The 121896-nt window shown below is 44.3% G+C and overlaps 1 protein-coding gene across 6 annotated transcripts; it reads right to left on the minus strand.

The window, feature by feature from the left end:
• Positions 1–27293: 27293 nt before the first annotated feature.
• On the minus strand, positions 27294–111825 carry LOC125447659 (RAC-beta serine/threonine-protein kinase). 6 transcript variants are annotated; one of them, XM_048522270.2, is made up of 15 exons: positions 111684–111825; positions 80524–80594; positions 61763–61930; positions 58873–59001; positions 52907–53018; positions 50746–50899; positions 50135–50266; positions 48431–48496; positions 42272–42340; positions 38677–38799; positions 37811–37939; positions 36500–36714; positions 33133–33220; positions 31710–31812; positions 27294–30339 (listed from the first exon to the last, which is right to left on the minus strand). In XM_048522270.2, exons 3-15 carry the CDS (start codon positions 61806–61808, stop codon positions 30260–30262), a joined length of 1446 nt encoding a protein of 481 aa, XP_048378227.1. In that variant the 5' UTR covers positions 61809–61930; positions 80524–80594; positions 111684–111825; the 3' UTR covers positions 27294–30259. The 6 variants fall into 6 exon arrangements, with proteins under 6 accessions (XP_048378227.1, XP_048378228.1, XP_048378231.1 ...); XM_048522271.2 differs by having other exon boundaries at positions 80520–80594; XM_048522274.2 differs by lacking the exons at positions 80524–80594; positions 111684–111825 and adding an exon at positions 75727–75745.
• Positions 111826–121896: the final 10071 nt, after the last annotated feature.

The following is a 121896-nucleotide window of genomic DNA, read 5'->3' on the forward strand; positions in this document are numbered from 1 at the left end:
CAAAGGCTAGACAACATGAAAATGTCACAAATGAGGCCAAAATAAAATTTGGATAGGCTGTTGGAATGCTAGTTTTTATATTGAACTACAAATAGAGCCACAGCAAGAATTTCTGGGCACCCCCTAAACATTAGGAAGGACGCTTTGGTCTTGAAGGGAAGACAACAAAGATTGACCAGAATGATGCCTGAACTGTAGGGTTTAAATTACAAGGAGAAATTACACAAACCAGGGCTGCATCCTAGGAATTTAGAAGGTTAAGACTTAATGTGATCAAAATTTGTCAAGATGTTAAGGAGTAGTGTTAAGATGGAGAGAAACCATTTGGGAGGCTCGGACAGGGAGGTATGATTTAAAAATTGCAGCCAGACCTTTCGGAGCGTCTAGACAATGTTGACATGGAGTTCTCTTCTGAAATAGACAATCGATGTGAGATAAATTGGTAACTTATGTCAGAGATTGACCCACGGAAAGATAGTGGCATAGTAGCAATGTCACCGCCCTAGTAGTCTCAGGTTAATATTTTGGAGTCATGGATTTATATCTCATTATGACAGATGGTGAAGTTTGAATGAGGAATAGATTTAAGGTCGGGGCTGAAGATTTAGAGATGTGACGAATAAATTGCTCACCCAGAGAGTGGTGGGTATCTGGAACTCATGTCTGTAAGATGGTAGAGGCAGAGACCCTCAAAACTTTCAAGAATCATTTGTATGTGCACTTGTGATGCCAAGGCTATGGGCCAAGTGAAGGAAAATGGGATTAGGATAGATAGCCGTTTGTCTTTGACAAGCACGGACATGATGGGTCAAAAGGCCTATTTCTGTGCAGTATATCACAAAGACTCTCTGACTGTGTGTTTTGTTGGATGAAGGGGATATGAGGCAAAAGAGTTAGATCACAGATCAGCCATGGTCTCATTGCAGAACTGTTCTGAGGGGCTGCCCTTGCCCCTGTGTTATTGCCTGGAGTGACTTTTCACTCAATATTAACACTTCAGTGAGCTTAGTTTTGTCACCTTTTACAAGATATTAACAGCAGTGCTTGACGTTTGGGGATTTTTTTTCAGGGACTCACAACTGAACAGCAGATGTGACTCATCTAACTAAATGACAGGAAACTGAGGCAGGAAATTAAACTGGAATATCAGCAGCATGTTTAACATTAGCATCAAGTTCCATGCTCAATCATTTCCTGCTGCTTGGCAGGTTACAGAGGATGTTTGACACTGATGATTATTCAGATTAAACTTGATTATCTTTTTCAAGGCTTTCTGCAGAAGAGTATGAAAGATAACTGGGCTTTAGGTCCTGAAGCACCATCCTACCTCCTAACAGCAACAACTTCAAGAAGACCACCATCATTCCTGTACCCAAAAAACATATGCAGTGTGCCTTAATGACTGCTGCCCAGTGGCTCTGACTTCAGTAATCATCAAGTGCTTTGGGAGGCTGCTCATGGTCCATGTCAACTCCAGTCTCCCAGCCTGCCTCGATCCCCTACAGTTTGCCTACCGATATAACTGCTACACAGAGGATGTCATATCCTTAGCCCTGCACTCATCTTTGGAACAGCTGAACAACAAAGACACCTAGATCAGACTCCTGCTCGTGGACTACAGCTCCATCTTCAACACCATTATCCTCTCCAGACAATCTCTAAACTGCATGACCTTGGTTTCAGCTCCACCATCTGCTACTGGATCCTCAGCTTTCTCATAGACCGCAATCAGTGTTGATAGGTAGATGCACCACCTTCACAATAATGTTCAACACTGGAGCCCCCCAAGGATGTGTCCTTAGCCCCCTACTGTACTCCCTGTACACCTGTGGTGGTGTTGCCAAATTCCGAATGAATGCCATCTACAAGTTCGCTGACAATACCACTGTAGTGGGAGTGATAACTAACAACAACAAGTCAAACTTCAGAAGGGAGTTGGAGGGTTTGGTGACATGGTGCAATGAAAACAATCTGTCTCTCAACATCGGCAAAACTAAAGAACTGACCATCAACTTCAGAAAGAAAGGAGGACAACACGCCTCCATCTACATCAACAGAACTGAGGTTGAGAGCATGAAGAGCATCAAATCCCTTGGAGTGACGATAACTGATGAACTCTCCTGGACTTGCTACATTAATGCAATGGTCAAGAAGACACAACAACACCTCTTCTTCCTTAGGGGGCTCAGGAAATTTGCCATGTCTATAAGGTCCCTCACCAAATTCTACAGGCGCGTGATTGAAACCATATGGGCCGGGTGCGTAACGGCCTGATATGGCAACTGCTCTGCCCAGGACCATAAGAAACTACAGAAGGTGGTATGCACAGCTCATTCCATTATGGAAGCCAACCTCCCATCCATGGGCTCCATTTACACTTCTCACTGTTGCAGAAAGGCAGCCAACATCATCAAAGACTCATCATACCCTGGTAATGACCTCTTACAACCTCCTCCGTCAGGCAGACCTTACAAAAGCCTGAACACACGCACAAGCAGCTTCAGGAACAGTTTCTTTCTGACCGTTACCAGACTGTTGAATAGAATCTAACCTCAAATAATGTAACCTGCAATGTTACCTGTGTGCCTTTAAGTCTTTTGATCTGTATTTCCTTTACTTGCTGTGATTTGCCCATGAGGCTCATAAAGAAAGCTTTTCACTGCATTTCAGTACACATGACAATAAATCAGTCAATCACTTACATTTGTATAGTGCCTATCACAAGTTAAAACCTCCCAAGGTGCTTCACATGAATCGTACCAAAGTTCTTTTACCAAGCCACATCTGATTGGGTTGGTTAACAAGATTAATTGACAAGCTTAATAATTGTTAATAAAGTTGATTAATAAGTAGATGTTCATTTACTTATTCAAGGGTGTCACTGGCTGTGCTGACATTAATTGGCCATCCCAAGTTGCTGCTTGAGAAAGTTGCAGTGAGCTGCTTCTTGAACCGCTGCAGTCCGTGTGCTGTAGATAGATCCACAATGCTCTTAGGGAGGGAATTTCAGGATTTTGACCCAGTGACACTGAAGGAACAGCAATATATTTCCAAGTCAGGATGGGGAGTGGCTTGGAGGGGAACACACTTTTCTTCATTCATAGAATGAGATGCTAAGCCAGCATTTATTACCCATCCCTAATTGCCCAGCGGGCTGTTGTTGTGGGCATGGAGTCACATGTAGGCCAGACTAGGTAAGGATGACAATTTCCTTCTGTAAAGGATGTTAGTAAACCAACTTTTTCCTGACAATCAAAACTGAATTCTTAATTAGACTCTCAATTCCAGACTTTTATTGAATTTAAATCTCAACATCTGCCATGGTGGGATTTGAAGCCAGGTCCCAGGAACATTACCTGGGTCTCTGGATTAACAGTCCAGTGATATTGGCACAAAGTCATCACCTACCCTGCTGGGAGTAGTGCTCCTACACATCTGTTGCTGTTGTCCTTTGGGATGTTGGAGGTCATGGCTTTGGAAAGTACTGTCTAAGAAGCCTCAGAGAATTTCAGTACTGCATCTTGTAGATGGCACATGCTGCTGCTACTGGACATTGATGGTGGAGGGATTGAACGTTTGTGTATGTGGTGCCAATCAAGTGGGTTACTTTGTCCTAGGTGGTATCGAGTTTCTTGAGTGTTGTTGGAGCTGCACTCATCCAGGCAGGTGGGAAATATTCCATCACACTCCTGACTTGTTGATGGTGGACAGGTTTTGGGGAGTCAGTATGGGATTGCCAGTTCCCCATAGCTTCAAGGCGTGGTTCTACCAAAAGTTCTGAAGAAGAGTCCTATTGCACTTGAAACATTAACTCTGTTTCTCTCTCCACAGATGCTACCAGATTTGCTTTGTTTCTCCAGCTTTCTGTTTTTATTTCAGTCTCATGCATGATCTGTGTTGCAAAGACATCTACCCAATCATGGATAAAGTTATTATTGGTTCCATGTCATTGTTGTTGGGCTAGTGGAGTTCAGGATTACCCTGAGGGGAGGGTTTGAGTTGAATGGTTAATATTTTCACCTCTCCTGTTTCTCACACATAGAATCAGAAAATCCCTACAGTGCATAAACAGGCCATTCAGCTCGCGAATCTGCATAGACCCTCCAAACAGCAATCCCCCACCTATCTCCATAACCCCACATGGGCTTCCTTTTAAATGAGAAGGAAGCAGAAAGCAAAATTACCTTGACACCATCTCTGTCAAACACTCCCGTGACAGGGACAGCACATGGAGTAAAACTCTCTCTACTCTTTGAACTAAAAGTAAACTGAAAGTAAAGTTCCTTCGATTCATTTACAACACAATCAGGATTTGCTTTCTCCTGCTGGAAGAAATTAGGAACAGGAATAGGCCATTCGTCCCATCAAGACTACCCCACCATTCAATATGATCAAGGCAGATCGAGTAGAGCCCAGAATCATAGAGTCATTGAGATGTACAGCATGAAAACTGACCCTTCAGTGCAACTCGTCCATGCGGACCAGATATCCCGAATTAATCTAGTCCCATTTGCCGGCATTTGGCCTATATCCCTCTAAACCCTTCCTATTCATGTACCCATCCAGATGCCTTTTAAATGTTGTAATTATACCCGATCCCAGCACTTCCTCTGGCAGCTCATTCCATACACACACTGTGTGTGAAAAGGTTGCCCCTTAGGTCCGTTTTATATCCTCCACCCTCTCACCTTAAATCTATGTCCTCTAGTTTTGGACTGGCCTACCCTGGAAAAAGACCCTATCCATGCCCCTCATGACTTTGTAAACCTTTCTAAGGTCACCCCTCCAATGCTCCAGGGAAAATAGCCCCAGCCTATTTAGCCTCTCCTGAATACTTTAATTCCTTTTACACACCCCATCCCCATAACTCTGTACATCACTGGAAATCGGAAATCTACTACTTTAGACATACTCAAAGACTGGTAGAGATCTTCAAAAGTTTACAACCATCTGAGGAAAAAAAATTTCTCCTCGTCTTAGACCTAAGTGACTCTCTCCTTTGTTTTTCTAAATTGTCTCCCCTGATTTTACATTCCCAAATCAAAATTGAATTCTTAATTAGACTCTTAATTCCATATTTTTATTGAATTTAAATCCTAACATCTGCAATGGTTTAACCCTGTTTAACCCTGTAAGTATTTTCTTTCAATGAGATACCAAAATGGCAGAAGTGTCCAGGAGTGTGCAGGCCAGATGGATTAGTCAGAGGAAATACAGGGTTATAGGGAATAAGGTTAGAAGGGATAGCCTGTGTGGGATGCTCTTTGGAGTGTCAGTGTTGACTCAAAGGGCCAAATGGCCTGCTTCCACAATGTAGAGACTCTATGACTGGTTCTCTAGAACTGTACAGAGTGCAGGCTCAGTTTGCCTGATCTCATGGCTTAGAACAACCTCACCATCTCTGGAACTAGGCTGGTGAACCTTCATTCCATTCAATAATATCTTTCCTGAGGTAAGGAAACTGCACATTGTATTCCAGTTGTGATCTAACCGAGCTCTTAAGCATTTGACACAAGACTTTGCTGCTCCAGTACTCAATCAAATCAAATATAGGCCATCATTCCATTAGCCTTCCTAATAGCTTGCTGCACTTACAAGACAGCACTTGATCACCCAGCTATATAATACAGTGCAGTAATAACACTATCCCAATTCTTGGCTCCAACATTTGTGATGTAAAACCCCTATGGTGTGGAAGCAAGCCATTTGGCCCATCGAGTCACCACCAACCCTCTAAAGAACATCCCAACTCCCTACCCAGACTGGTAACCCTGCATTTCCCATGGCCAATCGAACTAACCTACACATCTTTGGATTGTGGAAGGAAACCCACACAGGCATGGGAGAGCATGTGCAAACTACACACAGGCAGTCACCCAAGGGTGGAATTGAACCTGGGTCCCTACTGCTGTCAGGCAGCAGTGCTGTCCACCGAGCTACTGCATCATCTTGTATTGTATTGTATTGGAAGTCGACCATACATCAGTAATTCCTTCGCAGTCCTTCCTAACAGCACTGTGGATCTGCCTACATCACAAAGACTGTAGCAGTTCAAGAAGAAGGCTCACTGCCACCTTCTCAAGGGCAACTAGGGATGGGTAACAAATGATGTCTCAGCAGGCAGTACTTATATCCCTTGGATGGATACTTTAAAAAATTTTGAAAGCAGGAAATGTTCTGATGTAAAATGTGCCCAAAATCCAAAACAAGAAACTCCAAGCTCCAATGTTTTGTGTATGTCAGTTTCACCAGTTTGTGATTTCAATTCATGCTGAATTCCTGGACAGAGTCCTCGCCTCCAGCCCAGCTACTGGAAGAAGCCAACCACTGAGTGAAAATTTACTGCAATCAAGATCTTTGTGGTTGTCTTGGCCCTTCTCACACATGTCCTGGATGAGGCAACATGATCCCCGAATGATGCCTGAGACACCCTTGCCCAGAAACCATCCAGATGTGGCCTGGCTGGTATCTTCAAAAGTTCTGAGAATGAGCAAGACAGTTTTGTGGAGCGATTGCCTCAGTCTCCAAAGACAACCTGACCCTGCGCAGAATGGCCAGGCAACTGATTCATTTAAGACTAACTCACTGTCAGGGGATGTGGACAGTCCAGTGCCCCTCCTCCGGGCCACTGAGGTTAGGGACGGGGGCTATAAATGCTGGCTCAGCCAGTGATGCCCACGCAGCCCATTCAAACAAAAACAGGGAGCCTACATTTATCAGACGGCAACTCCCCGACAAACCGCAAACCATTCTGACTGGGCAAAAGAGAGAAAAAAAAGACTTGCATTTATGGAGTGCCTTTCCTGACCTCAGGGTTTTAAGGGCTAACTTTACAGCCGATTCTTTTTGTGAAGCGGTTGTTGTGTAGGAAATGCTGCAGTTAATTCACGCACAGCAAGCTCCCACAACCAGCAACATGACAATGAATAATCCTCTGGTTTTGAGATGACAGTGGAAGCATCGGAGACTTGGAGGAGGGGCAGGGAAAATCTCACCCCACTCATCTTCAAAATAGAGAGTTGGGATCTCTTACATCCCCCTGAGAGGTAGGGTAAGGACTCAATGTACTGCCTCATCTGAAAGATGGCACGGTGTCTCTGTGGTTAGCACTGCTGCCTCACAGTGCCAGGGAGCTGGGTTTGATTCCAGCCTTCGGCAACTGTCTGTTCTGAGGAAGGGTCACTGGACCTGAAACATTAACTCTGTTTTCTCCCCCACAGATGCTGTGAGACCTGCTGAACTTTTACAGCAACTTTGTTTTTGTAACTGTCTGTGTAGAGTTTGTATATTCTCCCTGTGTCTGCGTGGGTTTCCTCTGGGTGCTCCCACAGTCCAAAGATGTGCGATTTGACCATGCTAAGTTGCCCACAGTACCCAGGGATGTGTAGATTAGGGAGGTTATAGGGGGATGGGTCTGGGTGGGATGCTGTGAGGGTCGGTGTGGACTTGTTGGACCATAGGGCCTGCTCCCACACTGAAAGGATTCTGTGATTCTCTTGGAGTACTGCACTGCAAAAAGAGATTAGATCTTTTAATTCTTTGTGGGGATGTAGAATTTGCTGGTAAGATCAGTTATTGTTGCCCATCCCTAATTGCCCTTGAACTGAGCAGCTTGCTGGGGCCATTTCAGAGGGCACCTAAGAGTCATCCACCTTGCTTTGGTTCTGGAATCATTTGTACTCTTAAATACACACACAATACAAATGTACGCACACATACACACACACAAGAGCGAGCACGCACATACATGTGCATGTACACTGGTGTTGATACATACATTTGATTTGATTTGATTAATTGTGATCACATGTACCTAGGTACAGTGAAAAGTGTTGTTTTGTGAGCAGTACAGTCAGATCATAATATATAAGGACATACAGATCACATGGTGTTTAGACAGAGTGAGGCATACAAGATCACAGTTGCACAGGAGATGCACAAAGCCAGATCAACATTAGATTTGAAATTAGAGAGGTCCATTCAGCAGGCTAATAACAGTGGGGAGGATGCTGTTCTTGAACCTATTGTTATGTGTGTTTAAGCTTCTGTATCTTTTGCCTGGCGGAAGAGGTTGAAAGAGATCATAGGTCCGGTGGGGTGTTGTCTTTGACAATGTTGGCAGTCTTTCCGCAGCAATGAGAAGGTAAACGGAGTCCATGGATGGGAGGTTGGCTTCCGTGATTATCTGGGCTGTGTGCACAACCTTCTGTAGTTTCTTACAGTCCTGAGCAGAGCAATTGCCGTAGCAGGCCATTATGCACACGGATAGAATGCTTTTTATGGCGCATTTATAAAAGCTGGCAAGGGTCCTTATGGATATGCCAAATTTCCTAAGCCACCTGAGAAAGGAGAGCGCCTCCTGGAGCAGTGCATCTACGTGGGATGTCTAAGACGGATTGCTGGTTATTGTCACTCCTACAATCTTGACCTTCTCCACTTCAGCTCCATTGAGTGTGCACATATACTTACATGTAATCACACACCCACGTGCAAATGCGCATACCTACACATGCGTAAACACATGTATGAACAAATCTGCACACGTAAGCAAAGAGTTACACTGTTGCAGTCACACACATAAACATTTGCACACACACACACACACACACACACACACACACACACACACAAACAGGCAATGGCAACACACAAGTACACACACATGTACATACTTACACATGTATGCTTACAGATGTATGCACACCTACACGAGCAAGCACGTGTACATGTACCTGTTCACACATATATGCCCACATACATATGTGGTATACTCATGTAGACTCACAGAAATGCACACATACTTCTGCACATCCATGCACTTAGACATGTGTGGCAACACATACAAATGAAATAACCATGACCAGATGTGTGCACATACTCACCCTCAGTAGGTACATTTACACACCCTCAAACATACATATACAAGTGTACATGCATGTGCACATACAGACTCACGAGTGCACACTTACATGTGTGCACACACAAATACCTATGTGTACCTATGCAATCACATAGGAGATGCAGTCTCAAGAGTGCAGATGTGTGCACACATGCACGCACATTTACATGTGCACGTGCATATGCTTACACACACAAGCACATACACACGACACACTTGTGTAGAATGCATCCCCAGATACTCCACTGCCTGTTGATTAGCTCACTGTAACCTCTGTTACTGGGAACCGGGGGTGACATGTTCCAACAGCCACCAATTCAGAGGCATCTTGGCGTCTCACCCAACCACTTGGCTTCGAACGAGTGAGAAGATTATGGTGAGGGAGCTTTCTGGCTTTCTTAATCTACACAGCAACGTGCAATTTCCCTCTCCTAATGATATGCTTCAGCAGGCTGAACCGGTTATTGAGAAGCTCGATAATTAGACAGGCATAACTTAGCTGTGCTTTGATACCCAACCCAAGATGTTTCAGTTAATCTCCTGAAGAGGCACCTCATTTACATCAAAGACAGAACCTCACTGTCAAGGGATCTCTGGGAGAGAAAAACAGCCAATTTGTGCAAAACTATCTCCCACAAACAATGACAGATAACCTTGCATGTGTGAGGGATCTGGTTGTCTGGGATACTGGGCAGAAATTGGTGCAACAATATCTTTCATACCTGCCTCAGAGGGGGCAAAAGGGTATTCAGATTAACTTCACAGCTGGAATACTGTGAACTGTTTTGGGCACCTTATCTAAGGAAAGATATACTGGCATTGGATGCAGTCCAGGGACCAGGTAAGGAGGGAACTGTGTAATGGGGAGAGGTTGACTAGTTTCGGTCTGTATCCATTTGAGTAGAGAGGAATGGGAGGAGACCTTATCTTGTAGGATTTGACAGGGTAAATGCAGAGGGGATGTTTCTCCTTGTGAGAGAATCTACAGCCAGGGGACATATTTAAGACATACTTCTCGCAGATGGTGGTGGATTTGTGGAATTCGTTACCACAGAGGGCTGTTGAGGCAAGGTCGTTAATATATTGAAGGCTGAGAGTGATTTTTAATCATTCAGGGATTCAAGAGTTATGGGAAAAGACAGGAAAGTGGAGTTGAGGATGATCAGATTGGCCATGATCTCATTGAATGGAGGAGTACACTTAATGGGCCGAATGGCGTAGTTTTTCTCCCACGTATTATGATCTGCACTGACAAATAGTAGCCATCTGATGCTAGAGTTTTGAGCCTCCTCCCCGACCCCGGGCTATACACTCGGGATCCAGTGGCTCACTTTTGGCTGGCGCTGAACTGGAAGGCTCCCCTCCATTTTATGGGGGTCTCAGGTCAAATTCCACTCCAGGGCTTGAGCTGAGAGACCAAGGCTGGCATGGACAATCCACCACTGGGGGAGGGGCTGCAATTTGGTGGGGTGTGGGTGCTGTTCTGGGATAGGGGCTGGTCTGGGGAAGGGCCTAATAGAGGGGAAGGGCTACTGTGGGGTAGGGGCTGATCTGGGGGAGGAGCTACTCTGGGGAGGGGCTATTCTGGAGGAGGAGCTACTTTGGGGGGCTGCTTGGGTGAAGGGCTGCTCTGGAGGATGAGCTACTCTGGGGGAAGGGCTGCTGTGGGAGAGGAGCTACTCTGGGGGTGGGGCTGCTCTGTAGGAGGAGCTACTCTGGGGGAGGAGCTACTCTGGGGGAAGGGCTGTTCTGGGAGAGGGCCTGCTCTGGGGGAGGGGATGTTCCATTAGAGGTGCAGCACTGTCAGAGACGAGGCATTAACTGAGGCCCTCTATTTGCCTGGTCAGGATAATTAAAATACTACATGGCATCATTTTGAAGAACAGCAGGCGAACGCTCTGGACAACATCTTGCCTTCAACCAGCATCACAAAGATGTCAGAGCATCAGCTCGCTGTCATATAGGAACATATAAACTAGGAACAGGAGGCCATTCAGCCCCTCAAGCCTGCTCCACCATTTGCCTTCTGAGGAAGAGTCACTGGACCTGAAAAGTTAACTCTGTTTTCTCCTTCACAGATGCTGCCAGACCTGCTGAGCTTTTCCAGCAACTTTTCCAGCAGTTCTTTCGGTTTTTATTCAATTTGGTGATGGCTGATCATCTGGCTCAGTGAACAAAACAGAACCAAAGAACAACAGATTAATACATCAGAAACAAAACCAGAAATTGCTGGAAAAGCTCAGCAGCTCCGGCAGCATCTGTGGAGAGAAATCAGAGTTAACTCAGCACTGAGTTTGAAGTGGTGTCACTGCACCCTAAACATTAACTCTGATTTCTCTCCACAGATGCTGCCAGACCTTTTCCAGCAATTTCTGGTTTCGTACACAACTCAATTCCTGTTCCAACTTTCTCCCCCTACCCTTTGAGCCCTTTAGCCCTAAGAATCAAATCTGAATCCTCTTTGAAAACTTACAGTGTTTTGACCTGAACTGCTTTCTGTGGCAGAGAATTGCACAGGTTTCCCACTCTCTGGGTAAAGACATTTCTGCTCATCTCAGTCCTACCTCGTATCCTTAGACTGTGAAACCACCCCATTCCCCCCACCCCGAGCCCGGTTCTGGAACCTTTTTCCCAGAAGGACATTAGTGAACCAAGTTTTCTTTTCTGATAATTGACAATGTGTTTCATGACCATCATTATATTCTTAATTCCAGATTTTTAAAAATTGAGTTAAAATACCATCTGCCACGGCCACTCGGCCCTTCGAGCATGCTCCACCCTTCAATAATGTATTGGCTGATCTGATTTTAATCTCAACACCACATCCCTGCATCTCCCCGATATCTTTCATCAACCTTGCCTTTAGAATTGATCATGTCCCCCACATTCCCCGGTCTCACCAGCTTTTCATGGGAGAGTTCCTGACTCCCACTGCCCATCACGTAAAGACGCACTTCCTGTCTCCTCCCTTTGAATGATCGCAGTCTAATTTTAAGATTAGGTCCCCCTCATTGTCCACTTGCCCCGTCTAAGGAAAGAATTTCTGGTTCACTCCTAAAATCATGTGTCTTTATTCTTATATGGGACATTGATATCACTGGCTAGTTCATTTCTGGCTCATCCTTAATTGCCCATAGGGCAGTAAATCGTCAACCACATTGGAGTCACATGCAGGCCAGAACAGGTAAGGAAGGCAGATTTCCTTCCCTAAAGGACATTATTAAACATGATGGATTTTTACAACAATCAGTAGTTTTATGGTTGTCAATTGATAGTGGTTACATAGTCAACATTAGACCTGTTTTTAATTCCAGACTTTATTAAATTCAAATTTTATCATCCTCATGGCAACATTTGAACCTAAGCTCCCCAGAACATTAACTTGGGTCTCAGAACTATGAGTCCAGTGACATTACCACTTACTAGCATCTCCACATTTTAACACCTTGACTAGGTAAGGGAATCAAGCCACTGGACTTTATACACTCCCAGACCACTCTCTTGATTGGAGTCAGACTGTTCAAGCTTTGGTGTCTGAATGGAGCCCTGAGCTGGACTTTCTTCCTTATTTCCTCACCACTGTTCGCTTTGAACTGTGTCCAAGGATCAGGAGCTCCCAAATTGGTACAGCATAGGCAGCACGGTGGCTCAGTGGTTAGCACTGCAACCTCCTGTGCCAGGGACCTGCATTCGATTTCACTCTTGGGAACTGTCTGTGCGGAGTTTGAACATTCTCCCCATGTCTCTGTGGGTTTCCTCCGGCTGCTCTGGTTTCCTCCACAGCCCGAAGATGTGTAGGTTAGCTTGGATTAGCCATGCTAAACTACCCATAATGCCCAGGGATTTGCAGGCTAGGTGGGCTAGCCATAGGAAATGTGGGCTTACGGGAATAGGGTGGGGGCCTGAGTCTGTGTGGGATGCTGTTTGGAGAGCCACTGTAGACTCGATGGGCTGGTCCGTCAACTCCCCATAATTTCAAAGAACTATCTAGCATCTATATAAATACTTTCAGTGATCCAGCCTGCACAGCTCTTGGGGGGAGCAAATTCCAAACATTCACTGTAGGGATTTTATGAGCACAGGATGGCACATGTGAATGAGGGAGAAGGAAGAGGTCATGGGGTGGCTGTTTCTGCCAAGTTTAGAGTACAAAATTGGAAGAATACAATTCTGCCTCTTACCTTCACGAACATGAGACCCTAGAAATTGCTAAGCCTCCAATATTGGCTTTAGGCTCAACAACACCAATAAAAGCAAACCATTGTGGATGCTGGAAATCTGAAATAAAACCAGAATGTGCTGAGATATTCAGCAGGTCTGGCAGCCTCTGTAAATTCAGAAACAAAGCCAACACTTTAAATCCAGTCACTGTTTCTTCAGAACTCTGTTCCTTAGTTCAGAACACTAATACCGGATGAGAAACTATAACTCTGTCTTATTTTCAAGCACACAGAGGCTGCCAGACTTGCTGAGCTTCTCCAGCACTTCCTCCTGCCAAAACCTTCCCTTTGGCTGCAAACAAATCCACTCCCATTTCTTTTACAGGAATCTTTGTGTCACCTGTCACTTAACCAAATTGCAATTCTCCAGCAACTAGAGATTCCCAATGTTTTGACTCTTTTTAATGAGCCAGTCACTTTCAGCATTCAGGTAATACACTCTCTAGAAAAACATTAATTATAATAATGAACAGTAACTAGGAACATAAATAGAAGCAGAAGCTGACCTTGACTGGGTAGGCACAGTTCCTCAATGGGGGTGCCCCCCCCCCGGCCAATGACCTGAAGGCATCATCTCAGAATAAGGGAGCACCTATTTGTGACAGAGGACAGTTAGGGTTAAGATTAGATGAAAAAGAATTTCTTCTGTCGGGGTTAGGAAATCTTTACCACAGAGTACTGTCAAAGCTGGGTCATTAACTATATTCAAGGCTAAAATAAACAGATGTTTCATCTGTAAGGAAATTGAGGGAATAGGCAGGAAAGTTGAGGATTATTAGGCCACCCAGCCCCTCACCCTGCCCCACTGTACTTTAAGATCACGTCTGATATCCTCAAATTGCCAGCTCCTCATAAGCCCTGAACTCCCCATAATTTCAAAGAACTACCTAGCATCTATTTAAATACTTTCAGTGATCCAGCCTTCACAGCTCTTTGAGGGAGAGAATTCCAAACATTCACTGCCTTCCGGGAGAAGAAATTCCTTCATATCTCAGTTTTAAATGAATGTCCCTTCATTCAGTAACTATACCCCAAGTTCAAGATTCCCCACAAGAACAAACAATTAAACAGCGGGTTGTAAATCTGCAGGAATTGTTATTAGACTTCACACTGAGACAATTTCAATTATTGGATTGGTTTTGGTTATTGTATCTGAGCAAATATATACTGCTGGGAGCAACTGTCAGTCAAAACTTTCTCTGGAGCATTGGAGGCTGAGGGGTGACCTTATAGAGTTTATAAAATCATGAGGGGCATGGAGAGGGTGAATAGCCAAGGTCTTTTCTCCAGGGTACAGGAATCCAAAACTAGAGGGGCATAGGTTTAATAAGAGAGAGGCAAGATTTAAAAGGGACCTACGGGGCAACTTTTTCATGTAGAGGGTGGTGCGTGTGTGGAACAAGCTGGAAGTGGTGGAGACTGGTACAATTACAACATTTAAAAGGCATCTGGATGGGGATATATATGAATAGGAAGGATTTAGAGGGATATGGGCCAAATGCTGGCCAACAGAATGAGATGAATTTAAGATATCTGGTTGGCATGGACGAGTTGGACCGAAAGGTCTGTTACGGTGCTGTACAGCCCTATGACAGCTTGGCTGGTTTTGAACCTGATCTGAAGGTCTTAATCTCAGTGAGGGCTGATTTGCATGTGATGCCAGGTCATGCCACGGTCTTTAACCTCCCACAGTGTCTTCCCCTTCTACCCTTGACCTCTGAGAGACAATTTGCCTTGAGCTTTCTGAAAAAGGGTCACTGGAACCAAAATGTTGACTCTGTTTTCCCTTTACAGATGCATTCAGAAGTACTGTGTTTCTCCAACAATTTCTATTTGTATAGTTCAATTTTATGTTGTTTAATTTGTATTTACAATTTTGCTTTATAATCTAACTGGTGGGAGGGGAGGAGGAACAGACGTTTTGGCTACCACAGAATTTTACAATATATTGCTGGTAGTTGCAGTAGCTCGGCAATCACTGTTGCTGTTTCACAATGACCTCGGTTTGATTCCAGTTTTGGATGACTGTCCATATCGAGTTTGCACATTTTCCCTGAGTCTGGGTGGGTTTCCTCTGGCTACTCCCGTTTCTTCCCGCAGTCCAAAGGTGGGCAAGTTAGATGGATGGGCCATGTTAAATTACCCGTACTGCCCAGGGTTATGCAGACTGGGTGGATTATCCATGGGAAATTCAGGGTTACAGAGATGGGGGTGGGATGCTGTTCAGAGAGTTAGTGTGACTTGATGGACAGAATGGCCTGCTTCCTGCACTGTAGGGATTCTAACATTGTAGGGTCCTGAGCCTTGAAGAAGTGTCAAAAGCACGTCATTGGCAAATAATAAAATGTGAGGCTGGATGAACACAGCAGGCCAAGCAGCATCTGAAACGTCAGCTTTTGTGCTCCTGAGATGCTGCTGGGCCTGCTGTGTTCATCCAGCTCCACACTTTGTTATCTTGGATTCTCCAGCATCTGCAGTTCCCATTATCTCTGATGTCATTAGCAAATAAAGTGGTTTGTCACAGTGTTGTACCTGCACTGCCCTCTGGTGGCAAAGCACCCTCCATATAAATTACAGTCTTTGGGGACATCTAGTGGCCGGCCATCAGTTCTTTATCTCTGGTCCCACCTCTCAGGGAGTAGATTTCAAAACTTTTGAGGCTTGACTATTTTAACGATGAGCACCCCCAGCTCCGCAGTAAATCTATTGGCCCCAATTTCCCTCAAGGTCTGACTTTCTTCACAGGGAGATGATAGAGTCTGAACCTGCAGCCAGGACAACAGCTTTTTAACAACCTACCAGTTGCTAACCCTTGAGGACAGCCTTGGAGTCTCTGGGAATTCGAGATTAATTCCCCAGGGCACAGTGCAGTGAACAAAAGGCCTGAGATTAACATTGCTGGGGCATTAAATAAGTTGCATTCTCTTTCAATTTGGGGCAGCACGGTGGCACAGTGGCTAGCACTGTTGCCTCACAGCACCAGGGACCTGGGTTCAATTCCACCCTCGGGTCACTGTCTGTGTGGAGTTTGCATATTCTCCCCGTGTCTGTGTGAGCTTCTTCCAGGTGTCTTGGTTTCCACGCACAGTCCAAAGATGTGCAGATTAGGTTGGATTGGCCATGCTAAATTACTCATAGCGTGTGTGTTCAGGGATATGCAAACTAGGTGGATTATAGGGGGAATGGGTCTGGGTGGGATTGTTCTGAGGGTCAACATGGACTTGTTGGGCTGAAGGGCCTGTTTCCACACTGTGGGGATTCTGTGATTCCATAATTTTGTGAATTATGTTTAATCTGAACATAAGAGTCAGGAACAAAAATGGGCCACCGGGTCCCTGACGCGTGCCCTGCCATTCAATAACTCATGGCTGATTTGATTGTAGCCTATTCCTGATAACTTTGCACCCTGTTGCTTATCCAGAATCCATCTACGTCTACCTTCAACATAGTTCTAAAGACAGTGAACATTATGGTGGGGAATGTTGGAGAAAACTGGTGGACCACCAGCTCAGAATCAAACCATCTATCATCGTTAAGAATCTAATTGCTTTCGAGTGACCAAGATACCTGGAACATGCGTCAGGGACCCGGTGGCCCATTTTTGTTCCTGACTCTTATGTTCAGATTAAACATAATTCACAAAATTATGGAATCATAGAATCCCCACAGTGTGGAAACAGGCCACAAGAGTAGACAAGGACAGTCAGAGGCAGGAGGTTATTTGCACCCTCCCAGAATTGGTAACCCTAATGTTCAATCAGTTGTGGGGACAGATCCCTTGCACCTAGGTTTTTTTTTATCTGATCGCCAAGAATAAGGAGCTTAAACATATCGGCCATAATATCATGTTGGAACAGACCCAATGGGCTGAATGGACAACTTTTGCTCCTACATCTTATGGTCTTTGGTTAACTGAGGTCTTCAGGCTCCAAATTTGGGGAGTTACCCAGTGGGATCAGAACAGTGGGTATCCAAGTCTCACCAAGCAGAGACGATTCACAAAAATGGTTCTGGGAATGAGGAAATTCAGCAATTAAGACTGTTTGAAGAAGAGTCATACTGGACTTGAAATGTTAACTTAGTTTCTCTCTCCAGAGAATGCTGCCAGTTCTGCTGAGGTTTTCTAGGATTCTCTGTTTTGATTGGAGAATTTGAGATTGCTTTTCTCAGATTAGAGAAGGTTGATAGGATGACTGAGGGGTCTGGACGGATAGTCTGGACACTGTTACCTTATTTTGGAAGGATCAAGAACCAGAAGACAGAGATTTAAGGCAATTAGTGAAAGAAGCAATGATGACATGACTTTTCAGCGAGAGTGACGTTGAGGTCTGGATTATTATCTGAAAAGGAAGGATGAGCTGGGTTATGGGGAGAAGGTGGGAGAATGCCATCGAAGGAAGATACCGAACACGATGGGCTATAACAATTCAGTGACACATAATTATTCTTTATTCGTTCAGGAGAATACAGCAGTCACTGGCTTGGCCAGAACTTACTGCTCATCCCTCACTGCCCTCGAGATGGTGCTGAGGAGCAGCTTTCTTGAACTGCTTTCAGGGTGCTGTAGGAAGGTAGTTCCAGGACTTTGACCCAGAAACAGTGTAGGGACAGTGATATATTTCCGAGTCAGGATGGTGAGTGCCTCGGAGGGAAACTTGAAGTTGGTGCTGTTTTCATGTGTCTGCTGCCCTTGTCCTTCTAGCTGGTAGAGGTTGTGGGTTTGGAAGTTGCTGTCAAAGACCTTTGATGAATTGCTGCAGTGCAACTTGTAAGTGGTAAACACTCTGTTACTGAGTGGGTAAGAAAGGAAAGTTGTACACGAGGTGAAACCAAGTGGGCAGCTTTGTCTTGGATGGTGTCAAGCTTCTTGCTTCAAGCTGTTGGAGTAGCACCCATCCAGGCAAGTGCGGTATATCCCATCACACTATTGACTTGTGCTTTGGGGAGACAGGAGGTCAGTTACACACCACTGAATTCCCAGTATCTGACCCACCTTTGTAGCCACAGTATTTTCATGGCTTGTCCTGTGCTGATTCTGGTCAATTGTAACCCCTAGAATGTTGATGTTGTGTAATGTAATTAAATGACCTGGGGTGATGGTTAGATTCTCTCTTGTTGTTCATAGCCATTTCCTGGCATTTACAAGGCACAAATGTTACTTGCCATTGTCAGCCCAAACCTGGACATTGTCCAGATATTGTTGCATTTGAACATGGACTGCTTCAATATCTGGAGTTGCAAATTGTGCTGAAGGGGAGGCAATTGCCTAGTGGTATTATTACTGAGCTATTAATCTAGAGACTCTGAACGTCCTGGTTCAAATCCTGCCACAGCAGATGGTGCAATTTGAATTCAGTAAATATCTGATGAAGACCATGATTCACTAATGCCCTTTAGGGAATGAAACTGCCATCCTTACCTGGTCTGGCCTACTTGTGACTCCAGACCCACAGCAATGTGGTTGACTCTTAACTGCCCTCTGAGCATTTAGGGATGGGCAATAAATCCTGGCCTAGCCAGTGACGCCCTCATCCCGTGAATGAACAGAGGAAAAAAAGAACATTACACAATGATGAGTGAACATCCCCACTTCTGACTATATGATGAAGCAGCTGAAGATGGTTGGAACTAGGACACTACCCTGAGGAACTGGGGTTCTTGTGACACAGTGGTAGTGTTCTACCTCTTAGCCAGGAGGCCAAGGTTCAAGTCCCGCCTGCTCCAGTGGTGTGAAGTAACATCTGAGCACATTGATTAGGAAATATCGACCCTGAGGAACTCCCGCAGAGATGTGCTGGGGCTGAGATGACATACCTCCAATGACTACAAACCATCTTCTTATGTACCCTATGTGACTCCAACCAGCAACAGTTTACCCCAATCCCCATTGTTTTGCTAGGGCTCCTTGATATCACACTTGTCCAAACATGGCCTCAGTGTCAAGTGCAGTCACTTTCACCTCACCTTTGTGAATTCATTCACAGGATGTGGACATGGCTATGATTATCCATCCCTAATTGTGTGGATTGCAGTTAACAGTTAACCCTATTGCTGTGGGCCTGGATTCACATGTAGGCCAGAGCAGGTAAGGATGGAAATTTCACTTTCTATGGATAATGGTGTCATAATCATTAAATTCTTATTTCCAGATTTTTATCAAAATCAGATTCCACCATCTACCATGGTGGGATTTAAACCTGGGACTGCAGATTACTTGTCTGGCAATAATATCACTGGGCCATTGCCTCTCCCTGAACCCAGAATACTAGCTGACTGAAGTTTTCATGATTGAGAAGGACATATTTTTATTAAGTGGGTAATGGATCAAAGGCAGGCTAATTGGAATCAACATACAGATCAGCCCTCAATAAATCAGACTGCTGAATGCCCTCCTGATATCCCAGAGCATCACAGAGACAATTAGCTAGAGTCATCAATAGAGAACTGCATCTCTGCTGCTTAGGCAGGTTTAAAAATGTGGAGACAACAAAATGTGAGGCTGGATGAACACAGCAGGACAAGCAGCATCTCAGGAGCACAAAAGCTGACGTTTCGGGCCTAGACCCTTCATCAGAGAGGGGGATGGGGTGAGGGTTCTGGAATAAATAGGGAGAGAGGGAGAGGCGGACCGAAGATGGAGAGAAAAGAAGATAGGTGGAGAGAGTATAGGTGGGGAGGTAGGGAGGGGATAGGTCAGTTCAGGGAAGATGGACAGGTCAAGGAGGTGGGATGAGGTTAGTAGGTAGATGGGGGTGCGGCTTGGGGTGGGAGGAAGGACAGGTTAGGGAGGCAGAGACACGTTGGACTGGTTTTGGGATGCAGTGGGTGGAGGGGAAGAGCTGGGCTGGTTGTGTGGTGCAGTGGGGGGAGGGGACGAACTGGGCTGGTTTTGGGATGGGGTGGGGAAAGGGGAGATTTTGAAACTGGTGAAGTCCACATTGATACCATTAGGCTGCAGGGTTCCCAGGCGGAATATGAGTTGCTGTTCCTGCAACCTTCGGGTGGCATCATTGTGGCAGTGCAGGAGGCCCATGATGGACATGTCATCTAAAGAATGGGAGGGGGAGTGGAAATAGTTTGCGACTGGGAGGTGCAGTAGCTCCAGCATCTGCAGTTCCCATTATCTCTTTAAAAATGTGGAGACTGCTGTCTCTCAGTCACTCAGGCCTAGCTTATGGCCATTGGCATGGTGCCTATGCTGAACCCAATGCACTGATCGTCCTGACACACACTGTTGCTGTAAAGGCTGCAATCTGCAGGCTCCAACCTACAAAGTCCATTCATGCTCCACAAATTGCAATTGGAACAGTCAAGAAAGAAGGATACTTCCGTGTGTTTTTGTAAAATTGCCTTCACTGCAGGAGTAGTGCTTTTTAGTTAAAAAAATCAACCCAGCTCTGTCACAGACTGAACACAAACCTTCAGACCCAGAGGCAGAGACTCAGTGCGGCATGGGTCCTTGCCAGTCGATGGAATTTAAATTTGTATGAATAGGAGGAGGCCATTCAGCCTGTCAAGTCTGCTCTGTCATCTGTGCATTATTCCTGTCACCACATGGGAATCTGTCTGTGCAGGCCAGCAACTTCCAGAAGCAGAAATCAATATGTCCACACTATAAGCGGCATGCAGGAGGTGGCTCCAGAGCTTAGAGAGAGCATTGCCTGCTATTCAGTACAACATGGCTGATCAAACACTTCAATACCTTATACTCAGCCCATCCCCATACCCTGTATGCCATTGGTAATGACAGACCTATCAATCTCTGCCTTAAACATTCTCAAATCACTTCCTCAACCCTCCGGACTAAAGAATTCCTAAAGGTTCCCAATCCTCTAACTAAAAAAATCCAGAATTGGGAGCTAGTATCAGCAATGATCACCAAAAAATTTATTGTCAATTGCTGTAAGAGCCCTTTGGGTCCATTAAGGAAGGAAACAATCATCCCCAACTGGTCTGGTCTACATGTGATTCCATTCTCACAGCAATGGGGTTGACTCATATCTGTCCTCCTAGTCTGAGGAAGGATATGCTTGCTAATGAGGGAGGCCAGCAAAGATTCACCAGACCGATTCCCACGATGGTACGACTGACATATGAGAAGAGACAGGATCGTCTGGACTTGTACTCACTGGAATTTAGGAGAATGGGTGGGGAGAATCTCACAGAAACATACAAAATTCTGATGGTACTGGGCAAGTTAGATGCGAGAAGAGTGTTCCCCCTGTTGGTTAAGTCCCTAACTATGGTCATACCCCTTAGACTGAGATGAGGCAGAATTTTTCCACTCAAAGTTGGGAACCTGTGGAATTCTCTATCCCAGAAAGCTGTTAGGGGTCAGGTTGTTAGATATATTGAAGAGGGAGCTGGATGTTGGCCTTGTGACTAAAAGGATCAAGGGGCTTGGAGAGAAAGCAGAAATGGGATACTGAGATTGCACATTCATATTGAACGATGGTGCGGGCTGGGAGGCCCTATACCTATTTTCTATGTGTTTGTGTCCTCTGAACTGGCCTGAAGAGCCAATCTGATTGAGGGCAATTAGGGATGAGCCCCTATGAGGCCCTTTCCGTAGTGTCATCCATATCCTACACGTTAAGAAAAAGAAAATTCCACATTAAAGTTTGTTGGTGGCCGTCCTCTACACTTGGTTCTTCTGCACGGTGGGATATTGAATGCTTGCAAGATGTTTTCGAAGCAACCTTAGCATGTTGTAAATACACACAGCAGCATCGGTACAGCAGTGATACAAGTGGAGTGCCTTAGAAGTGAAAGCAAGCAATGAGCAATTGTAACTGAAACTGCATTAGGACCAGAGAAACTGTCGAGGTGTCTGCTGGGTGGACCTTCGGTAATACTGAAGCTGATTAAAAGAAGTGTGGGGAGGTTTATGTGGCAGAGAACATATATCATGAGGAACACATGGATAAATACAAAATGGTGAGATTAGGAGGTGGACTTGGGTGGACTCTTGAGCTCAATGGCCTGCTTCTCTGCACATTAGTAAAGAGATCTCCCAAAATGAGATCGAGGGGGCACAGATTTAAAATAATCCATAATAGCAGCAAAAAAAAGTGACTTGAGAACAAATCATTTTTCAAACAGCATGTAGTTAGCGTCTGGGATGCACTGAGAGAGAGGCAGGTTCAGTCAAGGCTTTCAATATGCAACTAGTCTATTACCTGACAAGAAAGAATGCGCAGGGATACAGGGAAGAAAGGCACTAAATGAATTGCTCATTCAGAGATCCAGCACAAATACAGCAAGTCAAATGGCCTCCTGTACTGAACTATTCTGTGAAATCCCAACGATATCCAACATCCTGAAGAACACATTCAACAACACAAAAGCAAAATCCTCCAGTGACTCTGACCCCAATCATTTTGGGATTCCCAATTGTGTGACCCAATGCTGAGGCACAGGCATCATGCTTAACAATCTAAACTTGAGTCCGCCTCATACATTGCTCTCGATTCTTGATGAAAATCCACCTTTGCTCGGCTGGAAATGGGTGTACTCAGAGCCACAACTTCACTGGATTTGAGTAACCAGAAGACACTGAGATGAAAGAAAATTTAGGGACAGGGATTCACTAAAATTCACTTTATTTAAAAATCATTGCATTCAGACAAATTTTACATTGAGTGTCTTTTTTTTTATACATTTTAAACATAATTTAAGAGGAGCTGCTTGACTGACAAGCATGTTCAGGAAGGAGCTCTCCAACAGAAATAGTCATGATTTTTGTGTTACCAATAAACACATTTCCTGTAAAGGGAAAGTGGGGAGGGCAAGTGGGAATTTGAGATTAAATTGACACTCTGTTTTGGAGGAAGAAACTCCAGTCTGTTCAACCTCGCTCTGTTTCTCTGCCCTGGATGCCGCTGACGTATATTTCGGGTCTCAATCCTCTCAAAACATAGCAAAGATGCACTAACAAATACGGGTTATTGCTCCCTACAAGCTAATTCACCAAGTTGCATTCAGTAAAACGTTGGTGTCAAAAAAATCAGGGCTCCATGTTTTCATCATTAGGAAAAAAAACTAACAGGAACCTGGAGTATACTCAGTAAAGACTTGAGAGACGTCGGGCAGTGAACACATCAAAACAAAACCTTTTTTTAAAAAATTAACAAAAAAACACTTTACATATCCACATTGTTCAAAATTACATCTTCATGATTCCAAATGCATTGCCTGGAGCAGGTTGCCTTCAAGAAGTTCAAAGGGGTTGAAAGTTGAGGGGAACAAGTTGGAGGTTAGAAGGGAGCAAAGGTTGGGTGGTGACTAAATCAGACAGACTGGCCTGTAATCACCATCTGTTGTAATGATCCAAAACTGGATCCTATCAATCCAAGGTAACAAGGTGAAAGTTCAAGAGGCTGGTATGGAATCAGTCCTTAGATCTTGTACAGCCTTCCCTCACCCCCATCTCCCACCTCTATACAAATCACACCGAATCTTGCTTTCCCCAATGTCTGCTGCATTTTACCCTGTACAAATCCTGTTTGGTTTTTAAAATGGGAAAGGGACTTAATCAAAGAGAGGGCCTGTCACACAGTTAGCACAAGGCATGTCATATACAGTCCCTTAAAAATTTATTTCTTCCTCCAGTTAATACAGATGTTGATCCCCGAAGTACCACTGTTATTAGAATCTGAATCCCTTGAAAATCAAGTTTGGTTTAAACCATTCTATTTCAGTAGATCCAAATACAGTCATGGCAAACGGGCCTTTAGGCTAGATTTTCCCCAGGAGTGGCACATGCAGAGCGTCACTCTGCTCCTTTTCACATAACAAGCTTCTGATCCTGAAATGCAAAGTCGTGCTTTTATTCTGGCAGGTCCCTAATGGGCAAAACAATCCGGGGAAGGCAAACCACACTTTTCTTTCCCTCTGCTGTCAACTGCTGTATTCTGTCATTTAAAACAGGGCAGTCCCTTTGGCAGCAAAAGAGTAAGGTTAAGGTACCAGGAGGGTAAGTGTTAGAATGCCGAGTGGGTAGCACAAGGTACAAAGTGGCAAAGTAAGTGACGGAATGTTTAGGATAAGGGGTGAAAGGGAGACACTGGACCTGGGGGCAAGGGTGGGGGTGGTGACAAGGAATGGTCAGTTTTGGTGGCAGTGCAGGGAGTAGGTGCTGGGGGAGCATGGGGTCAAGGTCTGGGTTGGTGTAGTTGAGGATGTGAAACATGTTTGGATGAGGGTAGTCAGTAACTAGGAGTTAGGCAAGGTATTGAACAGTCACTTTTCCTCAGTAACTATTTAACTTCACTGCAATGGAACCTATCAAATTCTCACTTTCAGATTTAATGGATACTTTTGGGGATCAGGAAAATAGCCAAGCAGAATCCTGAATTTCCCAGGCAATTCCCGCGAAGTTGGGGTTTGTTCTGCAGGGTCCCTGGCCCCACTTTGCAACCACTCTGCTGAAACAAATAACTGGAAAATCTGGGCCACTGCTGATCATCACAGGGATTTCAATCAATGCATTAAAATATCAAAAGGCACCTCTGCAGCCCTATCCGCTTGTGTATGGCCCTAGCAAGGTGTTTTATCATCTGGGAGGTGCCATCATTACAGGAAACAAAATTGAGCAGGATCAGTGCAGTGCCCTTCTTAACCCCTTGGGGGAAACGGGTGAAGACCAGAGGAAGAGGACAAGGACACAGGGCTCAGTGAGCATAGTCCTCAGAAAGAGCTGAAGTGGCAACTGGCAAAGCTTGTAATTTTGGAACAGCACCAGAGAATGGTTATGAACAGACAAGGGCAACAGACTAGATACTTGCTGATCATCTTGGTTACAGTTTGCGTTGTGCATCAGCACCTGGTGCCTGGCAAACATGATACTGGCCTAAATTACAGCAATGACTTGTTATTGCCTTTCTATAAAACTCCAGCTCAATCTGACCGGAGCCACGGAAGAATGCCGTGAATGAAGACTAGAGCCATGATGACAAGCACCAGTTTGGGGGGGTATTTCTTAAAGCAAACATTAAAAGGTGTCTAACTGGTGATATTGGTAGCACAAATATCTGTAGCTGTGCCAGGCACCCTGGTATGTTCTCTGGAAGGCAACATGTGGGTCAGTTCTCAGTCCCCTCAAAGCCAAAGCCCATTCACATCATTTCCAATCTCCATGTGTTCAATGAAGGACACTTCAGAAGAGGTAATAGGCATTTGTGTATCGTGTCTTCTATATTATGAAGGACAAGGTCATTTATTCAATGAAGGCCCCAGATTAAATGGTCCTCAAATCAGTATTAGGATTGGCAGGAGGGCGAGAAGACATGAGGGGATAACCGACACGTTAACCAGCGGCCTCGCCAATAAATACAGTTAAAGAAGCTGCAGGCTGTTATTGTAAAGGTCTTGGTACCTGTGGACAAGAGGAGCAACCTCCTGTTGAATTATCTGAACCCTACATATTTCAATGCAATAAAAACACAATTCAGCCTTGTTGGATTCTACACTGACTGCACCTCAAAACAACCAGAGTTAGCACAATAATCAACTGCTGAATGAGATGAAGGGGTGTTGGAACAGAGACCCAAGCTCAGACCTCAGTGCTGAACAGGGGGAAGCATGACCATCCAGTTCCTTCAGGTGGAAGGCATGTTGGGGAGAAAAGAAGGGACAAAAGGCGCAGGAGGTTAAAAAGCAGCATTGACAACAGTAACATCCCATCCACGTTCAATATGGAAACCCTTGGGTGTGTAACCCAGGCATTGTACCAATAGCACCCATGGGTGGTACAGGATTGGCGGGAGGTGACCCAAGACTGGCCAGGCCTCTACTACCCACTGTCACAATGAGGGTTATATTTTTTTTCTGTGCCTGGAAGAGGCATAAGAGGAAAACAAAGAGCACAGGGATGGCTACGGGGATTTGGAGGATGGTGGCGGTAACCAAAAGGTAGTGCAGAAGAAAGCCTGGGCATGGAGCTGCAGGTGAATCAATTGTGTTTGTTTTGAAATACAGAAAGAAGTGACCCCAGGCTTCCTTTGTTCTGTAAGTGACGCTGGGCAGAGACCTCCTGGCCCAGGGTGGCCGTTATTCCACAACGCGAAGGTTCTGAATCACACTCGCCTTAAAGAAACATCGTTTCAGTCTATAAATGTCCTAAGTTAGAAATTATTAATGAATTTTGTTGGGTGCTCCTAAAGAAAAAAAAAAGCAAAGTTTTAACAAACAGCATTAAAAAGGGAAACAAAAAATTGCTTCCCGGAGCTCAGACTCCGTATTCCTCAATGGAAAGCGCGGTAGAATCACCATTGCATGACTCTTTTAAAATAAAAGTCACCTTCCATAAACTGCCAGTAGTAAAATGGCATCTCGCGAGCACCAGGTCATGAATATGCCTTTATGCACAGATCCCAGAATTGAAGGCATCTCTAACTCACTCCAACTCCTTCCAGCACCGACACAGCCTCCCTCTAGCACATCCAGCCAACAGTAACGGGGCTCACCCAGGCCTGGGTTCTCCTTCGTGTCTCCCAACCGGGGTCAGTCCTGGTTGGCCTGCCCCTGCTTTCATGGTCATCTGGTTACAGGGTCCTAGCAGACTGGGATCCACACAGTGACGAGTAACAGGCCTTTAACTCCAGGAGGCTGCATTTTAGCCAGTTTCTGGACTCAAGAGTAGGAGGTGATTAACACATGGCATAAACATGTTAAAAACTCAAGGTGTGGGGGCGGGTGGAGGGGAGAGGAGATTTGAGTTAACAAACCTGTCATCCCACACCCTCATGTTATCAAAGTTCTTGCGCCCTTCTATCTTTGGAGAGCATCTCTCTCCTCAAATGCTTGACTTGGGATTTTTTTTAAAGCAGTTTTTGCATATTCTAAACATACATCTGTAAGCTTGGGATTTAATAAGACAAAAACCTCACAGCCTTTCATATCGTCAGAAGTGAATAAAAATGGCAGACAGATCTCCACATGACCCCCTAACTCCCAAAAACAAATTAGTTTATTAGTATGTACCAACTCCTTTTTAAGACAATCTGTTTTAACACTGTTGACTCGACTCTCAAATGTCACTACAGTACCTTCAATAAATATTGTTCCGTACCTAACACAGAACAAAAATTACACTGAACAATCCCCACACATTTACTACCAATTGCTAGTTAATATTTTCACATAATAGATCCCCACCCACCCACCCTCTCCCCAGCCAAAGATTCCCAGGGTACAGCCCACAGCCAATTCTCTGCCTCAGTAACACAAACACGTGGTAGCTGGTCTGGCCTGCTGAGCATCACAGCACAGCAGAACTTCCAGCAGCAGGCCCACCCTAAAATTTCACTGCCAATTTGCAACCAAAGACGGTTTTTGGGAACCAAGAATTTCAAATGGAATCCAGCACTGGATTGGGTGGCTCGGTTTGAGGATTCCAGGACAGTGACACACTGCTGAAAGGGTCTGCAAGAATCCCACTCGGCCGATGGCTCCCCACGCCTCAAGTCAAAATATGACAAGATCGCTCCCTCCACTTGTCTCTGACCACAAAGTTTGCATCAGGTCCTCGTAAAGAATTGACTTCCACCTCTGGCTAACAAAGCATCTGTTCCAGAAAACAGATGTTGACCCAGATTATCAGTTTAATGTATCGAAGTCAGCAACGGTGTTGAAGGGGACAGTCATAGTGCTCCTTTGCACATCAGTAAACAAAATGTTCACCTTCTCAGCGCTCTCTCCAAACAGCTGACTCACTTGTTTACATGTAAACATATTTTTCAAATCCAAGCTAAATTTATGAAATGACACTGACTTAAAAACCTGTGCTGGGAGGGGGTGCTGGACATTCCAGACCAATTTCAATGAGATAATAAGCCTCTGCTCGTGATGGTGATAAAGCTATGTCATAACCGTAGGAGTCTGACTGAATGAGAGACTTATTTTTATACTGAAACCCCACTATGAAGCTAACAGTTTCACCAATTTAATGGAAGTTCTGTTAAACTGTTGCTACGAAGTCAGAATTGTTCACATAAGGGGTTAAATTCAGAGACTGTTAAGGAGATAAAGGTGAATTAATGACACTAATCAAGTCTGCAATTGTACGGTCTTCTACTGACTCCTTTGGAACAGCAGCTCAATTATTAAGTCTCCATTATTTCAAGAGAGATGGTACTGGGATTAATCGGGCGAGCCTGGGTTGAGCCATATACATTGAGGAAAACGACTGGGACCCATACCTGCATTTGGGTGGGGCGTAGGATAGAAACTAGTGGGTGTAATTCCTAGAAAGTAAGGTTTTGTTGAGGTTAGAGGTAAAGCTACTTGCTTCTGGGCAAGGAACAAACTCAACTGTAACAGTTAAAGGCACATCGGGGCTGGCAGGGTGGCAAGTCTCTATGGGAGAGTCCATGTGTATTTTCCTATTAAAAAAGCCATGCTGAGTTCATCCACTTGGACAGCTGAAATTTGTAACAGTTAGAAAGTGGTTAGATGCTTGATGCATAACTTTGCATTAGGTGAGGGCAGTGTGCTCACTGACTGCTGCAAGGGGCAGGCACTTGGGAGCCAGTGTATGGGCCTCACAGCAGCCAGTACAGGCAGGAGACTCAGCCCCGTGCAGATGATTTGAGGTGCTTTCCCTGGCTTGCCGCAGCACACCAGTTTGGGCCAGTGTCAGGTCTTCAGGGGAGGCCTGGTAAGCAGGTAGTGCCACCGGTGCTCTACCATAGCTGGCATGACTGGTCCACGTAAGCAGGACTAAGACCCCTCATGCATCAGTCAGACTGGCACGATACTGTTCACAGGTCCACAAGAACATGCAGGAGGTTTGTAAGGAGGTTCCATGATTTGTCAGAACATTACCATGGACATTTTAAAAATAATGTTTTCAGACGCACTGCTAGCAACCATACAAGTCTGCACTCTCACCATGAATATTAACAAAACAAAAAAAATTGTTAACTTTGGAAAAATCCACTGAGTTTAACTTGAAGCATTTCCCCTTCTGACAGATTTCCCCCCCCCACCCCAAAAACCCTGGATTAGTTAGCTCGGCAATGATCCTGGGGTTGAAGCAGTGAGCTCTGCTCCAGGGAGTTCACTCAATGACTTGAATACCTCTGCCACAGCTGGATTGAGGGGGCCATCCAGTCAGGAACATGTAACATCAAACTGAGCCCCCTCTCCAACAGAGGAAAGGGAACCGCAACCAACCTACCACCCCGCAACCCAAACCACACCCCCATTCTCCTCCCCGAACTGCGGACACTACTGGCTATGGGCTGTAACAATGAGAACAAAATGGCAGAAATACCAAGGGGTCTGATCATTAAACCAAATCCTTGCGACCATCCTCCGCTGATATTGAAATGAACTGCAATGCCCAGGAAATCCCCCACACCTGAGCCCGACTCCATCCCACCTTCAGCACTGTTCCTTCAACTCTCAATGACAATGTAGTGCCAGCCAAATTATGAGTCTTCGAATTTGTTCTAACTGCTTTGCTTGTGCGTTTACCCACCTGCAAGGCTCCTTCCACCAGATATCTGCGCACATCGCACACATGCACCTGGCAATTGTCTGTGTGCACGCACACACACCTGACGAACGTGTCTGCACATGCGCACACACCTGGCAGGTGTAACGCCTGGCAAATGTGTACACGTGCACGCAAATGCCTAGTGTATGCCTGCATGCATATATCTGCTGGATTCTGCGTGCATATATCTGCATACGTATCCAATGGACCGATAACTGAAATATTTTGAAATGATGCTTTTACAAAAGAAAAAGGGAAACATTTGAACAGTGACACGCTGTGGTGCAAGTTCATGGCTGGCATTGACTGAGGGGAGAACCACCCTCACTGTACAGATGTCTTTTTAAAATATGCACAAACGTCCCATACTGCGGCTCCTGCAGCAGTGGAACAATCACTGCAAGTTTGCTGCTGTTTACTATGTACATCTATGTTTAAAAAAAACACAATTTCTACAGTGAAAACGAACTGGTAGTGAATTTCCATACAGTGGACCCTTGCAGTTCCTGGGACTCCGAAGGTGGTGGCTGAAGACAGACGGCGGAAAAGGTGTGGAGTTTTGGGATAATGTAGTTTTGCCTTCTCCAGATCTGGAACAGAACATCCTGGGTGGTTTTACTTTTTGGTATAATTGAGGGTTTATTCTCGCACGCTTGCTGAGTAGGAGAACTGGGGGAAGTGTGCTTTCTGATCACTCTCCATCAGGTCCAAATTGTCGACTGTAGGGAGACAAAAGAAACACATCCACAATGAAAAGAAAAAGTGAGGCTGGGGTAAGAACTGCTCTGGGTCCTGAAACAAACTGTGCAGCTGAAAATGCCAGGATCCTTCTGCTAGTGTCCCCAGCAAATCAACTGTTGGGGGAGGCAAATGGGGTCTCCTAATAGACGATGGGTTGACAAAGCAGCTAAATGGGAGAGTTGAGAGTCTGCTCTGCAAGCTGGCAACCTGCCATCAGGCCACGTGAAGCCAATTCAACACATTAACATGGTGCTACTATTTAAGGAAAGCCAGGGAACTACAGATCAATGACACTGGCATTCATGGCGGGTAAGCTGTAGCAATGGATTCTGAGGGGAAGGATTTACTTGTATTTGGAAGCAAGGACTGATTGGGGATAGTCTACATGACTGTGTGTGTGGGAGGGAAATCGTGCCTCACCAGCTTGACTGAGTTTTTTGAAGAAGTGACAACGAAGATTAATGAGGGCAGAGCGGTAGACATTGTCTATACGGACAAATGTTAACAACTTTCTGTTCAACATGCCCTCTGCTCTGAAGAGCTTGCACAACTGTGAACGTCTTGTGCTTCAGTGGAAAGACCAATTGCAAACACTTCGAACTAGTCAAACAGTAACTGACTCCTCTAATGTACAATGAACGTTTTTTTTAAACAAAATAAAGCTAAAGCATGTCCACATCTCACATTTGCTTGATTTGAATTTCCCAGTGAATAACTTAATTTAAAATTTTACACTTTTAAGACTTTATCTCAGCTCAAGAACCCAAGTTTTTATCTCTACTCCAGAAATGTCTAAGTGCACTTTCATTAACTCCTTTGCATTCAGAGCATGCAATCTGCATTAAAAAGGATTCAGAAGAATCCTTGGTTTTCCTTCCAAATAACTTTCCAAACAATTTCAACAAATTTCCTTTGAGGCAACTGAGAACCTTCACCTAAAATCAACACTAGAGAACAACCAACTACATGTTTCTGCAATTGTGGTTGCTTCGTTTGACTCTCTCGCTTCTCAAGAAAGAATATTGCATACAATATTCAGAGAATAGACTATATTTTACATCACTTGCCTCTAGTTCAGTTGAAAAATTCAATGCAATTTAATGCAGGAACTATTTAGTTAAAAGGAAAATGAAAGCGATTTGTGGGCATTTGTAATAGGATAATAAATAATGGTGACACAACCCAATGGTCATCCTAGCAGACAGACGACAGTCAATCAATGTTTCAGGGTTCTCTTTTGCCCTTTTTATGAAGCAGTTAACGTGGAGAAGGAACGTCAAACCAAAGTGGAACAAACGAAATGGCTCCCAGTTGACTCACCAGGTCGGCGTGTGGTTTCAATACTCACATTTATCTGGGGGGGTGACTGTTATCGTCTCTGCTGTGAATTCATCATCAAAATATCGTGTGTCTGTCTCAGAAGACACTTGGGGTTTGAATGGAGGCACAAGCTGTTATTTGGAAAGGGCACAGTAATAAAGAGAAATGAGCTTAGTGCAAGCATGAACAATACATCCCTCCAAAACTCCCCTGTGCTGAAAAGCTGCAAGAGATCAGGACAAAGATCTACCTTGTTTTTTTTTTAAATTTATTCACTTCTGGAACACGTGACACTGGCTGGACCAGCATTTCTTGCCCATCCCTAGTTGCCCTTGAGAAGGTGGTGGTGAGCTGCCTTTTGGAACCGCTGCAGTCCATTTGATGTTGGTACATTAGGGAGGGAGTTCAGGACTTTGACCCAGCAACACTGAAGGATTAGCAGTGTATTTCCAAGTCAGGATGGTGAGTGGTTTGGAAGGGAATTTGTCCTTCGCGATGAGAAGTGGCTGAGGATTTGGAAGGTGCTGTCTCAGGAGCTTTGGTGAATTTCTGCAGTGCAACTTGTTCATGGTACGTGCTACTGCAACTGAGCGTCAAGGGTGGTGCAAGTTTGTGGATGTGGTTCCAATAAAAGCAAAACGTACCATATCCATCACCCCAGCATCATGGCTGACAGCAATCCACATCGCAGGCAGTATCCTGTTTACTTGTCCCACATTCTCCCTATTCACATCCCCCATTCCCTGTGCAGCATTCTTTTGGGTTTTCTTTAAACCAGCATTCTCCCCCTCTGCACCTCCCCCGCTCCCTGTCATCGTGCAACACACACATTAATCTGGGTGGCAGCTACTCATATACACAAACCCAAAACTACAACAGAAAGTGCTGGAGAAACTCAGTAGCATTGGTGGAGAGAGAAACAGAGTTAATGCTTCAGGTCGAATACGACTCATCTTCAGAACCAAAGTTTTATTTTGAATTTCTAGCATCTGCAGATTTTTGCTTTCACACAAACCCCCAGCTTCCCTTTACCTTGTCACACCCCCACCATACCCTGAGAAACATCAATACCACATCATGGAGAAAACATCTTGAGCAATTTGCAAAACATTAGTGTACAACTTAACTGCCTGACGTCAAAGCAATCCAACTCGGAGATTACTGATCAATCAGCTCCGAAGCTTTCAGACTGCTTTGGGAAGATTTACTTGCGATAAATGAGAGAAATCACATACAAAAACAGAAATTGTTGGAAAAGCTCGGCAGGTCTGGCAGCATCCATGGAGAGAAATCAGAGTTAACGTTTCGAGTCCGGTGACCCTTCTTCACTTCACAAATGCTGCCAGACCTGCTCAGCTTTACCAGTAATTTCTGTTTTCGTTTCTGATTTATAGCATCCGCAGTTCTTTCTGTTTTTGTATGAGGGAAATCAAATACTTTGGTGCTCTCACCCGTTTCTCTACAACATCCTGCCAGTTAACTGAGACAAAGAATTTGTGATGCATTACTTCCTTCGCATCTTCAGGACCGCCTCCCAACCTGCAAGAGAGACAGTGGAGGTGAATAAAACATTGACTGTCCAAGTCACCCTTCCTCAGTAGCCTTCACCAGGTCCCTAATGCTCTTCAGGCCATATCAGAATCCTCACACTCATGGTTCATTGTTCCTCCCACAGGCTCACTCCTGCTGACCGCTGCAACCTGCTTCAGGCTCATTTTTATACCCTCAACCCTTTTGAGCAGCCTCCTACTTCCCCGCTTAGGTTTTGACCTTGTACAGCTCAGAATTTGCACCTTCTGAAGCTCGTTCCCTCCTCGCCATCCTCTGGTCTTTCAAAACCCTTTTCAATATTTCTCGTTTTTGCCTGGCTCTTTGAATCCTCTTCCCAGTCTGATTTTTGCATCTGGCTATTTCCACCAGGATCTCAGGTGATCAGTTACATTGAAAGCCCTGGCTGGAGGCAAACTGTTGATGAGCAGCTTTTTATCAGATGAGATGATTGTACAATGTGCAACCATCAGACGCTAAATACTAAACCTCAAGACATGATAAAAGGCAAAAACAATGCGGTGTACGCGCTTAGGAGGGGCAGGTGACATTTGACCTACACTTCCTGAAGATCTCCACCAGTTGATGGTTGGGGGCGGGAGTGAAGAGAAGGGAGGGGAGAGAGACTGTAAATCTTGTCACATATTTGGGTCTATGATAAGCTATTTTATGAAAATGGTCACACAGCAGGAGGAGACCATTTGGCCCATTGCATCTGCCCTGGCTCTCAAAATAAGCAATTTACTTAGTGCCATACATCACCTTCTTCCTGTGACTCTGCACATTCTTCCCTTTCACTTCACAGTCTGGTGCCATTTTAAAAACCTTGCTTGAACCTGCCGCTACCACGGTCTTGGGCAGAGCATTCCAGACACTAAGCACTAACTGCGAGAAGTGGTTTCACCTTGTGCTGATGCTTTTGCTTCTTTAACCATTTTAAATCCCAGCCCTTTCATTCTCCATCCTTTAACAAGCTGCCAGAGCTTCTCCCTCTCTTAACCAGTCAACACCCTTCCTGATTTTGAAGAGACTATAAGATCTCCCCTCAGGCTTCTCTACCCCAAGGTAAACAGTCCCAATCTCTCTGATCTATGTTCATAATTCACTCCAGAACCATTCCTGTGAACTGCTTCCAATGATTGGTTAATAACTCGGTTATTATCAGACCATGAAGCTAATATGACCATACAGGTCATATTAGATAGGGGCTCATTTTTTCTTCCTCCTGAAATTCAAATGTTCCCACTCTAACATGGACATCGCTGGTAAGGCCAACATTTGTTGCCCATCCCTAATTGCCAATGAACTGAGAGGCACGCTGGGAGAATTTCACAGGGCATCCAAAAGTCAACCGCATTGCTGTGGATCTGCAATGATAGGTTAGCCCTTTGGCCCCAAGTACCAGTCCCTCAAAGTTATTCCTTTTTTTAAAATGGCTTGCTGAGTTTACTGATGGGAGGCTGAACAGATGTGGAGGCTGCATATATCTCACTCCAGAATTCATTTCAAGAACTAGCGCCCCAACACTTTGCAGAGCAATATGAACATCACATGAGGCTAACTGTGAGCTATGGGCCAAGAGTTGAGGGAACAGCATTTCTGCAGCCGAAAGGTGAGTGACCATTCCGACACAGCAGCAGTCTGGGTCAGATTCAGCGGCTGCTGCTGTGTCGTGACTTTATTCCATGTTCCCATTTCTTCTGCTCGATCTCAGAAGGCACTAACTGGCTCTGGGCTACAGATTCCATTATAAGAGCCATTCCTCACTCACTCTTCATCAGTGAATCCAGGCACAGTAGTGGTAGACACAGTCGTCAGACTGTGATCAGGACTGGAAGTCAAGTGTGTATTTCTCCCCTGCTGGTAACTGTTCAGATCACTGGACTCACCATAGTCCAGAGATCCAACCTGAGATCTTCTTGATACACAACACAGCCCTGAAGGAATCTTCTGTAGCTACTATTCACTCACTCGGACACGTGGCATGCCGTAAGTCAGCAACATTAACTACATTTATATGGTTCCTTTAGTTTAGTAAAGCAAGGCACTTCCCAGGATAGGTTAGCAGACAAAACTTTAAACCAAGTCAATAAGGTGCCTAAAGGCTTGGCCAAAGAACGATTCACTGATTCAGGAGTGTCATAAATCAGGAAAGAGAGGTTTAAGGAAGGAATTCCACAACTTAGGGCGTGTGAAGGCGCAGCCACCAACAGTGGAGTGAAGGCAGCCAGGCAAGTACAAGAGATTATTGGAAAACATAATCTGGGTCCCAGTTAAAGGCCATTAAGACACAACAAATTATACTGAGCAGCAAGTGGAAGATTACCGAACCCCAGGTTCAAGTCCCGCCTGCTCCAGAAGTGGGCCATGACATCTCTGAATAGGCTGATAGAAAATAACAAAAAGAGTTGACTGCAGCTCAGTGTAAATGAATTATAATCACTACTGGACATAAGTTCTCCTTCGAAACAAAAATGATGATTCATGCAACACTAGAATGATTACAACACTGACCCTGCTATAGGATGCTGGAAACAGGAAAGGGTTCAGAAAAGATTTACAAGGATGTTGCCAGGGTTGGAGAATTTGAACAATAGGGAGAGGTTGAATAGGCTGGGGCTATTTTCCCTGCAGCTTCAAAGGCTGAGGGCTGACCTTATAGAAGTTTATAAAATCATGAGGGGTACATATTGGGTAAACAGACATGGTCTTTTCCCCGGAGTGGAGGAGCCTAGAACTAGAGGGCATTAGTTCAAGGTAAGAGGGGAAAGATTTAAAGGAGATCTAAAGGGCAACATTTTCACGCAGAGGGTGGTGCATGTATGGAATGAGCTGCCAGAGGAAGTGGTGGAGGCTGGTACAATTACAACATTTAAAAGGCATCTGGATGGGTAGATGAATGGGAAGGGTTTACAGGGATATGGACCAAATGCTGGCAAATGGGACTAGATTTATCATAGGATATCTGGTCAGCGTAAACGAGTTGGACTGAAGGGTCTGTTTCCATGCTGTACATCTCTATGATTCTCGGTCCCCTTTAGCCATTGCCACTATGTGCAGTGATACTCCAGGCTTACTTTTGTCATTGCAATTCTGCAGAGAATGGAGGAAAAAGGGAGAGGTTTGAGGATAGCATAAGCAAGCAACAGCTTACTATAGCCGAGGTCACGTGGCAGAGGTAGTCTGACTGAGCTGGACACAAATTGCAGCACAAACTATTGGGAGCCGCGATCTGAATGGCCTTCACATGGAGGACTTTGTGAATCTTACCTTTGTTTGGGGTCTTTCTTTAAGAGTCCCGAGAGGAGCGATTTGGCCTCAGGGGATAAGGTGCGGGGAAACCGAATTTCTTCCATAAGGATCAGCTCAAAGAGTTTCTCATGGTCCTGGTTGTAGAAGGGCAGTCGCCCGCACATCATCTCGTACATCACCACGCCAAGCCCCCACCAGTCTACAGCCCGACCGTAGTCATTGTCCTCCAGTACCTGGTGTGGGACGAGAGTAGCCAATAGGGTAACCCTGGTCAAAACAAGCAACTCCACTGCATCTCCTGCCTCTGTGACCTAATGGATTCTTACATGTCGTCATAAAATGGCTCTAACCTCCCTGCCTTCACTACAGCAGTGAAACTGGGTGGCTGCAATAACAAAAAACAAAAACAACCTGCAACCCAAGTCAGAGAAGGCTAGAGGACATTCCCTTTCTTGAGACAGTGCAAGCTGTGCCCTCAGTCTACCCCTGAAGAATTACTCTAGACCAAGATGATTTGTACAGCTGCACAGTGGAGGGAGGGGAGTAGGTAAAGTCACCGATAATGCCATTCCACCTCCCCTAAATAGAAACTAGTTTGAGGTTCCCAGATCTGCTATTGAGGAATGGGAGTCAATATCTTTGACGTGTGCTCAGACTATAAATCAGAGCTACAAGTCCATCCTAGCTACCAAACTGTGGAAAGGATGTAGAAACAGCAGTTCATCCGACCTACTCAGCTCCCTTTCTCTGGGACAGCAGGGTCAACTAAGAACACAGGACCTCCAAAGAAAGCCCACAGACTCATCCAGAATTCCATACTGCCCAAGGTAACATAGCCCATGCACTGTAAACTGATGACAGCCCTATTCGCCAATGATGCTCTTGCTGGTCAACTGTAAGTGCAACCTGGTCACAGAGCCAAGAGGTGGATCCCCAGTCTCCAAACCTTCGAGGAAATCCCCCACCCAATCCCTTGAGGACAGTTTGGGACAACGCGGCCATTGCTCCACAAAGCGGAAAATCAGGAACAGTTCGAACAGTGACAAGAGTCAGGGCATCCACCACTGACTGAACTCCATTCCCAGTGTGAACAGAACCCTCCATACTGTGCCAGCTGAAGCTGGTAAACAGGCTGCTAAGCATCACTCAGAATATAACCACTTCCCTGGGCACATTAACTGTAAGAAGAGAGCAAGGCAAGCAGCCAGAAGACTATGAACGAACTCTTGATCCTTCTTTTACAAAGTGAAATTCAACTTTGAGACAGGTTTTGTTACGTTTCACAAGATTTATTGGTGAACGGAAACAAGAGGTTGGACAGTCTCTCACCTCGGGCGCCAGATACTCTGGGGTTCCACAGAAGGTCTTCATGGTGGCTCCATCCGTTATCCCCTCTTTACAGAGGCCAAAGTCCGTGATCTTGATATGCCCATCTTTATCCAACATGAGGTTTTCCAGCTGAGACACAAATAACAGCAGACTCCAGAATTCAATGCTAACATTTCACAGAATCCCTACAGTATGGAAGCAGGCCAGTCAGCCCATTGAGTCCACACCACTCCTCCAAAGAGCATCCCAACCCCTAACTCTACCCCTATAAGCCTTCATTTCCCATGACTAGCCCATCTAGTAAGCACATCCCTGGCCATTATGGGCAATTTAGCATGGCCAGTGACCCTAAACTGCATGCCCTTGGACTGTGGGAGGAAACTGGAGCACCCGGAGGAAACCCATGCAGACAGGGGAAGAATGTGCAGACTCCACACAGACAGTCGCCCGAGGCGGGAATCGAACCTGGGTCCCAGGTGTTGGGAGACAGCAGTGCTAACCACTGAGCCACTTTGCTGCCCTAACATTTAACATTGTCATTTCTCTGCTATTGATGGTCATGCCTTTAATTGGGCCTGAACTCTAGAATTCCCTCCCAGATGTCTCCTTTGTGACATTTTTAAAATACCATCCCTTTGACAAAAAACCCTTTAACCATCCTTCCTAACACCTCAGGTTTTCCAGCAGTGGGTTTTGTGCCAGTGATCAAATATTTTCATACTAAAGATCAGTTCGGCATAATTTTGTTTGCAATGTAAATCCCAAACTCAATCCTTCCTCACTACACTTCTCTCGTCCACATCTTCAACTATTTTAATACAATACGATACTCGTGGATCTGCAGCACTTCACAGTCAAATACCAACCTTCAGATCTCTGTAGACAACATTCTTATCGTGGAGGTAATCCAGAGCAGACACAATCTCAGCCCCGTAAAAGCGTGCGCGATCCTCAGTAAAAACACGCTCTCTAGAGAGGTGGAAGAAGAGCTGGGGACAAAGGAAGGACAGTAAACATCACATCAAATGAACAGGAAGCGGCTGCTCCTCTCCCAATATGTCCTGTCACCTTCAAAGATCGAGGTACATGAATCTCAAGACCCTCCATTCCTGCACCCTCTATACTTCTGTGCCATCAAGTCTGTAATCTGCCAGAATGCATCACCCCACACTTCTCTGGATTCAGTTCCTCTGGCACTTGTCTGGCAAGTTTTGAAATTTTACTCTTATTCCAAGATCTAAGTCATTTATACATAGCAACAAAAATAAAACCCCAGAACCACAATCAATGAACCTTGGGAACTACCACAATGTTCAATTTTCAAGAACAGCCAATGTGGGGATCAGGTCAACATTTATTGCCCATTCCTAATTGCCCAGGGCAGTTAAGAGTCAACCACATTGCTGTGGATCTGGAGTCACATGTAGGCCAGACCAGGTAAGGGTAGCAGTTCCTTTCCCTAAAGGACATTAATGAATCAGATGGATTCTTCCAACAGTTGGCAATACATTAGCTTCTTAATTCCAGACTTCTTTTTTTTAAACTTGAATTCAAATGCCACCACCAGCCCAGATCCGCAGAACATTACCCAGGTCTTTGACTTAATAGTTTAGCAATGATACTAGGAAGATATCACCTTCCCTGTTGCTGTCTGCCCTTACATTGGTCATCCAGTTGGACTTCCTTATTCCATAAGCCTCAACTTTGTGAGTCAAAACAGTGAAAGATCCATATAGACAACCTCTTTCACTTTTCCTGTATCAACCTTCTTCGATCCCTCATCATCAAATTCAATTTGATTAGTCAAACACAGCCTGCTTTTTACAAATCTATGTCCTACATTTATTCAAACCTCTCAAAATGCCTGTTAATTCCCCCTGCTCTTCCAAATATGGATTCCAAGACCTCACCCAGCCCTGATGAGGGACTAATGGTCTGTGGTTGCTGGGATTGTCCTGGCATCCTTACTTGAATGAGTCTCATATCTGCTACACCGTCTAGATTGAAGATTGCAAGATTAAGGCAGCTTCTTAAGCTCTCTCCAGCCCTGCTTCCCTTAGCAACCCACATACAAGCCATCCAGATCTGGTGACTTAGTGAATAAGTCTTTCCTGTATCTCTTCCCTTTCAGTTTTCGCACTACGCATTGTCTTCACGATTTCCACTCTGTACTGATGCTTTGTCAGTTTGCTTTTCCTTCGTAAGCACTGATCCAAAGAACTTACTAAGTATTCCAGCCTGGCTCAATGCCTCAAAGCATTTCACACCCTAACGAAACCTACTCCATTCCTTAACGCACATTACTATTTACGTGCTGGTAAACTTTTGATTTCACTTTATGTTCATGGCTATTCTGTTCTCACACACTTACTTTGTGAATTTCACTTTCCTCTCCATCTCTCCTCTCAAACTATTAAATTCCTTCAGTTGAACCGGTCTGTTCCAACCATAATCCCAAACCAAACTAGTTCCATCTGCCTGCTCCTGGCCCATAACTCTTCAAACCTTTCCTATTAAAATGTACTTATCCAAATGTCTTTTAAATGCTGCAACTGTGCCCACATCCACCGTTTCGTCAGGGAGTTCATTCTACATGGGAATCACCTTTGTCCTCTCACCTTAAAACGCATCTCCTGATCTTGAAATACCCCATCCTTGGGAAAAGACACCGACCATTAACCCTTTCTATACCCCTCATTATTTTATAAACTTCTATCAGATCACCTCAACCTCCTATGGTCCAGTGGAAATAGTCCCAGCCTATCCAGCCTTTCTTTATAACTCAAACATTCCACACCCAGCAACATCCTGATAAATCTCTTCTGAACCTTCTCCAGCTTAATAGTATCCTTCTTATAACAGGGTGACCAGAAACAAACGCAGCATTACAAAAGAGGCCTCAAAAGAGGTCTTTATAAACTCATCATGGCTTCCCAAATCCTATACTTGAAGCGTTTGCCTCTTAAAGATCACTTAAAGATTGTCTGTTTTTTTTCCTGTCAGTGTTCAGTTCCATTTTACGCAGGCTACTTCCTCGTCACACTGAAATTAACCCTTTTCCAATTTAGAAGTTCAACTTTTGATTGTTTCTGGCTTTCCCTTAGTAGTAAGATAAATCTTACAATACAATGACCACTCTTTACAATTGCTCCCCCCAAGTACATGGTTCACTTCTCTTTTCACTCAGAAAATAGGCATTGCCTGTAGGATCAGCATTTATTACCCTTCCCTAGTTGTCACTGATAGTGAGTTGCCTTCTTGAACCACTGCAGTCCAATGGTGTAGGTATAACCAAAAAGCTATGGGGGCAGTCCAGGATTTTCACTCAGCAACACTGAAGGAACAGCAATACTTTACCAAGTCAGAATGGTGAATGGATTGGAAGGGGAAGTTGATGATGTTCCCATGTATCTGCTATCCTGATCCTTCAAGACGGTGGGAATTGAGAGTTTAAAAGGTGCTGGTCTAAGGAGCTGTGGTGAATTTCTGCAGTGCACTTTGCAAATGTCACACATGGCCCACTTCATATCCTTGTGCCACATGAGCTATTGCGGTTCAGAATGCAGCTCATCACAACCTTTACTAGAACAACTAGGGAGTGGCAGTAAATGCTGGCCCAGCCAGCAACGCCCACATCCTGCAAGCAAATATAAAACCTGTAGGCAATTCTCACAAAACTGGAGAAACTATATAGGCTGAGGAAAGGACACATACCAACAAAATCCTTCCCCCTGTTGTTCAGAGGCAGCCCCAGGTTCGAGTCCCAGTCTGAGCCGAGTTATGTGATCTGAGCTCTCTGGGTTTGTAGAAGGCCAGGGTGCAATCACACCACAGAACTAAATTTAAATGGAAATTTAGAGGTACTGGGTTCAATCGCCCTCTGTACTGAGAAAGCTGACCTCAGTTAGCATGGCAACGGAGTGGCTCTGCCAGGTGCTTCTGTGAGGCCTCTCAGTCAAATCACCCACTGCCTGGGACTGGAGTCACAACTGGTCAGACTGTGTCAGGGAGGAGACTGTTTGGGATTTTCATACGTGAGATTGGTGCCAGCCACAGATTATTGGGCTTATTCTATACAATTTTCACAACTTGACACCTTGGGATATGCAACGTGATTTGTGGTTTGTGCCTGGATGAGTATAATCAGCAGCAACAGGGGTTTATAATTCAGCTCCGTGCCTGGAGCTAGAATTGAGCCCAGTTTTCTGTCCTTAGCCATTGTCCAGGGAGCTGGAAGATTTGACTGAATGTTTAATAGGCTGTTGAAACTTGGCTGCCTGGTGGATGGGTTAGCCAACACACGCACTGCCTTTGGTAGGGGGAACAAGAACACCAGACGTGCGGGCCAGGTATCGGAGACTGCTGACGGCAACAGGTCAATGATGCAACCTAACACAGTTGCTTCGGACAAGGACAGGGACTATCAGCGTCTGAACAAACAGGAGAATGCCACAAGCTTACCTCCCCGCCATTTGCATACTCCATGACAAAACATAACCGATCACTGGTTTGAAATGCGTACTTCAATGTCTGTATCGGTGGGAGAGAGGGAAGAGAAATCATCGCAACATATCAGTAACCACCAATTTCCACATAAAGATAAAAGAAACTTGCATTTATCTAGTGCCTTCCATGACTGCTGGAGGTCTCAGATTTCCAGCAAGTGTATTTTTGAAGTGTAGCTGCACAGTAAGCTCCTATAAACAGCAATGTGATAATGTAGACTCTTTTTTTGAGGTATTGGCTGAACCACAAATATTGTTCAGAACAATGGTGACGACGACTTCTTCAAAATAGTGCCAGAGGATTATTTTCCATCCAAAGGGCCTTTGTTTAATAATGAAATTTTTCTATTGCTTAAAGGGAGTGGGCATCACTGGCAAAGTCAGCATTTGTTGCTGATCCCTAACTGCCCTTTCACCAATTGGCTCTCTTAGCCATTTCAGAGGGCAGATAAAGAGACAGCCACATCAGCAGGTCTGAGTCATATGTAGGCCAGAATGGGTAAGGATAGCAGATTTCCTTCACTGAAGGATACAAGTGAGCCAGATGGGTTTGTTTACAACAATCAATGATTACACAATTGCTTTTTTAAAAAATTCAGTTTTAATTACAGATTTTATTAGAGTTTGACAGTCATCATCTGCCAGTTCGGAATTCAAATTCATGCCCCCACCCCGCCTCTGAAACATGAATCCAGGGTCTGGAATACCAGCCCAGTGAGATTAACACCAATTCACTGCTGCCCCTACAGCAGTATTCCCTTAGTCTGCGCTTGAGTATCAGCCTAAATTTTTGTGCCCTAAACCCAGTGCAGGACTTGAACCCATAGACTTCTAAAGAAGCAAACGTGTGATCCAGTGGATTGCAACTGACAGATTGAAAATAATGCAGCTGTTAGCATACAATTGGATATTTCAAAGGCATTCAATAATGTGCCACGTTGTGGACTTACAGTAAAAGGGCTCAGCGGAAGTGAAGAAATGAAATTGGACGAGGCAGAAAGTAAGGATAGCACTGAATACTTGGACTGGAGGGAAGAACATACTGGTGTCCTCCAGAAGTTGGCAATAACACTGTACTTTCTGATATATAATATTAACTCCATCTTGGGTACACTTGGACATAGAATTGCAAAGTTTGCCAACAAAGGCACAGTCAGGAGGACATTAACAAATTTCAGAATGCTGGTTTAGGCTAATGTATGATAAATGCAATTTTATGTAGAAAAACATGTGAAAAGGTCTGGCAGTATTTGCAGGGTGACAAAGAGATAACATTTTGTGTCCATGGCTCTTTGCCAGAAGTGTGAAGTAGAAGAAAGAATGAACCAAGGCAACACAAACAAAATGGTTTAATTTTAAAGTGGGTGCATAAACAGACACTTAAGATACAGATGCATTGATCTTGCAAAGTGTCAGGACAAAATTCATTTGGGACTCGTCTTCAAAAATAAAACCATGTAGAATGAAAGGAAGGAGTTGTGCCGAGTCTTATCAATTACTGGTTTGACCTCAATTACAGCAAGGCTTTGGCTCTGGGCACCGCTGTTAGGAAGGATGGCAGAGCCTTAAAAAAGAGGGTGCAGTGATAACTTATGAGAAAAGTACCAAGGGATGAAGGACTTCAGAGGAAAGAGAGAGACCAGAGAAGCAGAGAGAGCATTCCTTTGAGGAAAGGTGGTTAGAGGGAGATTTGACAGGTGTTCAGAATCATGAGTGCTGTTGATAGAATAAATACAAAGCTGTTTACAGTGGCAGGAGAATTTAGGGTGACGTATTTAGGATTATTGATAAATGAACAAGAATGAAGAGGAGAATCTTTTTAATGCAGTGATAATCTGGAATCTGCTGCTCAAAAGGATCATAGAAGCTGATTCAATAGTAATTTTCAAAGTGAAATTAAATAGATATTTGGAAAGGGAAAATGTTTTGGGCTGCGGAAGAGAAAAAAGAAGTGGGATAAATCGGATAGCTCTTTTCAAATAGCCAGTATAGGCACAATGTGCTGAATGGTCTCATTCTGTGCTAGGATTCTATGATTATGGTCATTTCTCTCAATGCTTATAAATTATCTTTACAAAACACGAGATACGGTTTTGGGCTCTGCGAGTGAAAAACTGGCAGTTGAGCTGACAATAACCAAAATACAGCAAGAATAAACAAGTTTTGCAAAGTGAACAGATAGGTGGCAAATGAAATTTAATACCATGATTTGCAAGGACAGTTTGCTTCAAAGCAAGAGTGAGGTCTCAAATTCAATGGAGGGCAAGAAACAATATGGAGGAGCCACAAGTTTGGAGAATACAGATCCACAAGGTCGGAGAGTCGATGCTGCACAGGAAGAGGCCTACAGAGTCCGCCAATGCTCTTACAGCAATCTAGTCAACTCCATTCCTGACTCTATCCCCGCAACACTGCAACTTTATTTCCCTCCCTCAAGTTCCCGTCCAATTTTCTTTTGAAATTAATTGCCATCTTTGCATCCACATCACGTGTGCCCCCCTGCACCCGCCTCCCCCCAACCCCAGAACCAGTGAATTCCGGTTCATTACAAATTACCAACAGCGGACAACATAAAGCTGCAATGATTGCACTGAGGTTCTTTTCCAAAGAAACAACGCAACAGTTGGGTGTAAATATTAAAAAGGTACATAGAAACATTTTTAGGCCACTGGGCTTTGTGCAGCTCTGGTGTAGAAAAGGGATATTGAATTGCAGAAAAGACTGTGACAGATATTACCAGGATTGAGAAGATGGCCTGTCAATAAGCACAGAAACATAGAAGGCGGGTGGAGGAGGAAGCCATTCGGACCTTCAAGCCTGCACCACTATTCAATACAAGCATTGCGAATCATGCAATTTCTGTATCTCAATCCCACGTTCTCTCCATGTCCCTTGATCCCTTTAGCCACAAAGGCCACACCCAACTGGTCACAACAGCTTTCTGTGGAGAGAATTCCACAGGTTCCCAAAGTACTGAGTGAAGAAATTCTTCCTCATCTCAGTCCTGAATGGCTTGTCCCTTATTTTTGGATTGTAACCTCTAGTTCTGGGCTTCTCTAACATCAAGAACATTCTTCCCTGGCCAGTCCCATCAGGATTGTATGTGTTTCTATGAGATAAACTCCCGCATTATTCTAAATTCCACTGATTATAAGCCCAGTCAATCCAGTCTCTCTTCATATGTTCGTTCTGCCTTCGCGGGAATCAGTCTGGTAAACCTTCATTGGACTCCCTCAATATCAAGAATGTGCTTCCTCAGACTAGGAGATCAAAATGGCAAACGGTACAAAAAGCGTGGTCTCACCAAGGCCCTGAATAACTGCAGCAAGACTGAAAAAGTAAAAGACTGAAGAGGTTAGTGACCTTTGCAAGGAAAGAAAAAGCCTCAAAATGAAAAAAACTGAAGTCCTCAAAATGATTCAGCAGTTTGACAGAAATGAGGGAGAAGGTGATAGACGGAAACTAGAGCAGTGCGGTTTTTGTTTATCTTTTGTTTGTTGGCGGGATGTTGGTGTCGCTGACAAGGCCAGTGTTTATTACCCATCCCTAGTTGCCCAGAGGCCAGTTCAAAATCAACCACATTGCTGTGGGTCACATGTAGACCAGGCTCAGTAAAGATGACAGATTTGTATTCCCTGTAGTACATTCATGAACAAAATGGATTTTTTCAACAATCGACAGTGGTTACATGGTCAACCTTCGGCCAGGCATTGAAGTGGGAGAAGGATCTTGCATAATATAAACACTAGTTCAACCCATGTTTGGGAGGTAGAGGGTAGGGGAAATGCCTGCTTGTGAATTCCATGTGTTGCTAAATATAGGGCAGATAGCCCTGTCCTGGTTTCATTGCCCAGAGCAAATCCCGCATGTTCTCTGAGTTGGGGAGATCCACGCGCACAAGCAGCAGGGCCATGGTAATGCATGAATCACATTACATGTAATTTAATGCTGTGTGGAGAGAAATGCAAGATCCTTTGACGCAGATCAGACAAGCTGAAGAGCTTCACACGTGGTACTGCCATCTGGAAAGCACTGTTAAGTCAAGGCTTTTCCATATGTCTCTAAAATCACACTGCATGGAAAAGGCTGTAAGAGACAAAGAACAAACTGACATCTACAACATGGATTGTGTGCCCGTTTCCAAAAGCACTAACTCATGTTGTGGTACCGCTCTATAGGTAATAGAAAATACACATAAACCTGCACTACCAGAGCATCTTCAACAAACTCAGGGCTCACGGAGCCATGGTACTATATCAGCATGGATAGAGAATTAGTCAACAGGTAGGAAGCAGAGAACAGGCATAAACAAGGCATTTTTAAAGTTACAAGCGAAATCCTGTGGATGCTGGAGATCTATAATAAAAACAGGAAGTGGAGAAAGAAAGAGTAAACATTTCTCTGGGACCCACTTTTACTGTTGGCAGGTTATGATGAACGGAGTGCAGCAAGGAGCCGTTTTGGGCCTCAGCTATTTATAACCTAGAATAATAGTTTAAACAAAGAGGTTAAGATTAACATTTATTGACAATACAAAGCTGTACAGAGGATACAAAGAGGCTGCAATGTGATTAGTCAGGTGAATTGAGCCTGTAACAAGGTGACAGATGGAGTATAATGCAGAAAAGTGAGAGAATAGGAAAGACAACTATTTTGTGAAAGGTGTGAAAGTAAGTGACAATGTTCAGGGAGACTTGGCTGTACTTGTACAGCGAACGTAGAGTTTGCATACAAGTGCAGCAGGCCATTAGGAAGGCAAGACATGTCGGCCTTTACTACAAGGGAACTGGAGTGCTAGAGTAAGATGGGCTTGGTACAATTCTACAGGTATTTGAAGAGACCAGATCTCGAATACTATGCAAAGTTTCGCTCTCCATATTTAAGGAAGAATATATTGGAGGTTGTTCAGCAAAGGTTCACTAGATTGGGAAGCGCTGGGATGACAGGGTTGTCATATGGTGAGCAGGTGAGTGAATTAGATCTATGGTCACTCGAGTTCAAAAGAATTACAGGTGATGTCATGAAAACATGCACAGTTGGAAGGGATTTAGAAAGACGAACACAAAGCGTTTCCCTGCTGGCTTGGAACTCTGGAACACAGGAGGCTCAGGAGAAGAGGCCAAATCATTTAGCAGAGATGACAGGAGAAATTTTTTCACCCAAAAAGATCTGAATTTTAGGACTACGCTGCCTAAGAATGTCATGAATACCCCATTGCTAAATACTTTGAAGGTCGTAACAGACAGAGCGCATGATCCTAATGCATTCCATGAAGGACAAATTATTTTGTGAAGTGTAATCACTGTTGTATCAAAATACAGCAGCCGATTTGCACATACCAAACCTGACACATAGCAAGCAGGCCAATCAACAGATAACCTGCTTTGCTTTTTATTTGAAGTGATATTGATTGAGGGATAATTATTAGCCTGACTTGAGCAAGAATTCCCCTGTCCTTCATTAAAATATGATTTTTTACACTCACTTGAGGGGGTAGACGAGACCTCATTTTAACATCTCATCCAAAAAGATAGCACCTCTGACAGTGCAGCACTGCCTCTGTATTGCACAGGGTATATCAGCCTGAACTTTCTGTTCAAGCCTCAGGAATGAAGTTTCACCCAAAATCTTCCAAACCAAGGAGGTGGGAAACTGCTATCCAATCAGACATGAGTGACAACTCCTCTAACTTCTGCAGCCACCATTAGCTTATTCAGAGAGTGCCATGGGCTGTTCAACTCATGGGTGCATCGCAGAAACCTGCCCATCCTTTTGCCTTATGCCAACCACCATCTAACTGAGCTCAAGCTGAGGGGGTGTGGCTGAGAAGCTCGACTCCAAAAACAGCAGCTACATTATTCAAACGGGCCTTGGAGCGAGATAGCAAACCCTTTACCAGTAATGACTTTATAAACACCTACTTACTGAAATAGCCGGCACGATGTAGGAAAAATCCAAAACTTCCAAAACACATGCGAGCTGTTTTTACTGTAAATACCACTGCCCTGTGATAGATATATATTTTTATATAAACAGAGAGCCACACAGGGCATACCTATGCTCAGGAGAACATGGATTAAGTCAAACTGAATCTAACGTGTGTTTCAGTACTCACTGTTAAAAATGGATGTCGCGTATTCTGCAAGACCCTGCTCTCTGTAACAGTGTGGGCGACTTCATCCTATTAGAGACAAAACCAAGCATTAATGTTCATGTATAGTTTTACATTTTATCCATTTAGCAACAAGACACACTGGGGCAGAATTACATGTCTTCAGACCCTCCCCGCATCACAGGTTTTACTGGCACAGACCCTCCCCGCGTCACAGGTATTGCAGGCAGTGGTTGTCCCCGGGTCACTTGTTTGATGACTATTACCCTGCCGGGAGGCACTGAGGTCAAGGACTGAAGGTAGATGAAGCCAGCATGAGCATTAAAGGAGGAAGATTCATAGAATTATACAGCACAAGAGGCCATCTGACTCGTCACATTGTACTGGCTCCCAAAAGGGCGGCATTGGGACTCAGTGGTTAGCGCTGCTGCCTCATGGCGCCAGGGACCCAGGTTTGATTCCACCTTCAGGTGACTGTGGAGTTTGCACATTCTCCCAGTGTCTGCATGGGCTTCCTCTGGGAGCTCCGGTTTCCTCCCACAGTCCTAAGATGTGGGGGTTAGGTGGACTGGCCATATTAAATTGCCCATAGTGCCCAGGGATATCAGCTAGGTGGATTAGCTGTGGGAAATGCAGGGCTACAGGAATTTTTTGGAGGGGGCGCTGCTCTTTAGAGAGTTTATGTGGACTCGATGGGCTGAAAGGTCTGTGCCCAAAATGTAGGGATTCTATGATTCCATGAAAGAGACTAGTCCCAGCTAGTCCCACTCTCCACCCCTACCTCTGTAGCCCTCTAAATTCATCACTTTCAAGTACATATACAGCTCTCTTTGAAACTTCCTCCATCACTCTCCCAAGCAGTGCATTCCAAATTCTAACGACTCTCTGAGCAAAGAAGTCTCACCTCAATAATAGCTTCCAAAAGGGAATGACAAAAAGTGCAGAAGAAGGACCATTTGCAGGCAAATGCTGAAACAAGACTGAATGTAATTGGATAGCTCAAAGAGTGGGCAAATGGGCTCTTCCTGTGCAGTATCATCCATGGTCCTGCTACGAACAGAGAACCCACGACATTGGCAACAAGTGAAGGAAAACAGTGCGATGCAGTTTGTTTACTGCTCAAATCAGTCGCAGGGATGTCAAAAAACTACTCATCTTCGAATTTCATGGAACACTTTGATTCGGTCTTCAGATTTACTGGATGTTTTAGAAGAGGCAAAGAGCAAATTGACGGTCAGCTAATAACCATGCAATTGTATACAGCAGGAATAGTGCACTTTCCACAATAGGCCTGTGGAGGTGTAGGGTAAAGAGAGGGGGCGAGGGAGGTCAGAAAGTCATGGGATGATGCCAAGGAACATAAGCCCAACCAGAACTGGTGAACCGAGTTGGGGTCATAATGGAAGGAAAAGGACGAAGAAATCAGCGGCAAAAACGAGGGGAGAAAACATTTTGGCTTGAAACGTTAACTCTGATTTCTCTCCAGAGATGCTGCCAGACCTGTCAAGCCTTTCTAACAATTTCTATTGTTGTTTGTGATTTACAGCATCTGTAGTTCTTTCAGTTCTTATTGAAGAGATCAGTGGGATTAACTGAAATACTAAACTGTGCTTTGTGCAGAGGGTCATGGCCCACTGACCGCAACACACAGTGATGGAAACAGCCAAAGCTTTCTTCATTTCATGCACCTCCAAAGTGAATACTTACTTTTGCGATTATTACTTCCTTCCGTAGAATTTTCATGGCGTAGTACCGTCCTGTGGCCTTCTCTTTCACCAGGATAACTTTACCAAAGGTGCCCTTCCCCAGTAACTTCAAATAGTCAAAATCGTTCATCGTCTGGAATGAGAAGGGACGGCAGCTAAGTTAGTCATACTGCTTGTCTTCTCAGATGGAATGAGACTGAAGGTTACATCATGGTGACCTGGGCTAAAAAAAGCTCTAAAACGTTGAAGCTTTGTTTTGCCTGTAAAATTTAAGCCCCTTCCTGCCACACAGTAATGTCACCAAATCGCAATCACTGTGGAACTCCGTAGAGGGGGAGGGGTGCAGGTCATTCCTCACCCAGTGGGTGCTCAGGAGCTTAACGAATCAGAACTGTGTGGGCATAATCTCCAAACGCGCATTGCCATGTTCAGCCAAGGTCACTCCTGCCCCCAAAACTCACTAGCACCAGCTAAACGTGAAAAATCCTATTTGATGGGACATAACATGCCTGCAGGTTGATTAGGAATATCGAAAGGCTTGGAAGAAACTCATCAAATGCCCAATCCATCTGACTGTGAGCGGTCCTCTGCCAAACAAACCGACATACTAACCACTTTATTCCTGGACTTCAAAATCGACACCTCCATCTCTTCCATTCCCGAGCTGTCACTGGGCGAGCCAGACTTGACATCCATAGCGTCGTCTCCAGGCTCCTGATGTTTTAAGCTGTTGGCAACAGTCTGGATGGCTCTTGTCCATTCCTCTCTAGAAAACACAGTGGTGTCTGTGGTCAGTGAGAGTTGTCCCTTTGCAGTCAGAAACTTCCCAGCTGTTCGCCCTCAGACAACGGACGAGATCAAGGCCTGACAAGAAATGCCCAGTGCAGAATTCCCCTTTAAAGGTAGTGTTACACCCCAACTGAAGCAGGCCTTGTTGAACACAGGCTTCCCAGGTGCATCCTTCGCATTTCTTTTAATGACACAATGGCCACAAAAACAAAGTTGCTGGAAAAGTTGAGCAGGTCTGGCAGCATCTGCGAAGGAGAAAACAGAGTTAACGTTTTGGGCCCGGTGACCCTTCCTCAGAACCCGAAACATCACCGGACCCGAAACGTTAACTTTGTTTTCTCCTCCACAGATGCTGCCAGACCTGCTGAGCTTTTCTAGCAACTTTGTTTTTGTTCCTGATTTACAGCATTCGCAGTTCTTTTGGTTTTATTGTTGCCCAACAGGTTTATTTCAAATTACACAAGCTATCTTGGCCCTGCTCCTTCCTCAGGTGAAGCTGGGCATTTGCAGACGAGAGAGATGCAGCAACCCTGGAACTGCCTTTGACATGTCTCGGTTTCTGGTGAACAAAGGGTACAGACCCAGGCACAAACAAACACTGCACCCTCAGTTTTTGGATATTGATTTTGTTCCTGATTTAGAGCATCCGCAGCACTTTTGGTTTTTATTTCGAATGGCCACCTCACTGAAAGAAGCATCTATCCATATTTTTGAGGCTTGGCTGTCCGTGCCGTCTCTTTCGCACAGTTCAATATGTGGCAGCACCACTGCCCAGAAAGAGTGGAAATCTGAAACTCAACGTGTTACCTAAGTTTAAAAGACAGGTGGTTAGTCTGCAGCTGTACTGGGTGCTGGTGAGGAGGCACTGTGCACAGTTTTGGTCTCCTTACTTTAGAGAAGATTATCAGCACTGGTGGGGGTGCACAGGAGGTTCACTAACTTGATTTCAGACTTGAGAGTGTCGGCTTATGAGGACAGATTGAGTGGATTCGGACTGTACTCATTGGAATTTAGGAGAAAGAAGGGGGATCTTTCAGAAACATATAAAATTATGAAGGGAAAAGATAAGGTAGAAGCAGGGAGGTTGTTTCCAATGGCAGGTGAAACTGGAACTAGGGGGTATAGCTTCAAAATAACAGGCAGCAGATTTAGGACTGAGCTGAGGAGGAACTTCTTCACCCAAAGGGTTGTGAATCTGTGGAATTCCCTGCCCAGTGAAGCAGTTGAGGCTTCCTCCTTAAATGTTTTTAAAGCAAAGACAGAACGATTTTTGAACAGTAAGGGAATGAAGGGTTATGATGAGCAGTGGCTCAGTGTGCAAAAAGATCAGCCTTAACCTTACTGAATGGCACAGCATGCTGGAGAGGCCTGATGGCTTCTCCTGCTTCTGTTTGTTATGTTCTTACAGATGGGGGGTGGTCCATTTAAAAAGGTCAAAAACTGAGATTGTTCAGGTGGAAAGTGTGAAAGAACATGGAAACAAGGCAGCTAACTGGAGCAAGACACATGCCATGATGTAACTGAATGGCAAAGCTAACTCGACAGGTCAGAGCGCCGCCTCCTAATCCCATGGATCGCTCAATGTCAAAACTTCATGGAAATGACTGAGCAAATGCTGTTGAGCCACTGAGTACCTTGCTAATTCAGAGCCAATGACATTGCTGTGGGTCTGGAGTTACATGTCCCCAAAGGTCATAAGTGAACCTGATGACTTTTTTGCATCCAGTCATTTCTTTATGATTAATGACGGCAGCATTTTGTCACAGATCTACATTTCAATTGAATTTTACATTTCCTCAGCTGCTGTGTTGGGATTTGAACTGATGTCCCCAGACCTCTGAATTGTGAGTCCAGTGACATTATCACAATGATACTGTCCCGTCCGAAAGGAGCAGCCAATAGATACGACAGTTGGCAAACTGCGCAACGTTAAACAGAATATTGAAATATGCTCCCCCAATTCATCTTCCATTCCTTGCCTCACCGTTCATCTGGTGTGTCAACATGGAAGGTCCTCTCAATTACTGTCGTCCACTGCAAGCACCGAATGATGAACGTGTTGGGTCTTGGCCTTTCAGTCTTCATTAGCTGGCATTCTATTCAAACAGAGAAACAGCAAGTAGTTACGGGTCTGCAGGAAGGTTAAATATTCCATAGAATGTAATATTCGGAAACAGACCCATCGGCCCAACTAATCTATACTGGTCTTTGTGATTGGTTTGATCATGTCGCTCCAATAGTGCACTTTCCTACTTGTGTTCCCCCATAATAAGAGCAGACAGTGACAATAATGGCAATAGAACTGGATTACCATCCCAGAAACACAGGCTGTTCAAATCCCAGCAAGTGGAATTTTAATTCAATTCCAGAAGATAAAGCTAGCCTCGGGGATGGTGACCCATGACAACCATCAATTGTTGTAAAAACCCAGCTGCTTCACTAGTGCTCTTTCAAGAAGGAAAGCTCCAGCTCCACAGTCCGTAACCGCCAAGCAAGCCACTCAGTTCAAGGGCAATTAGGGATGGCCCACAAACGCTAGCCTTGCCAGCAATGCCCACATCAGGAGAGGTTCTACTTCCCCTTCAGCTTGTGACTGGGATCTATTCGGTGGTTTGTTTACAATTATTTTTGTTCGCCAGTCAGACCACAATACAGGACAATATAAAATAACCATTCATAAATGCTGGAAATGCTCATGTGCCAGGTCTTTAAAAATTAAAACCATGTACAGGATCATGATTGTAAGCATGAGTGCTTGTAAGTTGACCCCTTGTGTATGTTATTTCTCCCAAGTCTATGTCAAGAATTTTGCCTGAATTGGATTTATGAGCAATTAGCTTATATTGACAAGAATGAGCTGTATAATTCTAGGAATTTGGATTACAAAATAGAGAAGAAATGGGTGTTGGTTACTGCCATGAACAGGTTAGAGAACCCTTCTAGACCAGTGACCTAAATCCAAAGACTATAGACCTCTGCAATTTTAGTAACAAAAATTTATATGGCTGGATTTATGACTGGTAGGACATACATTTTCAGGTCATTAGCTTTGCTTTCAGTTCAGAAAACACCAAAGTTGAGTTCAGGAGCAAGTTTAATTTTTCTCCCAGGAGTTTGCGCAGTTTGGGGAGTCCACTTACAGTCACACAGTCGTAGAGCTGTACAGCACAGAAACAGACCCTTCAGTCCAACTCATCTGTGCCGAACAGATATCCAAAATTAATCTAGTCCCATTTGTCAGCATTTGGCCCATATCTCTCTAAACTCTTCCTATGCATATACCTGTCCAGATGCCCTTTCAATGTTGTAATTGTATCAGACTCCACCATATCCTCTGGCAGCTCTTTCCATAAACACATCACCCTCTGTGGAAAAAACTGCCTCTTAGGTCCCTTTTAAGTCTTTCCCCTCTTACTGTAAACCAATGCCCTCTAGTTTGGCTCCCAAACCCTGGAGAAAACACCTTGCCTGTTCACCCTATTGAAACCCCTCATGATTTTTGTAAACCTCTGTAAGGTCATCTCTCAGGCTCCAGGGAAAATAGCCCCAAGCTATTCAGCCTCTCCCTGTAGTTCAAACCTTCCTACCCTGGCAATTTCCTTGTAAATCTTTTCTGAACCGGTTCGAGTTTCACGACGTCCTTCTCAAAGCAGGGCGATCAGAACTGAACACAGTATTCCAAAAGTGAGCTGACCAACGTCCTGTACAGCTGCAACATGACCTCCCAGCTCCTATGCTCAATGCACTGACCAATAAAGGCAAGTCTACCAAACACCTTCTTCACTAACTTATCTACCTGTGACTTCACTTTCAAGGAACTAAGAATCTGGACTCCAAAGTCTCTTTGTTCAGCAACTCTTCCCAGGACCTTATGTGTATAAGTTCTGCCCTGATTTGTTTTTCCAAAATGCAGCATCTCACATTTATCTAAATTAGACTCCATCTGATCAAAGTCCCTTCGTACCCTGTGGTAACCTTCTTCGCTGTCCACTACATTACCAATTTTGGTATCATCTACAAACTTACTAACCATACCTCTTATATTCACATCTAAATCATTTATATAAATGACAAAAAGCATTGGACCCAGCACCAATCCTTGTGGCACACCTCTGGTCACAGGCTTCCAGTTTGAAAAGCAACACTCCACCACCTCTGCCTGCTGCCTTCGAGCCAGTTATGTATGCAAATAGTTTGATCTCCCTGTATTCCATGTGATCTAACCTTGTTAACCAGTCTACCATGTGGAACCTTGTCAATCACATCCACCGCCCTGCCTTCAATCTTCTTTGTAACTTCTTCAAAAAAACTCAACCAAATTAGTCACACACAATTTTCCACGCACAAAGACGTGTTGACTATCCCTAATCAGTCCTTGCCTTTCCAAATACAGGTAAATCCTGGCCCTCAGCTCCCATCCAACAACGTGCCCACCATCAATGTCCAGGCTCACTGGACCATAGCTCCCTGGTTTTTCCTTACCACTTTTCTTAAAAATAGTGGCTCCACGTTAACCACCCTCCAGTCTTCTGGCACTTCACCTACAGCTATTGATGAAAGAAATATCTCAGCAAGGGGCCCAGCAATCACTTCCCTGGCTTCATTCAACAGAAGGTTGGGTTTATAAAGCTTTCAAAAAGAAGTGTTTGTTAGAGATCTGCAAGTTATTAGAAATGATTAAGTGGAGGCTCTCAGGTTTGTGAAAAGTTCATGTCAGCAGTCTTGGAAATGACTCATCAAAAGGTCTCCATGGTGCACAGAAAAGAAACTGTGATGAATCTGTTAAGTAGAAACTAAGAATCAAGATAGATGTGCAATTTCTCTGGATTTGTTTCTAATGGCTAGTGTTGGGATATAGGTTGAAACTATGTTTTGCTGTGTGCTTTAAAATCTTTCTAAACAGCATCTATGTTTTGATAACTTTTTGTTTTCTTAGTTTGTATAATAAAACAGCAGCCTTGCGTGAAATATCTCAAAGACTGACAACGACGTTAACTAAGTATCCCAAAACAAATCTATCAATCCAGGTTTCATGCTGTTCAGTAGTACCATTATAACACAATGACAGCTAGTTTCACCCAACAAGTGGAAACATCTACATAAAAACCAAAAGAACTGCTGATGCTGTAAATCAGAAATGAAAACAGAAATTGCTGGAAAAGCTCAGTAGGTCTGACAGTATCTGTGAACAGAAATCAGTTAACATTTCAGGTCGAGTGACCCTTCCTCAGAAAAGGACTTGCATTTGAAGTGGAAACATTTTCTCTATATTTCCTTTATCAAATTCCTTCATAATTTTGAAGGTGGCTCTTGGAAAAAGAGAGTCCCAACCTTTTGGTCTTCCTGGTAACTGCTCATTAAAACAATTGGCAAGCTCTTGCTCAAAGTGATTCAATGCAACACAGGATGGTGCATTTATTTATCTGCTGTCATTCACTGATTCGCAGAATTGTGTATTGTGTAAATCCATCGGCTCAACCTGGCCTTCCGAATGGGTATTATATCTTGGTGTTTTCCCCGGCCTTTTCCCTGGAACACCACACATTATTTGAATAGAGACAATCGCCCAACGTCCTTTTGAATGCCTGAACTGAACCTGCCTCTACCACTTCCAAGCTGTGCATTACAGACATTTAACTGCTTGCTGTGTGAAAAGGCTTTTGTCACACTGCATTTACTTCTTTTGCAAATGACTTTAAAAATAGTGCCCTCTGACTCTCAATCTTTTTATGACTAGGAAGAGTTTCTGCCTGCTTACTCTGTCCAGAGTAAAACCTTCTATCAAAGCTCTTTTTTGCCTTCTCCTATCCAAGGAGTACAGTACCAAACTTCTCCAGTCCATTTTCATAGGTGAAGTTTCTTGATCCTGGAAAATTCTCCTGCAGGCTTGCCTAAGTGTTTATATCCTTCTTAAAGTGCAGCATCTAGATTTATACATAATGCTCCAGCTCAGTCTAACCAGTGTCATATTCATGATTTATCATAACCTCCTTACTCTTATACTCTGCGTCACTATTAATAAGTGAAAGATATAGTTTGCTTTTTAAACTGCATTCGCTAGCCATCCTGCAATATTTAATTACTTGGCCTTTCGCTTATTGAAAGAATTGGAGATTGCTAACGCCCAGTGAACAGGATTGAGAAACTATTTTGCTTAATACTATGTTCTTTTGCACAATTTTTCTTAAAAATGAATAACTTGCTGGACTAACAACATGGATGCCAACATAATGCCAATTGACCACAATTCCTGCAAAGTCCCAGCCAACAGTAACCAGAGGAGAAAAGCTTATGCCACCCTCTTGCAATGTGACACTCCCTCACAGAATCCCTGCAGCATGGAAGCAGGCGACTCAGACCATCAAGTCCACACTGGCCCTCCGAAGAGCACCCCATCCAGACCCACACTATCCCTGTAACCCTGCATTTCCCAAGGTAACCCATTGACCCTGCACATTGCTGAACACTACAGAGCAATTTAACACAGACAATCCACCTAACCTGCACATTGTTGGACTGTGGGAGGAAACCCATGGCGACATGGGGAGATCACGCAAACTCCACCTGGACAGTCTCCAGGGGCTGGAACTGAACCGAGGTCCTTGGCACTGAGGCAGCAATGCTAGCCACTGAGCCACAGTGCCACCTTGCATTATATGAGCAGTCCATGCTAAGCCAACACAATGGGCTAGAGACAAGATCTCTACTTCAGCCAGTTCTGAACAAAGGAGATCATCAAAACACATTACTGTTTGACTTAGTGCAAATGTTTCCGCAGATACCTATTGTCAAACAATGCTTTCTGACCAGAGAACATCAAAATCATCAACTTAGCAGAGTACGTCCAACTGAAGCCCCAGTCACCTGACTGAAACTACTGGTTTGATTGAATCACTTCTTACTGTATAGCTTTGACTTTTGTTTATCGGTTTGCCTGTAATATCAGAAGAGTAAGCAGATGCAGAATTAGGAAAAAGCTACCTCCACTGTCAATGCTTCTCAAAGTACGATTTTTGGCAAGAAACTGGTGTTTTGCCTGCGAGGTGAACCCAAATCTGAACACGTCTAGAAGATTTTTGTTCCCTACAACATTTTTGGGCCCCAACAGTGGAAGAAATGGCAGAAGAGCACTGAAAAACTTTACTGACACTTCCCTCATGTTCAAAAGACAACAAGGTTTGTTCAAGACATTTCAATTTGTGAATACTATTGACAAAAATCCCTGCAGTAGTCAGTGGGATTCCACCCACTATAGGAGCAGGAGTTATTTCAGAAAACATTACAGTCAGGGCATAGGTGCAAACGTTACTAGCAACAGCAGTATCTGTGGGACATCCTTAGCCCCACTTGACAGAGTGTTGGTGAATCAAATTCTTGGACCACTGCAATGTACTGTTTCAAGTGCTTTCATGGCCCTGTTAAATAGAGGATTTTGAACCAGGTTAATGGACGACAATATTATTAAAGTCATAACAGCAGACAATTTTGGAGCAGGCAGAGGGCATTCAATAAGAACACAGCTGACCTAATTGCAGTCTCAACTTCATGTTTCTATCTACCCTGGACATCATTTGACTGTCCTTGTCATACAAGCTCCTGTCTGCCTCTACCTTAAAGGAAAATTCAGGGACACTGCCAGTCCACCTCCCCACCACTCTCTGGGAAGTCAGGATGATCTGGGGCTTCGAGTGGAGCTTTGGAGGTGATGTCAGTCCTTTGCCCACCCAGGCGAGAGACGTTACATGTTTTGGGGGGTCCTGCCAGGAAGAAAAATCTTTGACTAGTTACTTGCACAACTCTGTTAATGCAGGGAATTGCAAGATTTTGGTCCAGCAACCACAGAGGAACAACACACGTTACCACATTAGGATGTTGTATGACTTGGAAGGGGAAGTTGTGTATTAGAGGTGGGCTCCTCAACTAATGTTGTCACTGTCCAGAAAGACTTACCTGCTACAGAGAAGTTGTTTAATGGTGGTAAACAGTGATCTGCGCTCTCAGGCTTCTCCTTATAGCCAATAAAAGAACCATCCGATTTCAAGAGGAAGTACCTTGGCCTCCAGGTTTTAATGTATTCACCTGCAAATGGGAAACAGGCAAGCAAGGTTATGTCAGCTTTCACTTCCACAGGGTCAAATGCCATGCTGCTGTGGGCCCAGGGCAAATGGCACTTTAAGACGTACATAGGTTCTACTGCACACCAGACCTCACACAGCTGAAAAAGGAGTTGGCCCACAGGGCATCACCAGATTACGGGTAATGTCTGCTTAAGAGAGAAGAAACCATTTTGGTAAACCATCTGAACAACCCGCCCATTGTCTATGGCTGGCCCAGAAGCTCCCACTGAAGGAAAGCACGACATCTTCTAGCATCCCTTGTAAGATCAAGATTGAACTTTTTTTCCTGCTTAGGAGACAGGTAGGTACAGTGAATGAACAGAGATAACAAAGTGTAGAGCTGGATGAACACAGCAGGCCAAGCAGCATCTTAGGAGCACAAAAGCTGATGTTTCAGGCCTAGACCTTTCATCAGATGAAGATCTGATAAAAGATCTAGGCCTGAAACATCAGCTTTTGTGCCTCTAAGATGATGCTTGGCGTGCTGTGTTCATCCAGCTCTACACTTTGTTATCTCGAATTCTCCAGCATCTGCAGCTCCTATTATCTCTGATACAGTGAATAAACAGACTGAAATAACGTGCAAACCAAGAGGTTAGCCAGCAAAGTCAACATCATTGCTGCCATCCAATATCTTCTCTGCTCTGTGCTATTCTAAGTCAGAGAAGGTGTAAGGCCATTCAGGATTTGGACAGGTGGGCATCCTCAGGAGAGAGGACTGAAGGAGAGGTCTAATACATTTTGGTCTCTTTATTAAAGATTACATCTCATACAATACAAAAGTAAGGGCTTTATAAGAATGAATTAGACTGCAGAGGAAAGCTTTACTAGACCTTTATAGATCACTGGTCTGGTCTCAGTAGGAGTATTGTATGGCACCCTTATTTAGGAGGGATAAAGGAGTTTATGTCTGGGGTCTACTGAGAAAGGGGATGGGGAGTAAACAGGGAGGGAAAATTGGAACGCTGCGAACAGCCTTGCTACACAGCCAGTCAGACTAGGAGCACTGCAATGGTCCCAACTCAACCGAATCAGTGCGACTCAAATAGTAATAACATTTAGATCTTGTAGTTCACACACACCTGTTGGCAGGACACAATGGACATTAGCAGTCTCAGCAATTGTGACTATAAAATTATCAGTGAAAACTGTAAAACTGATCAGTTCACTAATGTCCTTTAGGTAAGGAAGTCTGCTATCCTTCTATTATGGCATCTGGTCTACGTGATTCCAGATCCAGTGCAGTTGGCTCTTAACTGCCTTCTGAAATGGCCAAGAGGCAATTAGGAATGGCCAATCAATGCTGGCCTCACCTTAATCAACACGGCATGATCCATCATAGAATTAGAAGGGAAATAAACTATCCTCACTTCGTTCTGTACACCCACTTCCACCAGTCTACCTCCATAACCTCCAAATCAATGTTTAAAGTTATAGCTGGGAACTAAATGGTGTGTATAGAACCAGAGGAGGTACAAAAAACAAGTGTACACCTTTATCGAGAACTGTCAAGGTTTAACATCCCAAGGTGCTTCATTAAGGCTTTCCCACATAACCTGATACCAAGCCACACAAGATGATATTAGGGCCAATGCCTCCAGGTTTGGTCAAAAAAGTAGGTTTTAAGGAGCATCTCAAAAGGAAGAAAGAGAGGTGGAGAGGTTTAGGGACAGAATTCCAGAGCTTTAGCACATGGATAGCTAAAATCAATGATCACCAGTGGTGGGGTAAAGGAAACCAGGAGTTCAGAGTTCTGATAAAAAATAATAAGGAGCAGGGAACTTTAAGCGAAGTTCCTGTAAAAGCAAAATGGCAAGCTGATCAAGCGGTTTCAAAAAATATCAGTATAGCACTGCAGTTTTACTGAGAACCTGATAATAAAATCACTGCTATAAAAGCAACCAAAATATTTAACGTGAGTGCACCAGGCGCACACACTTTTAGAAAGTAAGTCAAAAACAAGCAGACGGCAATCAGTGATACGAAAGTTTACTGAGGAGGACTCTCATTAGTACACAGAACAAGAGGAGGCCTACCTAAAGGTGCTCAAAATTAAAAGGATTTGCAAAAGCATCAGCTGCTTTTATATTTCTAGGTGCTAGATGACAGAGATTTGGAAGGTGCCGTTCAAGAAACCTTAACTTGTTAACAATGGTTATTGCAGTAAAAATTGCAATATCCTGCATGCACCAGGATGGGGTGGGACCAGTAAATCCAAAATGCTAGCAATTAATAATTCAACTAACTGTGGGAATGGCCACAGCCAGTTCTTTGACTTTCATTCCAGATTGGCAACATTGGTATTTTGTACTACAACTTTGGCATTAATTTCATTCATTTGAAAATTGCCAATGTTCAAAAACACAGTTGTAGCCGTCAACATTCTACATACACCAAGACTGTCTCAATGATAACGCCATGCACCAGTAAGGACTTAAATTTGCTTTAATCTTGGACCTTGTGGTTCTTGTTACAGCTTGAGACCCAGTTGTAAATCATGAAGACTGAAGTTTTTAATGCTGACACAGTCATGGTGCAGGTTTCGTACATAATACTGCATTTTGTAAGCAGGTGTCAGCTGAATCTACTTCTAGCATCACAGATAGAGCATTTGTCTTTGGGGGCGGGCGGGGGAAGGATCAGGGATGCCAACTTGGGAGCTGAGGTGTCACGAGACAAGAATCTGACTGTGTAACTATGTGGTGACACCCCAACACACTCACCTCTTTTCTGAAGCCATCCCTCCTTGACAACTGACACTTCATTCATATTGGTACCAAAATATTCCGAGAAAAACCCAGCTTCACTTAAAGACACTGGAGAGGCACCAGCCTGACCCCAATGACAGGATCCTTAGCAATGCGCCCCTCTTCTCAAATACAGCACAGAACCTGTTGGAAGAGAAAGTTGAAAGTGTTAGTGGACTCAGGAACATCCACAGTTAGTAGAGGACAGCGTATGCACACAGACCCTCGCAAACACATGCGCCTCATTGCAAACAGAACTGAGTTCAGAACCCAACATTTTCCCAGTGGTGAGAAATATTCAACTGAGTATTTTAAACATCAACTTGCAGGGAAGATGAATCCAGGTCTGAGCTTTGATCTCAACCCCAAAGGCAAAACCCAGAGTAACAGTGACCTTTCACTGTTCATTTCAGTGCAGGGTGCTGCAAAGATTTCCTTTGCACAGACACTCATGGTATCTTAGAGGTTACGACTTATGAGTGGCTCTTGTGGTCACTGCAAGACCAGGAATGCATGAAATTTAGAGGAAACTGAGACTGGGACACGCTGCAACAAAGAGAACTGAGGCCAAATGGCTCAACAAGCCTGTCCAATGACACAAAAAAAAGTGAAAGAACTGCAGGTGCTGGAAGTTAGGAAACAAAACAGAAATTGCTGGAAAAGCCCAGCAGTCTGGCAGCATCGATGAAGAGAAAAAACAGAGTTAATGTTTCAGGTCTGGTGACCCTTCCTCCGTTTTGTTTCCTGTCCCATGACATGATGAGCTGTAACTATAAGTGAACACCACTTCTCTCTCACTCAGCCTGCAGGCAGGTTCTCTCTCAAGAAAGGTGGGATAAAAATGGATAATAAACCACAGCCAGTAAGTGATAACACTGGAAAATACCCTCCTCTCTACCCCCAGTCCCTCCCCCAACACCAACCACCACAAGGCATTTTCCATAGCCGTGGTCACCTGGAGATTGCCAATGGAGGGGATCTCACAATAACTGCCATGGGACAGCCAAGTCTCAGTCGGACCCTGCACACAGCCACCAGCTTCTAGGCTAGAGCCCTAAAACTCTGTGAAAGGCCTAGCCTCAATTGTTGAAAGGTTTTGTTACAAAAGAAATTACAGCAAAGGTCACTTGGGAACTGTAACCAGAGAATGATCAGCAGTCTACAGATATGGAGGAAGAACGGACAGCACTCATCACATGCACCAAACAAACAAAACACAACATCCGCATGAGGGGGACTGTGAAAGATCCCATGACACCTACTTCAAAGAGTAGCTGAGGAGTCCTGGCCCAGCACCCCCGCGCACACCATTTCCTGTCCAATATTTATCTTCAAACCAATATCACATATAAGCAAAAGATCAGGTCATCACTACATTGCTGGCTATGGGATCTTGTTATGTGCAAGTGGACTGCTGTTGCATTTCCTATACTACAGTGGCAACATCTGATTGGCCATTAGTTATACTGAGGTGTCCTGAGACTTCAAACCATGCTGCTTTAATGTTCACAGATTATCTTTTACATCAATATTTTGGTCACCTTTCCGCTAGTCTCTCAAAGTTCCAAGTATTTGATGGTTCTTGCGTTTGATGGTCGTGTTCACACGTTCCCTCTTTCCCAGATCCTCAAAACTGCAAGAATGCTGCCACCTTCAGTCAAGGGGCTGAATGAGAGAGGAAGGTACAAGAGGGGATCAGACACCTTTGTGATAAACTGGGTGACTGCCGCAAGCTGGCTGAGAGAGGCTGCTAGTTGTTATACCTCCTCAGTACTGATCCCTAGCTCTCATCCTCTTGACACTCCCTGAATGCTGGTGAGTAGAAAATCCAGACTCCAGGGCCCCAAACCAGAATTTAAATGCAAGAACCAGCATTCACTGAGCTCAGACAGGTCACTGAATAGCTTGAGGTTTTTGACAGAGCAGAAGCAAGATAATGCTCAGCTTAGAGATTTGCAGACACAGAGGTGGCTGGGGCCTAGACTGATCCAGGCCGCTGAGCTCACACTGCCTCGAAGATCCATATTTAAAAATGCAAGGGATGAGCTTCCTTGCAGTGGCACATGATGGAACGGCATCACTGTATAAGGTTTCACTCAGATGGTTAGCAAAGGCCACGTGAATTAAAACTGAGCCCAATTAAAGTGAAAATGCTCACTGATCCACAGCTTCCAGCCCAAGATGATGTCATTCGGCCCTTTGGTGTGCATGGGAGCTTGTTGTCCACTAATTTGTTCCCAAAGTAGTGAAAGCTGGTGTTTGAAATGTACAATTACCTTTCTTGTCCATCGAGTCACTTGCCTGATTACCTACGCATGGGCAATTTGTGACAGATTTGCTAAATCTCTGACTTGCTCTATCCCATCCAGGTTGTTAGTGAAGGGTACGGGGTGGAAATGAAAGGAGGCAGAGGGGCATGAAGATGAATCCAGTAAGCAAGAAGGGAGGGATTTACCACTGCTCTAACAGCCCTGTTCATGGAAGAAGCTGCTGGTACTTCCACTTCATAGTATTTGTTTTAAGTATTGATCCTTCTCCTTGTCTCAGACTCCCCTGAGGCGTTCTGAGAGGGTCAACTTCTAAATTTGCTACAATATATGCTTAAGGGGGGGCAAATTACTGTATTTAATGGCAATGACATATAATTATCACCACAACATTTCAGAACATTAACCTAAACATAATGATTCCATTGTTATGGGTTAGCAACAATTCTGAACAAGTTGCAGCTTATATGGACAACTGCACCAACAATTTCCAGAGGATGGAATTATTTTGGTTTGATCAAGTAGACTTCAGAGTTAATGTGCTCCCCTGCACGTAAATTCACAAGAAGCAAGTTGAGGATTTGGAAAACGCGGTTGTGATCTTCATGCTGAATGCATTAACATGATGCTAAAAATGCAAACACCTTTCTCTGCTTCGTCAATGACTCATTCTTTCACTGTGACTTGTTCTTCTTACTCAGAATTCAACCACAAAGCTTCCAGCTGAAATTCAAAATGCATTGCTTTCGAACAGGACAATAACACTTGCATTTCTGTAGTGCCTTTCAGGGCACGTCCAAGCTGAATAGAGCACTTTTGGCCTGTAGTTACTGGTATGCTGCAGGCACCAGAGTACTTGACGTGCTCGTAGCAGTGAGATCAGCAAAAAAAAAGCAACAAGATCATCAGATGATCAGCACTTCTTGCACCCACCCAAAGAAAAATCAATGCAGATTGAAGGATAAGCATTGACTTCAATACAAATCAGGACATCTCCAGCTCTTATTTAAAACAGTGTTGCAGGATCTTTCATATCAGCGCTGTGCAAACTGGGGCCCCTGAAATAAGGTAGCACTGCTCGGCTATTGCAGAAAACTATTTCACAATTAGCAGAGGGATTTGAGACAAGAACAACCTGCCTTTATTGTGTCCCAAGTAGCAAAGAAAGCTTCAGATCTAAACAGGAGCATCCTAAAGAAAATAGTGGACTATGAGAGAGACAGACATTTAGAAAGATGATCAAAAAGAGGTAAGTTTTAAGGAAAAAGAGGAGGAAAATAGATGGAAGGGCTTAGGAAGCAATTTTCAGAGCTTAGTCATGGTTGATGACAGTGCGCAAGCAATCCCACCTTCCTCTATACCCAGGTTTTTTGGGTGAAATGGTAGTGATGGGAAACAGAAGGAGGAAATATGTTTTAGTTCTTAGGAGTCTAAAATTTCCCTTGCTATTGGAATCATAGGTCATAGAAACCCTACTCTATGGAAATAGACCCTTCCGTTGAAACCACTGACCCTCAGATCATCTCACCCAGACCCAGAATGTAGCTTGGTTGTTTAGAAGGAATATCGACCAACTTATAAAGAAGGGGACTTCCATGAAAAAAAATTGTTATAATCACTGCTATGTATCCGTCCAAGGGAGGCCGAGTTCAACACCACAACCTGCATGCTTGGAGTCTATACTGTGGAATTGAACGTACCACCCTCACAATTTGGGTGTGGGGAAGAAGAGTACTGAATGATGCACGCAGATCTTGCAGGGGATGGTAGTTATGTCACTGGGCTGCTGAGCCACAAGTCCAGGCGAATGGTCTGGGGAACACTAGATAAATCCCGAAAGGGCAGTTGGTGGAATTTAAAATCAACAAATAAAAATCTGGAAGTGAACGCTTGACTCAGTAACAGCGAACACAACAGCAAACACCTAATCTCACAAAAACTCATCGGGTTTGCAGCTGTCATTACCTGGTCTGGTCTACATGTGATTCCAGGCTCACAGTGTTGTGGTTGGCTTTAAATTGCCATTAGAAGCAACCTAAATTTGAGAACAATTAAAAGACGGACAACAAGTACTGTATTTGCCAGCCAGCCTTGCAGAATTATTTTTTAAGTTGTTCAGTGAGGCCAGATTGAACAAGGCCCACACAGTGGACTGCAGTGTGCCTCAGTAACAATCCCAACCTTTCAATCAATGAGCTGGTTCTTTAGCATTTATCAATTTTAATCAATGACTTCAGTGTGTGGTTGAAAATTCTTAACAGATACAACTTGAATTAAGTGAATATGAATTACAATCCCATTGTGGCAAGAAGTCAAAATACTTTTTTCTAAAATGGAGGCTTGGGACTTCTGCCCCATCTCCATTTGTGCTCAACATAGTCATAGAGCTGTACAGAACAGAAACAAACCTTTTGGTCCAACTTCTCCATGTCAATCAGATATCCTAAATTAATCTAGTCCCATTTCTCAGCATTTGCCCCAAACCCGCTAAACCCTTTCTATTCATGTACCCATCCAGATGCCTTTTACATGCTGTAATTGTACCAGCCTCCACCACTTCCTCTGGCAGCTCATTCTATACCCACACCACCCTCTGTGAAAAGGTTGGCCTTCAGGTCCCTTTGAAATTTTACCCCTCTCACCTTAAACCTATGCCCCTCTAGTTTTGGCCTCCTCTACCCTGGGAAAAAGATCTTGGATAGGGTGAATAGCCATGCCCCGCGTGATTTTATAAACCTCTATAAGGTCACCCCTCAGCCTCCAACGCTCCAGGGAAAATAGCCCCAAACTATTCAGCCTCTCCCTGTAGCTCAAGCCCCCCCATCATCTTTGCAAATCCTTTCTGCATCGTTTCAAATTTAACAATATATCTTTCCTATAGCAGGGATACCAGAACTGAAAGCAGTATTCCAAATGTAGCCAACCAATATCCTGTTGTCGCAACATGACACCCCAACTCCTATACTCGATTAACAACATGATGAATGGTAATTAATTTGTGGATTGTTACCAGAATAGTAAATGGTCATTTGCTGCTGCTTCTGGACCAAATGCCTCATGCAGAACCACAGTTGGCCTACCAGCACCTTCTCAGGATCATTTGGAACAAGCAGTGGGTCCAGCGCTCCCAGAACAGAGATAGAAACTTTATGTGGAAAATGGGTCCACAGGATAGACCTGGTTCCACTACTAGCAATAAGTATAATAAGATTGAAACTCCAGTGAAAATCAGCACACTGCTTTCAGGATGTACTTTCGGAATTCACTTTCTCTGAAAGGATCACATCATTTTGAGATTCCTTTTCAGGACAGTAACAAAACGTTGAGAAATGTAATCCCCCAAAACTTAGATAAGCAGCCTGCTCCTCACAAAAGACCTGTGACAATTGCGTCACATCACAACTGGACCCAATCTGCTCAGCAAGAAATCCCGCAGTGGCAGCAAATGGCCACACGCTTCACGTGACCCATGACAGGATGAAAACAGGTGGAAAATAGTAAAAGGGCAAACTTTATTTACGCAGACCTTCCACAATCTTCGGCATTCAAACTGCTTTACGGCCAAAGGAGAGTAGCCACTGCTGGAACCCAGGAAGCACAGCTAGCCAATGTGCACACGGCAAGCTCTCTCAATCAACATTGTGTTAATAGGCAATCCTTCTGCTTCGAAAATAATGTCAATCGAGGAACGGATGGACACCAGGATAAATTTCCTCCTTCTCTCCAAAATAGTTTTGCAATGCACATTTTCACCTTCCTTAAAGGGCGAACAGGCCGCGGTTTAATGTCTCATCGAAAAGACAGCAACTAACAGTGCGGGACTCCCTCAGTACTACAATGGGTGCTTCAGCTTGGACCTTGCACTCAACTTTCTGGAAGCCATGACCTGCTGACTTAGAGGGGAGACAGTAACTTCAAAATAACATTCCCTTTAGAAGCAGAGAACCACTTTAAGTAGGCTCTGAGGTCAGGGAGCACTCATAAACAATGCACACTAATGCTTTTTGCGCTTGAACGACGGCGATGACACGAGGGACTCGGATAGGCTAAGAATACCTGCATGGAGTGGCCAATCCCATCCAGTGCTGGAGAAGACAGTACAACCATTTAGATCAACCTGCACTCGAGTTCCTGGGATACCAAAATCAATTCCGAGAAGCCAAATACGCCTAAAGTCATATCAGGAGCGACAAGGCTGGACAAGGGCGAATTGCAGAGGGCAGGAGGAACTTCAACCCTTTCCAAGGGTTGCAGACCCTGCTCCTTAGTGAAAAACCTCATCTGCCTGCAGTCCACGAGCCCCACAGACTCTCACAGGTGACTGGCAAAGCTGGAAGCAACTCCACAGTTTGTCTGTCCTCAGTGCAAACATGATCGCTGCAATCTTCAGCACTTCAGTAGCTAGAACATTTGTTGCAGCAGACGTACACTATCAGAACACAAACATGGCCTGCGTTTTCAGCACGAAGAGAAGTCAAGCTCGCTCGGTGCTCCAGCTCTCTGCACACGTTTAAAAAAAAAGAGGAAATGCAGTGTTTTCATTTTCTAACAAGTCACCACATCCTATGCAGTTCCTGGACTTAATGCTTAAGCGCTATAAACAAAGCTTACTATATCAAGCACTGCATGAAAGGTGCAGCATTAAACACAATGCAGACAAACACTGTAGTCTATATAAACAGACAACAGTTTGCAGCAGAAAGCAAGCTCCATAAATTCCACCCCACCCAAATAATCAGAAAGCATAATGGACAAAATCTCTGTGGAACTTCTTTCTTTCTCCCAAACGGCTAATTTCCTTCATCGTTAACATGTATAAAACCTCCATTTCCTCTCTGCTCATCGTAAAGTTGAACACTAAAATGCAACACTGCATGCTCATAAGCCACCGCCAGATGGGAAAAAAATCAAACTCAAAACCTACCACAAGGCCAATCCATCTGCAAAAACCGATCGCAATACCGTGCTACCTGCACATCATTTATGCAGCCTACTAGCCCAGAATCTTGTGACAGATTACAGGCAGGCGGACTGCACTCGTACACAGGTGAACCTTCCATTTTTGCTTCAGATACGAGCCTCGTTGGTTGGTCTTGGCTGAGATTTGACCTGGTCACCTCCCACCCATTGGCAGGGCCCTGACCTGTCAAATGACATCCTCCTGTGCTGTAGCCACTCTTGTGAAACCATGCTGGAGCACACTTGTGATGCACCCACTGTCAAACAGCCCATCACACCCTGGGCAGCAAAAATAATAGAGGGCGAGAGATGGTCACATAATGAGTAACCTGGCGAAAATCAGAACCTTCCCTTCCAGTGAACATGAGAAAGCTGGCATTGGTCAGAACAGGAGTCTAACCAGAAACAGTTTGACTTGGGCCTGGACAGAACTGACCAAATGCCAGCAAGCTCATAATCTTTACACTGACAACTTCATGGACTACTGTACTGCGTAGGAGGCAGCAATGTGGCCCAGCACACTTGTCCTGGCTCTTTGGTAGATTTCCAATTAGTCCCATTTAGATAGAGACGCACAATGGCAAGTGGGGATTATGTCACCAAGTTAGTAAACTGGAAATCCGGGCTAATAGTCTGCATACACCAGTTCAAATCATGCCACAGTAGCAGGTAGAGCTTAAATTTACTTCATAGAAATCTGAATCTGAAAGCTAGTCACAGTAAAATATTCTTAATTAACCACAAGCATGTCATAAACACACCTCTGGAACTGAACCAGATGTCCTGAGTTAGAGGTAAGGACACCAACACAAGGCCCACACTTGTCTCTAAGGTGGTGATCATGAAACTGTTGCAAAAAAAGCCATTTGGTTCACTAATGTGTAGGAAATCTGCTCCCCAACCACCCATCCTTATCCTATATGGGACTCCAGACCCACAGCAATGGGGCTGACTCTTAACCGCCCTCTGAAATGGCAAACAAGCCACTCAGTTCAAGGGCAAATAGCGATGGCGACAAATGCCAGACTTCCCAGCAGGACCCACATGAAAGAATATAAACAACGCTGCACTGTTCAGCTTTCTTCCCTTAAACACTGCAATTTTTACTTTTTAACAAATTTATCCAGCACCCTTTTGACAATTTTCATTTGTTCTTTGAGCACCTCTATTAAATCTACCCCTTAAGCCTATGTGCTCAAAAGAAAACAACACCAAAAAGATTTGTTTTGTCCAGATTGCTGAGGCAAAAAAAGCAAGGATTTCTGCTAGCGACTAAGAGATTAAAAAGGACTGCAGATGCTGGAAGTCAGCATCAATAAAATATGGAGCTGGAGGAGCACAGCAGGTCAGAGGGCATCTGAGGAACAGGAAATCTGATGTTTCAAGTTTGGACCCCTCAGTCCTGATGAAGGGTCCAGACCCAAAATGCCAACTTTCCTGCTCCTCAGATGCTGTCTGACCTGCTGTGCTCCTCCAGCTCCACATTTTATCGATTTTATTTTTAAGCATCAGTTTACGAGCTATGACTGCTACTCACTTGAGCGGCATTTATTGTCCATCCCTAATCGCCCTCAAGAAGGTAACTGTAAATCTTGAATTGCTGCTGTCTGTGGTGCAGGGACAATCCTTGGGTTTTTAGGAAGGAACTTCCAGGATTGTGGCCCAGGAACAGTGAAGGAAAGGTGGCCCAGGAACAGTGAAGGAAAGGTGATACAATCTCAAATCAAGATCAAATGGGGTTTGGATGGGAACTTTCGGATGCTGGTGTTGCTATACATCTGCTGCACTTATCCTTCTATGTGGTGATGGTTACAATTTGAAAGATGCTGTTTAATGGAGCCTGGTGTGCTGCAAGTATATTGTAGATAGTACACACTGCTGCTGCAGTCTGCCAGAGATGGAGGCAGTGAGTGTTGAAGATGGTGGATGGGGAGCCAATGAAGCTGGCTGCTTTGTCCTGGTGGGAACTGGAATTCTGTTGAAGCTGCACTCATCCATCAGACTCCCAACTTGTACCTTACAGATTGTTAAAAAGGCACCGGGATGTTCCATCACCTTGGTTGAGGGGTGCAATTTTCTGAATGATGATTGGGAGAACCCCTGCAACACTGACTCAATCCCTCCTTCACTCTACTGGAACCTGTGCCATTCTGTCAGGAGTTCCTGCTTCCCCCTCTCCAAATGTGTGAACTACTGCTTCGGCTTAGCACACATTTTCAAGCTTTCCTCTTTGTGCTGTGTGTTAGCCCGCTAGTCACCCTGCATAGGAGGCAGCAATGTGGCCCATCACACCTGTCCTGAAGATTTTCCAATTTGTCTCAGTTAGAGACAGAGACGTAATGGCTCCTATGACAAGCACTCTCCTGTACATAATCCAGCCACTTTGTAGCTCTGTCTCTGTTTTTATTTCCATCTGGGTCTCCTCTGACCCATAAAAAGCAAGTCAACAACATCACTGAACTCCAGTGGAGGGTCATGTCCGAAACTCTTGTACTTTCCTTCTTGTAAAGGACCATGCCTGGCTGGAAAATTACCAACCTTCTTTGTTTTGCTCACAGGTTTCCAGCATCTGCAGTATCTTTTCTCCCCTGTTGCACAACACACAGTCCATTGCACAATCAGGCCTCAACAACAAGAACTGCAATCATGTCAAGGAAAATTGATTCCACTAAAAATTATAACTTTGTTACGGCAGCATGTCCCAACCCCAAAATATGCAATGAGTCAATTAAGACACACTGTCGATGCGCAGACACTGAAAAGCCTTGTTGCTCCATTACTACTGATGTTGACAAGCCACCCTCTCCCAAGCAGCACTTTTATAAAAAATAGAGGCAGGAGGGGGATTATAAGCTATTGTGTGGCACAGCAAAGTAATACTTGATCCTCCCTCTCAATCGTATTTGCTCTGCAAATTTCTTCAATTTCTTTTTCCGACAAAAATCCGTTTTCTTAGTCCTGCACATACATCATGACTGAGCAGCCACAGACCTCCTGTATGGAGAAGTTTAAAGACTAACAAGACTTTCCCACCACCATGAGAGGATAACTTTCTTATTGTTGTCCTAAGTGGCCAACCCCTTAGGCCATGACTCCATGCCCTGCTTCCAGCATATGGCTTCCCAAAACATTGATCACATCCATCAGAAGGCAGGATTGTGTGGGTGCAAGCTCAGAAACAGTAATGGTGGTGACAGATTAGACTGATAGCCTGTGTCACTCCTTTAATTATTATTGACAGACTTGGTCAAATGGGCTGTTCTCTGCGCTGCAACGGCTATAGATGAAAAAGGCTGTCAATGGGTAAGTGTTCAATCCCTTTACAAAAAGCCTGCCTTTTCATCAACTCTCAAACTAACTCAACACATGCTCCCTCCCCAGAACCCTTCAACTCCCAGTCAAGAATTTACATGCAGCCATCCAAAGAGTGTAGCCTCACCTCTCCCCCAACCAGATTTTCACTCAGGGGTCTTGCAAAACCAGACATGATACAGAGAAAAGGTTATGAGAAGCATGGTTCTAGAAATCCAGCTGAGGGAACAGACTCCCAGCATCCATCCTGTCAATCTTTGAGTTCATTTACATAGTTTCTTTAACAGAGCAAAACATTCCAAGATGCTTTCACAGGAGCGTGACTGGATATTATCCTACATGAAGCCATCGAAGGAGTTATTCAGACATGCAAGGTGGTAGCTTTAAGCAACCTCTTTAAGTTTGAAGGGGAGTAATGGAGGGAAGAGAGATTTAGAGAGGAAATTCCAGAGCTGAGGGGCCAAATATCTGAAGGCATTAGAACAACTTGCATTGATTTAGCACTCTGGATTTAGGAAAATGTCCCAAAGTGTTTCATGGAAGGGGTATCTGAAAAAAAATATCAAATAAGCTAGATATAAAAGGATGAATGAATTACATTTCTATGGTGCCTTTCACACCATCAGAACTTCCTAAAGACACTTTACAGCCACGGAAATCCTTTATGACGTGTAAACATTGTCGCAACATAGCAGCTAACTTGTGAACTGCACTGTCCCACAAACAGCAACGAGACAATGACTAGCTCAGCTGTCTTAGTGACATTGATCGAGGGATAAACATTGTTTGGGATGAGGTTAAACTTCACAATACTTTGACATAGTGTCTGCCTGACAGAGAGTATTGAGAAACAGCTTAAAATAATGAGCTGTTATCTTAAAATGCAAAGAAAAATAGTGCAGAAATGAAAAATCCAAAAAAAGTGTACCATTTGATTTTGAGATAACAAGGTGGAGAGCTGGATGAACACAGCAGGCCAAACAGCGTCAGAGGAGAAGGAAAGCTAATGTTTTGGGTCTAGACCCTTCTTCAGAAAGGTGCAGACCCAAAACATCAACTTTCCTGCTCCTCGAATGCTGCTTGGCCTGCTGTGTTCATCCAGCTCTACACCTTGTTATCTCAGATTCTCCAGCATCGGCAGCTCCCATTATCTCTGATACAATTTGATTTTTCTTTTATTTAAAAAGCTTGGAGGGGGGCAGCTATTAATCATGTTTTGAGAGGAAACCATGGGCTGGGCAATTCAGATATGGCCAGCTGTTCAGGTTATTTACAGGACAGGGAATGATCGCAAGAGTGTAGAGGAGCAAGACGGCAATGACACACTAGAGAGAATGTGCGTAAACTTACAGAGATGATGCCACATTGAAAGTGCGCGCAAGAGCGAGAGCACTAGACAGCAAAAAGAGAGTAAAAAGAGGGTGCCGGACAGAGAGAGCGCACAAGGGAGAACCTGTGGGAGAGACGAGTGAGAAGAGAATCAATGAGACAGCGTGCAAAGATGTATGGTGAATCTGTATGTCTCTCTCTCAACCCCACCCTGCAATACAGCCCCCAGTTGTCAGTTCCATTATCAGTCTGTGTGGTATCAGGGTGTTGGGTAGGGGAAATAAAACTAGATGGAGATGAACTGAGTAGATACTGGGAGAACTACACCTTGGGTTTGGGGCTCTGGCATCTAACAAAGCATTATACAGAGGGGACAGCAGTACAAAGCACACATTTCTCCCAGCCGAGGGACTCCAACAGCATGAATAGTCTTAGGATGGCCATTCAAAAATACGGGAAGAGTCGATATATGAACATATGAATCAATAATAGAAGTAGGCCATTCAGCCCCTCAAGTCTGCTGTGCCATTTAGACTCTAAGACAACATCGGACCACCTCTGTAAAAATATTCAAAGACACCACCTCCAACACCTTCTAACGCCGAGAGCTCCATAGTCACGACACTCAAAACAATTATCTGCATTCCTGTTCTAAAACGGCAGTTCTTAATCTTAAAACAGTGCCCCCTATTTCTGGACTGATCCACCGCCCTTACTCCTTCACCTTGTCGAGACCGTTCAGGGTCTTATAACTTCAATTTAGTCATCTCTCACTCTTTCAAACTCCAGTCAGAACACAGTCTGTCCAACCCTTTCCTCAAAAGGTAACCTGCTCATTTTAGGTTTCAGTCCCACAAGCCCCTCAGATCCACCTCAAACACATTCACATGATTTATAAGGAAGAGGAAGCAAAACTGGACTCAGCATTCATGACGTGGTCTCACCACTGCAATGTATAAATGACACACAACATCTTTCTTTTATGTTCAGTCCCTCTCATCATAAAGGATAGCATCTCATTGTCATGCTGTACCTGTGAACTATCTTTTAGTGGCTCACATACTAGAATACTTAGATCCTCCTGCACTTTGGAATTCTGAATTTAAGCAATACTTTGCTTTTTCATTATTCCTGCCAAAGAGAACTTCACATTTTCCCACATTATACTCTGTCAGATTTTTGCCAATTCACTTAACCTGTCTCAATCATTGAAATCCTTGGTATGCCATCTTCACAGCATACTTTCTCATGGAGCTCACTTGCTGTTCCAGGTTGAAAGAGGTGCAACACAAAGGGACAGACTGAAGTAGTGGACACAACCAGTAAGGTATAGGTCCATTAACCTGAATACAGCTGGAAAGATTTGCATGTGGGGGAGTAGAGTGTGAGCCAGGAAAATGCGAGGTTTGAAATGGTCACGACGTGGAGAAACTGGGGAACAGTGTAGTGCAGAAAACAGAGGATGAAGGAATGAAGAGTTTGTGAAAGACTTAAGGGATAGATTCTCCTTATCCCAGAGGACGAGACAGGAGAGTGGAAGACTAACTGCAGCCTCCTTTCTGAGGCTAAGGGAGAACAGTCTTTTTGCTCTATACGTGACTGAGGGCAAAGACTGACCCTGCTGGTAAATAACCTGAGGCAGTATGTCTGTGTCTAACTATGTTGTTCAGAAGGCAGAAGTTCAGTCTCAACTTCCTGGTTTACATTAAAAAAAACACAAACACAGTGACAGGGCAATGCCATTCTCTTGGTCTCTTCACTGCACCCCCATCCCCAACAATCTCTCTTATTTATTTAGTATATTGGATTGTACTTAGCAGTGCTGCCTGATTGATGAGGTCCACTATGGAATAAAGAATTAAAGGCCCCACTTTAATAATAACGTTTAAAGGGTTTTCAGCGCTTGGTGGTACCACAGTCCCGAACAAGCTGTTATTTGCATCACAGTGACTGGCTGAAAATTATCAGCCACATCATAATGAAGTGGGGTGGAAGGGGGATGGCTACAGATACGTTGGTGGGAATTGCAACACAACTCCACTGTCACACAACACGCAAGACTCATCCGCAAACCTGCGCTTCCTCGGTCAGCCAGTCATGCAGTGAGCTGCAGTCACGCATCGGCGCTCTCTCTCAGCCTCATCCTGTGTGGCTGCTGGGTTCCGGAGGACAGCCGCACAGCCTGGTGACTCCCACTGAGCATGCTTGGAGCTGGACCCCTGGCCTGACAAACAAGCGACACTCAAAGCAAACGACGGGTCAAACGCGAGGGCGCTTGGGACAACAAGCAGCCAGCCAACTCCTGTTCTCCTGCTTTCAAATATTTACCTCTTTCGCAGAAAGAAAATCAATGCAGCCAGGGGGAGTGGTCTGGTCTCTCCTTCCACGTTTGGCCTACGCTGCCTGTTGGGCCTGGAATCACGGGACATGGTCCACAGTGCAATCGTACAGATCAAGCCTTGTCTCAGCTGTGACAAGCAGACAAGGTCCAATAATTTAGTCTGGGGAGGGCAGGTGCAGGGTGATCGAGTGTTAGCTCTGTGGGCAGAAGTTCTCAGAGCAACAGGAGTGTCACCCTGACACTGTGGTCCTCACTTGAAACAAAGCCATGGGGCTTGAGAGGAAGATGTCAGCACGTGGGTGAGCTGGGGTTGCACTACAACACTTAGTCATGGAAACTTAACAATCACCAGGCCAATTTTAGTTCTGCGTGCCCTGAAGGGGGACTTCATATTTTCTTACCCTGTGGTTTGACCCAGCCACGTAACCAAAGATCCTACTGCATATGGAGGGGATTTCCCTGCTCTGCTGTCAGTTACTGTGTAAAACCCTCTGAGGCACTTCACAGCACACAGGAACAGGCCATTTGGCCCAACCTGGTCACACTAGTATTTATGCCTTCTCACCCTTACCTATTCCTTTCTCCTTCTAATGTAGTTTCCCCTTAAAAGTTCCCTCCACACCGCAACACTTCTTGTTCTTGTACAAATCACAAAGGAGGTGCAGCATAAATTTAACAGGTCAACGAATGCTGCTGTGCATTCACCTCAGGTTATTGAACACTGACGATCCAGGCATCTCATCCCTGCAAAACGAAATTCAAGGAAATGGGCCACAGCAGCAGGGGCAGTTTTTTGCAAAAGACTATTCCAGAGTTTTGGGTGTTGCTGGCTGGGCCAACATTTATCGCCTATCCCTAACTGCCCTGGAGGAGATGGTGGTGAACCACTGCAGTCCTTGGGTTGGAGCGACTGTGCTGTTCAGGAGGTCCAGGATTTTGACCCAGTGGCAGTGGACATAGAACATAGCTGAAATCCCTATCAAAGAGATGGGCTTTTGAGAGGGCTCACAACTTAGGAGATAACAGCGTTTTTTTTGGAGGGGGGAAGCGCGGGGGGTCAAGGGGAAGTAGAGGGATAGGGTCCGAGGAGAAGCAGAGAGAGTTAGGGAGTCATGGGCAAGGACAGAGAGAGCGAGGGATCAAGGGAAAGGGAGTATGGGCGAGGGGGGGGGGGGGGGGGGGGGGGGGGAGTGGGTTGGGACCCAGGGAATTGATGTAGCTGAGTGCATTGCCAGTGATGGGAACATGTACAGGAGATTAGATTAACCTCCCAATGGAAATACTGAGGGAGTGTACAGGACAGCCTATTAACAAACTGATAAGCAGTCAGATGCCAGGTATCACTTACAATTACAATGTCACGTAAGTACCAAGCGCAGGGAACATAGCTTGAAAGTACACACTGAGGCTGCTGCTCAGATATCCAATTTGTACTCAGAATAACAGTCAGTAAAGTCCTCACAGGATGCAGTCCGAGAGATACGTGATTATTCTGCCAAATAATTCCCTGGGAGTGGCACTAAGCATCAGTGAAATGTGATGAAAACTGCTTCCGATGGTCCTCAAACAGGATGTTGCCTCCACTGACCATCTTGCTCACATCTTCACATTTGAAGATCTTCAAACAGGTTCACAGCACCAAAAAAACCCAAATCAAAGTCACAAATTCCTGTGCACTATCCCTCTCTGAAGCTTCTGGGTCATCTCCAGCCTTTGAAAGTCCAACAGTATCCAGCAGAGGATTCAGGATTCAGTTTGTTCTCTATAAAGCTACAACCCAGCATGGAAGGCGTAGGCAGTTGACCAAGAAGCAGGACTGAACAATGTCACATTCAAGAGAGTACCAAGAGATACAATCCATTGGAGGCCATTATGACCAGTGGGTGCCAAAGGGGTTGGAGTTTATCATCAACATCAGAAATGTCCTTTTAATTTGAAACATTTCCCATGTTTTTGATGCAGTATCGTTTAAAAAAAAATCATTGTATGGAGTTGATCTTTTGATTTCTGGCACCCAGCAGGGTCTAAACCGACACTTATTGAGACCATTTTTAGAATTGATTTGATTTGATTTATTGTCACATGTATTTATTACAAAATACAGTGAAAAGTGCTGTTTAGTGTCACCACCCTCCAGTGCCATCTTAAAACACAGGAAATAAACCAAAATACAGAATATAAAGCCAGAAAAATAAAACAATAATGTTCATCTTATAGTTTTATCTCACTTGGAATTATATATAATGTAATACATAAATAATGAATGAATCCAAATTGGAGGAAACAAAGCGCAGAGCAGATGGGAGGCAGGTAGAGAAAATAAATTAGCACCATCATTAGTGGGAGGTTTGCAACTGCACCATGACAGGTAAATGTTTAGAGAAACACGCAAATGCCAGGAAAGGCAGTTCCAATTGTACACCTTAGAAGTGTGTGCTGAAGCAGTAACCAGGTTGAACAAAAAGTGGCTCCAAACTCAACTAACGTACACACACAAAGTGTTAATCTTCCAAGATTTGGGAAACCAGAAGTGAGCGGCTCTCACTGGCACACACTGTCTTCCAATTTCTGACAACTTTGAGAAAACAGAGAAACATTACATGACAGATCATAGCACAGCACAAACAATAATCCCTACCAAACAATTTTTAAACAGCGACTTGACAAAATTAAACGTGTTCAAAAGCTGATGTGCACCAGCATTGCTGAGCAAATTCTGCAGGGAGAACAACTGAACTTGGTTTCACAGAAAGCATCCGACAGTAAACCAGATTACCAGCTCAAAGGTTCAAAGGATCTCAAACTGACAAATTACTTCCTTCCCCTGTCCTCTCTGGTTTTAAAAATTCCTTCATAGGGCATCACTAGCAGGGTCAACAGCATCTGTGCCCATCCCCATCCCCAACAGTCTTTGAGGGGGTAATGGTGAACTACTTTGTTGAACTGCTGCAGTCTGTGTGGTTTTACACCTACAGTGCAGTTAGGGAGAGAATTCCATGATTTTGACCCAGCAACAGTGAAAGAACGGTCAACATAGCTCCAAGTCAGAATAGTGTCTGGCTTGGAGGGGCACTTGCAGGTGATATTCCCATGCATCTGTGCCTTTGTCCTTCTAGATGGAATAGTTCAGAAGATTCCTTCTACGGTATACCAAAGTGTGGAGCTGGATGAACACAGCAGGCCAAGCAGCATCTTAGGAGCACATGGGCTTTCCACAAGGCTGGGCTATCAGTGGTGTTGGGTGTGGCCACGTGGATTTCAACTCATCTTAGTCAGAAGGTCACAGATTCATGTTCCACTACTGAGACACAGGTACAAAATTTAAGCTTATATTGAGCAAGTGCTATCAGAGATGCCAATCTCTCGATGAGGTGTTGAACTAAGACCCCATGCGCTCGTGGGTGAACTTTCCCACATACTTTTGGACAAAAAAAGAGTAAGGCTATTCTCCCTCGCATTCTGACACATCCTTCAACCAACACCATGCCGTGTGCAATGCAGTAGACTAGGTTTTTCGATTTTACAACAGCGGCCATTCTACATTTGGGATGTTCTGAGGTTGAGAAAGGACCTATATAAATGCAAAGCTTTCAACCCCCATTCATAACTTTGCAGCTTCAACTGGAGTGGTCACCTGAAATTAAAACATACTGCTTTTCTGTCTAGACTTCTCACCTTTTCAGGGATGACGTGAACCTGAAAAGGCACGTGCAGTAGCTGGTTTGTCAGATACATTTGCCTCCCCTCCCAATGTGCAGTGTTCACAAAGCAGAGAACCGAAACAAAGTTAATGTGCTGCCAACAATTTGACTGTAGGTTCTGCTCCTCAAAGATTCTAAATGTTCAGATAAAAGAAATTGAAATCTGGTTTCAGACAGACAGAGTTAATCCACAACTTCTATAAACAGCTACTCTGAAGTTCGGACTGATTTCTGATACCCCCGAGGCCCCTACAAATGGGTGCATTTCTTTTTTTGATGGGATTACGCAAATGGACAGCTTTCTGAGGTCCAATTGCTACTGCAAAACAAATTCCCTGAATTAGTAGACACAAAACCACCGTCCAAACAGACACTTTCACACCATCCCAAATTCTCACTCTGGCACCCCACAACATCGGAGATATTAAAATAAGGGTCACAAAAATAAGGAAAAGGTCTGGGGAGCAAGAGCTGGGCCCTTTTAAACAACCATTCAAAGCTCCCATCAGTTCCCTTACTGAGGTTCTGAAACCTTAACACCTCTCTCATGCTGAGTTAGGAAATTTCCTATATTTTCCACAACCCCAATATTCTGCCCAGTAGCTTGTCAAACTCGCCCCAGCTTTGTGGGCTAAGGAGCATGTGCAATGGTCCAGCCATTTCCTGGAGAAAAGTGAAGCAATAAAGCTCCTTTTACTACTTGGAAGCAAGGTGTTGTACAAATGGACACACAAAGGCACGTCCCAAGTCCAGCACAGGAAATGGGTGCCATTCTTGGCTAAATGAACAAGGAGAAAGGGTGAGAGAGGAGAAGGGCTGCTCACCTACCTCCACGGGACCAAGCTTAGGAGCATTCGTCCACCCTTTCTGTTGGGGAGACCTGGTTGATGCAGCCAAACCTAGAGAGCAAAAAAGAAATATTATTTGCAAACCTGGGACTAACACATCATTTTCCAATTGTGGGCACAGACTCCAGTCGTTTGACCAGGTCTAGCAACTACACATCCTTACATGACTATGATCAGTGAACACCAACTGACTATTCAATTCTGCAAAACCAATTAGTTTTCTTAAAAATCCTGACAGATTTGGGGAATGGGTTGGTGATGGATGCAAGGGAACTGTCATGATTAGCTAAATTAGCTCACCAACACCTTCTCAAGGGCAGTCAGGGACCGGTAACAAATGCCGGTCTTGCCAGTAGCATCCACATCCGTGCAATAATAATTGAAAGAGAGTTCACACTCTTCAGAAATGGGGAATGAGCTTATCTGGTAAATCAGACAGCCCCAAGTTCCAGTCCTGGTGTGTTCTGATCACTGCCCAAGGCAGTAGTCAGGTGCTGCACTAGGTTTAAGTCCTGCTAGTAAAGGTCGCACTGTGTGTAGATATCAGGTGAGGGTTCAATTCGGGTCACTTGTTCTGACTCCCTGGGTAATAAGCCTGCCAATGCACACTGTCTGGACTGACAGGATGAGCAGCAGCCAGTCAGGGCGAGGTGCCAGTGAGTGCTGGTAGCTTGTGGAACAGCCAGAACAAGCTAAAAAAAGGGGAAAAAAAACACAGGCAGACACGCAGTTCTGAGAAAGAATAGAATAGCACGCGGTTGGTTAGATGTTTGTGCAGATTTCATTTAAAAGAGCTAACAGCTTGATACCAAGTCCGGTAAATAAGCCACAAGAGAAACAGAAAGGTACACCGCACACAGTCACGTGTCAACTCGAACTGTTTACACAGAACAGTTACTCAAAATAAGCCGAGTGAGAGAGGAAACAGCAGTGGTTGTATCACTGAGTGACGGGTGGGGGGGGGGGGAGGAGGGTGAGACAGAGAAATGAGACAACTTCCTCACCTCTCCCACTGTACATCCTGCAATCCCCCTCATTCCCTCCAGCACAGTCACTCTGTTGTACTTCCCATTTCAGTGGGGAAATGCTCTCATGCAACAAATCCCAACCCCCTCCCGCCAAAAACTGAATCTTCAGTAAAGACATAATTGGGCTCGCTGAGATGGCAGCACAGCGGCTCAGTGGGTAGCACCACTGCCTCACAGTGGCAGGCACCCGAGTTTGATCCCATTCTCAAGCAACTGTGTGTGCAGTTTGCACATTCTCCCGGTGTTGGTATGGGTTTCGCCCAGGTGCTCCACTTTCCTCTCATAGTCAAAACATGGGCAGCTTAGGTGACTGGCCACACTACCTTGCACGTAATGTCCAGGGATATGCAGGTTCACAGGGATAAGGTACGGGGGGGGGGGGGGGGGTGGGTCTGGGTGGGGTGCTCTTCAGGGGCTGGTGTTGACTCGACAGGCTGACTGGCCTACTCCCACACTGTACAGATTCTATGCTTTATACAATAGTCATTTGCTAGTCACAGTTACACATGGACAGGTGGTACTACATCCCTAAAACTGTTCGCAATTGGCTTCAACTACATCTACATGAGGAAGCTGGAAAATGTTGACAGTGGTGTAAAATATGGACAAACACTTTGAACAGAAGGTCCAGAGCTGTGATAACTGTGGGCATCTGGAACTTTCATTAGCAACCAAGATGTGGAACTCAGCAACGTCAGGCAGCACCTCAAACTGGAGGGTTTCCCAGCTGATAACTGGTTTGCCTTAGACATTGTAATCTCATCATTTTGTAATTATGCTTGTGGTAATTTTCATCTTCACAGCAGGATTCCTTTCCGACTCATGCTGCTTTTGGCTATCAAGGCGTAGTGCAGTAGAGAGGGAGAGCTCACTGTCTTTCAAATGAAGCATTAAACCAAGGTGCCTCTCGGGTGGATGTGAAAGACCTTATAGCGCTACCTTAGAGTGGATTAGGGGGGTTATCCCCAGCGCCCTGGACAATAATTATCCACAATCAGCATCGTGAAACAAAAACATTAACACTGCTGCTTGTGGAAGCTTGCTGTATGCAAGATGACTGCCGCATTTTGTGCATTTCAACAGTGATTGCATTTTAAAAAGTGCCAAAAAGCACATCTAGGAGACCCAGGATCTTAAAAGGATCGTAAATGCAAATCTTTGTTCCTCACATCGATGATGTGTCTTCTGCATAACCATTTCCTGTTTGCAACACTTACCACCTCCCACAAGGTATATCCTATCACCCACAGACAAAGGGCTAACTTGGGCAAACCCTACACCACTCTCTTCCATGCCAGGCTTCAGGAGGTTATGCCACTGGAAATGAGTCCACTGGCTTTGCAGTGGCGAAGGCTCTGTTCATATTGCACTGGGGAGAAATGTTGAAACTCTGGCTCGAAACCACTAAAATCTACACTGGCCACTCTCTCAGGGTGAACCAGACCATTCAAAATGCTCAACCCCATATCTTGCCTGGCACCAGGGCACTCATTTGCATCTCCAGGTCACTGTCCACCTCTATGTTCAGCTCAGTATCTCTGCTGCTGAAACCCTTGCATTTTAGGCCACTATAGTCCAACAGAGGGTGGTGACTCATCCCACGTATGCCCATGTGACAACATGGTAACCCACAACCTGACCCACACACTGGCACATTACCCTCAACACCAACAGACATGTGCTCCTATCCCCACTCCCTGAAACTGACAGACAAATGCTGACACCTCATCACCACAGCACATGCAGCCCATCTGGGTATAAACTATCGCTCGGATGCATGCACATAACCCTGACATACAGCCACCAGATCAGCGTATTTAATGTGTAGACACGCAGTGCAGATATATCACACTTATTTATGACTGAACATTCACCGTATCCCATCCAGGAATGTTACACACTCAATAGTCGAAACACACTTGCATCTGGGTTCCAAATCAGCAAGATGGGAAATTGGGAACCTTTACGGCCACCTACCCCTCTCACTTGTCCAAAATGGACCCACTGACCCTGGCATGGTGAGGCCCTGTTCACCAATCACCTCGACTCTGCACACATCTAAAAAACGGGCTCACTCACTCACAGTACTCTGAATTTGCTACTGACCTGACCTTGAAAGTTGGTAAAATTGTCAATGGGGACCTATCTTGCCAGTGCTTACACAGAAGAAGCTGCAGCTCCCCTACGATTCAATGTCAGACAAGGCCGTGGATAGGAGGAAGGCAGATGGTCAAGAAGTGGAGAGTGTCAGCACTCATGAGGACCAGCTTTGTATCTATAGAAGGTCTGACAAAGACACAGCATGTCACAAAGTGCGGAGGCAGCAATGGTCTGGTCTCTTCCTCGGTTTCACACCTCCCAATTCCGCTGCTTGGACACAGAAGAATAGCTTCTATCCTAAACAACCCTCCTTTCTTTGCTTCCAAAATCACAACTCTTTAAATCAAAGTCTCATTAAGCACAGAATCACACAAGTGTTACAGTACACAATGTGACCACTCGGCCCATCTTGTCTGCACCAGCTCTCCAAATGAGCGTGCTGACTTAGCTCTAACCTCCTGCCATTTCACTGTAACCCTTGCACATTACATGATTATTACTGAATGCCTCAACCACGCTTCCAGGCAATGCATGACAGACCCCAACCACTTGTTGCTTCAGGAGGCAAACTAGATGATGCTCCGGCAGCCAAGTTCAAATTTTCAGGCGTGCATCTGGAATAATGGCTGATCATTAGTCCACGCACAACCTGGCTGACATCTTGTCAAATTTCATGCCTGGCGCAGAGCATGAGAAAGGCGCAAAACGTGGGGGCTTTTGTCACAGTACACACAACAGGTATGGACAGCTGATCCAACAGTAGTGTGGCAGGTTCCAATCCACTGCAGAGACTTGAATACAAAGATCTTGCTCAGTAAGATCAGCACTGTCAGTCACATCTCTTTTGGGGGGGACATTAAATCCAGGCCCATCTAACCATCTCAGCCAGTAAGGATACCATGACACTACTCATAGGGCAGCTGGGGAGCTCCTCCTAATGCCACATCTAAAATCTATACCTCAAACACCGCCAATAAAAACACAGTATTTGGCCCCTCTTCTTAGCAGCTTACCGAACGCACAATGTCAGCAGTAATTACATCACGACAGGAAAGGCTGCACTTCACTGTCTAACAGCTCTGGGCTGCATGAGAACATGGAAGTTGCTTTATAAGTGCATTTTTAATTTTTTTCCTTTTACCATCTCCCAGATGTACTGTCTAAATCCCAAACTGACAAATGAAAGAGCAACACAGTGGCTCACTGGTTAGCACTGCTGCCTCACAGCACCAGGGTTCGATTCCAGCCTCGAGCAACTGTCTGTGTGGATCATAGAATTGCTGAATTCCTACAGCATGGAAGTAGGCCATTGAGTCTACACCAGCCCTTTGAGCAGCATGCTACCCAGACCCACCACCCTATCCCTGAAACCCTGCATTTCCCATGGCTAATCCATCTAGCCTGCACATTCCCGGACACTGTGGTCAATTTAGCATGGCCAATCCAACTAAGTTTTGGACTGTCGGAGGAAATCCACGCAGACATGGGGATTGTGGGCAAACTCCATACAGACAGTCATCTAAGGCCAGAGTCAAACCGGGGTGCCCCAGGTTGTGAGGCTGCTAACCATTGAGCCACCAAGCCATGTGGAGGTTTGCATGTTCTCCCCGTGTATGTGTGGGTTTCCTCTGGGTGCTCCAGTTTTCTCCCACGGCCCAAAGATGTGCAGGTTAGGTATACTGGCCATGCTCAATTGCCAGAGTGCCCAGGGTCATACAGGCTAGGTGGGTTAGCTGTGGGAATAGCAGGACTTATGGGGATAGGGTAGGGGAATGGGTCTGGGTGGGATGCTCTTTGGAGACTCCATATAGACTCAATGGGCTGAATGGCCTGTTTCTGCACTGTAAGTATTCCATGATTTTAAACAAATTACATTTTGGCTATAGTAAACAGGAGGAGTTAAAAGAAAAATCATTTTTAAGAACTCATGGTTCACAGTACCTGAAGGAGTAATGTGATGACCCTGACACTCTGGTTAACTCAAGTGGCACCAGTTAGGAGAGTTCAGCTTCAAACAGGACAACAGGCTGAGCAGAAACGACACCAAAACCAACAGCCAATGGTCTGGAGGTCATTGTGAGAGTTTGGCTCTTCCAGGTTGACAGTCAGGTTATGCCCTTCTTACACAGATGCCGGCTTGCACAAAATTTTTTTGTTGTGCCTGAAAACCTCTACTCGCAAATGCCACTTCCACAGTGGACGCACTAACAGTTTTGAGACGTCCACAGTGTTGTGGTGAATAGAGCGCGCTACAGGAAAAGGAATCATCTGGAAGAGGAAGCTGTCAAACTACTTTTTTTTAAAATATATGCACATTAAATTTAGTCTTATTTACTGCAATGTCAGGTTGCATGGGCCCTCCCTAGCCAGCACCCCTACAAAGGTTCTCCTGACAATATTTATAGATAAACAGTGAGAGAAAAGATAGGATTTGTCTCCAAACAGAAGTGTGTTTGATTTTTTTTTTCTCCTTCTCTTGGAGATACGTACCAAAGAGGCAACAGGTAACAAAGCCACACCTAGAATCTCTTGGCACCTCCAGGATAAACATGAGCAGATTCTGAAGCAGCAACCTGGAAGAGGGACTCAGCTGCCAGGGACACAGGATCTGCCTTCGTGACCTAGCACACAGCACAGTCACATTCAGCAGAGGACAGTAACACAAAAGGTGCAATTTTCAAAACGACTGAAGGGAGGCGGCTGCACACATTGAGAATCTGGTTTTTAAGACAAAATCGATGGGATGCTTGGACTGTACAAACAGGGGCAGGAAGTACACAAGCCAGGATATTAAGCTGATATTTTACAAATCACTGACTCAGAATGAAAAGAAACAATATTCTGCTCTTCACATATCGAAACATTTGATAGCCAATGAAGTGTTCACCTTTGAAGTGGATGCAACGTAGAAAGCATAGCAACTAATTAGTGCAGAGTAGGCACCTAGAACAATGTGATTACGATTAGACAGTCTGATTTTTGAGATATTGATCAGAGGGTAAATATTGACCAGTACACTAGGGAGAACTACTTTTCTTTGACGTAATTTGAAATACAGCACTCAATTCTGGTCTCCATGCTTTAAGGAAGACATTGTGAAACTTCAATGGGTTCAGAAAAGACTTACAAGGATATGGCCAGGGTTGGAGGGTTTGAGCCATAAGGAGGCTGAATAGGCTGGGCCGATTTTCTCTGGAGCATCAGAGGCTGAAGGGTGACCTTGTAGATTTTATAAAACCATGAGGGGAATGGATTGGGTGAATAGTCAAGGTCTTTTCCTCCAGGTAGGGGAGTCCAAAACTAGACAGCATAATTTTAAGGTGAGAGGGGTAAGATTTAAAAGGGATCTAATGGACAACTTTTTCATGTAGAGGGTGGTGTTTGCATGGAATGAACTGCCAGAGGAAGTGGTGAAGGCTGGTACAATGATAACATTTAAAAGGAATTTGGATGGGTACATGAACAGGAAGGGTTTAGAGGAATATGGGCCAAATGCTGGCAGAAGGGACTTGATTGATTCAGGTTATCTGGTCTACATGACGAGTTGGAGGAGCTGTTTCTGTGCTGTACATCTCTATGACTAATGCCATGCAATCATTTAGAACAATACATGCAGGATTTAACATCTTATTCAAAAATGGCAGCTCCACCAATGCTGCACTCCCTCAATGCTACACTGGAGCGCCAGCCCTACTTTTGTGATCAAGCCCTGCAGTGTATATTCGGAACTGCTTACTTGATTTCTTAGTGACTATCTTAAATTGACAGGCCTGAATTTTACTCTTCCCCCTTTTTAGAAGCATTCTTTGAATCTGAACTGCCAAAACACCCGAGAATTGCAAGAATCTGTGGTGTGTAAAATAGAACAGCGATTCAGAGTGACAGAAAAGCTGTGAAGTGGGGTCTCATAAGAATCAGTGCCAGGCCGCTGTCGTTCACAACTTTATGAACAATCAAAACCTATTTCTAAACATAAAGGTCACACCAAACTTGGGAAATGGGCTTGCGCAACACCAAGGGGTGTTGTCTATCAGCTGGAAGGATGCAAAAAAGTTAATATTTGTTCAAAAATGAATAAGCGCCATCCAATGTGATGAGGACTTGGTGGGGCATGGGAATAAAGTCACTGTCTCCCACAAGATCCTAAGCAAGTCTTTGTAGTTGTGTAGACCTTGATCTTGTAACCTGGAACTAGTTGCAGAGATGCAATAAACACATCCTGTTTACTCTACAAGGCTTGTTAGATCAGAAGGTACCTACCTTCACATATTTAAGTCCCCTAAAGATCACTCACATTTAGTAGATATGGTCAACATCATGCAGGAGCACCACAAACAAATGTTTCTAGATCTGGGATAAACATTGCAGAATGGGCACTTAATTGGCAAATAAAAGTGTGAAGTATTGCATTTTGTTTAGCAAAATAAGGGAGCATGTTACTTGGAAGATAAGAACCAAAATATGTTGAGGAGCAAGGGCAATAAAAATACATGAAATTACATGAACTTATCACACAAATCAGTCTGGTCATAAAATAGCAAACCAAAACTAGGGTGTACTTTTAGAAGAATCAAATTGAAAAGTAGAGAAGTTATAATGATATCAAGCCTTGATGCACTGTGTATTATAATTTATAAAGTTACAGTTCCTCTCATCTAGTCACTAATTTGGAAACTCCAGATTGTCAGCCAGTAGCTATTAATTTATAAAACCCAACTGAATCCTCTTCTGTCACACACCCCCCAAACTCACTGATCCTTCGGCCTTTCACCTGTGTTTCTCACAGAGGGAAGAGTCCCAAAGTTAAACCTGTTGTTAGCAACTGGGTCCAGTTAAAACGGTGCAGAAAGTGGCTGATAGGATGGGCTATAAACATTGGATTAATAGTCTAGCAATACCACCAGTAGGCCACTAATCCCCAAGCATTACTCTAATTTTTACATCTTGCCTCTGCTTCTAATTCCCCAACCAGGGGGGAAAATCTTGTCAGCATCTAACCTGTCTATCCCTTTAAGTATTTTGTAAATTTGAATGAGGTCACCTGTTATCCTTCAATATTCTAGAACAGTCCCAGTTTACCAGTTCTCTCCTCGTAGGAGGGTCCTGCCATCCTGGGAACAAGTCTGGTGAAACTGAGATTTAGATTGCAGTTGTGCTGAGATTTAGAATTGTTGTGGAGAGGTCGCTCAGTCTACCAGCCGTCTGCTAGCTCCATGAAGACATTCTGAAGTATTGAGAGTTCAAAGAAAAATATAAGAAAATACACTGATGAATTTTGAGGCAAAATGCACCAATTAGGTTTTTCTTTCAAAAAAGTGGATTCCAAACAAGGAAGGGTTTTCAGCATCAAAACCAAGAAGTTGCTGAAATGTCTCATTATCCCCTCTGAATTCCCTGAGGAAGAAATCAAATCAACTACCATTCATAGCAAGGTCTCACAACAAGCCAATTGACAATGGGAAATCTCTTTCAAGAAGGTTGGTTTGAGGAATAAACATTGCCCAGGACAGAGGGGAGAAAGTGCACCAAGGGATCTTTTACATCCAATGGAGGGGGTAGAAACTGGCCTGAGTATAATACCTCATCAGAAAAATGACAGCTATGAACTCCCTCTGTATCTTACAAGGTGGCAGCACGGATTTTTCTGCACAGAGTGGAGCTGCAACTCCATGACCACGTGACACCAGAGGCAACAGTGCTACTGGGGGAGACAGTACTGATAATTTCAATAAACTCATAACCCAGTTTAGTATTCCTGGGGCAAAAGTTCAAATCCTACCATGGCAGATGGTAAAATGTGAATTCAACAGAAAACTGGGGAGAATAAAAAAGCTAGCCTAGGGACCCAAGTGGTGTGGTGGTAGTGATTCTACCTCGGAAGCAGGAGGCCCAGGTTCAAGTCCTACCTGCTCCAGAGGTGTGTAATAGCAGGCCAATTAACAAAAAAAAAGCAATTATGTAACCACTGTTGATTAATGTAAACAAAACCCATCTGATTCACTGTTGCCCTTTAGGGAAGGAAATCTGCTGCCCAATTCTAAGGAAGGGTCACTCGAGCCGAAATATTAACTCTGACTTCTCTCCACAGATGCTGCCAGACCTGCAGAACTATGCCAGCAATTTCTATTTTTGAATCTGCTGTCTTTACCTAGTTAGGCATTAGTCCAATGTGACTGCTAACCGGGAAATTAGGGATGAGCAATAAGCTGCAACTAACATTAGGCTGATTGGGGCCAGTCCTGCCCTATTGAGAAAACCACTCAAAAATCTAATGTTTGACCAAAGGGAACTGTGTCAGACAGCGCATTTGACTTGAGGGTCCTAAAGGGTTTCCTGACATACTCAAACCATCCCCCCAACCCCCACACTGAGTTGTGCTTCTCCCTATTTTACACAGAGAGACATCACCACCAATATTCCTTCTCATTTTCCTTCCTTGACATGCATGGGCATTTTCTCTTTCTTTTTGCATACACATGCTCAGACTGCATGGGCCCTTCCAGATTACTACGTGGCTGCACAGCTTGTAGAGGACATTATCCTTGGAGCAGGTTTCCATGTGGCAGAGACTGCAGCGAAGAAACATAATGAGGGGGGCAGTTAGGTCAATTGGCTGCATGGCTGGTGTGCATTGCAGAGTGATGTGGCTTCAATCCACTTGCCAGCTGACATCACCAAGAAGGCTCCACCTGCTCAACCTCGCTCCTCACCTGAAACGTGACGACCCTCAGGTAAAACTCTAAATGAGAGAACAGCCTATATCATCTGGAACTGTCATTAGCAAATGCAAGAGAGAATACAGGAGAATCTTCTGTATCCACAGACTGGTTAGACTAGCGACCAAGGGACTTGTTGGTGTGAGCAGCAGAGATGCACTTCATGGGAAGCTGAACAGACTCACAGTCGAGGAAGGAATCGAATATTATGAACAAAAACAGAAGTTGCTGGAAAAGCTCAGCAGGTTTGGCAGCATTTGTGAAGAGAAACCAGAGTTAACTCTGATTTCTCTTCACAGATGCTGCCAGATCTGCTGAACTTCTCCAGCAACCTCAGTTTTCTTTTCAGATTTACGACATCCGCAGTTCTTTCAAAATCAAAACTATACTGGTTAAGGTTTGATGAAATTAGGCGAGAGGTAAGTGTCGCTGGTCAGGATGGCCAGTTTCTACACATTCGAAGTTATCTGATGTAATGGAAATCACTAAAAATTACTCTAAAAGTAGAACTCACTCAAGTTCAAAAACCATTACGTCAGTGACATTTCATCACCGTCATTGCGCTCCAGGGAATCACGAGGGGAATCTTCAAAAGCAATGGGGCTTCGTCTGCTCTAAATAGTTTCTCTTGATTTTGGGTGAAGCCAGCTTGTCGTGGCATCTCTGTACTTCCCTAACAACAAAAGACATTGGTTCATAATAAGTAGATGCTTCCATCACACTGCAACACTTACATATGGTGCCTTCAGGGAAAGTGCTCAGCCCCACCCAGTTCTTTCTATCTTTGTTATTGGCAGAAAGCCCATATTCATCAAATGAATTAATCAATGGAAGGTCCTCAGGTGGATCAACAAATTAAAGAAAAAAAATCTGGCACGGAACTCTGTCAAGAATTAACTCATACAGAAGGCCAACCTCAGAAGCTAATTGATGACAAAGTACCAATGATAAAACAAGGAAGCAGTCATAAAACAAGGAAAGGCAGTGTAAAAATAACAGCTAGGACTCCAAAGCGCATGGAGTGACAGAGGGATTTGGGGTGTATGTGCACAAATTACTGAAGTGTAGCTGGGCGGGTTGACAAAACAAGGCATATGGGAACCGGGTCTTTATAAATAGTGGTATGAGCAGAGAAGCAAGAAAGTTATCATGGTGAATTGTGACAAAGCACACGTTTGGCGTTGAGTGAATATAGTGACTAGTTCAGGGCGTTGTACTTTAGGGAGGATGTGAAGTCACAGAACATACAAAGAAGGCTTACACGAGTGTTACCAAGGATGAGGGACCCCTATGTGAACAGATTGGAGAATGGCTGAGAGCTTTGATAGATGGGTCTGGAGAGAGTAGATAGGAGAGACTGCTTAAATATGTAGAAGAGGAAAGAACCAGAAGAAACCAATTCAAGGTGATCGGTAAAAGAAACAAAGACAACATAAGGATAACATCATGTGCAAGTGGTTAGGATCTGGAATGCACTGCCTGAGAGTGCAGTGGAGGCAGGATCTATCAGGGTTTCAAAAGAGAATTAGACATTTATCCAGAAGAGAAAAACAACTGCTCTGCTACAAGGGAAAAGTTGGGAGATTGGAACTAACGGAAGTGCTCTTGCAGAGAGCCAGCATAATCATAACAGATTGAATGGTCTCCTTATGTAGCTTTGCTACGAGACTATAAAGTAAGAGAAGTTCTAGAAATGATCTCCCAGGATGTTAGTGTAGATGGAAGCAAGCCAGAGAACTGCAAAGTTGTAAATGTGGCATCTATAGGGACTGGTGAATAAAATATTGACCCTCCATCCTATTCTGCAATAGAGAGCGCAGGCCAGAAAGGTCAATCATTAACCCATGTGTCCACTTTTACGCCATATACATTAATACCTTTGGGTAACAACAGAATATCAGTCTCCGAACTAAAATTAACAATAGACCCAGCATCAATTCTGCGCAGCAATTCAGTGCTTCTGCAACACTGGTCAGCACAGTTCAAAGGTTAATAGCATGTGTGGACCTAGGAGACCCATACACCCAAAACAGAGGGGACATGATTTTGCTTGTAAAAATTTTCTCTCAGAAGGTCTGGCTCTAATTTTTTTTCCCTCTAATTCTAGACTCCCCATGTAGCAAAATAATTTCAGATGCAGACAGTACTAACTCAGGTAATTACAGACCAGCATTTTTCTCCTCAACATCTGTGGTCGGAAACATTTTGCAATCTTTAATTAAAAATGAAATTGACAAAAATTTAGATGACAGCAAAATGATTTGAAGCAGTTAAACCTGATTTTGGGGAGGAAGATGGTGTTTGTCAAATCTTAGCTATGGAATTCTTTTGAGAACATGATGGAGCATGGTGGCTGGGGAAAACGAAGTGAATGCAGTGTGCATAGGTTTTTCAGGAAGGCTATTAATAAAGTCTGCACACAGGAAACCCTTGGCGATTAAGGAGCACTGTGTTAGGAGAGATAGCAAATTGGATTAAAGCCGTACAGGAGGGAGAATGCCAGGGTAGATGGTGAAGGCAGTTTCAAAGTAGAACAGAACTTGAATGTTGCTGGAAAGAGAGACAAATAGCCTGGCTCCATCAGGATAAATGCAAAAACACAAAATTTAAAACAATAGCAAGATTTTATACCACAAGAGGTAAAGGAGCTGACTGGTTGGCAAGTTGATATTGATTGGTTGAGGCATTACAAATGGAGAAAGTAACAAGGAGGTACTGATTCCAAAAGCTCTTAGGTAATTTATAAAAGAAAAGTGCAAGTCTTAAACTTATTTCCTTGGTTTAGAGAGAAAAGTTCAGAAAGTATACTGTTTCTAGCTAGCATAAATGGGCCATGTTATTTAAAAACCAAAGGAACTGCAGACGCTGTAAATCAGAGACAAAAACAGAAATTGATAGAAAAGTTCAGCAGGTCCAGCATCATCTGTGAAGAGAAATCGGAGATAATGTTTTGGGTCGGGTGACCCTTCCTCAAAACTGAGGAACTGGGTTCATCAGAGGAAGGGTACCCCATGTGAAATGTTAACTCTGATTTCTCTCCGCAGTTTGCCAGACCTGCTGAGCTTTTACAGCAATTTCTAGTTTTGGGCCTTGTTAAATGCCTGACTTAATTCCTTAATTTGGTTGTTAATGCATTTGGGATTGCTCAACAAGTGTCAACTAGAATATAGGAGCACAGAGGTATTTTTACAACTTTATCCAACATTGGATGGAATGCCATTTACAGCCCTAGTCACCACACTATTAGGAGGGCGTGATAGCACTGGAAAATGCGCAGAGGAGATTTCCCAGGATGTTATTTGAGATGAAAAATCCATTATGAGGAGAGACTGAATGGGCTGGATTTGTTTTCCTTGAAGCAAAGAAGGCTGAAGAGGAATCTGATCGAAGTGTACAAAATTATGAGAGGCATAGACAGTAGATCATGAGAATCTCCTTCCCATGGCAGACACGTCCAAGATCAGACAGCATAAATTTAAGGTGAGGAATAATAGGTTTAGAGGAGACCTGAGAAAAAAAGAATTCATCAAGAGGGTAGCAGATATATGGAAGCTGCTGCTTAACAGGGTGCAGGAGACAGGTAATCTGACCACATTTGAAGCAGCATCTGGATGAATGCTTGAAATGCCAGGGCATTGTACTTTAAGGGATCAGTCTAGTTTGTTGTTTCTTGGGCAGCCATGACATGGTGGGCCATAGCGCCTGTTTCTGTGCTGTATGACCCAATGACTCTATAATGACAGAATCATATCTAAAAGTAGACATTTTTTGGGGTTTTGATCGAGACTGATTGGCAGAGTATTCTCAATTGTTGGGACACATGACCTAGAGCCACATAGAGTCCTAAACCAAAGTCACTTATGTTCATTGTGAACACTAATGATTTGGGTCTAGAACAAAAATGATCCTAGAAACAGGAGGAGCATTAAATAGTTTCAAGGACAAACGAACCTGTTAAACAAATGGCCAAACAATGCAGTTGGAACTCAAATATTTGGATCATTAAATGTCACATTTTGTGCAAAAAAAATGCAACAATTGGTCTGGTCAATTCTCTTGTCATTTGGGGAAGCTTGCTGTTCATTTATTTGCTGATACATTTCCCACATGGCAGTAGTGCTTAGACCTCTGAAGTACTCTGAGGTATACAAATTCAAGCCATTCTTTCACTTAGAATGGAGAAGGGAAATGTGGAAGAGATAAATAGGTAATATGAGGAATTGGGAATTTGGACACAAAGACAGTAAACACAGCCTATTACATAGGTAGGTCCATTAAAAAGCAAACAAGATACATGGATACCAGATACTGAATATAAAAGCTTAAGTATCATCTGCAAGTTTTGGGCACTATGTCATAAGAATGGTGAAGCCATACAGAGAGTGCCATCTATTGAAAAGGCTGCTGCCTCATTAGGCAACATAACTATTGGAAAAGACTAGCAAAATCAAAGCTGATTTATTTCAAACAGTAAAGTAGGAGTTCATTTTATGGACACGATTAAAATTAAAATGTCATCACTAGATTGAAACAGACTATTTCCAGTGAGGGGCACTGAACAAAAGACTGAAGATACAAGTCAAAGACAGTTTAGGACAGAGAACAGGAGAAACTTTTTGTACGTACAGAGAGCTCAGACATGAGAACCCACAGAGTTATCAACTGAAGCTGAGATGATATGAGAATTTAAGAATGTTTTACAAAGCTGGGTGAAAGCAGGACCTAAAGATACGACCATATGAATTGGGAGAATTAGATCATCCAGTCCCTCAGGCCTCATTCAATAAGGTGATGGCTGAGCTGCTTATGTGTGGAATTCCACATCCCCATCAACACCTTTGATTCTCTGGCATAACAGAAATCTACCTACCTCCATATGTGGGGACAATGCAAGTAGACAGAATTCACACAGAGGCTACAAGCGTGGACGATAAAGACCAACACTAGAAGATGGACTGAATAAAGATTTCTCACCTAGTAAGCAGTTGGCGTCAGCACCCTGAATAAACTCATTCAGTTGGTGCAACTATGTGCACGATTCCCATGCTAACACTACAACACAATTTAAGATTCTTCTGTGCTCAGTTCCATCTCTCATCTCAAGGTGCGGGCTGTGGGAAGTTTAGCTACCAGTATTTTCCTTCAATCTACGGCACTGAAACAGATCGCCAGGTCCTGGTTATATTGCTCCATGCAAACTGATTGTCACATTTCCCACAACAGTGGCTGTACCTCAGAAGTATATAAATGGCTGGAAAGCTCTTTGGTGCATCCCAAGAAGATGTGTACTTGCACATCATTAACTGGTATGGGAGTGTTACAGTTAGCAAATACACTGCTGCACTAACTTAGCAGCCAGATAAGCTTCTGGGATCAACAGCTGGAAATCCTACACGTTTGTTATGATCTGTGTAAACTATGAGGCAACAAACCAGCAGGTAAGAGTTGCTCCTCGATGTGGAACTAGGAGCAAACTGTATGTCTTTGCACATCAACACAAAATGGCATACTAAGACAGGGCTGTTGAGCTGCAACCCCAGTCAAACAGATCACTAGTTATCAGTGACTCGAATCCAATTTCTAGTCCAATCAAATACCTTATGTCAATCAGCAAGAATACAGGACTCTATCTATCATTTATTGCGTTGCACTATGCAGTTCAATGTCTGACAAGGGAGTAAGATATTTCAGGCAAAGGAGATTGTAACAAACCCTGAAGATTAAAATCTTGAAAGGATGTGATAGACTGGGTAGGGAAAACTGTTCCCACTTGTTGGAAGATCTATAATCGGAGAACAGATTCGTTAGATCAGTAACTGAAAAACAGACTAATAATCAGCAAAAAAGCCAGCATACTTTTTGTTTTAAAAACATAAACAATTATTTACAAATTGGGATATACTGCGTGAAAGCATGGATAAAGCGGATTCAATGGTGACTTCAAAAGGGAATTGAAAAGAATTGATTAGATTCCCTACAGTGTGGAAAAGGGCCCTTCGGCCCAACAAGTCCACCATGAATCATCCCATCCAGACCCATCTCCCTATAACCCACACACCCCTGAACACTACGGGCAATTTAGCATGGCCTATCCACCTAACCTGCACATCTTTGGACAGTGGGAGGAAAGCGGAGCACCCCGAGGAAACCCACGCAGACACGGGGAGAATGTGCAAACTCCACACAGACAGTCGCCCAAGGCAGGAATCGAACCCGGGTCCCTAGAGTTGTGAGGCTGCAGTGTTAACCACTGAGCCACCGTGCCGCCCCTGGAAAAAGAAAACAAATTAAGGAAATCTGCCATCCTTACTTGGTCTGGCCTAAATGTGACTCCAGACCACAGCAATGTAGTTGATTCTCAGCTGTCCGCTGAAATGACCTAGCAAGCTACTCAGTTCAAAGTCAACTAGAAAAAATTACAGGACTTGAGAACTGAGTAGCTGTTTCACAGATAGTGAAGATACAGTGGGTGACATGGCCACATCTGTACTATAGGACTCTCCTTCTTTCTCTCCACTTTTCAATAGAATTGTTACTATTATTCAGACTTTCCTATTAATTTTGCAAGCAACTGAGAACCTGCATGAAATAACATGACTATTCCTACACAACTTGGAGAAGCCTGATTGATAATGTCTGAACACTACAATTAATGACTGGGATTGATTTTGCACATCATTTGCATTATCTAATGCTCTTCATTTTGCAGGAGAAACTAACCCTGCTCTTATCAGGAGATGTTGCTACAGCTCATTTGTATGTTTCGTTTGCAAGACTATGCACACTTTTTGCTGTTGAAACAAACTTAGTTGGCTGTAAAAAAAGGCACTTTTCTGAGAGTATTACCATAACTCCCATCCTGCTGGAGGTGTTTTACCTTTTATTGGAGTCACAGGATGTAGACACTGCTCCCTAATTGCCCAGAGGGAAGGTAAGAATAATCCACATTATTGTGGGTCTGAGGTCAATTGTAGGCCAGAGCAGATAAAGAGAGTAGTTCCCTTCCCTAAAGGACATTAGATGGGTTTTTCCGATAATCGATAACAGTTTCATGCTCATCATTAGATGCCTGAGTCTAGATTTTTTGTTGAATCCAAATCCCACTATCTGCCATGACAGAATTTGAGTCCCCAGAACTTTTCTTGGTCTGTAAATTAATAATCTACCAATAATTTCACTGAGCCACATCTCCCCCTAAACAGAACTCAGGAATAAGTGTGTAATGAAGAAGGGCAAATAGTTAGTCTTGGCATAAAATGATATGCATACTCATAGAAGTGGTCCAGAGAAATCTCTTCTCGGTCCCCTCACGTGGGTTTCACATGGCAACAAGTTGGCTCATCATGTGATACATCCGTTGCCCCTCAGCTTGTCACAAACCAATGTCAGCATTGGACAGCTGACCGAATTCCACTTAAACTTAAAACTTAAACAGAGCAGCAACGGCAAACAAAACACACAGATTTGTGGCCAGATCTCGGCAGTTTAAGGATCATCTAAGACAGGCCTTCTAAGACAGGCAGCTGTCGGTTCAAGTCCCACGGCAGTCTATAAGCACATTAATTAAGCTGACTTGACACCACCAAGGGAGTGCTGAACTCTAAGAGGCGGGTTCCTGTGGATGAGATGTTGAACAAAGGCCTCAGCTGCATCTTTGGTGAGCAGAAAAGGCTTCACAGAGCAACTCCAAGATGAGAGGCTGTCCTGCTATCTTGACCACCTATTATCCCTTAACCATAAATATCCCTCTGCCTTGTCCACCCACACTTTAATTGTACCATCAATGATGGCTGCACCTTCTTCTCCAATGCTATGGTCATAACTATTCCCTTTCTGTACATCTTTGCCCCACTTGTCTTCTTTATGATGATCCTTAAAACCCAGTTCATTAAAGTTTTCAGTCATCCGATCTGGCTCTGTGTTAGAGTTTGTTTTTAATGCGACTATAAAGAGCCAGTTTACAGTTGACTGCATTAAAGGTGCTATATGAATGTAAGTTACAGCTGCTGTGCACCAATTCACTGCTATCCCCGAGAATGCTTCAATGGGTCCTCCGAATAATCCTGAGAATGTGAAAAATTCAAAAGAAAAGCAAGTCCTTAAATTCTCACTTAAAATTCACCTGCTATCTTCCACCAGTCTAGTAGAACAAAAAATGGTGCACATTCCTGCTTCTGTAGCCCTTGGGATTTAAAACTAACAGAGATTCCCTATAGGGTCAGAATGCAGAACAGGTTTTCGGACTCTTGTCTACTTCTCCGACTAGTAGTCTGACAAACAGCATTCAGTGCTTTTGCTTTCCAATAATAGAGTGCAGAGGAAACACTGTACAAACAGCAGATACCATCTACATTTTACAACACGCACATGGACATGGCAATGCTGAGGCTAGTTTCAACCTGCCAAAATCTGATGTAATGTCTACATATACATAAGCACACATCCTCCTGCTACACACACATACCCCACCACACCAAGACATATGCACCCGACTTGCAACTCTGGGGAACCACTTGACAGCACCAAATGATATGATTACTGCCAGCTAAGTAAATAGTTGGTACACCTGTTGGCATTCCACACAGTTTGGAGTAACTTGGACATGCAGGAGAACATTACAGTCCTCCACTCTGACTAATCTGAGTCAGACATCTTCTTTGATACATGCGTATTTCAAGTGCAACATGCATTTACAGAGGCACCGTTACAAGGGAAAGCTGAGGCACAGTGGTAACATTCCTGGAGTAGTAATCCAGAACTCCCAGGCTAATAATTTAAGAAAATGGATTTATCCCTCCATGGCAGATGGTGAAATTTGAATTCTTTTAAGATCTGGAATTAAAAAGTAAGCTACTGGAAACTATGGAATTACTACTGATTATTGTAGAAACTCAAACTAAGAAAGTCATAAAGCACGGGAACAGACCCCTCAGTCCAACTCATGCATACCATTAGAAATTGTACCTGTATAAATTAAGAAATGGCCCCAATTCCGAATATGACTGAGACCTAATGGAATATTAGCCCAGGAGGCCATTCCGCCTTTTATGACTGTGCTGGTAACTGCCCATCATGCTGGGGCTGTTTGCTTCAAATTGATCTCCTACATCCTTTCACGCACTGCCTTAAATGATACTTATTTAAAGTTAACAGACTCCGTTCTCCAATACAAACTATGTCAAAACAACCAATATTCTAAACAAGGATTCCATTTCCAATTGTCCATTTCATCGCTTTCGAATTACTAGGAGAAACAATTTTTCAACAACTACCATGTCTCCTTCCCAAAGTCTTGATGAATCAGTTTAATTGAGATTGAGACACAAGGTTATAAACAATATGGAACTTAATCAAATTGCAGAAGACAGCCAAGAGGATGAATGGCCTCTAGTTCCTGTGATTAGACTACTACAAAATTATTACAGTCAAGGAAGCTGGTTCAGACATCTAAGATATCCTTTTATGACCTTACATGTCCACCACTGCTGCATCTTAGATCCTTAGGTCCACTTCTTCACTGATTTTACTCTATTGAGGAAATCGCCAATTCCTCAGAGTTCTCCTTTGTAATCACCTGTTACCGGTCTCTTTTCTTCGCCCTAATCCTCCCCATACTGAGATGCCTAGACCTGCATGCGATACTTCAACTGTGGTCTAACCAAATGTCTTGCACTAATTCAGTATCATTTCCGTGGTTTTATTCTTCATGCCACGAGGAGTATAGTCCAACAGCATGTTTTATGAGCACTCACAAAGCTCACAGTCAATCCCGGATCTCTCTGTTCTACCATTCAGAAGAACTTTACTATTAAGGGTATACTTCCCTTCAATGCTCATACTTGCTCCATGCACTTCTGCATAAAAACAGCATCTGTCACAGCTCTGAATGCACACAGTCTTATTCCACTTCTCTTTTTATCAGACTAGTTATTTTTTATGATCTCAATAGGAAACAGTTTTGCAAAAAACAAACAAATTTCAATTCTGGCCAAAGTGTCCCTGGCTCAGGTAGAATGCAGGTTAAATAACATACAGAATAAAGCTCCTTCTTCACTTTTAAATTGAAAGTAAAGCTTCTACTACACTGTCCCCATCAAACACTTCCAGGACAGGTACTGCTTGGGATCAGGTACAAAGTAAAACTCCCCCTTCACTATCCTCATCAAATATTCCAAAAACAGGCACAGCACATGGTATTGCCCCCTTTACTCTTAAAATGAAAGTAAAGCTCTCTACTCTTTTAAACTGAAGGCAATGCACTCTCTACACCCTCCCCATCAACATTCCCAGGACAGGTCCAGCACTGTTTGCATCAAACATTTGTAGAACTGGTGCCACACACCAGCTAGAGGGTCAGAGATAGAGTAATGCTCTCTCCACTCTTAAAATGAAAATAAATGCATTTTCAAACACTCCCAGGAAGGCATGCAGAATAAGGCATTCTCTACTCTTTTAAATAACTGTAAAGCTCCCTGATGACGGTCACCTTCAGCTACTTTCATGACAGGTACAGCATGAGGTTAGATACAGATAAAAGCTCCCTTGACGCTGTCCCCACTAAACACTCCCAGGACAGGTACTGCATGGGATTAGATACACGGTAAAGCTTTCTCTACACTCTTAAACTGAAAGAAAAGCTCTCTCTACATTGTCTACTTCAAGCATTCCTAGAACAGGGACAGCACAAGTTAGTTTCAACTACACTGTCCCCATTAAACTTTCCCTGGACAGGTATAATGAGGGATTAAATACTGACTAAAGACTCCTCTACACTGTCCAACTCCAAGACCTACATTTCTCACACCCTGACCTCTCTCTCAGCACGCTCACTAGTTGAGCGCCAAGTTGCAGGCTGCTCTACGTTATTGAGATCTGATTTGATCCTCCCTATGTTCATCATCTCAGTGCAGTTATGGTCAGAGGGTGTTCTGATGAAGTAAGGTATGCAACATGTACCCTGCGGTTCTTACAAAGACACCAGAAGCTGAAACTAGAAAGGGTTCTATACTCTAACACAATGAAGGCAGACATTTACAGAATCAGAGAGGGAGATTCTGGCTGGGTAGGAATCAAACCCAGATCAATGCTGAACCACTGACATCAGTACTAGCACAGGGCATAGGTTCCCTCCTCAGTGTTTCCTGTCGTATATCAGTGTATATTTCTCAATATCTCAGTGAGTGAAGTGCCCACCTCCTTTCAGCTTTCTCATACACATCCATTATCTAAAGGATCAATCTGTGTGTAACCTGGATGGGGACCTTTGCAGAAAAGGTAAGTCACAGACCCAGAAATTAGCACAGGAGAGCTCAAGTGCACTGCAGCTTCACTGCTTGGTGATTGGATGTATTAAATGATGTGAGAAGCTTACACAGACATTTGCCGTCACAAAAGTGACAAGATGCAATGCTGTAAAATAGCGACTGAACTGCTCCGCATGTCCTAGGGTAATAGCCCCCAGCTCTCAAACCTTACCTCACCCTCATCCCCTTCCCATCTGACACATACAGAGTGATTAAACAGCATCCTTTAAACCAGTACTGAACTAATACTTAACTTTTAATATGTACAAGACTGAAAATACTGAAATGCAACAGCAAAGTTTCATTTGGTTCAAAGCAGCTTCTTTGCTGCAGCTTGTTTGCAGAGGGTTACTGGTGATTACACAAGATCAAATCAAAATTGCTCATCCCACAAAGATACAGTCGGCATATGCAAACAGCTGTCGCTATGGTTGCGAAGCTGAGTAATGTCCTGGGAACAAATCCTAGTTGCAAAAAAAATGGGAAAAGAGACACGAAAGGCAGCCACACGTCTAAGTTCACCCAGTAGTGTGCCCACACCACACGTCTGTGAGGTCAAAACTCATGTACAAGTCCCAGTCCAGTTACTCAAGCACACAGCTTTCAGCTGCCACTTCTGTTTAATACCGAGGGACAGCTGTAGTGTTGCTGCTCCCTTTCAAAAGGGACATTAGGCCATTTGCCACACTGGTAGTCATTAAAGAGCCCAGAGAAGAGCAGGGGAATTTCACCACTGGGTCTGTGTTAATACCTACCCTTCAACAAAAATCACTCACTTTGCATACATTAGCTGTTGTGCTTCCTATATCCATTTACACCATCCAAAAAACCCAGGCTATAGCTTTCATGAACAGAGCTGTGACTACGACACAGAGATCATGCAAAGGCAGCATCAGTTCCACAAGTAGTGGTCATGAAGCCTTCATCTAGGAATAGAGGAAGCTAGGGATGCATGTGCATCTATCATTGAAGGCAGCAGCACACACTGAGGGAGTGGTTAGCAAAACATATCAGGTCTTGGGCTTCATAAATGGAGAGATCAAGCACTAGAAGCATCCTTCCAGTTGGGAAGCAAGGACGTTATGGTTTAAAGGTCAAACTAGGGGCCCAACTGGAGGACTGCATCTTGTTCTGGCCACCACACTCAAGGTCTTTTGAGGTGCAGAGGAGATTTACAAAATGGATTAGATCAAAAATTAGCCCCAATATTTTTTTTCTTTTTTCTCCCCCATGGGATGTGGATGTCGATGAAAGGCTACCAGTGCTGCTCCTCCCTAACTGAGTTTGAGCAAAGTGCCTCACTACAGCCTTTTCAGAAGGCAGTTATGTGCCAACCCATTGCTGAGAGTCTGGGGTCACATGTCAGCCAGAGCAGGTAAGCACTGCAGATGCCCTTCCCTAAAGGGCATCAGTGAATCAGATAGATCATTATGATAATCAATAATAGTGATGGCGACCATATAAGATTAGCTTTCAATTCCACATTTGTTATTTCACCTTAAATTCCCACAGCTACCATGATGGAATTTGAACCTATATTCCTAGATCAGTATCTAGGTTACTAGCCCAAAGCTGTTAGCACAACGGCCTCACCTCCCGCAATACCTATTTAAATACCCAAGTTTCCAAACCATCCCTTAATGTGCTCTAAGATCAAACAAATCTTAGGCCCCCCACTTGCACCAGAGGCTGAGTCAGAGGAAGTTGGACATCAAAAACTTGATGACAGATGAGCAGCTTGATTATAAGAGATTTGGAAGGGCAAGTAAACTACATAAATTATCCACTTGTTGAACACGACTCATTGCCTCTTGATATCCTGAAGGACTTACTATGACTAACAACATACTTTCAAAGTGTCATCACTACTGGTCATGAAGGTGCCACAGCAGCCAATTTGCACACAGCACGTTCCCATGAGCAACAACTAATCTGGGTAAGTGATGTCAATCCAATGACAAATGGAGGTAAGAACTTGAGTTCTTCTTCAAACGTTATCACTGGATCTTCCCACCTAGCTGAGGAGGGGCGGACAGGGTGTTGAATCAATCTCTCACCCGAGAGATCACTCCTCTAAATGAATAGTAAAACCCAAGGTACTACAATGGATTTGCAAATGTCAAGCATACCTGAATGTGATTGAAAACTGCACCAATCAGCCTTGGAGGTGAGACAGAGCTATCCATTCCTCCTACACGGACAGTGAAACATAGCTCGAGCATGTTTGCTGAGGGTGTTGCACGTATGAATAAGGAGTAGGCTGTGGGTCAATCTTGGAGGATCCCAAAGCTGACTCACCAAAGGGAAGAGAAGAAATTGCTGGGGATGCCTGCATTGGCATACTTAGTTAGTAGTAACAGAATCACCAAGAGCAAATCTACTGGTAAGGACAAGAGGTGTTAGAGGACAACATCTCAGACCAGAGAGGTTCGGTACAGGAAGGGATAAAATATTCCACTGTCAACAATCACAGGACGTTAGGATCTTAGCTTTGGTAGTGTCAATGCTGAGCAATGAACAGAGAGCTAGACTGAATAGATTCAAAAACTATATTTCAACAAGAAACCTGCAAACTGGCATATTCACAGACCAGAAATGGCATAAAAAACTGAAGATAGATCTACAAACTGGAGAGGTCAGATGGGCTAAAGAGAAGCGCCTTGTTCAGTTTTAGTAAAACGTCCTTACTTTTCCACTCCATTGCCTGTAAAATAAAGGCCAGCATCCCATTTACCCTCCCAATTACCCAGTGACCTCCTTGAAACTTCAATCAAATCTGCCCTTAGCATTCTAAATCTCAGGGAATACAACTCTGGCTTGATAGATTTATGTTTGTAAACCTACACTATGCTGCCACCAAGGCCAATATACCCCTCCCAGGTGTGAGATCCAAAATTGCTCACAGGTGACTCCAAGCATGATCTAACCAGAGGTTCATATCGCTGTAGTGTTCATATCCTGCTGCTCACATGAACTTTGGTCCTCTAGGTTCACTAGTGTTTTGGGTAAGACCTATAGTGAGAGAAATTTCACCTTTCCACCCAGCATCTCAGGAGGCCATCAAGTGGATAGCTGAACTATATAATGAAAAGTTTACCATTTGATAAAGTAGTTGTTACCAATCTGTCCAGGGGCCCAAAACATTAAGCGTTTTACCCACTGTTAGTTTTCACATTAACGGTAGCCAGCTTTGCCCCATCACCACCTTGCTCAATTCCGCTGCCGGTGCTAAATTGTCAGGCTGCTTACGTGATCCGAGGCACATGAATTTCCTCCAATTAAATATCAGGAAGACTGAAGCTATTGTTTTGGGTACCTGCTTTTAACGAGACATTTGAGTGTCTCAGTCCCATATGTTGCTTTACAACACTCCTACGAACCACATTCATTCTGATAAAGGAGCTACGTAAATACAATTTGTTGTTGTCACTGTACGTACAATGCATTTGTATCGACAAGGAAAATCATACCTGTCTTCAACATTGAGTGACATACTCCTTTTCTGTTAATCCTACGATCTCTCGAGTCAGTCCCATCAGCAATAGCCTGTAACTAACAACATTCCTCGCCTTACAGAACTCCAGATGCTCTTTCTCTCACTCCAATGATGTATTACAGGAACCCAAAGTATAATCACACTGCGGGGGCATTTTTATTTTCACAGTTCAAGTGTGTGTACAAAAAATTTCACACCTATCCCACCCATCACTTACGGTGATCACCTTTGACGAAATCCTTATGAAAAACAAAGCAATTAACTGGTTTGTGGACCTGGGATCACTGCTGGGAATGTCTCGAAGTGGCAGGAAGAGCCTAAAGCCACCTTTGTCCAACTCACTGTCTCTGGGAAAGATCCCAAATAGTATTGAGGTGATGAAGCCCATTTCTGGTTGTGCAGATTTCAGAAGCAGTCATTGAGTGCTCAGCAGGATTCCACAAACAGCAATGGGATGAGTGATTACCAAGCTCCTAATATTGTTGGCCAAAGACCAGAAGAGCTCATTGATCAATGTCAACATCCATCCGATCTGCAAAACCAGGCCAAAGGATTTGCATTGCTTCCAAAGTGCGTGCCTCTTAGTAATTGTACCATTCCTCCAAGACTGCAAATAAGCCTCAATTACTCACTCAAGTCCAGTGGTAACACTTGAAACTTCAGTCTCCACACTCAGAAGATAAAAACATAGTTGACTAAATCAATCTTGGGAAAGACGGGCCTGCACTGACACAGCATCAACCTTTTGAAGCAGGAAGGATATTTTTTTCCCCGGTCCCCCTGGCTAGGATGCTCTAACCTAGTCTCAGAATAAAGGGTAGATAATTTAGGACTGCAATGAGAAGGAATTTTTATCACTCACAGTGTAGCAAATCTTTGGAATTCTCTATCTCAGATAGCTGTGGAGTGTCAATCACTGAATATGGTCACAACAGAGATAGCTGCATTTCTAGATATTAAAACAAAGAGACACAGGAAGGGTGGAGGGAAATGGTGCTGAAAGATAAGATCAGCCACATTTCCACAATGACAGAATTGGCTGAATGGCCTCCTTCGACTCCCGTTCTTAAATGTGTTTCAATGCATTTCACACAATTTGACATCAAACCATACAAGACGTTATCACCAATGACCCAAAATCTGCTCAAAGGGGTAGGTTTAATTGACATGTCTTTGAGGAATTCAGAGAGGTACAGAGGATGGGAAATTTAGGGAAAAGGAAGAATTTCAGAATTTAGGGCCTTATGATCCAAAGCCACAGCCACCAACTGACGAACAATTAATTTTTTTTAAAATGGTCATCCAAAAGGCCAAAATCAAAGATTCACGGTATCTTGGAAAGATGGGTGCTGGAGGAAATTACAAGGAGGAATGAGGCCATGGAGGGATTTGTAAACAAGGACAGGAAATATAAAGTCATGGCATCGCTTACTAAAGATCACACAAAACAGGAGCAGAATTCATTCATTTGGCCACTCGAGCATAGCTTACCATTTAGTAGGATCAAGTTCTGATCTGGTCATGTTTTAAGTTCCATCTACCTTCCATAACCCTGATTTCCCTGCCTAACCAGAACCAGGAGGGTGATGACTTAACAGAATGTATGGCACAGGCAGCAGATTTAGATAACACATAAAAGACAGAACAGAAGACATAGTGGTGCAGCTATGTAGTTGGAAGCTTATCTTGGGGTTATTTAGGATACTGTTGTCAATTATTCAACATCAGAAGTGCCAGATGGAATCAGTAGCTAGAAAATGGTGTATTTAGCAGGGGACACAAGATAAAACTCATTAAACCCGCTATTGGCAGGATAAAGTTAAACTGGAAGTACTGCTTCAGTCCGGTTTACTGCTCCATAGCTAACGAGTGTAACTCATTACTGCTTTCTGATGTGGATGTGCCAGTGATGGACTGAGGTGGACAAAGTCAGAAGTCACACAAAACCAGATTATAGTCCAATAGGTTTAATTGAAATCACAAACTTTCGGAGCATTGCCTCTTCATCAGCTGAAGTGAGAGAGAAGTACACAGACACAGAACATTATCTGATGAAGGAGCTATGCTCCGAAAACTTGTGATTTCAAATCAACCTGTTGGGCCATAACCTGGTGTTGTCTGATTTATGACCTTGTCCACCCCAGTTTAACACCAGCACCTCCACATGAGAGAACGTATAGGCAGATAGGTCAAGGCAGAGAAGCCAAAACATCATACAAATGGTGTGAGTGGAGTGTTAAATAAGTCTTGGCAGGTGATCAAAAGTGTCAGATGGTGTGAGTAAAAGTGGCAAGAGCTGAATAACAAGCAAATGGATGACCTATTATCCAATTAAACAACACAGAGAGATAATTACAAAAGATTAAAAATAAGATAGTGCTGGAGTCAAACCAAATGACTGGAATAAAATAACAAGCATAAAAGTCGTACACCAAAGGTCTAACCAAAGTAATTAGTAATTCAAAACTGTACAAACTAATTAAGGTAGAGGGATCATAACAATTTGCCTAGGTAATGGAGTCAAAACAGGACAGTAAGGAAGATGTTACAGATACGGAACAGTATGGGGGGACCACATGGAGCACAACATGAACCCAAGATCACAGATGTGACCATCTTCATAGGTACAGAACTTGGCTATCACTTTCTCCTGAGTGATTCTGCGTATCTTGATGGCCTACACTTTCTGCACTAACTTTTCCTAGATTGTTGACGTACAAAGGATTTACAACTGCACGTATTTCCTAGCTTTCTCCATTATAAAATTACAACATCCACAAGTATAATGATAAGTGGGTACATAAACTACCATTACACCCTTCCTCCTAAAAGAATGCACTGCACTGCCATCACTGGTAAGAGCATGCATTTACAAAGTGACATATTTACATGGACAGTTAGCATTATAACTATATATGTAAAAATATATAAAGGCAACATTTGGGCTCAAACCAATGGGACAGCTTTGGTCTTTTTATTCCCCTGACTTTGACTCCTCCCCATCTAAAAATCTATACTTGATTTTGATTAGCTCAATGAGTTAATTTTAACTTTAATTTTTTCATGTATGTCTAAAAGTCTCCTATTCAGAAGGGGCCCAATGCATCAAATTTGGAATCCCAGGTGCACAAAACAAACCTGCGAAAATGCAAAGCAATGTGCTGTTTGGCAACGTCATACCTGACAATATCAAAAAATGCAAAGCAGTTTCTATCCATGGTGCCCAATAAGCAAAATGTTAGAGAGCCTCCAAAGAATCATCGCTAGCCCCAGGCTTCAGTTTAAGGCTAAGCATCCCGGCTGACCAACAGAACCTCAAACAGGCCTCTGAGGCGAGTGCAGATGGAAGCAGCAATGCTCAAGAGATCAAACCAAGCCAGGGAGGCCTTCCTCCACATCTATCTCCAAACTACATCAGCAATGGGAAATCCAAAATGGAAAGCAGTCCAAACCCCACCACTAGCAGTCACCTTAGATGAGCAAAGAATGTAGAGAAAGAAAGGTTAGAACTTGATGCAGGTTTACAAAAAGATCATTTCACAGTGTGTACAGTTCTTTCTGGAAACATGTCCTTCCACACTTAAATCGTCCACCTTTCAAAATCCTTCAGAGGTTATATTGCATTTATGAATCTGCCTCATCACCAGAGTGGACAATTGACACAGTCCTCACACAGGGCTCAGTGCATCAGACAGTTGGATCAGAACATTTGCTGCTCTTGTCCCAGACCAGGCATTAGCCTCAGAATTGATTTACTGAGAACAAAACTCTCTGCCCAATTGCATTTCTCAACCTGAGAAACTCACTCACTTTCTCAGCATCACATAAAAAAATAGGAACAGGAGAAAGCCATTTGGTTCTTCCAGACCATTTACCATTCAATGAGATTGTGGCTGATCTTCTACTTCAAAACCATTTTCCTGAAATATTCGCATATCCCTCAATATCTTTAATATCTAGAAGTCTATTGTCTTGAACATGCAGGATAGAGAATTCCAAACACTCACCACAATTCTCAATATTCTTACTCATCTATGTCCTTTTGGGGAAACCAAGCGGAGGCTTGGGGACCACTCTGCAGAACACCTACGCTCGGTTCACAATAAACAACTGCACCTCCCAGTTGCAAATCATTTTAACTCCCTCTCCCATTCCTTAGATGACATGTCCATCATGGGCCTCCTGCAATGCCACAATGATGCCACCCGAAGGTTGCAGGAACAGCAACTCATATTCCGTTTGGGAACCCAGCAGCCCAATGGGATCAATGTGGATTTCACCAGCTTCAAAATCTCCCCTCCCCCACTGCATCCCAAAACCAGCACAGCTTGTCCGCCTCGCTAACCTGTTCCTCCTCTCACCTATCCCCTCCTCCCACTTCAAGCCACATCTCCATTTCCTACCTACTAACCTCATTCTGCCCCCTTGACTTGTCCATCCTCCTCAGACTGACCTATCCCCTCCCTACCTCCCCACCCATACTCTCCTCTCCACCTATCTTCTCCTCTATCCATCTTGAGTCTGCCTCCCCCTCTCTCCCTATTTATTTCAGATTCCTCTCCCCATCCCCCTTTTCTGATGAAGGGTCTAGGCCTGAAATGTGAGCTTTTGTGCTCCTAAAGATGCTGCTTGGCCTGCTATGTTCATCCAGCTCCACATATTATTTGGGATATCAGCTCATTTCACTCCTCTCTGAGAAGGCTGCGCGATGAAGCAACACAGAGCAGCCAACTCTCGAAATGAGAGCCGACAGCAGCTTTGCAAACAGCAATCACTTGCAATCTCTTCTAGTATGGACAGGAGCCATTCTCCATCAGTCAGTCCGGAGTACAGTGACAATTTAATTCCACGTGCATCACTTGCATCTGAATGACAATGCTGGGAGTAATCCAACAGTTTCACTCGTAAGGAGCAGCAAGTGTCATTCAGTGTGATGTCTTGTTTACACGGTAAAACAAAGCTAACAACAACTTAAGTATCCAAGTCTCAATGCGCGCTGTTTAAAAGTCATGAGGCTGAGCATGCTTGGAAGCCAATTCACATCTAATCTGAAGATCAATGCTTGGATTCAACTCTAACATCAGCATATTACAGTACGATAGTCATCTCCTTTAGTGTTACCACTATCAAATCTATCACCACTTCCTTCTTTTGGAATACAGTTTGTAATGAACTGGAACCAGTGCCGAGAAAAGTGCTCGTTGGCGTGAATTTACATAGCCTCTGCTGTCAACCAGCCAGTCTGCCTGTGAACGGGTTGCAAAGATGCCAGGGGCTACACATGGTGTTTCAGCATGATCAGGTTTATGGTTCACCCAAGACTCCACAGGTTGTTGACTCCCCTTCCCAAGCATCTCTACCTACACGTAGCCAACAGCCATTCAGAAATAGGCTACAATGCCACCACCATCAAGCCCAGTTAGTAGTAATAGACTGCCTTCATGCAGACAGGGTGGGAAATCAAACACCAAAGGTACGGATCTTACTATAAAATAAAGGTGACCATTATAAGTTGCATGTGCCAATAAACTACTTTCATCCAGGGCGGGGGGGGGGGGGGGGGGCGGGGGGGGGGGGGGGGGGGGGGGGGTGATACCATGCACTTTACCTAATCAGGGAGGGGCAGGATGTCTTGGATCTCTCATGTCCAAAATGAATTGAGGGGGTAGTGGCAAAAAGGCAGATCCTCTCATTGAAAAGGAAAGCAGGCTCCCTGATCCAAAGGGATTGGGCAAGCTAGCCCTCCACCAGGCCAAAGAGACTGGGCAGATCCCACCACCACCATCCCCACACCCCTCAGGCCAAAGAGACTGGGCAGATCCCACCACCCCCACACCCCTCAGTCCAAAGGAGATGAGCAGATCCCACCACCCCCACACCCCTCAGTCCAAAGGAGATGGGCAGATCCCACCACCACCATCCCCACACCCCTCCGGCCAAAGGAGATGGGCAGATCCCACCACCACCATCCCCACACCCCTCAGGCCAAAGGAGATGGGCAGATCCCACCACCACCATCCCCACACCCCTCAGGCCAAAGGAGATGGGCAGATCCCACCACCACCACCCCCACACCCCTCAGTCCAAAGGAGATGGGCAGATCCCACCACCACCATCCCCACACCCCTCAGGCCAAAGGAGATGGGCAGATCCCACCACCACCATCCCCACACCCCTCAGTCCAAAGGGACTGGGCAGATCCCACCACCACCATCCCCACACCCCTCAGTCCAAAGGGACTGGGCAGATCCCACCACCACCATCCCCACACCCCTCAGTCGAAAGGGACTGGGCAGATCCCAAAATCCCTCCCGCAGTCCGAAGGAATTGGGTTGATCCTGCCCCCAGTCTAAAAGAATCGTGCAAATCCCACACCCCGAATCCAAAGGAAGGGACAGATTCCCCCCTCCCGACCCCCGGAGGCCGCGCTCCCCTTCCACCGCAGGCGCGGGGTTCCCGTTTTCCGAGGCGGCCGCTCACTCATCCCGCCCCAATACCTGGAGCCTTGTTGTGGGGCAGTTTGTATGTTGGGCTCGGGGGGCCCGAGCTCCGGCCTCTCAGTCTCTGTCTCCCAGGCTCCTGTCTCTCAGACTCCGCGGGAAGGCCCGGCTCCCGGACATGACTTGGGAGGCTGGCGGAAGTGGCGATCTCGCCGGGCATGACGGGTAGCAAACGATTCTCGCCAATCAGAACCCACGCTGCTGCGGATGGCGGCGGCAGCCAATCGCCAAGCGGGAAATACAGACCAATCAGGGGTGGGGCTGAGGTGAGGTGGCGGACCATAGCAACCATCCTTGACCCAAGCAACCATCCCATAACCTGACAACCCTCCATAGCTTGGTAACCATCGCAGACACTAGCAACCATCCCATAACTATTCCAGATAGTAGCTTGGTAACTATACCATAGCCGAGCAACCATCCCTGACCCAACCAACCATCCCATAGCTTGGCAACCATACCATAACTTGGTAACAATACCATTTCCTGGCAATAATCCAATAACCTGGCAACTATACCATGCCCAAGCAAACATCCCACAGTGTGACAACCATCCCATAGCTTGGTAATGATCACATACACACCCAATCAACCATCCCATAGTTGAGCAACCATCCCATAGCCTTACAACTGTTCCATTCCCTTGAAGCCATACGATAGCTTGGCAATTATACTGTAGAATCCTACAGAACGGAAACAGACCCTTTGGTACAATTTGTCTGAACTTTCACACCGACCAGGTTTCCCAAACTAAACTATTCCTATTTCCTTGTGTTTGGCCCATATCCCTCTGAACTTTTCCTATTAATGTACCCATATAGATTGGTAACTATATCATCGCCTGCGAATCATCAATATCCTAGCAATCATACCATGTCCTCATAACTAACTATACTATAGCCAAACAGCCATCCCATAGCTTGGTAACTGTCCCATAGTTGAGTAAACATTCTATAACCTGGTAAGCATGCCATAGCCTTGTAACATTCCCTTACCCTGGCAACCATCCCATAGCCTGATAACCATTCTATGACTTGGCAACCATGCTGTGCTCTCAGTTCCGAGTTCAGGTAGAGCCCATCAAACAGTATAGTTTCCTCCTGTCCCAGTACCAGTGCCATTATGCCATGAAATGGAAGTCATCTTCACTGCATCATGTCTTCAAGCATTGTTCACACTTTTAAATTTGCCCCAGTGTCAATTTGCATATGACTCAGATAATAATCCGAAAATTGTTTAATCTTGAAATCCTGTACTTTAACTCCCAGTTGCTGGTACTCTACCAGCAGGACCTCTTGTCTGCTCTTTTCTATATTGCTGGCCCCAACATGGACTACAACAATTAGATCCTTCTCGCTAAAGAGCCACAAAAGCATCAAGAGCTTTGAAAACAAAAATTGACGTTTTAAAATCAAAGTCTCAATGATCCAGGAGCCAGCATAGGTAGGTACGCACTCCATACAGAAAAAGGAAAAGAATAAATGCATTTATGCAGCAGGTCAGAGGCTAGGAATCCTGCAGTGACTAACTCACCTCCAAAGCTTATCCACCATCTACAAAACACAACTCAATGGAAAACTCACCATTTGCCAGGAGTAGTCCAGTTCCAACAAGTCTCAAGAAGCTCCCTCCCTAACAGCACTGTGCGACTACCTACGGAAAATGAAATGCAACGTTTCAAGAAGGCAGCTCACTATCACCTTCTCAAAGGTAACTAGGAACAGGCAACAAATACAGGTCCAGCCAGCAATACCTGCATCCGTTAATCAATATTCTGGGTGATTTATCCATCCAGATGTTTAAGTTGATTGTGTGCTTCCAATCAAGTGAGCTGTTCCTTGATGGTGCAAAGATTATTGAATTATTGCAGCTGTATCCACCCAGGCAAGCTTCCCATCACACCTCTGACCTGTGCCTCGTAGAAGATGCAACGGCCTTTGGGAGTCTGGATGCAGAATTCCAGCTTCCAAAAAGTTATGCAGCTGTTCCACTTGGGTTTCCAGTCAAATATGACCCTTGGGTTATTGTCAATACAGTTTAATATATTACAATGAGTCAGTTGCACTTGAATTGTTTTTGGTGAGATGTTTGCAATAAGTTTGTATGAAGTGCATTAAATAAGTTTTGCTATTAAGTTTGTCGCAAACTTAGCCAAATTGATTATACTGTTTGCATCACATTGGATAATTTATCTTTGATCAGTTATATCTGACTGATCCTGTTGAATGAGTTACAGCAGATTCCTCAAATAAAATGATTTGCATTGGACAAGTTGCATTGAGCGATTTGTAGTCAGGGCTTGTATTTATGTAGCACCCACGGTATTTTGGAAGATTCCATAGCCAACTTGAGAGCAGCAAACTCCCACAAACAAAATTGTGATTAATAAACGACCTGATTATCTGTTTTTGTGAAATTCATTGAGGGAGAATGACGGGACACTAGGGACAGCTCACTTGACCTTTTATAGCATGGGCTTCGGTTTAGAATCATTTCCAAATAAAACACTTCTACTACCTCAGCTCATCAGTACCGCTCTGGAATATTCTGACTTGGAGACAAAAGTTATACCAACGGAACCACACTTAGAACAGAATGCCTACAGTGTGGAAGCATTCAGCCCTTTGAGTCCACACTAACCCTCCCAAGAGGGTCCCACACAGATGCACCCCATCCACGTAACCCTACATTCCCCATGGCTAACCCCATAGCCTGCATATCCCTGGACACTATGGGCAATTTAGCATGGCCATCCACTCTAACCTACACATCTTTGGACTGTGGGAGGAAACCGCAGCAACCCCACGTGGACAGGGGGAGAATGTGCAGACTCCATATAGGCAGTCGTTCGTGACTAGAATCAAACCCAGGTCCTTGATGCTGTAAGACAGCGGTACTAAACACAGCCACTGTGCCACCCCAAGTTGACAGATAGATGAGTTGCATTGATTAAATGTTTTTAGAGGGAGCTGTGCTAGGTGAAGTGAATTGGATTATTTACATTCAGGTGGTTACCTTGCAAGACGTTTCTTGGATGTTCTCTAATTGTGGGTGTGCGTGAGAGGGAGAAAGTGGAAAGTGTAAGCAAGTTACATTGCATCATGTCGGATGGGTTTCTTTGAGAACTTCGGTAGCTAATTAATTGAATTGGGCGACCTATGGAGAATGAATTCAATTGCATAAGTTGCATTGTGTGACTTCTGTTGGGCAAGTTGTTTTGAGCAAAGCGACATTTTTTGTTCCTACTATCTCTGTAACAATTGTTTTTGTTTGAGTGTCTTTGGGAGCTGCGCTTGCTGAGTTGTGTCGGATGAGGTGCTTTACATAATTTTGCAATGTTAATTAATTGCATCGCGTTGGGAATAGTTTACAGCATGAGTCTTCGGGGTGAATTCTGCTAATTGAGCTGTGTTGGGTGAATTACAGCAGGTTATTCATGTCGCATATACTATATTGCATGAGTCGTATTGCGTGTACTGTGTTACGTAAGTCGTGTTTAGTCAAGTTGTATTGGAAGAGTTACTTTAAGATAATCCGGCTTGCACTTAGCTAGCACCTTCGTGGCATCCCGAAGTGCTTTAAAGTCAGTTATGCATTAAAAAATACACGTATGGTATTGTGGAAGATTCCGCAGCCAACATGAGAACAGCGAGCTCCCAGAAACAAGGATGCGATTAGTAAATGACCATATCGCCCATTTTTGTGAAATTCGTTGAGGGATAATTACAGAACACTAGGGAGAGCTTTCCTGCCTTTTTATATCATGCTGCTTTCGTTTAGCATCGTTTCCAAAAATAAACACTTCTGCGACTACTTTTGATTCAGATGCACTGTTATGTTGGAGAAACTTGAGAAGTTGCGTTGAATTATATGGAATGAACTGCACTAAGTGCTTTTTTCAGTATTAAATTGTTGGGCGATGTTCTGCTGGATGAGTTATATTTTTGGTGAGTTTGATTGAGTGAGTCCTGTTGTGTGAGCTGCAACTGTCCGCTGCCCATGTCCTGACTTGTACCAAATCGTGTTCAACCATCATTACTGTGCTACTGATCTATGTCTACAGCCAGTCAAGCAATACCTCAATTTAAAATTCTTCTGTTTGTTTGCAAATCCCTCCAAGACTCTCCCCTACCCCCACCCTCGCCCCCACCATCTCCGCAATAAGTTCCACCCTAACCATTATACCAGACATCTGCTCTGATCTAATTATAGCCCCTTGAGAATCCTTGATCTTAATCACCGCCCCCCCCCCCCCACCATTGTTTGTTTAAGAACCAGACGCAACTATTGGTTAGACGGGGTCCAGGCATAGATTCTTCTGGAAGAGTTTCACTTGGGGTGGTACAGTGGCTTAGTGATTAGCACTGTTCTCTCACAGCACCAGGGACCCAGGTTTGATTCCACGATTGAGCGACTGGCTGTGTGGAGTTTGCACATTCTCCCTGTATCCTCAGGGTGCTTTGTTTTTCTTCCAATATCCAAAGATGTGCAGGTTAGGGTGAATTCGCCATGCTAAATTGCCCAGAATAGGTGGAATCGCCATGGGAAATGCAGGGATAGAGTAGGGGTCCCTTTGGAGGGTCAGTGTGGACTCAATAGGCCAAATGGCCTGCATTCACAATGTAGGGATTCTACAATCTATGATTCCATCTGCATTGTCCAGTACTATTAATTACTTGTTCCCTGTAGATACGTTCTAATCTGTTCAGACATGTTACAACACACCTCTGGAGCAGATGGGACTTGAACCTAGACGTCCTAGTCGAGAGGTGGGGATACCACATTGCACCGTAAGAGCTCCACTCATGAAGCTATCCCTTAACGAACATAGAATCATCATCCATCGTGTCAATTACACATTTGGTGTCAAGCATTCCTTCCAGACCATACAGAGTCTGAGAGTCAAACAGCACAGAAACAGACCCTTTGGTCCAACTTGTCCGTGCTGACCAGACATCCCACTCTGACCTAGTCCCATTTCACTAGATGATAGTTTTGGTGCTTTTAGGTGACAGGGCAGCAAACCCTATACTACCATGCCTAAACCTTTCCAGCTGTCTAACCTTTCCTTCCTCCATAATGAGTTTCCTTAAAATCTATTGCATTGACAAAAGCTTTTTGGTCATCTGCTGCAAAATCACTTCATGTAGTTCAGTGTCAGACCTCACTTTATAACATGCATATGAAGCACACTACAATATATCATTACAGTTACTATAGAACATAGAACATTACAGCACAGTACAGGCCCTTCGGCCTTCGATGTTGTGCCGACCTGTCATACCGATCTCAAGCCCATCTAACCTACACTATTCCATGTACGTCCATATGCTTGTCCAATGACAACTTAAATGTATCTAAAGTTGGCGAATCTACTACTGTTGCAGGCAAAGCGTTCCATTCCCTTACTACTCTGAGTAAAGAAACTACCTCTGACATCTGTCCTATCTTTCGCCCCTCAATTTAAAGCTCTGCCCCCTCGTGCTCGCTGTCACCATCCTAGGAAAAAGGCTCTCCCTATCCACCCTATCTAACCCTCTGATTATTTTATAGGTTTCAATTAAGTCACCTCTCAACCTTCTTCTCTCTAATGAAAACAGCCTCAAGTCCCTCAGCCTTTTCTCGTAAGACCTTGTGTTAGTGCAGATTGTTGTTATTGAGTGAATTGCATATTGAGCCTGTTCTGTTGATTCATCAGAGTTGTGGGAATTCTGTTGATTTCAGGATGGATTATGTTGGATAGTTTGAGTTAATTTTGAGCTCTAGTGATAAAACTGCTCTGCTGGTTTGTGTGGAGCAATTTCTATGAATGAGTTGAGGTGAGCAATTGCATTGAATGTGTTATGCCATGAGGATTAGCCGTGTGAGTTGTATATGAACTTGAAATTAGCCCTCAGGATTGTTATATCTCATACCCCAAAGGCATATTTCTCAATATGAACCTGATCTTTGGAAACCCAAGTGTAAAAGTTCGGTAGTAACCTGAAGTATGCAGTTCTGTGGGATTCGATTGGCCAGGACCTGCTGGAGGTGTACAGCAGTATATTTCTGGCAGGTAGCATGTGCGAATCCTTGAGAAAAGATATTATCACCCTCATCTACAAGCAGAAGAGTGAGGGTGGAAATTAGAAATTGGCAACCAATTTCACTGCTGAATACAGGTTACAAAATCCTGTCTAAGGTCATTGCCAACCGGGTCAGGTCCACACTGAGATCAGTGATTCACCCCAACCAAACCAGGCAGGACAATCACTGAGAGCCTTGGACTCTGCTGGGATACAATTGGCCACGTGCAGGATGGGGGGGTGTGGATGCCTGCCTCATCAGCCTGGACCAGGAGAATATCACACACCTACATGAGGGACTTTGGGGAGAGAATCTGCAACTGGATCCAACTGCTTTACACCAACATCAGTAGTGCAGTCTCAACCAGTGGTTGGGAGTCAGATTCCCCATCAGATCTGGAGTCAGGCAAGGCTACCCACTCTCTCCTGCCTTGTTTAGGTGCTGTATAGAGCCTTTTGCCAAGTCCATCAGGAAGAATGCGAGCCTGAGAGGGGTAGCAATTCCAAACATAGAGGCCTGCAAGACGAGGCCTCCCTGTGTTTAGATGATGTTGCTGCTTTCTGCTTGGATCCGCTGTCAGTGCACAGACCCATGAGCATCTGTAACCAGTTCAAACTGGCCCCTGGAGCAAGAGCGAGGCCATGGTCTTTGGGAATTAGGTTGACCGATCTGTTATACACTTCATCATCAGGACAGATTGCCCAAAGCTGCTGGGTATATGGTTCAGAGGGGACAGGGCATACACAAAAACTTGGAATAAAATAGAATAGAATAGTCTTTACCTTCACGCACACTCAAAGAGTGCAGTGAAAAGTTTGTAATGTCACCTTTTGGCACCATCTTAGGAAGACAGAAATCCAGGTACAGATACTTTTAAGTGTAGGAGGAGCAGACTGTCAAAGTCATTTGGCAGAATGCCTCGTCACCGTAACCTTCCAATACGCACCAAGGCATTGCTTGGATGGTGGTGAGAAAGTCATTACCTGTCAGGTCCTTCGTGTATGCCCAGTTGGTCTGTGCCACTGCGTGCTGCCCTTGATGCAGCTGTTGAGGCAGCGGTGTGAGACTGCCACACATCTCCTGCTGGAATGTGCCTTTGCAAAGGAAGTCTGGAGCGACATGCAGTGGTTTATTTTCAAGGTTCAGTCCGAGTAGCTCCATGATGCAGGACTCTGCGCTCTATGGTCTGTTCCCCAGGACACACACCAAGACAAACATCAACTGCACCTGGACAACCATCAACCCAGTGAAAGTTGCTCTTTCGTCTGCCCAAAACTTGTTGGTCTTCCAGAGCAAGGAGTTGATCTCGACCGAGTGTTGCAGACGCGCACATTCCAAGGTGTGCTGAGGAACACACTAAAGTTTGGGGCAAGGCGCAGTGTGGAAAGACCACAGTCTGACGTCTTCCTGCTGAAGTTAAATATGGATCCATTCAGTTATCGGACCCTCCCAGTGCTTCACATATGTGTAAATAGTATGTTGAATAAATAAAAAATGTCTTTGGTTTGGTTGGAACTGTCAGGAGAGTCAAACTCCAATGTTTGTTTGTTCTTAAGTGTGCTAAGACTGTACGCAACCAAACTGCTTCAGTAATGATGTATGTCTGTAAATATTTATGTGAGTATAGTATATTTTAGAAATTAAAAAATGTCAAGAGTCAGGATGCTCTCCACAAGGTGGGGGTGAGGAGCCAAATCTCAGGCAGTCGTCTATCAGCCATCTACACTTGCTCAGCCCTGAGGCAGATGATAAAGGAGATGAAAGTTGATATTTTTGATGTAGGTGGGGAGATGCCCAAGCTGAGTGAATAGGCAGCGCTGATGCCATTCAGGGTTACTGTTGTCAGGGACTTGGCTGGGTGACAGCAAGTGAGGGATGATGTGACACCTATTAGCGAGAGGTTAAGGGATTTGTGGGGGTTGGGGGGGGGGTCACACAGACACTCATGGCCTGGGTCATACAGTGTGAGAGAGTTCAGTGGGACACAGAAACAGTCCATTCTCTGAGTAAAGGGTATCACTGGGATGCTCACTCTCTAGCATATACAAATTTAATAGGTTCAGTGAGACTGAGAGACTCTCACTCTCTGGAACATACTCACTCTCGGGTTATACTGTTTAAGGTGTTTCAGTGGGACACAGGCACTCAGTCTCTGGATCTAACAGTGTGACAGGGAGCAATGGGACACACACTCACTCTCTGGGACTAACAGTGTGACAGGGAGCAGTGAGACTGGGAGACACTCACTCTCTGGATCCAAAAGTGTGACAGGGATCAGTGGGACAGGGAGAAACTCACTCTCTGGGTCTAACAGTGTGACAGGGATTAGTGGGACAGGGAGACACTTACTCTCTGGGACTAATAGTGTGACAGGGATTAGTGGACTGGGAGACACTCACTCTTTGGGTCTAACAGTGTGACAGGGATCAGTGGGACAGGGAGGCACTCACTCTCTGGGTCTAACAGTGTGACAGGAATCAGTGGGACAGGGAGACACTCACTCTTTGGGTCTAACAGTGTGACAGGGATCAGTGGGACAGAGAGACACTCACTCTCTGGGTCTAACAATGTGACAGGATCAGTGATTTACAGAAACACTCTCTCCGGGCATTTTAAAAAATGAAGAAGAAAAATTGCAAAAGTGGTAGAGCATGAGTCTTGGTGGGAGGAAGGAATGCCAGGAGTGAATGTGAGGTAACAGATCTGGTAACAGGGGTGGACGCAAGGAACTTTTTTCCATTAGGCGGGGAGACTAGGACCCCTGGGCACAGCCTTAAAATTAGAGGGGGTAAATTTAAAACTGAAATGAGATGACATTTCTTTAGCCAGAGAGTGGTGGGCCTGTGGAATTCATTGCCACGGAGTGCAGCGGAGGCTGGGCCGTTAGATGCCTTCAAGGCAGAGATCGACACATTCTTGATCTCAGAAGGAATCAAGGGCTACGGGGAGAGTGCAGAGAAGTGGAGTTGAAATGCCCATCAGCCATGATTTAAATGACAGAGTGGACTTGATGGGCCGAATGGCCTTACTTCCACTCCTATGTCTTATGGTCTTATAAAAGATGGTGGCAGAGCAGAGAATGATACTCCGGTGCTGAGCATTCCTCCAGACTATTTTAACCCAGGTGACCACCTCAGACCAGGAGATGGTAAGGACAACAGACGCTGGAAGCTAGAGCCCTGATGAAGACTTTCCTGACGATGACTTTCTTGCTCCTTGGATGCAGTCGGACCTGCTGTGCTTTTCCAGCTCCATATTTATTGACATTGGCAACCTCAGACCAGGCTGTCACAATCTGGTGTTGTGGCTTCCGCTGCTGGCCCAGGGGGAAGAGAATATTTACAACCGGTGTGTCCAGCAGCACCTCCAGGTCCCTGCCAACAAAGCAGGGCACCAATCTCCCCCAGACTGCCACGTCCAGGCAAATATCAGGAACTGTACAGGGCAGCTCCAGACTGACAGTGCTTTTTCAGATGGCAAGGAATGCCAGTTAATCTCAGGAAATCCTAGCAGTGCTCAGATGTCCAGGGAAGGGCATGTCATGAAATGGGGCTGGAAATAGATGAGAGAAACACTTTAGGGATGTCTAAGTAGTTACTGAGGTGGATTTACAAATATACAGTGAGCTAACCAGTTGTACTAATAGCAATTAAAACTCTCAAAAAAACACAGTGCAACGTAGACTTCACCAAAGAAAGTACAATTCAACCCTATGATGTCTTCACGAGTAGTTTAAGTTGAAGGGCTGTCAGTCTCATTGAGTTTGGCTTTTCTTCAGTAATAGTTTTCTTAAAGAGCTTGAGCAGTTCTCTTTGTCTGCCAGAAGATGGGGCTGCTGTGATTGATTTGGATCCAGCCTCTGGAACAACAACTTTTATTCATATGACACGAAGAGTCGTGGAGCTGCACAGCACAGAAACAGACCCTTTGGTCCAACTCGTCCATGCCAACCAGATATCCTAAATTCATCTAGTACCATTTGCCAGCATTTTGCCCATATCCCTCTAAACCCTTCCAACTCATGTATCCATCCAGAAGCCTTTTAAATGTTGTAATTGTACCAGCCTGCACCACTTCCTGTGGCAGCTCATTCCATACATGCACCACCCTCTACAACTTCCCTACCCTGGGGAAAAGACTTTGA

The sequence above is a fragment of the Stegostoma tigrinum genome, chromosome 39 (assembly GCF_030684315.1).
Source record: "Stegostoma tigrinum isolate sSteTig4 chromosome 39, sSteTig4.hap1, whole genome shotgun sequence".
Taxonomy (NCBI): domain Eukaryota; kingdom Metazoa; phylum Chordata; class Chondrichthyes; order Orectolobiformes; family Stegostomatidae; genus Stegostoma; species Stegostoma tigrinum.

Coding starts and splice junctions, on each gene's coding strand:
- LOC125447659 (XM_048522270.2), bottom strand. CDS start 61,808: ATGAATGAAGTGTCAGTTGTCAAGGAGGGATGGCTTCAGAAAAGAG. Junction 59,002..61,762: donor GGGATGGCTTCAGAAAAGAG/GTGAGTGTGTTG, acceptor TCCCATTTGCAG/GTGAATACATTAAAACCTGG. Junction 48,497..50,134: donor AGGAAGTAATAATCGCAAAA/GTAAGTATTCAC, acceptor TGTCTCTAATAG/GATGAAGTCGCCCACACTGT.